General features: G+C 44.6%; 3 protein-coding genes across 11 annotated transcripts in view; 1 reads left to right on the forward strand and 2 right to left on the reverse strand.

The window, feature by feature from the left end:
• Window positions 1–2,286: 2,286 nt before the first annotated feature.
• CSTA (cystatin A) lies at window positions 2,287–59,492 on the reverse strand. Of its 3 annotated transcripts, XM_073310754.1 has the most exons (6): window positions 59,335–59,492; window positions 27,598–27,686; window positions 22,239–22,285; window positions 11,958–12,071; window positions 4,418–4,519; window positions 2,287–2,529 (listed from the first exon to the last, which is right to left on the reverse strand). In XM_073310754.1, the coding sequence occupies exons 4-6, from the start codon at window positions 12,021–12,023 to the stop codon at window positions 2,395–2,397; spliced, it is 303 nt and encodes a 100-aa protein (XP_073166855.1). In that variant the 5' UTR covers window positions 12,024–12,071; window positions 22,239–22,285; window positions 27,598–27,686; window positions 59,335–59,492; the 3' UTR covers window positions 2,287–2,394. The 3 variants fall into 3 exon arrangements, with proteins under 3 accessions (XP_073166855.1, XP_073166863.1, XP_073166846.1); XM_073310762.1 differs by lacking the exon at window positions 59,335–59,492 and having other exon boundaries at window positions 27,598–27,700; XM_073310745.1 differs by lacking the exons at window positions 22,239–22,285; window positions 59,335–59,492.
• Window positions 58,840–77,746, forward strand: LOC140897715 (glutathione S-transferase kappa 1-like). Of its 4 annotated transcripts, none has more exons than XR_012154794.1 (9): window positions 58,840–59,036; window positions 61,020–61,101; window positions 61,939–62,067; window positions 70,080–70,180; window positions 70,606–70,641; window positions 73,771–73,887; window positions 74,456–74,549; window positions 75,008–75,094; window positions 76,957–77,746. XR_012154794.1 is itself a non-coding variant. In XM_073310674.1 (8 exons), the coding sequence occupies exons 1-8, from the start codon at window positions 58,941–58,943 to the stop codon at window positions 77,004–77,006; spliced, it is 705 nt and encodes a 234-aa protein (XP_073166775.1). In that variant the 5' UTR covers window positions 58,842–58,940; the 3' UTR covers window positions 77,007–77,746. The 4 variants fall into 4 exon arrangements, 2 of the variants coding, with proteins under 2 accessions (XP_073166785.1, XP_073166775.1); XR_012154792.1 differs by having other exon boundaries at window positions 75,008–75,080; XM_073310674.1 differs by lacking the exon at window positions 75,008–75,094 and having other exon boundaries at window positions 58,842–59,036.
• Window positions 77,747–124,722: 46,976 nt separating this feature from the next.
• MIX23 (mitochondrial matrix import factor 23) overlaps window positions 124,723–144,179 on the reverse strand; it is a 62,834-nt gene continuing 43,377 nt past the window's right edge. For all 4 annotated transcript variants that reach the window (XM_073310797.1, XM_073310782.1, XM_073310773.1 and 1 more), the window contains 2 exons: window positions 127,724–127,825; window positions 124,723–124,948 (listed from right to left, as the gene is read on the reverse strand). In XM_073310797.1, coding sequence (XP_073166898.1) covers window positions 124,814–124,948; window positions 127,724–127,825 — 237 coding nt within the window. In that variant the 3' untranslated portion in view covers window positions 124,723–124,813. The remainder of the gene's footprint in view (window positions 124,949–127,723; window positions 127,826–144,179) is intronic.

Raw genomic sequence — 144,179 nt, forward strand, 5'->3', positions numbered from 1 at the left:
TTAGGATATAAGACAGCACATTTGAATGTGTAGGTGGCACTGGTATCCCTGGAAGCATCAAGGAGATCATAAATACCTCAGTGCAGTTTATATACTGGTGTATTGACGTCACTCGGAGCATCAAGTTGCACATTCACATAAGGTTCAAGTGTGTTTGCTTTGCATCACAGAAGAATGTATTTACTGCACTGATTGAGAGAATTCTTCCATCCCGCAAACGGGAAATTTACACTATAGCAACAATTCCCACACTTGTATTTGGGCATTTTGAGCTTGTATGTTAAAAGAGACATTGTCAACTTTTAATTTGTATTTGCAGCCTTGTTGTAGCCATGTTGCTCCCAGGATATGAGAGAGACAAAGTAGGTGAAGTCATATATTTTACTGGACCAACTTCTGTTGATAGATGGTACAAGCTTTCGAGCTAATGAGTCAAGGGAAAGAAAAAAAATCAGAGTGTCTAATCTAAATACAAGTTGGGACCGTTATTATTAAGCATAAAGGTAATGCATGTCTTAGGAGGCCACTTGAAATGAAGTGGGCAATAAAGGTTAGACGGTTATGTAAAAGGAGTTTGAAGTAGGCCAAAAAGAGTTAGCAGGCAGGTGCTGTTCCAAATTGTTGTGATAAGACATGAAATTAATGTCCCTATTAAATCCATGGTCTTTAGCTTCTAGTAGCATTATAAATGTAAGTTCCCAGGCTCATCCTTTGAAGGTGTTGTGCAGGTTTCCTTCGAGAATGAGTTTTGAAAGATCGGATATGGAGTGATTGCCTAGAGGTGATATGGTGGCTTTGTCTACTATGCTCCTGGGAGTATTCTGTGCCAGAAAATTTAAAATTCTGCACACAGTATTTTACAATTCTGCATATATTAATTATCAAAATATCACAATATAATCATGCCAGTTTCTGTCAGCAAGTATGTCCGTAACAATACAGACAAATAAAAAGATTCAGGAATTTTTTTTTGACAAATAGAATCCTTACTAAGCATATCAATACAGAACTTTAAGTATTTCATTTAAACTACAGGAACGTATTTCCCGCCCCCCTCAGAAGCAGTGCAAAGGCTTGGGGGAGTCAGGGGTAATGGATGAGCTGAGAGAAAGGGAAGGAGCCTGGGAGTGAACCTGGAGTGCTTTTAGGTGCGGGTGGGAGAAGTATGGAATAGTTTCTTTTCTGGAGGGTGGGGGGGGGGGGATTGTTACAGAGTTGGGGAGCCTTCTCCCATGCAGACCCTGACTGACCCCAAGCCTCTCCCATTCAGTCAGGCACATCTGCCCCTGTCCCTGTGTGTCTCTGCACCCCCACATTATTTGATTAAAAGAGTTATTTGGGAAAAGATTTGATAGTTTCTTTAAGTTCCTGTGTGAATTATGGTGTGGGGTCTTTTTTTAGTTCTTTCTTGTAGGTGGTGTCAGAGACTTGTCTGTTGATCTTGTTGACACAGTTATCATGATTAAGGACTACAATAGTGCCCCCTTCGTCTATGGGTTTGATCATTATCTGGTGGCTGGATTTCAGGGACTATCCCCTGGGTGGTACAGAGACTGCAGTGGACGTAATGCAGGGGTGGCAAAACTGGCTTGTGAGTCACATGTGGCTCTTTTACTGTTAAAGTGCAGCTCACAGATCCCCCCACCCCCCCATTCTCCACCTACCAGAGGGGGAGAGGGGAGAGACAGGGACCTTGGGACCGCTGCCTTGCAGCAGGGAGATGGAGGTGTCTCAGGGCTTCAAGAGGAGCGGGGCTGAAACACTGGGCCCTGGCAGGCACCTCCTGTGGGGCTGAAGATTGTTGTATGCAGCTTGGAGAGTCAGTAAGTTTGGCCAGCCCTGATGTAATGCATGTCTGAGGATTTCACAGTTGATTTTTTTCCCTGAAGCAATTGATGTAATGATCCACTGGGTGCTTTTCTTCACTGTAGGGTGTCCATTCAGATGACTTGTTTTCTTGTGACTGTCAGTGGGGATGTGGTAGGTGTGGGTGGCGTCTTTGCTGTGAAAGATTTACTTGAGGTGGAGTTGGCTGAAGAATTCTTCTAGTTCTCTACATTAGTACTCTCATTAGCAGAAAGCAGCAAACCTGGAGAAATGGGACAGTCAAGCTCATGGACTAAGCAGATGCTAATGGAAGCATTTTTGGGGAGATGCAGTGCTGAACCATTGGTATTTGGGTAGATCCAGCACATTTCCTTGGAGGCCTTTTCTAAGTTAGCCGCAGTTATTTACTGCTGGAATCAAGACAGACCTTCTGTTACATGCAACATGGAAACACAAACTTAGTTTTCAAAATCAGATTCATTTTATTTTCATCCATGTATTGGCACTGGCGGTACGAGCTGGGAGTCTGCAGAAAGAGCAACAGAAGAGCCCATCCCAAGCATCTCATTAAAAATCGCTCAGTGGATCATTTTTGGTTTTGCCAGTCTCATAGCTGGTAAGACTGGGCCCATTGTTCTGATAAGGCAGGCTTTGGAACACCTTCAAGTGTACACACTCATCGGTGCTGTTGCTGATGGAGACCTGAAAGACAAGGAGAATGGGACAGCCATGGACTAAGCAGATTCTCATGAAGGGATGTTTTGGGGAGATGAAGTGCTGAACCTTTGAATAGCTACAAAGTAAAAATTAAATCACACACGGTATCATTCAATACCCTAAACCTGGTCTGTAGAGACTATCCCATTTCATAGCACATGTGTGAGCAGAAACAGGCTTGTGTGTCCAAATTAGGGTGTTCCTGGTGATCAGCAGAAATCGAAATTTTATCCCTGATCTCACAAGGCCAAATTCAGCCCTGCCATAAGAAGGTGTCACTTCCACTGGTTTCTCCAGGAGTTGCACCTATTTATGCCTGGCCAGAATTTAGGTCATATTCTTCATACCTCAAAGTTATCCTTCCCACTCAACCCCTTCATCTTCTGCTTTTGCACATAACCTTGGGTATCTGAGTGAAGTAAATGAGAGTTTGCTCTACAAAAATCTGATTGAAAACGTTTGGGTTTAACTATCAGTTTTTCTTTCCTAAGGCAAAGTCTCATTGACTTCACTCAGATCCCATGCCTAGGCTGGCAGTGAAAGAGTTAATCCTATTCACCCGAGGAAGGCCAGAGCTGTAGGCAAAGACACTGGGGGAGGGGGCAAAGAAAGCTGAATGCTGGGGTGAAGCAAGCCAACACCCTCACGGGGCTGGGTGAAGATTTTTCAGACAAATATTTTATTCACCAAAAAAAATGCAGTTTCAAATCTACCAAAACTATTTGTGAGTTTTTGTGAATTTTGACTGTCTCTCAAATCAAAAAATATTTGTTTGGAAATCCTGACAAACTGTTGCAATATTTCCAAATTGATTATTTTTGATTTTTGGGGGGAGAGAGATTTGCAAAATGGCCAGAGGAGGAGATGGTGGTGTCCCACCTTATAACTTTTAGTCCAAGTGGTTGGGGGTACTCAGGTGAGATATGGAAGACCTGGGTTCAATATCATCCTCATTTGAGGTGCAGAAGGGAGTTGATTGGGGTCTCCTGCCTCTCAGTAGAGTGCTCTAACCAGTAGGCTATGAGGTATTCAAGAGGCGGTTTCTCTGTCTCGCTTATTGAAGCTGTTCCACTGTTCCACTCCCAAACAAACACACATACTGTTTTTAAAATTGCTCAGAGGAGTTTGAGGTGTATACCACAGAATCCTCTCAGTAACACTCCCCAAAATCCCCAGGCTGGCCGTGTGCCTACTGGGCTGATCATGGTGAAGAGGATTCTATGTCCTCTCAGGGCCTGGAGATGGCAGGATGAAAAAGCCATTGTTTTGCCCGCCTGCCCAAACAACACCTAAGGCCAGCTCTAAGGGTGAGAGCTGAGAAAGCAGTTGGAGAGTCTTGAACGGAGATCGCCCTCTTGGCAATCCTAAAATTTTACAATATACAGCTGAAAGAGTTCAGAGTAGCAACCGTGTTAGTCTGTATCCGCAAAAAGAAAAGGAGGACTTGTGGCACCTTAGAGACTAACCAATTTATTTGAGCATAAGCTTTCGTGAGCTACGTGAGCTACAGCTAAGGTGAGCTGTAGCTCACGAAAGCTTATGCTCAAATAAATTGGTTAGTCTCTAAGGTGCCACAAGTCCTCCTTTTCTTTTACCTGAAAGAGTGGGACTCATGCTTTATAAATACTAAGATCAGATTTAAATGAGATTCACAAAACAAGCTGTTTATCTTTTCTATTTTTGTTGCAAAATCGCATCCAACAGGAAGTAATCCCTACCTTGATTAAAAGGTCATATTGGAACCCTTTCCTGCAACGTTTGCTCACTATTTGAACATCTTGCTTTAAGGCACTCAGAATTATACCTATGTTCTTCTTCAATTAGAACACTTATGCAATGATGGAAGAAGTGGGGGATTTTGTTGAGTACTGACCTTAATGAAGTAGTTTGTTCCAGCAACCACCTGACTTTTATATTTTATGGCTACAAAGACTGGATACGTCTTGTTCTCTCTCTCTTCCAGCTGTGGCTTCACCTGTAGAAAAAAGAAAGAGGGTTAGGTGGTGTAATGGGGTCAGCAAACCCCCTTCTCATTGTATGTCTACGGCCTCAGTTTCTTCTTCTCAGCTTCCCAAAGAATGCACATAGACTGACATGCAGCACATAAGCAAGGCCCAAAGAAGGGAAATGTTATTAACAAACAATTCAACTCAACTCAGATCTTGCAGCCTTATTCCCTAGGCTCCACAGTTCCTTGCAGCCAGGCTTCACACCCCTGTGAAAACTAGGATTGCTGCCTGGCTTTACCTGAAATATCTCTCACCTGAAGCTCCTGTTTTCTGCAAACATCTCCCCCAAAACACCTGTCCATCCACTGACCTCAGAGTCTGTCTGACCCAGCTCCCTCTTAAAGGAGGCACCGCCTCCAGTATGCCATCGCATGATACTTGGTCACTGTGATACAGAGGCCCATTGCTGCCAACTGGCAAAAGGTTCGCTGTTCTCTACAAGCAACTCCTGTCTAGACCTGACAAACTCACTACACCTAACACACTGCTTTCATGGTATTCACCCATGAAGGTTAGCATGTGAGGTCTCTGTTGAAAACTTGTAACTTATCAAACCCACAATCAGTGTGAGATGTGTGTATGGGTGATATTTAAAGAACAATGTAACTGTATTGAAACTTATGCCTTTATGGCGGTCTTGGAGGGAAAGTGAGTGACAAGGGAATAATATGTCTCGGTGACGGACAATTCAAGCGGGAGGGAGTTGTCACCCATCCTGGGCTAGCCAATTATGTATTGCATTACTCATTGTCTGCCTTGGCACCAACCCAGAAAAATCAATTGAAAAAACCATCAAAGACAAACTAAGCACTGAAACCACTTGAATGTGAAAAGGAATAATAGGACATGGCATGTTTGCTGAATAAAGACAAAAGACTGATTTGGTGTATCACAGGGTGGAGAAAGATGCTCTATATGCATTGACTAAGGAGGCTCCTTCATGAAAGATTGGGTCCTGGCTCCTTGGGGCTAGTAAGTGCAGCAAAAGACTGAACTGTGGGCTAAGAATCTACATGATTAGACAGGAAAGGTAACTTAACTGTAGGCCCTAGTTTGCAGTTAATATGGAACCATCTGTTTCCATTACTCACACTTGTTTCCATTTCATCTTAAATACATTTTCTTTTGTTTTACTGGAAGTGAACTGAAGTGTTGGGTGTGCCACAAGAGCTGTGATCTAAGGTAAACCTGGAGTCCACTGTTCCTTTTGGAGTGGAGGAACTGGAATTTCTGTGGTGTCCAGGGATCAGGGGCTGGATACCACAAGGGGACACTTCAAAGGGACTCGGAGGCTGGGGTGCACCTATGTTCAATCTGCAGGGCAAAGGCAGGGCTCGTACAGCCCAGAGGAGAGTGGCTGAGTGGTTGACAGGCTGGTTGTGTTAGGGAGCTAACACCCAGCTGGCAAAGGCAAGACTCCCTTGTGCTGGAGGCAGGTTTGGGTAGATGAGTTTATGCAGGGGAACAACTTTAAACGCCGTGGATTTTTAAAATTTATTCAGTGCCAGTACTTCAAAAATATGATGTAGAACAAGGAGTGTTTCCCCATGATAACATACATCTGAAGGGAAGGGAAGTTTGGGGCTCATCAGTGAATTGACAGTGACATTATCAATGACCTTCTCAAAGGCTAAGTACCCACTATCACAGTTCAGGGCAACTGCACCTGCAGTCCCCCCTTGTGTCCACCAAGCGGAGGCCCCCAGCTTTTCAGGCATCACCTCTCTTGGGCAAAGGTGCATGTCTCTCTCCCTCCTGGCCAGGGAGTTCAGGCTGCACAGCTTCCTTATCTACACGGTGATATCTCCAGCAAGCCACACTGCCTAAACAGGCCAGCGTCTGTGTGGCTCTCTCTCCACAGGCTCTGAACACGGAGTACCAGCAGTGACAGGTTATCGCACAGATCTTTCTAAGCAAGCACATTTATTCTTAAGGTAAAAGCATTACACAGGAAACATTAACTCAATAAAAATGTACACATGCTAAAAAATTTACCAGAGGTCACCCAAGCTCCAACCTAGGGCTCTGGTAGGTTAAGTCTTTCCAAGCTTTCCACAAGGATTGGACAGAAGGTCCTGACCATTTGCTGGATCAGAAAAAAGGCCCCAAGTCAGTTTAAACTATTTATCTAAAAATCCTTTTAACCAGTAAATACAAGTATCTCTCCAGGTCGTGTTATAATTTGAATTAATTTGCCTCACCTCCCCACACTGTTCTTAGTTCCTAGAGGGCTATGGTTCCCCTCCCCCATTGAATTATGTACAATCCCTCAATCATACATAAATGTTTGCATTTTTAATTCAATGAACTCCTATAATACTAACTTAATTCAATATGCTTTGTCCAGGATATTGCAGGTGAGTGTCATATCTGTCACAATCAAGTGACTTCTTAAAATTTTCCCTGAGACTATTGTGATTACACTCACCTGATGGGGTCATTGGAGTGAGATCTACAACCTATCCTGAAGGATGACCCATCACTCTTACAGATCTTGGGCGACAGGCCAGTCCTTGCTTACAGACAGCCCCCCGCAACCTTAAGTGAATACTCACCAGCAACCACACACCACACAACAGAACCACTAACCCAGGAACCTATCCTTGCAACAAAGCCCGTTGCCAACTGTGTCCACATATCTATTCAGGGGACACCATCATAGGGCCTAATCACATCAGCCACACTATCAGAGGCTCGTTCACCTGCACATCTACCAATGTGATATATGCCATCATGTGCCAGCAATGCCCCTCTGCCATGTACATTGGTCAAACTGGACAGTCTCTACGTAAAAGAATAAATGGACACAAATCAGACGTCAAGAATTATAACATTCAAAAACCAGTTGGAGAACACTTCAACCTCTCTGGTCACTCGATTACAGACCTAAAAGTGGCAATTCTTCAACAAAAAACTTCAAAAACAGACTCCAACGAGAGACTGCTGAATTGGAATTAATTTGCAAACTGGATATAATTAATTTAGGCTTGAATAGAGACTGGGAGTGGATGGGTCATTACACAAAGTAAAACTATTTCCCCATGTTTCTTCCCCCCTCTACCCCTCACTGTTCCTCAGATGTTCTTGTCAACTGCTGGAAATGGCCCACCTCGATTATCACTTCCCCCGCCCCCCGCTCTCCTGCTGTTAATAGCTCACCTTACCTGATCACTCTCGTTACAGTGTGTATGGTAACACCCATTGTTTCATGTTCTCTATGTATATAAATCTCCCCACTGTATTTTCCACTGAATGCATCCGATGAAGTGAGCTGTAGCTCACGAAAGCTTATGCTCAAATAAATTTGTTAGTCTCTAAGGTGCCACAAGTCCTCCTTTTCTTTTTGGAGTGCTCTGGTACATCAGCCCTTCTCAGATTCAGATATTCTGTGTCTCAGAGGAAAGCATTCAAGAGACTTCAGCTGTGAGGCAGCATGGACTGCAACAGCTAATGGGTCCCAAAAACCTCTGACACCCAGCACAAAAGAAATACTAATTTACTAAGGCTGCCAGAAAAGGACAAATACCCTCGGCTCACTCAACAGCTCAGAGTCGTTCTCAGTTTATCTTTTGTGGGACAGTTAAAAAAAAAAAAAGTTGGGGTCCTCAGGCCTCACTGTCTGAATATCTTACTCCATCCACGCAGCAGAGGTTGTTGGTCAGAGTTCAGTTCTGTGGTATGACTCATAGGGGGCCCCCCTGCCTTGCTCTTTCACACTGATGCAGCATCTTCTGCTTGAGTGTCAACTCTGGAGCAGCTGTTCCAGTGCGTCACAGGCTGCCACTCTCAACCCAAATGCTGCAATCGCTACACTCCTCCCAAAATCCCAATACACCCACTCTTGATGAACTATTCTCCCAGTTCCCATGGAGCCTTTCCTTTCTGCTGATTCACCACACTACACCCAGGCGTCCCACTTCTTTGGAAGTGTTGAGTTAAGTGTCCCCTCAGCACCAGCTGTCCTTGTCTCAGACAAATAAACTGTCATCCTCCACCCCCACCATTCATGACCTTCCCAACCTCCAAGCACTATTTACCCATCAGTTATTTATTGAAAGGGCCCACCCCTTCAAGGGAGGTCAAGCAGCCAGCTGCCTAGTCCCCAGATGGACAGTTTGAAGCCCTTGGCTCATGCCTATTTAATAAGTAATACATTCCTGAACAAATGTATGGTTGGTTGTTGTTTCTGGACTCAGCTAGGATTAGGACAGAAATGAAGGTATCACTCAGGGGTCAACAATGCTACAAGAAAACCTCTCCAAAATTGATAGGGCTAGGGCTTCTGGGGCTAGGTTTCACCAGGGATCTTAGGCACCCTGCTGACTAGTGTAATTCTTAGCCCCGAGTTAGGCACCCAGGTTCCCCCTGGATTGTATGGGGAGACTTAATTGCTTAAGAAAGGGATTGCCAGAAGCCAGCAGGCAGAGTGGGGAGCCATCTAAGCTGGCCAAAAGTAAAATGGAGAGAAGAGGGGCAGGGCATAGGGCCCAGATCTACAAAGGTACTTAGGCACCTGACTGACAGGCTGGAGAGAGGTGCCCATCTCTGCTTGGGATTTGTGCTTTCAGATTGCCAGATGTAAAGTGCCTTGTACCTGCTGAGGAAATCAGGGCTAAAATCCTTTTCTCTCAGAAGAGCTTTTGGCAGAGCATCATTTCCCTTTGCTGTGATTTTAATTGTCTGCTTTGGAGCCTCTTTTAGGAGCATTTGGATACTACAATGAAATCCAATATAATGGCAGCATTGTAGGTGGGGAAACTGAGGCAGAGAGCACTGAAGTGACTTCCCCAAAGTCAGGCCACACAATGAGTCTGTGGCTGACACAGGAATCACATCTGTCTCATGACTACCAGTCCCAGGGCACCAACCACAATCCATTGTGCTTCATTCATTAGCTAACTGGGAACTTTGACCATTTCTTTAAAAGCATCTAGTCAAAGGCAATTCATGTATTTAAGCCAATCGGCAATGACATTTTTCTGCTGGCAGCCACTTTCCCTTTCCATAAAAGGATGCATGAAGGGTGGGGTGAGAGCCACCACGCGTCTTCTCATCAGCAGTCTGGTAGTCAGATGCTCTCTGTTGCTAAGAAATACCATGGAGTTCCCAGGTGACGCACAAATGCCAAGTACTATTCAAAATCTACCTCTCCAAGGCACACACAGATCTAAGCACAAGGTAAAAGTTTCACCTTTTAGAAAATAAAGAGCAATGAATAATTGTATTTACATGTTTAAAAGATCACTGAACAGACGAGTGCTTTAAATGAGGGGTTCTCAACCTTTTCCTTTCTGAGGCCCCCCCAGCATGCTATAAAAATTCCACAGCCCACGGTGTGCCACAACTGTTTGTCTGCATATCCAGTAGATTAAGAGCCAGGGCCAGCGGTAGGGGGTGGCAACCAGGCCAATTGCTTGGGACCCCAGGCCACAGGGGGCCCTGCAAAGCTAAGTTGCTCAGGCTTCGGCTTCAGCCCCGGGTGGCAGGGCTTGGGCTTTGGCTTTCTGCCCTGGGCCCCAGCAAGTCTAATGCCAGCCCTGTCTCTGGTTTATTTAGGCAGACCCCCTGAAGCCTGCTTTCAGCCCCCCAGGTTGAGAACTGCTGCTTTAAATCATTCCAAATACATGACACTTTCCTGAAAGTAGTTCAGAAATCGTACATATCTGCCCTCCAGAGGCGACACTCTGCTCTCACTTAACAGGGGAGTCAATTTTGGAACCTCAATTGACCCGTGTGAATGAAAGCAGAATCTGACTTGAAGATTCACCTTTTGCGCCATATTTGCGTCCATTGAAAACTAAGAATTGTGGCCTCATTTCTGGACACATGCTGGGAGCACATTTAAACTTGGATTCTAAGATTTTTTTGGACACAGACCATCTGTTACTTTTCTACAGTGAGCATACACACAACAGCAGTAATATTTTGTAGTTCTATAGTGCCTTTCGAGGAAGAATCTCAATGTGCCTTACAAATAGGAATTAACAGTCCCCATGTGCGGAAGGGAAGTGTTATCCTCCGCTGCCCCCCTCCATTTTACAGCTGAAGAAATTGAAGCACAAAGAGGCCATGTGATTTGACCAGGGTCTCACAGTGAGTCCACAGCAGAGCCAGGCAGGCCCAGGACATTTCCCCCTCACCCCCCAGCCCAAATAACCTTCAAGGGGCCCTAAATCATTGTCAGAAAGGCCAAAGTTATAAATCACAGGAAAATACTGACTTTCTTACACTCTTAAAATCCACGATTTTCCAGGGATCCAACTAGCTTCTGGACTTCTAGAAGGTTATTTGTTTACAGGGCCCCCGAAATACCCACTCTCCTCCTCTGCCCCCCCAGTAATGGGACCCTAGAGCTAGCCCTGGCAATAGGAACAAAAGCCTGACTCCCTGGCCTGCTCTGCATTAGCAAATGGGACCTCCGATTCACCGCCGGTGCAGCTCCATGAGCCCAAGTACACAAGTACCAGTGTAGGCAGAACAATGATATTTTTACTGCCCTGTCAGCCAGTTCTGTACAGATCAGGGTTTGATGACACAGTTGTAAAGACATTTAAAACCCTGTCTACACAGGTGCTTCTACCGCTGCTACTACCCGTGGAACTGTACTGGTGGTTAATTAGGCAGTGTAGACTCAGCTTCAGGTGCCCGTACTGACCACTAGAGCTTGCTGTCTTTCATATAGTTCTATCTGCAACACAGCCATAAATGTCTCTAGAGCTCCCAGAAGACTGAAAAGCAGAATAGCAGAAGACTGGAAGAAAGCTAATGTGCTACTATTTAAAAAGGATAAATGGGGTAACCCAGGTAATTATAGGCCTGCCAGTCTGACACTGATCTCGAGTAAGAAATTGGAGCAGCTGATTCAGGTCTTGATTAATAATGAATTAAAGGAAATCACTATACTTAATGCCAGCCAATCAATGGGGATGTATGGAAAATAGATCCTTTCAAACGGATTTGAAATCTTTTTTGATGAGATTATAAATGTGGTTGATAAAAGGCAACACCGTTGATGTAATAGATTACTCTATGGCATTATACTTGGTGCCGCATGACATTTTGATTAAAAAGCTAGAACAATACAAAATTAACATGGCCACCTTAAATGGATTAAAAGAATGAAAAGTTCTATGCCTATGCTATACAGGAGGTCAGACTACATGGTCACTTCTGGCATTGGCAGATACAAATCGAAGAATTTCCTGGACTGGAGTCCGTGCAGTCACTTCTTTAGCAATTTTTCCATGCCACATACTACATGCTTCTAATCAATCAAGAGGGCTTCCATTTACAATGCTTCTTGTTCGATTTTAAAGTAAATTTTAGCTTCATTCCATAATCTCTCTGGAATTTGCTTTTGTGCTACTAGTTTCTGTTTTGCATCTTTCATGGGATGCAACTCACCTGGTCAGCAATCTCTTGGATTTCTGGAGTCGCGGGTTTGGTCTCGGTTAAGCCTCCAGGCATCATAGTGGCAAATAACTTCTTAGGATGTTTGGAAACTCTGACAAGCAAAATCTAGAGCAAATGTGACCAAGAATAGTCAGACATCTGATATTATATAGTCACACAGTCATGTGGTTTGTATAGGAGGAGTTTACCATTGTCAGCCTTGTGAGGGGAGAGGAGGGAAGAAAGGAACAAAACAACATTTAAAAAAATGCAATATTGTCAATAGTGAGAGAGAGTTCTTTAAATATCATTATGTGAATAGTGCTCTGTGGAGACCAGAAAAGCAGAAAACAAATAACTCCCCTACCCCTATTAATTATGGTAGTTGGTTCAGGCTGGTCTGGCAATTTCTTGACTCATCACCAGTTTCAACACCTCTAATTGGGGTGTGACTCTTTGTGCTTAGGGAAGTGATTGTGAACACTGAGCTACACCCAAATATTTCCCAATATTTGCCTTAAAATTACCACACATTCTCCCCTGGTTTCATTGCAGCAATTCTGGTTTATCCCTAAGTGCAAACGTAGCACTCTTTAATTCTTTTATTTCTCTATTGTTTATTACAAAACTGAAAGGTTTTCTGACTGTTGAAAGGACAGAGGTAAGAATGCTGGCACATGCTGCCACCTTAACCCCTTCTTTTCCTTGTGTTTTACCTTTTATTTGAAGAAATATGACCCACCCTCCAAAATGAGCATGCATGTAGATTCTTTATCAAACTTTTTACAAAACCTACGTCCATTTAGCAATTAGTCTTGTTTCTAATTTTGTACCAGGAATAAAATTTCCTTTTTCTACATTATTCCTTTCGCATTTGTCTTTAAAAACTGGCAGATAGACCCCAATGAAAGATATGCCTAATCTTTAGAACAATTTCCCTTATTCCTACTTAAAGTAATGTAGTTCTTCACAGCCTTTTGTATTTATTGAAAATTAGCACCTATTGGCTTAAATTGTATTAGAGGCTCTTAATTTTAGTACAGTGTTTGAAGGACAAATAAAATAAAAAAGTTTTCAGCAAAACGTACAACACACAAAGCACCACTCATGCCTCCACACCCCACCCTGCTCTATTTCCCAAAGCAATTAAGCATACATTCAAGCCAACTTGTAGACTATTTTATAGATAAACCATTGTAAGGATACATTCAAAATAATTCTATATTATTATATAGATAAGTCACCGACACACACGCACATGTTCATACTTGTTTTTCAGCATTATTTTATGCTACAAACACGCACGTATACACAGCCTATAAATCTAAGAATGTAAAATTGGTTAATACACCCGACCGTAGACAAAATGAAGATTTCGTTTGAACTATTTATGTAAAACAGCTGATTACTTTTGAGATAAGGATGCTGCTCATCCCCTTCAACACACAACACCAACATCCACCCATCTGTCCTCCTTCCCAAAACAATTAAGCATACATTCAAGCCATCTTGTATAGATAAACTGCTATAAGCATACACTCAAGCTAGTTTTATAGAAAAGGCGCGCACACATTTATACTTGTTTTTCAGCATTCACAGACACACACACACCCCTCTAACTTACAGTGTATGAGTACCTACATGGGGAACAAAGAGTTGACAATTGGCTCTTCAGCCTACCAGAGAAAAGGATAAAATGAGCCAATGGCTGGAAATTGGCTACTGATGATGAGGGGGAAGGTGATGGTGATGAGGAAGATGATGGCTCACATTTCAGGTTGTCCTGCAAGGGATGGGGCGCGTAGATGGATGTTCAAATGGACGTTCTGTAGTCTATCTACCTTGATGGGATGGAGTGTTTGTGACTTCGCTAAATGTATTAATAAATTCGTCGTAAATATAGAAGAGTTCCTACAGTGTGAGTGTTGCAACTGTGCACACTGGGGTTCACAACTATATAGTAATTTTAATAATACTGGGCCTGATCTTGAGACAAGGATCTGTCTACCATCAAAGTGACAACTAGAATTCTTAAGTAATCAACATAAATAATACTAGGGCTGTCGACTAATCGCAGTTAACTCATGCGATTAACTAAAAAAACTAATCATGATTAAAAAAATTAATCACAGTTTTAATTGCACTGTTAAACAATAGAATACCAATTGAAAAGTATTAAATATTTTTGGATGTTTTTCTACGTTTTCAAATATATTGATTTCAATTACAACACAGAATACAAAGTTGACAGTGCTCACTTTATATTGTTGTTTGTTACAAATATTTGCAGTGTAAAAATGGTGAACAAAAGAAATAGTATTTTTCAATTCACCTCATACGAGTACTGTAGTGTAATCTCTTTATCATGTAAGTGCAACTTACAAATGTAGATTTTTTTTTTATTACATAACTGCACTCGAAAACAAAACAATGTAAAACTTTAGAGCCTACAAGTCCACTTGGTCCTATTTCTTGTTCAGCCAATCTCAAAGACAAACAAGATTGTTTACATTTATGGGAGATAACGCTGCCCACTTCTTATTTACAATGACACCTGAAAGTGAGAACAGGTATTTGCATGGCACTTTGTAGCCGGCATTGCAAGGTATTTACGTGCCAGTTATGCTAAACATTCATACGCCCCTTCATGCTTTGGTCACCATTCTAGAGGACATGCTTCCATCCTGACGACACTCGTTTAAAAAAAAATGTGTTAATTAAATTTGTGACTGAACTCCTTGGGGGAGAATTGTAGTCTTCTGCTCTGTTTTACCCGCATTCTGCCATATATTTCATCTTATAGCAGTCTTGAATGATGACCCAGCACATCTTCATTTTAAGAACACTTTCACTGCAAATTTGACAAAACGCAAAGAAGGTACCAATGTGGGTCGAGGTACCTTGGGTCGAGGTTTAAAAATCTGAAGTGCCTTCCACAATTTGAGAGGGTCTAGGTGTGGAGCATGCTTTCGAAAGTCTTAAAAGAGCAACAGTCCGGTGCAGAAACTACAGAACCCAAACCACCAAAAAAGAAAGGCAACCTTGCTGCCGGTGGCATCTGACTCAGATGATGAAAATGAATATGTGTTGGTCCGCACTGCTTTGGATGGTTATCTATCAGAACCTGTTATCAGCATGGATACATGTCCTCTGCAATGGTGGTGGAAGCATGAAGGGGCATATGAATCTCCAGTGCATCTGGCACATAAATATCTTGCATTGCCGGCCACAACAGTGCCATGCGAATGCCTGTTCTCACTTTCAGGCGATACTGTAAACAAGAAGCGGGCAGCATTGTCTCCTGCAAATGTAAACAAACTTGTTTGTCTGAGCAATTGGCTGAACAAGAACTAGGACCGAGTGGACTTGTAGGCTCTAAAGTTTTACATTGTTTTATTTTTGAACGCAGTTATTTTTTTGTACATAATTCAACACTTGTAAGTTGAAAAGGAGTACTTGTGGCACCTTAGAGACTAACCAATTTATTTGAGCATAAGCTTTCGTGAGCTACAGCTCACTTCATCGGATACATAAAGTGGAAAATGCAGTGAGGATGTTTTATACACACAGACCATGAAAAAATGGGTGTTTATCACTTCAAAAGGTTTTCTCTCCCCCCACCCCACTCTCCTGCTGGTAATAGCTTATCTAAAGTGATCACTCTCCTTACAATGTGTATGATAATCAAGGTGGGCCATTTCCAGCACAAATCCAGGGTTTAACAAGAATGTCTGAGGAACGGGGCGGGGGGAGAGGTAGGAAAAAACAAGGGGAAATAGGTTACCTTGCATAATGACTTAACCACTCCCAGTCTCTATTCAAGCCTAAGTTAATTGTATCCAATTTGCAAATGAATTCCAATTCAGCCGTGTCTCGCTGGAGTCTGGTTTTGAAGTTTTTCTATTGTAATATCGCAACTCTCATGTCTGTAATCACGTGACCAGAGAGATTGAAATGTTCTCCGACTGGTTTATGAATGTTATAATTCTTGACATCTGATTTGTGTCCATTTATTCTTTTATGTAGAGACTGTTCAGTTTGACCAATGTACATGGCAGAGGGGCATTGCTTGCACATGATGGCATATATCGCATTGGTAGATGTGCATGTGAACGAGCCTCTGATTGTGTGGTTGATGTTATTGGCCCCAAATAGATATGTGGACACAGTTGGCAACGGGCTTTGTTGCAAGGATAGGTTCCTGGGTTAGTGGTTCTGTTGTGTGGTATGTAGTTGCTGGTGAGTATTTGCTTCAGGTTGGGGGGCTGTCTGTAGGCAAGGACTGGCCTGTCTCCCAAGATTTGTGAGAGTGATGGGTCGTCCTTGAGGATAGGTTGTAGATCCTTGATAATGCGTTGGAGAGGTTTTAGTTGGGGGCTGAAGGTGACGGCTAGTGGCGTTCTGTTATTTTCTTTGCAAACAATATAAAGTGAGCACGGTCAACTTTGTATTCTGTGTTGTAATTGAAATCAATATATTTGAAAATGTAGAAAAACATCCAAAAATATTTAATACTTTTCAATTGGTATTCTATTGTTTAACAGTGCAATTGAAACTGTGATTAATTTTTTTAATCATGATTAGATTTTTTAGTTAATCACATGAGTTAACTGCGATTAGTCGACAGCCCTAGTATTATTTATGTTGATTACTTAAGAATTCCCAGTTGTCACTTTGATGGTAGACAGATCCTTGTCTCAAGATCAGGCCCAGTATTATTAAAATTACTATATAGTTGTGAACCCCAGTGTGCACAGTTGCAACACTCACACTGTAGGAACTCTTCTATATTTACGACGAATTAATACATTTAACAAAGTCAGAAACACTCCACCCCTTCAAGGTAGATAGACTACAGAACGTCCATCTACGCACCCCATCCCTTGCAGGACAACCTGAAATGTGAGCCATCATCCTCCTCATCACCATTACCTTCCCCCTCATCATCAGTAGCCATCATTCTGGCACCTCCCAAGGGTACAGCTCTCCTACTGCCCACAGGCTCAGATGTAACTTTTATAATATGTTATGCTGACACCACTGTGTCTAATGCATATTTAGTAGGAGTTTCTCCCCTTTTCCTTATTTGTATTTCCTCATCCTACTAATGTTGAAGTCTCCTTCTTCTATAGGTTACTATATTAATACGTGTAACTACCATTTCAGCTCATGATCATACCCATCACCCCTTGCTTAAGCGGATTTGCGGTTATTACTTCCATGTTCCTTGCAGTAGCACTTACTGGAACATTCTAACTCCTACCATCGAGCAGCTCTTCTTAGGTCTTGTCTACACTGCCATTTAACAGCACTGCAACTTTCTCGCTCAGGGGTGTGAAAAAATGCACTCCTGAGAGCTGCAAGTTTCAGCGCTGTAAAGTGGCAGTGTAGACAGTGCACCAGTGCTGGGAGCCACACTCCCAGTGATGGTAGCTACTCCCCTCGTGGAGGTGGGTTTTTTATAGCATACCCTTAGTTCCCAAAATCTAAAGGTAACTGTTAATCTATGCCAAGGGTTCCAACCTACTTAACCACACTTATGCTAATTTATGCTTTAGCTAATGTCTTACAGGATACAGGCCTGTAGGTTTCCTGCATTACAGCTGAATATAATGAAAGCAGCTAAATATAATGAAGGCAAGGCAGTGAATATAGCAAAGGCAAGCTAGCCCTATGGGCTACACCATGTACAAGACTAAATGCAGGCCTAGATTAAACTATTTGTGGAAAAAAAGAGCTAACACCACTGTCAAGTTTCCTTCCCCACTCTGAACGCTAGGGTACAGATGCGGGGACCTGCATGAAAACCTCCTAAGCTTACTTTTACCAGCTTAGGTTAAAACTTCCCCAAGGTACAAACTATTTTACCCTTTCCCTTGGACTTCCGCTGTCACCACCAAATGTCTAACACCAGTTACTGGGAAAGAGTTTGTTTGGAAACATCTTTCCCCGCAAAATCCTCCCAAATCTTACCCCCCTTTTTCTGGGGAAGGTTTGATAAAAATCCTTACCAATTTGCATAAGTGACCACAGTCCCAAACCCTTGGATCTTAAGAACAATGAAAAAAGCATTCAGCCTCTTAAAAGAAGAATTTTAATAGAAGAAAAATTAAAAGAATCACCTCTGTAAAATCAGGATAGTAAATACCTTACAATGTAATTAGATTCAAAACAGAGAATCCCTCTAGGCAAAACCGTAAGTTACAAAAAGACACAAAAACAGGAATATCCATTCCATTCAGCACAGCTTATTTTCTCAGCCATTTAAAAAAAGCATAATCTAACGCATATCTAGCTAGATTACTTACTAAATTTTAAGACTCCATTCCTGTTCTGTCCCCAGCAAAAAGCATTACCCAGACGGACCCAGGCCCTTTGTTTCTCCCCCCTCCAGCTTTGAAAGTATCTTGTCTCCTCATTGGTCATTGTGGTCAGGGGCCAGCGAGGTTATCCTAGCTTCTTAACCCTTTACAGGTGAAAGGATTTTTCCTCTGGCCAGGAGGGATTTTAAAGGTGTTTACCCTTCCCTTTATATTTATGACAAACACTTTTACTTTATTCTCCACAAACTATGCCCTTGTTGTTCAGATAAAATGCACCTCTTTCAAAAATTTAAAGTATGAAATGTAGATTAATTAAAATGAGTAACTTGGATTTAATTAACATAAAAACAGCAGTGGAGAGAAACCTCTGATTTAGTGTTTGAGAGGCAGTAGATATAAACAAAATGTTCTTAAAATTCAGTGTGCCTTAAATGCTTTAATTAATATTTTGCATGAATAACTTTTTTGGCACATTTAGCAAAATATAAAAAAAAAATTAAAAATCATGAAATACACATGTAACCCCCAAGGAGATTCCGTAGATGCCTGGGACTCTGTCTGCGGGCAGCTCTGGGAGAGGCACACTGTCCCTGGTAGGGAGGGGGAGCCAGAGCAGACTCGGAGTCCACCCAGCAACCAATAGGGAGTGAGAGGCCCTCCTAGGGAGAAGCCATTTGGTGGTCAGTCTGGAGCCGGCCAAGAAAAAGGCGGGACTGGCTGCGTGGGGAGATGGTGAGTCCCAGGCCTGCATGCAGGGTTCCCCCTGAGAACAGGCCTCTAGGGACCCGACAGTAGATCCCTCAGCTGGGTTTTTCCTTCCCCACTGATGATTCCCAATTTGTAGCATATACTGGGAAACTTCCCAGCCAGGCTAATTTCTCCCTCCAGCTCTCTAGGTGAGACCAGTCACCACATGGTCAGCTCTGCTCTGTCTGCTAGTTCAGGGAAGCTGCCTGCTGAGTGTGTGACTGGAGGCTGGGCTAGGAGGCTACAGTTTGGATGTTAATGTAGTTGTGTAATCTACACCTTGAGCCCTGCACCCCTTTGTGGTGAGGGGAAATCCTGGGACCCACACAGCCTGATTCCTGCCTGAGGAGGATCCCTGCCAGCAGAAATCAGCCCCTCTGCAGTGACTGAGGAGTCCAAAGTCATCTTCGAACCTGAGGATCATTCATGGAGTTTGAGAGTGCACCATCGTTTAGTTAGTTAGTCAGGGAATTTGTTCTGGGGACCCCCTGCTCCCTGAACTGTATCCTCAAACCAGGGTGTAAGGGTTTTGAGGATTTTATAACCTGCTGCATATTACACCTGTGGAGGGATTTACCACCTTCTCCCACTTGTGAGTCCTATGGGCTGTACTGAACCCAGTCAGCCACGCTGCTAAACCACCACAAAGAAGAATTTTGTGGTTATAGGTCATCAAGGGCCCCAGCAAAGTATGCGTACCAACGGGACACTAATTTTGCATTTGCTACATCAAGTCACGGGTATTTGCAGTGTGGGCATGGTGACCCTAAAAATAGGGTTTTACCCTGTTCTGTTGTATTTGTCTCCTGTTTAATGTAATTAATTGTGTTAAATATATTTTTATGTGTTTGTGTTATTTCTTGGAAGTCTCCAACTATCTGGCAAGTAAGTGGGGATTACTCTGTAGTTAGAATTTTCTGCCCAAGCTGCCCTGGTGACCACTCCCCTCACTCCTTCCTGGCAGGGAGTCACTGCCAAATAATTTCATAGGAAAAAAAGAAAAGAAGATTCACCCCGCTGAGTGGGTGGCAGGATCCAAAAGAACCCAGACCTGTCCATCAAAACCTGTAAGCAGATTGGCATTAAAGGAGGTAACCAGGTGGAGAGGGGGCGCTACACACAGTAGCCCAGAATTTTAAAGGTACGGGGCGGGAGGGGAAAAAAAAAGTACAAGGTTAAGAGAGTTGGTCTGGATTTTAGGGACATTTTGACAAACGTTTCAAATATTTAGTGATTCAGTTTTGTATTTATTCTGTTAGTTTTCATACTTTAGCATGGCTAAACACGTGTCATAAAGAAACTCTGCCTAACCTCATGAGGCATTATATTATCCCTTTTGTTATTCTAAGTTTAATAATTGCTTTCACTGAGGGTCAGAAATAGTAAATAAATTACATTTACAAAGGCATCAGAAGGAATGTGTACACATACCCCCTCCCCCCACACACACCAATTTCCCGCATGCTGGGGAGGAGTGTACCCTTAACAGATTCCCAAAATCCCAGAGGGAAGAGAGAGCAGCAGGGGGTAAGAGTTGTCTGGGAAAGGATGGGGAAGAAGGGAGAAAGGGGACTGAAAAGAGAGGACACCACAGATAGGAGAAGAGAGGGGCTATGGGCAAGGGGAAGAGCTAGAGAGAGAAGATGAGAGAAAGGGAAGGAAATTGAGAGAATTGAGAAAAAGAGACAGGGTCATGTTGAAAGCAGGGAGTGAAAGAAGAATGGATTTAGAGCGTGCAGAGCAGGGGTGGCCAACCTGAGCCTGAGAAGGAGCCAGCATTTACCAGTGTACATGGCCAAAGAGCCACAGGAATACGTCAGCAGCCCACGCATCAGCTCCAGCCCCCACTTCCAGCACCTCCCACCCACTGGCAGCCCCACCAATCAGCACCTCCCTCTCCCTACCTCCTGATCAGCTGTTTGGTGGTGTGCAGGAGGCTGGGGCGGGGGGGGGGGAGGGAACGAGGGCACAGCAGGCTCAGGGAAGGGGTGGAGTGGGGGGCAGGGCCTGTGGCAGAGCCAGGGGCTGAGCAGTGAGCACCCCCCAGCCCATTGGAAAGTTGGCGCCTGTAGCTCCAGCGTCGGTGTCTATACAAGGAGCCGCGTATTAACTTCTGAAGAGCCGCCTGTGGCTCCGGAGCCACAGGTTGGCCACCCCTGTTGCAGAGTCTAGTGCATGGGGCACCTACAATGCTTGACTCCGTGCTGGTGGTACACAGCTACCGTACCAGACATCCAGAAGGGACTAGTGTGCCACAGGGCTTAGAGGAAACACCCTGCAGTGGGGTTGGTTACCATAGTTTGGAGCCAGTCCTGCAGACACGTAAGCATCTGCGGAACTTTACTCACACAGATAGTTCTATTGGCTGCCTAGGGGCGTGTGGTGCTTTGGTGTAAAGTGTTTGCATTACACTGGTGATGAATCAGGCCAGTAAATGCAATCTTACCCACAGAATGGAAGGCTTTATGCTGATTTATTCTGATATAAATTGGCAAAGTTCCCTATGGATGGGAACTCTAATGGGCACCAGGTTATAGCTGTATAAAGCAGTCATAATTCCACTGTTGCGTGATGAAAGGGGGATGTACAGCCCAGAAGTGGATGGTTCTGGCAGAGAATGGGGCCTGGCTAGGGTCTCCATTGTACATAGAGCCGACTGGGCATTTTCTACTGAAGTGATTTTTGGACAATTTCTTAAAAAAAATAAATCTAAATTTTCAATGGGAAATTTTCAATGTTGCTGAATTTTTTTGGGGGGAATCAAAACAAAAGGTTTCATTTCAGGGCTGTTCAACATTAAACTGCTTCCGCCCAGAGTGCTTTGATGGTTCATGGGAGTCAGTTCAGGTGCTTTGTGCCCCCATTCTTTCCCATGACCTGGACCCTTACCCAGACTACATTCCCCATGATGCACTGTGGTCTCCTTTCTGACAGGGCCACATGGCACCTCAGGGAGATGTATTCTTGCAAAGGAGCTTGCCCCATAGGGAAGAATGAAAGCATGAGGTACCCAAAACTACCTGTCCCATGAGGCAATAAGCAAATGCAGTTTAATGTCAAACTGACTTGAAACAAAATGTTTCAACATTTACTAAACAAATTCTTTTGTGAAAATTTTTGGTATTTTTCCAATTTGGGACATAAACAAATGTCAAATTATTACAATGTCCTATGAGCCAAATTCCTGTTTTGTCTCAGCTGCATTTATGCAGTATATACTCACCTCCTGTTGTGTGTGCTCTTCCTCCTCCTAGCCCCAATTCAGGAAACCTGTGAAGATTAGACTATTACAAAGCTGCCTGAATATGGATTTAAGAGCCTAACTTCAGGCACTCAACTGAAAATTTTCATGTTAACCGCTGTGCCTTAGTTTCCCCATCTGTACAAGAAGAATATTAATACTTCCCTTGTTCTTTGTGATGATTAAGTATTTAAGGATTTTTAGCTTTGCTTTACAGTCACCTGAATTCACATAAAAACCTCCAGTGGCTAATCCCCCACTCTCTCCCACCCTACCCCCATTTTATTGGGACAGTTGGCTGCTGCAAATGTTATAATGTTGATGTGCACAAAGCCCAGCACAAGCAGGTTCCGCTTCTTCAAAAGAAGAACTAAAGATCACAAACATGCATTTCCCTTACTGTATTTCTTTCCTATAACACACTTATGCTCATGTTGGGTGTCTCCCACAAAGCGTGGCTTTGATCTACAGGCAGTCACACACCTCACTGAGGCTATGGCATCCACCTTTCATTCAGGCGAAATAACATAGCAGTTAAATACCCATTTGTTTAATGACCACTGAAAAAATGGAAGGCACCACCCAAGGACTAGACTGGGTGCAAACACAAGGGCTGGGGATTGCTTTGTGAGGAGCTGTGTGTGTCTAAGTCAGAAGCAGCCACAAAGCAGGAAAAGAGTGGTTCTTCATTCCTGTAACGCCTGCCACCCCTTCCTACAAAGTAAATATTCCCTCCCCTTCCTGTAGGAGCCACCTGCAGCAGCTAGGGGCTGCAGGGTACCCCTGCAGCGGCCAGGAACTTGGGGGTTCCTCCTCCACCAACAGCTGCAGGGCCCCTGTAATGGGGTCCCTGCAGGGCCCCTGTAATGGGGTCCCTGCAGGGCCCCTGTAATGGGGTCCCTGCAGGGCCCCTGTAATGGGGTCCCTGCAGGGCCCCTGTAATGGGGTCCCTGCAGGGCCCCTGTAATGGGGTCCCTGCAGGGCCCCTGTAATGGGGTCCCTGCAGGGCCCCTGTAATGGGGTCCCTGCAGGGCCCCTGTAATGGGGTCCCTGCAGGGCCCCTGTAATGGGGTCCCTGCAGGGCCCCTGTAATGGGGTCCCTGCAGGGCCCCTGTAATGGGGTCCCTGCAGGGCCCCTGTAATGGGGTCCCTGCAGGGCCCCTGTAATGGGGTCCCTGCAGGGCCCCTGTAATGGGGTCCCTGCAGGGCCCCCTGTAATGGGGTCCCTGCAGGGCCCCTGTAATGGGGTCCCTGCAGGGCCCCTGTAATGGGGTCCCTGCAGGGCCCTGCTGGGCTGAGCCAGTCATCCAGAAGCCTTGGTGCAGTGCTCACCTGGTGCTTTTATTTACAGGCTGTGCTCCTACCACCTTTCCACCATACACATAGTCCCCGTCTTATAATCCACGAGGGGAGGAATCCCTTTCTGCTTCCCCCTCACTGCCATTCCTCTACTACCGCTTCCCTCTTTCGAGCTCCTTCCCCTGGGGCTCTTATCCAGCCCCAGCCTGATGAGGCAGCAGCTGTTCCAGCTTCCCCAACCAGGGCCAGGTGATCTACCCAGCTCCAATTCACCTCCCTTAATTGGACTGGAGTGACAGAGGGTTGGCTAAGCAGTTTTCTGCTTAGCACCCTATCACAGACCCCCATGGCCTCTGGCGGCTGGGAGCTCGGGGGTAGCCCGCAGTTCCCTGCCCCCGCGGGCAGCGGGAAACCCTGCAGCTCTCGACCACCACAGGCTGAAGTCATGGAGGTTGCTGGAAGTCACTAAATCATAGTCTTACATAGAGCCTATCTGCCACTGCTGTTAGCAGCGGTCTCCTAAGCTCAGTAGATGGGGAGGGCTCTGAGTTATTACAGGCAATTCTTTCCCAGCTGTCTAGCTGGTGGGTCTCACCCACACACTCAGGGTCTAAAAAATCACCATACTGAGTTCAGGAAGGAATTCTCTCCCAGGTCAGATCGGCAGAGACACTGGGAGTTTTTCACCTTCCTCCACAGCATGGATCTGGATCAGGATCACATGCACAGAGTGGTGGAAATACATCACCATGAAGACCTGGGATGACCAGGAGCTACCCCAGAATTTTCATAGGAGGGCCGTGTTCCCTGAGCTGTGTGAAGAGTTCACTTGAGCCCATGCGCATCAGGACATCAGGATGAAAAATGCAAATGCCAGGCCAGAAGCGCGGTGCAGCAACTCTCTGGAAGCTGCTACCCCAGATTGTCTCCCATCTGTGGGTAACCACTCTGAGGTTGGCAAGTCAATTGTTGTTGCTGTGATGATGGATGTTTGCCAGGCTGCACCCACATGTGGTGAAGGTAGATCATGTCCCCGAAATCATTTCTGGCTTTGAACAAAGGGCATTCCCAAACTGTGCTGGGGCTATCGATGGCACACGCATGTCTGTTACCTGGGCCCCTCAAGGTGCACGAGTACATCAGCAGAAAAATAAATTACTCTTTGTTATTCAGACCTTAGAGGACTATCAAGGGAGATCATGGACGTCAAAGTGCAGGGTGTCCAGGTATTCCGGAGATCTGGCCTGTCTCAGGGCTGGTCTACATTACCACTTAATTCAATGTATCTTAACTCACTCAGGGGTATGAAAACGACGGCCCCTGAGCAACGTAAGTTACGTCAACCTAAAGCGATGTCCCCACAGTGATATGTCAGCGGGAGACGATCTCCCACTGACCATACTTCCACCTCTCGCGACGGAAGAGCACTCTGCCATTGGCATAGCATGTCCAGCGGCACAGCTGCATCGGTGCAGCGCAGTAGAGTAGATTTGCTGTCAGAATGGGAAAGCAGGTATTTTGTTCCTGCTAAACTATATGGATATCAGTGAGATGTCTGTTATTTTGGCCGACCCCACTTACACTCTGCTACCCTGACTCATGGAGGCTTACCATGATGTGTGGCAACCTGGTGGGCTGCTGCTATGTAAAGAGAAGAGAAGTGCATGAAGAGAAGTGGTCCATTTGGCTAGGCTCTCTATGGCTTTAATAACACCAACTTCTAACTATCACTCGTTAGCAGGGCAGATTAAGACAATCCAGGACCTTAGGCACAGCACAGCACAGGGCTCCATACTGCCCCAGCCCTACACCCTGGCCTCACCTCCAGCTGGAGTGCCAGTTATTCAGTGTTTAAGCATAAAAGAGAGACAGCCCAGACAGAGCAATATTTAGGCTTTATTCTTTCCTCCACCGACATCGTTCTCTCTCATCAAGCACTTCCTGAATTCCTGTAAATTCCTATACAGAATGATACTGTAGCTCTCTTTACTGGAAGCTATTTATCGAAACATCCCTTTTGTCATGTTTATTGGAGACAGCAAATTTAAACATCAGTACCATAACTTGCCTGAATACTTAACACTCTGTTATATACCAATACAGGCTAGACCATCATAGATAAACAGGTTCCAGAGTAGCAGACGTGTTAGTCTGTATTCGCAAAAAGAAAAGGAGTACTTGTGGCACCTTAGAGACTAACCAATTTATTTGAGCATAAGCTTTCATGAGCTACAGCTCACTTAACTCTTATTATTTTTAATTAACTAACTCTTAAATACCTTAGCTGCCAAGAAAGATTTCTCTGATTTTGGGAATGCTGGTCTTTCACTCCTTAGTTCTATAAAAACGCTCACGTATACCTGGCAACTGGGTTGATGTTGGAGCAAATGCAAACCTTTCTTGTGATAAGAGACTGTCTGCACTTAGTGCTCCTTGTGTGGGGCTGTTTTGAGAAGCAGTTCCAATATCTATTAGTCACTTTTTAGCTCGTGTTTCTTTGTGTCCTGCTGATCAGGTCTCAAGAGAGTGTGTATTTCACCATCCTCCACATCTGTGTTTTTGTCTTGTGTTCATAGTGGGTGTAGGTTTTAGGGTGTAATATGTTTTAGGGTGTAATATGTGCCCATCCACTACTATATTATATGAATGAGGATTTATCATAATATATCCGATTTCCAATTACGCTTGTTAAAAAGACAACTTTCATATATGATATTTTTGTGAGTGGAAAGTGCTTTTGTGGCAATTTCCTGCAATATCTTTTGGAGATGTTACTGCATTAAGTTTATGCATCAGGAATCGTATGTTATTCCATGGGGAAGGGTGACCACAACCCTCCAGGAACGGAGAACAGTGGAGAGTGAGTAGGAAAATTCACTCAACACCTCCAGAGAGGCACCACCGCAGTGACAGAGTGCTTCTGGGTATTTACATGGATCCTCTAGGTCTGCCGCTGACATAACCATATGCTCTTGGAGTATACAGGGTGGCTACTCTTATTTTGCTTTCCTTTTTATCGCGTCCCATTGCAATTTTCGCACTTTTGCCATTCTGTTCTAAAGAAAGCCCAGCTGCTAAACATGTCTGCTTTCATGTCCCTCTGCTCAGGGTCAGGGCTCTGGTATGCTGCGAGGATTCCTGTTTTCTCTTTGTTGTCATTATTGTATAGTTAGTTGTGGGGATTGGTTTTGCATTAATATTCTGTGTTTCTGGTTTCACGTTCCTGCAGGCACTGACCCACTTCAGATGCCATGTTCAGTGTTCAACCATCAGAAGAGAGAGAGTGCAACATACGGGGTTTATTCCTTCCTCCACACGCTCTGTTCTCTCTCACCAAACGCTTCCTGGAAGCAGAGTTCTCCAAATACATAGAAATTACACCCTGCATAATCACAATGTAGTGCCCATTTCTGGAAATGTATTTATCATAACACCAGTGGCAAGGGGGCCACCTCCCCTCTGGAGGGGCAACTGCATGGGACCCCTTCATCCATGGCAGAACTGGTAGCCGGGCCCCCATCCTTAGCAGCAGCAGAGATGGGGATCCCTTCTCCCCAAATGGAGAGTCAAGAGTGGCAGCACCCAGTATTTATCTTCGCAGGTGAGGCATATCTGGTAGGTGACCAGGCCTGCTGCACTCCTCTGCCCCACAGAGAGTTCTCAGATGGGGTGGTGTTGGCAGGAAACCGCAGAGTGATGTCTATTAGAATGAAAATCCCATGGGGATGACTGGGGCAGTTCACAACTCTCAGAGATGTGGTTTTCGGCTGTCTGCAGAGCCAGGCAGACACCACTGCATCGGTTACACTTGGGTCACAATTTCAAAGTATTAATTTGCTAGAAATTTTACATTTTAAAGTGAAAGCTGAGATTCTGACCTCATCATTTGACTCTAGGAGCTGGGGCTCTAGGCACAGCTCTACAGTGCTTATGCTTTATTCTGGCCAAGCTCTTTGGAATACCTTACATAGAAAACAGCTGTATACTCATTTATCATTGAGCTCTAAATCAAATCCACCCAAGTTAGGAAATATTAGCTCACCACACAGGGTCACATCCACCAATGTGATATATGCCATCATGTGCCAGCAATGCTCCTCTGCCATGTACATTGGTCAAACTGGACAGTCTCTACGTAAAAGAATAAATGGACACAAATCAGATGTCAAGAATTATAACATTCATAAACAGTCGGAGAACACTTCAATCTCTCTGGTCACGCAATTACAGACATGAAGGTCGCTATCTTAAAACAAAAAACTTCAAATCCAGACTCCAGCGAGAAACTGCTGAATTGGAATTCATTTGCAAATTGGATACTATTAATTTAGGCTTAAATAGAGACTGGGAGTGGCTAAGTCATTATGCAAGGTAGCCTATTTCCCCTTGTTTTTCCTACCCCCCCCCCCCCCCCGACGTTCTGGTTAAACTTGGATTTATGCTGGAAATGGCCCACCTTGATTATCATACACATTGTAAGGAGAGTGGTCAGTTTGGATGAGCTATTACCAGCAGGAGAGTGAGTTTGTGTGTGTGGTTTTTGGAAAAAAAGGGGGAGGGCGGTGAGAAAACCTGGATTTGTGCTGGAATGACCCACCTTGATTATCATGCATATTGTAGGGAGAGTGGTCACTTTGGATGAACTATTACCAGCAGGAGAGTGAGTTTGTGTGTGTATGGGAGTGGGGGGTGAGAAAACCTGGATTTGTGCTGGAAATGGCCCACCTTGATTATCATGCACATTGTAGGGAGAGTGGTCACTTTGGATAAGCTATTACAGCAGGAGAGTGAGTTTGTGTGTGTGTGTTTTGGGGGGTGGGGGGGGAAACCTGGATTGTGTTGGAAATGGCCCACCTTGATTTTCATACACATTGTAAGGAGAGTGGTCACTTTGGATAAGCTATTACCAGCAGGAGAGTGAGTTTGTGTGTGTGGTTTTTGAAAAAAAAGGGGGGGCGGTGAGAAAACCTGGATTTGTGTTGGAAATGGCCCACCTTGATTTTCATACACATTGTAAAGAGAGTGGTCACTTTGGATGGGCTATTACCAGCAGGAGAGTGAGTTTGTGTGTGGGGGGGGGGGGGGGGCGGAGGGTGAGAAAACCTGGATTTGTGCTGAAGATGGCCCAACTTGATTATCATACACATTGTAAGGAGAGTGATCACTTTAGATAAGCTATTACCAGCAGGAGAGTGGGGTGGGAGGAGGTATTGTTTCATGGTCTCTGTGTATATAATGTCTTCTGCAGTTTCCACAGTATGCATCCGATGAAGTGAGCTGTAGCTCACGAAAGCTTATGCTCAAATAAATTGGTTAGTCTCTAAGGTGCCACAAGTACTCCTTTTCTTTTTGTCATCCTAAAGGGATTGCCTGGGAGTCACCTTGGGATTGTGGTTGGTAACAGTTGATTTGCTGTTGGTAGGTATAGGCTCTCTGGTGAGTCGCTGTGGGTGTATATGTGATGAGATAAAATTCTGCATGTAGTTGCATGGCTTTATTTGATTTATTTGTAGTTTTGAGCTGGATGTTGGTCCTGACTTACCCTGTTTGTAACAAAGTTTTTTTGTGTTTGACTCAATACATGATGCCACATTGTTATTTTTACAGAGACCCTTTCTCAGCTATCCTGCAAAGCAACAGCTCTGAGAAGGACTCAGGGGTCATTGTAGATAACCAGCTGTGCATGAGCTTCCAGTGCAATGTGTTATGTTGGCCCCTTTGGCCGACAGAGCTCATGTACCAGTTGGTTCAAATGCAAAGGTGATCAGCCTGTAAGTGCCTCCATGGAGTAAGGAGGGAGGGTCCCAGACCCTGGGCTCCAGGCCAAACCGAAACATCTAAACATCAATTTTTAGCCCCACAGCCTGAGCCCCACAGGCCAAAGTCAGCTGACCTGAGCCAGCCGAGGCCATGCCACGGGTCGTTTATTCCCGTGTATCCATACCCTATGAATCTATTACAAGGGTTCCTGCTTGATAACGTCTGTTACCTATTCATTAACGTACACTTAGATTAACTTTCCATTTGCCACTCCACCAAGACTGTGCTGGCACATTCTGTTGCAATGTACCAGCGGGCAGCTGTGTTAGTCTGTATCCACAAAAACGACAAGGAGCGCGGTGGCACCTTAAAGACTAACAGATTTATTTGGGCATAAGCTTTCACGAAAGCTTATGCCCAAATAAATCTGTTAATCTTTAAGGTGTCACCGGACTCCTTGTTGTTTTTGATTCTATTGCAATGGGATGCCCCATCAGACATGGGGGATATGAGGCCGCCCCACTCCTGCTCTTCACCTGACCCATCTCTACCCATGGGTCTGACCCTTGTGAACCACCCACACAAAGGCTTTGGTGGGATTGAGTTGGGGGAGGGCATAATGCAGCAGAGTCACAGCTCCCCTCCAGCAGTGCCACCCCAGGGGAAGTATGCTGGTTCTAGATTCATTCTGCTCTGAAAAGCAAAGTCCAGTCTAGATGAAGGCAGTTACTATGCAGGAAGGAGCTCTCCTGGGGACTGAACCTTTACTGGCTATCGGAACAGGAGACCATTAATCCAAGTTTTCTTGTAAATCACTTTATTAGAGCAGGTTAACAATAAATCACTCAGTGAAGCTAGCAGACTGGAAACCCTTCAACCTGTACTTGGGAGCAGATATGAGCATGTTGGGATGGAAGGGGCAGGAAACACAGCAGGTTTGTGGACTCACCTGCAGGCTGAGCTTACTCCTGTTTTTGAACAATGCCCTGGGTGGGTTCTACACACCAGTGTGCTCTGGTGCACCACATGTGTGGTGGTTCTTCTTCTTCCATCCTAGGCGGTGATCAACTCCATCAATGCTCAGATGGCACATTCTCTCCTCAGGGCATGGATGACCATTGCTGTGTGAGGAGAGATCTTGGCCAGTGGAGCACCTTGACATTTTCCCTATTGGTGGGTGCTCATTTATCCCCTGTAGATACTGGGAGGTGCTGGAGGTTCCTATCTCCGCAAAGAACATGAACCCCTCCTCATCCCCTTTCCCACCTCCCTGAAGCTGTAGAAACTGGAGATCTCTTGCTGTCTTCAGATTGTGGTGATCAAGGTTTGCTGACGATCTGTTTGGTTGATTCCTTCTGTTTCATCTATGATGACATTCCTTTCAATCTGTCTGTGAGTGCCACAGTGTCTTGGCAGTGATAATGGGGCAGCTAGTTCCAGTGTCAATCCTAGCACCTCTGAGGCCCCCTCTGTGATCCTAGAAATCATAGAAACATAGAAATGTAGAGCTGGCAGGGACCTCCAGAGGTTGTCTAATCCAGGGAGAAGGGATCAAAAGGAAAATAAATGGCAGACAAGAGGCCAGCAGAGCCCTGAATAAGCCTCCTAGTTAGAGCTGTGTGAAGGGTCTGGGAAGGGAGGAAGCTGCCAATCAGGGAGAGCATGAAGGAGACTGGGAGGGTGAGGTCTGGGAGGAAGTTCTGGCATGGCCTTGGGGGACAAACAGCAGGACACAAGAATATGAAGCACTGCACAGGATGAGCTGCACTTTCCCAAATACACTGATTCTGTGGTGTGTGGAGCAATGAAGTGCATGCGTGGGCAGAGCTCTAACTCTGCGCCTCCCTGTGGGGGCTCCCTCTGATCCACAGCACCCCAGGATGACAAGGTCTGCAGCTCGTCAGATCTGGTACCGTACAGGTCTCAGGGGACACAGCAATGAAAGCTTGTCGTTGGGACTGATTGAGTTATAGTTTGGAAGACATTCAGCTTTCTAGGCAACATAACAGAAGCCACTTCTGTCACCATGCTCACACAATAGCCACGCACTGCTTTGCCATTGAAATCTCCATTGCTCAGCTTGGTTCCTTCTCTGCGAACAGGGGGCAGCGAACAGGGGAGTATGGGAAGGAGAGCCCTACTGAAGAAGGAGCCAGCACTAATGCTTGGGGTGAGCAGCCAGCTTATTTGTCTGTTTGGTTTTTCTTTTAGCTTGCGTAAAGTGCAGAGTGTGGTCTGTTGGGGATTGTGGTGGAAGGCAGCGTGGCTGAAGGTGACCATGAAATGACTGAGGGAATGGTAGGAGTGGAAACAGCAGAATAAAGACAATGGACTTCAAGAAGGCAAACTTCAGCAAACTCAGGGAACTGGTAGGTAAGATCCCATGGGAAGCAAATCCAAGGGAAAAAAGCGCTGGCAATTTTTTAAAGAGACATTATTAAGGGCAAAAGAGCAAACTATGCCAATGAGTAGGAAAGATGGGAAATCTGGTGAGAGACGTCGCTGGCTTCACCAGAAGATTTTCAATGACCTGAAACTCAAAAGAGAGTCACAAAAAGAGGAAGCTAAGTCAAATGACAAACGATGTGTGTGTGTGTATATATATATATATATATATATATATATATATAAAACCCCCACAAGCACAGAGTCACAAAAAGAGGAAGCTAAGTCAAATGACAAGGGATGTCTGTGTGTGTGTGTGTGTGTGTATGTATATGTGTATGTATATATATATAAAACCACAAGCACATAGGGACAAAATTAGAAAGGCCAAGGCACAAAATGAGATTAAACTAGCTAGTGATATAAAGGGTAACTAGAAAGCATTTTATAAATACATGAGAAATGGACAGGGTACAAGTACAGGGTAGCCCCATTACTCAATGAGGAGGGAAAGACAATAATAGAAAATGCAGCAATGGCTGAAGTGTTAAATGCCTTTTTTTGTTTCAGTTTTCCCCAAAAATTTAGCAATGATTGGACAACTAACATAGCAAACATCAGTGTAAATAGCTTAGGATCTGAGGCTAAAACAAGAAAAGAACAAGAATTACTTGGAAAAGTTCGATGTCTTCAAGTCAGCAGGACTGGATGAAATACATTCTAGAATACTTAAGGAACTGGCTGAAGAGATCTATGAGCCATTAGCAATTCTTGTTAAGAACTCATGGAGGATGGGAGAGATACCAGAGGGCTGGAAAAGAGCGTATATAGTATCTCTCTATAAAAAGGGGGAAGAAGGACAACCCAAGGAATTATAGACCAGTCAGCTTAACTTCAGTACCTAGAAGGCCAAAGGAGCAAATAGTCAAACAATCAATTTGCAAGCACGTAGAAACAAATAAGGGAATAAATATCAGTCAACATGAATTTGTCAAGAAAAAATCATGTCAAAGCAGTCTAACATCCTTCTCTGACAGGGTAACAAGCCTGGTGGAGAGGAGGAAGCACTTGATGTGATATAGCTTGACTTTAGTAAGGCCTTTGGTACTGTTGTTAGGTGAGAAAAGCTAAACGGGAAGCAGTTATGCCAACCGAACCAAAGTCAGGCTCAGAGAGGCTGCTGGGAAAGTCTCTGAAAGTAGAATGAAGGAATATTTGTTTAAGTTACAGAGAGTGAGAAAAAAGGGGAGGCCTGCATTCCTGTATTTTTGTACCAGATGTGTTGGGAACAGTCCTTGAGATACTGAGGCGCTGTTTTCCACTCCCTGCTCTTGTGTTATGTGTGTTTTAACTCCTCGTCTCCTGGTTGACACCCATACTGATAAGAAAGTTAGTGAAGCACTACGATTTTCAAAAAGTTATCTACAATAAGGGAGGTAGAAGTGCATGCATACAGAGAAAGAGGATTTTAACTAATATAGTGGGGGTGGGCTGCTTTATGAATAAATCTGTGACGCGACGGGACTGTCTATAAAAACGTATGAATTTTACTTAGAGGCTGGCTGGTTCTCTTTGGAGACAGGCTGCTCTCTATTGTTGTGTGCAGTATTCAATAAAGAGCTTTGTGTTTGGACCTTGCTGGTGTTGCCTGTCTCTCTCTGGTCAGACAACGAACTGTGCCGTCTGGGGTTCGAGTCCTCGACACTGTCTCTCACGGCCTTCTCGTAAACAAACTAGAGAAATATACCCTGGACAAACCTAATATAAGGTGGGTGCACAAGTGGCGGGAAAATCTTACTCAGAGGGTTGTTATCAGTGGTTCACAAGCAAGCTGGAAAGGTGTATTGAGTGAGGTCCCAGCCATAGGGATCTTTCCTCGGTCTGGTTCTAGTCAATATCTTCATAAACAGTTTGGATAGTGGCACAGAGAGTACACTTATAAAGTTTGAAGATGATACCAAGCTGGGAGAGGTTGCAACTGCTTTGGAGGATAGAATTACAAGTCAAAATTATCTGGACAAACTGGAGAAATGTTCTAAATTAAACAGGATGAAATTCAATAAGGACAAAAGCAAAGTACAACACTTAGGAATCATAGAATCATAGAATATCAGGGTTGGAAGGGACTCCAGAAGGTCATCTAGTCCAACCCCCTGCTTGAAGCAGGACCAATTCCCAGTTAAATCATCCCAGCCAGGGCTTTGTCAAGCCTGACCTTAAACCTCTAAGGAAGGAGATTCTACCACCTCCCTAGGTAACGCATTCCAGTGTTTCACCACCCTCTTAGTGAAAAAGTTTTTCCTAATATCCAATCTAAACCTCCCCCACTGCAACTTGAGACCATTACTCCTCGTTCTGTCATCTGCTACCATTGAGAACAGTCTAGAGCCATCCTCTTTGGAACCCCCTTTCAGGTAGTTGAAAGCAGCTATCAAATCCCCCCTCATTCTTCTCTTCTGTAGACTAAACAATCCCAGCTCCCTCAGCCTCTCCTCATAAGTCATGTGTTCTAGACCCCTAATAATTTTTGTTGCCCTTCGCTGGACTCTCTCCAATTTATCCACATCCTTCTTGTAGTGTGGGGCCCAAAACTGGACACAGTACTCCAGATGAGGCCTCACCAATGTCGAATAGAGGGGAACGATCACGTCCCTCGATCTGCTCGCTATGCCCCTACTTATACATCCCAAAATGCCATTGGCCTTCTTGGCAATAAGGGCACACTGCTGACTCATATCCAGCTTCTCGTCCACTGTCACCCCAAGGTCCTTTTCCACAGAACTGCTGCCTAGCCATTCGGCCCCTAGTCTGTAGCGGTGCATTGGATTCTTCCGTCCTAAGTGCAGGACCCTGCACTTATCCTTATTGAACCTCATCAGATTTCTTTTGGCCCAATCCTCCAATTTGTCTAGGTCCATCTGTATCCTATCCCTCCCCTCCAGCATATCTACCACTCCTCCCAGTATGAATGAATAATCAAACACACAAATATAAAATGGGAATAGCTGCCTAGGAAGGAATATTGCAGAAAAGGATCTGGAGGTTATAGTAGATCACAAAATAAATATGAGTCAACAATATAACACTGTTGCAAAAAAAGTGATCATCATTCTGGGTTGTATTAGTCAGAGTGTTGTAAGCAAGACACGAGAAGTAATTCTTCCACTCTACTCAGCACTTATAAGGCCTCAGCTGCAGTATTGTGTCCAATTCTGGGCATGTGTGTGGATTTGACAATATTTCTAGAGATTTCTACAACATTTTGCAGACTGGGCAGTGATTTTATGCCATTCCTGGTGCGAAACCATTTGCACTGCCTGCAGACACAGGAAGGGTCAGATGTGTTGTTGCTTGGGATCTTAAGTGATATACCTTTTGATGTGCTCCAGCCTTTTCTCCTGCAAAGGCAATCACAGCTGACTGCAAGAATACAGCTTGTTACAGTGTCCCTGCAAATGAAGTTGCTGAAAGGGAGAAGTGGAGGCGGGGTGTGGGCATGTTCTCCCTTCCTTGCATGAAGCACTTGCATGAGAGGAAAGTGATCAGGAACAGCCAGCATGGATTCACCAAGGGAAGGTCATGCCTGACTAATCTAATCGCCTTTTATGATGAGATTACTGGTTCTGTGGATGAAGGGAAAGCAGTGGATGTATTGTTTCTTGACTTTAGCAAAGCTTTTGACACGGTCTCCCATAGTATTCTTGTCAGCAAGTTAAGGAAGTATGGGCTGGATGAATGCACTATAAGGTGGGTAGAAAGCTGGCTAAATTGTCGGGCTCAACGGGTAGTGATCAATGGCTCCATGTCTAGTTGGCAGCCGGTATCAAGTGGAGTGCCCCAAGGGTCGGTCCTGGGGCCGGTTTTATTCAATATCTTCATAAATGATCTGGAGGATGGTGTGGATTGCACTCTCAGCAAATTTGCGGATGATACTAAACTGGGAGGAGTGGTAGATACGCTGGAGGGGAGGGATAGGATACAGAAGGACCTAGACCAATTGGAAGATTGGGCCAAAAGGAATCTGATGAGGTTCAATAAGGATAAGTGCAGGGTCCTGCACTTAGGACGGAAGAACCCAATGCACAGCTACAGACTAGGGACCGAATGGCTAGGCAGCAGTTCTGCAGAAAAGGACCTAGGGGTGACAGTGGACGAGAAGCTGGATATGAGTCAGCAGTGTGCCCTTGTTGCCAAGAAGGCCAATGGCATTTTGGGATGTATAAGTAGGGGCATAGCGAGCAGATCGAGGGACGTGATCGTTCCCCTCTATTCGACATTGGTGAGGCCTCATCTGGAGTATTGTGTCCAGTTTTGGGCCCCACACTTCAAGAAGGATGTGGATAAATTGGAGAGAGTCCAGCGAAGGGCAACAAAAATGATTAGGGGACTGGAACACATGAGTTATGAGGAGAGGCTGAGGGAGCTGGGATTGTTTAGCCTGCAGAAGAGAAGAATGAGGGGGGATTTGATAGCTGCTTTCAACTACCTGAAAGGGGGTTCCAAAGAGGATGGCTCTAGACTGTTCTCAATGGTAGCAGATGACAGAACGAGGAGTAATGGTCTCAAGTTGCAGTGGGGGAGGTTTAGGTTGGATATTAGGAAAAACTTTTTCACTAAGAGGGTGGTGAAACACTGGAATGCGTTACCTAGGGAGGTGGTAGAATCTCCTTCCTTAGAGGTTTTTAAGGTCAGGCTTGACAAAGCCCTGGCTGGGATGATTTAACTGGGAATTGGTCCTGCTTTGAGCAGGGGGTTGGACTAGATGACCTTCTGGGGTCCCTTCCAACCCTGATATTCTATGATTCTATGATTCTATGATTCCTGTAACAAAAGGAAAGCAGGGTTAAGCTCAATTTACCTTCCCAGCTTATGCAGATAGATACCAGAGACTGAGGGGAGGGGAGGATGACACCATCCCCTGCTCCCACACTGGATATTTTACTGATGTGAAAGTGCATTGCCTGGGTCCTGTAGCCATGGTCAGGGAGAACAGATCACTGCCTGCCCTTACCAGGGAAACTGAGGCAGAACAGAGCAAGGTTGTGGCTGAGACTCCAGCTGCAAGTTGGGAATCTGAGGTAGCTAAGGAGTTCTGCCTTTCCTGTGACACCAACGTCTAATCCAGGGAGAAGGGATCGAAAGGAAAATAAATGGCAGATAGAGGCCAGCAGAGCCCTGAATAAGCCTCCTAGTCAGAGCTGTGTGAATGGTCTGGGAGGAGAGGGAACACCCCAGAGGAAGCTGCCAATCAGGTAGAGCATGAAGGTCTGCAGCTCATCAAATCTAGTACTGGACAGGTCTCAGGGGATACAGCAATGAAAGCTTGTCATTGGGACTGATTGAATCACAGTTCAGAAGCCATTCAGCTTTCTGGGCAACATAACAAAAGCCACTTCCATCACCATGCTCACACAATAGCCACGCACTGCTCTGGACCTTGGGGGAAGGCACTTGTCATTGAAATCTCCATTGCTCAGCTTGGTTCCTTCTCTGCGAACAGGGCACAGCGAACAGGGGAGTATGGGAAGGAGAGCCCTACTGAAGAAGGAGCCAGCACTAATGCTTGGGGTGAGCAGCCAGCTTGTTTGTCTGTTTGGTTTTTCTTTTAGCTTGCGTAAAGTTCACAGTGTGGTCTGTTGGGGATTGTGGTGGAAGGCAGCGTGGCTGAAGGTGACCATGAAATGACTGAGGGAATGGTAGGAGTGGAAACAGCAGAATAAAGACAATGGACTTCAAGAAGGCAAACTTCAGCAAACTCAGGGAACTGGTAGGTAAGATCCCATGGGAAGCAAATCCAAGGGAAAAAAGCGCTGGCAATTTTTTAAAGAGACATTATTAAGGGCAAAAGAGCAAACTATGCCAATGAGTAGGAAAGATGGGAAGTTTGGTGAGACACCTCGCTGGCTTCACCAGGAGATTTTCAATGACCTGAAACTTGAAAGAGAGTCACAAAAAGAGGAAGCTAAGTCAAATGACAAGGGATGTGTGTATATATATATATATAAAACCCCACAAGCACATAGGGACAAAATTAGAAAAGCCAAGGCACAAAATGAGATTAAACTAACTAGGGATATAAAGAGTAACTAGAAAGCATTTTACAAATACATGGGAAGCAAGAGGAGGACCAAGGACAGGGTAGCCCCATTACTCAATGAGGAGGGAAAGACAATAATAGAAAATGCAGCAATGGCTGAAGTGCTAAATGCCTTTTTTTTTTTTTTTTCAGTTTTCACCAAAAATTTAGCAGCGATTGGACAACTAACATAGCCGACATCAGTGTAAATAGGGTAGGATCTGAGCTAAAATAGGAAAAGAACAAGTTAAGAATTACTTGGACAGGTTGGATGTCTTCTAGTCGGCAGGGCCTGATGAAATACATTCTAGAATACTTAAGGAACTGACTGAAGAGATCTCTGAGCCATTAGCAATTCTTGTTGAGAACTGGTTGAGTATGAGAGAGATACCAGAGGACTGGAAAAGGGCAAGTATAGCATCTATCTATAAAAAAGGGGGGAATAAGGAAAACCCAAGGAATTATAGACCACTCAGCTTAACTTTGGCACCTAGAAGGACAAAGAAGCAAATGGTCAAACAATTCATAAGCATCTAGAAAAAAAAAGTGAATAAATAACAATCAACATGGATTTGTCAAGAAGAAATTATGTCAAAGTAGCCTAACATCCTTCTCTGACAGGGTAACAAGCCGTGTCGATGGGGGGAAGCAGTAGATGTGATATAGCTTGACTTTAGTAAGGCCTTTCATACCGTCTCACATGACCTTCTCATAAACAAACTAGAGAAATGTAGCCTAGACAAACCTACTATATGGTGGGTGCAGACATGGCTGGAAAACAATACTCAGAGAGTGGTTATCAATGGTTCATAGTGGAACTGGAATGGCCTATCGACTGGGGTCCCGCAGGGATCTGTCCTCAGTCTCATTCTGTTCAATATCTTCATAAATAATTTGGATAATGGCACAGAGAGTACACTTATAAAGTTTGCAGACAATACCAAGCTGGGAGGGGTTGCAAACACCTTGGAGGACAGGATTACAATTCCAAATGATCTTGACGCACTGGAGAAATGGTCTGAATTAATAGGATGAAATGCAATAAGAACAAAGGTGTATTTACCTCGGGGTCTGTGACAACTGGATCGCAGGCTCCAAATACCTCCCTGGGGAAGAGATTTCTCAGAGTATACAGTGCTTCCACCAAGCAGGAAGATCCAATGCTTAGCAGCTGATGCTAGATCAGTTCAGACTAGAAATACAGCACACATTTTTGACAGTGAGGGTAAATTCTTAGAGCTATTTAGCAGGAGCTTTCAGGGTTTCAGAGTTTGTTTTCATTTTGCATTGGAAGAAAACCCAAAACTTTTGAACATTTACAGAACAATGGAATTGTGTCCAAAGGCTGGTTTTCCATTCAGGAGAACATGTCAATATCTGGGGAGGGGAAAGAGAGAGCCTGTGTGTGTGTGTGGCCTGGTATGTGGGAGACCTGAGTTCCAGCCACTGCTCTGCCCGGTTTAGAGTGCCCAGGGTGGGTGCTACACTCCAATGTGCTCTGGTGCATCTCATGTTCAGTCCTCCTTTTCCCACAACAGAGGGTGGCAACACCAGCAGGACTAAGATGGCACTTCAGGGCATGCATGATCACCTCTGTGTGAGGAGAGATCTTGGCCAGTAGAGGCACCTGGACAGTTTCCTGATTAGTGGGTGGATCATTTATCCCAATTTCACTCATTCCATAGTGTGTGGAAGAAAGAAGTGCAAGCATGGACAGAGCTCTTCCTCTCCGCCACCCCTAATCCTTGACACCCCAGGATGGCCGGTTCTGCAGCTTGTCAGCTCTGGCGGTGGCCAGGTCACAGGGGAGGCAGAAATAAAAGCTTCTTGTTGAGACAGATGGAACCATTGAATCATAGAATCATAGAATCATAGAACATCAGGGTTGGAAGGGACCCCAGAAGGTCATCTAGTCCAACCCCCTGCTCAAAGCAGGACCAATTCCCAGTTAAATCATCCCAGCCAGGGCTTTGTCAAGCCTGACCTTAAAAACCTCCAAGGAAGGAGATTCTACCACCTCCCTAGGTAACGCATTCCAGTGTTTCACCACCCTCTTAGTGAAAAAGTTTTTCCTAATATCCAATCTAAACCTCCCCCACTGCAACTTGAGACCATTACTCCTCGTTCTGTCATCTGCTACCATTGAGAACAGTCTAGAGCCATCCTCTTTGGAACCCCCTTTCAGGTAGTTGAAAGCAGCTATCAAATCCCCCCTCATTCTTCTCTTCTGCAGGCTAAACAATCCCAGCTCCCTCAGCCTCTCCTCATAACTCATGTGTTCCAGTCCCCTAATCATTTTTGTTGCCCTTCGCTGGACTCTCTCCAATTTATCCACATCCTTCTTGAAGTGTGGGGCCCAAAACTGGACACAGTACTCCAGATGAGGCCTCACCAATGTCGAATAGAGGGGAACGATCACATCCCTCGATCTGCTCGCTATGCCCCTACTTATACATCCCAAAATGCCATTGGCCTTCTTGGCAACAAGGGCACACTGCTGACTCATATCCAGCTTCTCGTCCACTGTCACCCCTAGGTCCTTTTCCGCAGAACTGCTGCCTAGCCATTCGGTCCCTAGTCTGTAGCTGTGCATTGGGTTCTTCCGTCCTAAGTGCAGGACCCTGCACTTATCCTTATTGAACCTCATCAGATTCCTTTTGGCCCAATCTTCCAATTGTTTGGAAGCCATTCATCTTCCCGGGCTACAGAACACCAGCCATTTCCATCACTGCGCTCACACAACAGCCAGGCGCTGCTCTGGACCTTGTGAGAAGGTGCTGTCATTGAAAAGTCCCCTGGCCAGGTTGGTTCCTTCTCTTACCCCCTTGCTCTCTGCTCAATAGTGTGGGTGTTTGTACAGGGTGATCTGAGGACTGTGCAGGTTTTCAGTAATCAGCTGGAGAGAGGTGATCTCATCATTCATATCATGACCGACAAAGGTGGTATTCATCTTCCCCGAACACCCTGATCTTGCCCGAACAAAGATGATGCTGGTAGGCCACCCAGGAATGACCTTCAGCGAGGAGATGCAGTCCTTCCAGTCTACAGACTCCAGGTGGGAGATGTCAGGGGTCAATTCTCTGAAGTAACTGTTGAAGTTTCCATGCTCATAAATGATGATCTTATTCATTGTGGTGGGTGTTGTGGAATCCCTGCAGTTGGATCTTGGAGCGAAAAGAGCCTGACCCACTGCGGAGAGAAGACAGAAAGAAAGAGAGTCATGGTTTGGGAGGCAGCCCCTGATCAGTGGAGACTTGCTGTACTGTGAGGAAAATGAGGAAATTAGTGTCATTTGAAACAACAGATAAATACACGAGTAGCTGAACAAACTGAGTGGGAGCATGCTCCTTCCTCAGGTGATTAGCCGGGGGGATAACAGGGCCTTTGTTCTGTCCAGCTGTCTCCAACAACTCTTGCATGACTCTCTACCTGCAACTCTCCCTCCCCATCGCTCTCATCCTCTCCCAGCTACTAACCTCCCTTTTCCCACTCAGATATTCTTACCCTCTCCCTCTTCTAGCTCCTTCCCCTCACAAGAATGCTCCTTTATCTTCACAACACCAACCCTGGACCCACTCCTGCCTCTCCATTACTACCCACCACCCAGGAGTCCTCCTTGGTGTGCCGGAGGTTGGTCCTGGCGGGAATAACCAGGATCGGAGACCTCCTGGTCTATGACCTGGGGGGTTGGGTGGTTCCCCAGGCGCTCAGTTGGCGCATGGGGCTCTCCACCCTTACGACCCCTTGGCACGTACTCCAGGAGGGAGAGGCAGCCCTGTCTCCTGCGGCTCAGTTTTATCTCAAGCGGGTCCTGCGAGAAGGTGCGCCCCGCCCGCCCCTCACTCCAGACCCTCCGGATCTTTCCTTTGGCCCCCTGCCCCCTGAGCCTTCCTGGCCTCCCCTTCCTTGTACCTCGAGCCGGCTGCGTGCTATGCAGCCAGTTCGTTTCCACACCGCGTCAAGGGACCATCTATACGCACTTGTGCTGCACATGCTACATTACCCCACCCTCGTGTCCCGCCCTGATACCAAGTGGCGGGACCTTTCACCAGCAGTGTAGGGTGGGGAACCCCAGTGGGCCAGTTTACATTCCATCTGAGTCCCGCAGCCTGCTGGGGATATCAGCTGGTGGCTCCTGCATGAAGCCTTGAGCATGGGCTTGTACTTGGCACGGTTCACCTCCGTCCCTGAAGCATGCACCTTTTGTGGCGTGAGGGAGACCCTGGTGCATGCGTACCTTCAGTGCACCAGGCTGCAGCTCCTCCAGCTCCTCCAGAACCTCTTATTGAGGTTCTGGCTGCATTTTTCCCCACACTTATTTATTTACGCACACCCTATCCAAGGCCCCACAAAGTCACGGGACCACCTCGTCAACCTCCTCCTAGCCATGGCCAAGGTGGCCATCTGTAACACCAGGGAGAAGAGGTTGGCAGAGGTGGGGCCCTGTGACTGTGGGGCTGTTTTTCATTCTTTTATCTGTTCATGTATCCGGGCAGAGTTGCTCTGGGTAGCATTCACCGTCTCTCTCGAGGCCTTTGAGGAGCAGTGGGTGCTGTCCAGGGTTCTCTGCTTGGTGTCCCCTTCTGGTTCCCTTGTTTTGGCCCTTTGACCTTCACGCCTGTTCCCGTTATTGCATTTGTTGTCCCCCAAACTCAGTTGGGTTCCAGGTTTAGTAGACCCTCCCTAGGCTGGGGGAGGGGCTTTTAGCAGTGGGTGAGCTAGCGCTCGCCCATGTCCCAGTGCTCAAAAGGACCACCCACCTTCCCTTCTTCGCTGGACCCAAATGAGCCATTTACAACTGTTCTATTGTGTTCTTCTCCAACCTTATCCTGCAGCCCCTTCATTCTGCCTTCCACCCTTTCCATTCCACCGAAACAGCTCTCACTAAGGGTATGTCTACAGTGCAATGTAGGAACTGGAACTAGGGGTGCTGGGGGTGCTGCAGCACCCCCTGACTTGAAGTGGTTTCCATTATATACAGGGTTTATATACAGGGTTTCAATGACTCTCAGCGCCCCCACTATAAAAATTGTTCCAACTCCCCTGAACTGCAATTGGGAGCTGTGATTGCAGTATGTGTAGATAGACCTCAGCTCGCTTTGAGCTAGCTCGATCAAAGCTAACGCAAGTAACAACAGCAGGGAGGTCTCAGCAGGACAGGCTAGCTCTGCCCATCCAGGGCTCTAGGTACAAATGATCAGGCTGGTCCCGTCCGACCTTAAAGTCTCCAAGTTAAGCTGGATACAGCCTGCTGACCTACGTGTGAAAACCCTGGTTCAAGAGACTGTCAGACAAAGAACTGAAAATAATCTAATGATCCATTGACTGAGGAAAGGGGGACAGGGGTCGCTCTCACCCCATCCAAAATCTGATATGAGATTGTGACCCAAACAGAACCAGGTCCTGTGAGAGAACCTGAATTACTTTGAAGCCTACTGGGGTCCTATGTGGCATACAGGTATTGCGTGATAAGCATGGGTGTGAACTGTTTATTGTTTTATGATATCCTTTCTCTGTAACAGTTTTGTTTTGAATAAATAATACTCTGCTGTATAAGGGCTGGCTGGTCACTGGTTAACTCTGCCACTGCCTTGCAGGCAGCAGGATGGCAGGTGCTGGACTAAACTCAGGCCTGGTCTACACCTAAAATTTAGGTCAATCTAGCTTCATCACTCAGGCCTGTGAAAAATTTTATGCCCTGTGTGACCTAATTAGGTCAACCTGACCCCCACGGTAGATACACCTAGTTTGACGAAAGGATTCTTCCATCCACCCAGCTACCGCCTCTTGGAGAGGTGGATTACCTACATGGGTGGAAAGCCCCTTCTGTCAGTGTAGAACATATTTACACAACAGTGCTACAGCTGCGTATCTAGGGCAGCATATCTGTGCCATTTGTGCCATTGTACTGCTGTAGTGTAAACAAGCTTCAGACCTGTTCAGGTGATCCCAACAAAGGACAGGAGGAGTTGCCTAAATCCCTGATCAGGACTGCGAAGAACGTGGGTTCTGCAATGAGAAAGGTGACAGCTAGAGGCCCGAGACCTAAGTGGGGTGCCCTCACGCCAGCCACAAAGGAGTCATTGGTGCAGTTACCTCAGGAACTGTGACCGGGTGGCCGTGTGTGTGTGGGATCTGTGACAGTGAAGAGGAATTGTCAATAAAAGCCAACAGCAGTAAAAGCAAGTGTTGTAGGAGGGAAAAGCACGAACAAAAAGTGTCTCCCAGCCTGTTCAGGAAAGGAAAAAGGAAGGATGAATATGGAGCAGCTGAATAAAATTCAGCTGGCTGAGATATGCAGAGTGAGAAAAGTAAGCTGTCAAGGGTTGACAAAGGCACAGCTAACTGAACTGCTGCAGTCTGAGAACCAGAAAAGAAAGGATGGTCCAGGATCGCAAGGTTCCTGGCAGAGGTTCCAGCAGCCAGGGGAAATTGTGGAGATGACTTCCGAAAGGGAAGCAGGGTAAGGACAAAAGAGGCAACAATCATGCTCCATCTAGACTGTGTCAGAGACTGGGACTTGCGCAACTGTGCCTAGTGGTTACAACAGGGGTTGTGCCTAGTGGTTACAACAGGGGTTGTGCCTAGTGGTTAGAGCACGGTGTTGCACTGTCTGGAGTGGCTCACAACCTTGCATGCCTACCTCAGGGCAGACTGTCAAAATCAGAACAGACACCCCACACTGCTGCTATGAAGAACAACATATGTGAAAAGTCACCGCAGTGAAAAGTCATGTGACTTCCTCACATGGAAGCACTTGGTTTCATGCAGTCTACTTTTTACTTAGGCAGCATCAGAGACTCGCATGAGTCTGAGCTCGACCAGGGCGGATCTTAACTGTGAGGTGAACTGAGGCGGCCGCCTCAGGTGCCAGACTGGGGGCAGGGGCTACACTTGTTCTTGTTGAACCACATCAGATTTCTTTTGGACCACTCCTCCAATTTGTGTAGGTTACTGTGGACCCTATCCATACCCTCCAGCGTTATCTGCCTCTCTCCCCATCTTAGTGTTATCTGCTTATGTACCTCTCTAGCACCCCGCAGGAGCCTGGCCTGATTAACACTAACTTCTCGGGAGCTTCCTGTTTCCTGCTGCTTCCCTGAACCCACTTGAGGAGAACAGGAAGTCAACTGAAATAGTAGGAGCCAGTTAGGCCCTTAAGACGCTGATATCTTCCCTCACTCAGGCCCTGCTACCAGCCTGCTTATTTGTCCCCTTCAGTAGAGTGCTGAGAGCCACTATAGCTGGCACAGAACAGCTGTCATGAGTGAAAGAAGAAAAAGCCCCTCTGGGACAGCATTCAGAAAAAGAAAGAAAGCAAAGGAAGCTTTTCTAGCTAAGCAGGAAGGAGCTCTCCTAAGATACATAGACACAAATGTTCAGGGTGAGCCTTCTGGCCCCACTGAAATGATGCCTGATCTGCCAGTTAGTCAGAGTACAGGTGACCTGGCAGCTACTGCAGCATCCATATCTCCATCTCAATTGAATGTAACCATGCAAATTCCTGAAGAAAAGTGTAGAACAGAGAAGAGTGTGGTGGAGGCGCAAGGAACAGGTGCTGCTGAGTTTACTTCCTTAAGTCTAGATGATCCAGGACTGTGGACCCACTTGAACAGTAGCCCGAGGGACTTCCTTGTACTGCATGGGCCACAGCAAGTAAAAAAAACCCTTCCTGTTCCCCAAAGACAATGAAAATAGATGTTTCCATCCTACACATTACTGGTGTGAAATCCCCAATGGTGACAAAGTGGCGAGGCCATGGGTACTCAAAAACCCAGAATGCTGCGTACTGTTTTTGTTGCAAATTCTTCCAGTCTTATGTTCCAGCCACATTGGGTTCTACAGGAACAAAGGACTGGAAAAATCTGGCTAGAAATCTGGCATGCCATGAGAAGGCAGCAAATCACCAGAGAGCAGTCCATAGATGGAAAGAGCTTTGGACGAGCCTAAGGTTAAAGGTAGATGATCAGCGTCAAGTTACTCTGAAACCTATCAAGGGAAGAGTGCATCAGAGTCTTTTTACTGGCCCAGCCCTTTCACTACGTTACTCATACTCGAAGAGGCAGTGGTACAGCAAACAGTGGGAGAGTTATCTGCTTTTCATGCTCTGTAGGGCTAGGCAGGGGGAGGAGGCATGTGGAGCAGTTTGTTTCTGTACGTAGACATGTCCCTTGGATCCTCCCAAGGGATCTCTAGGAAACTTCCATGGAGGTGTTCTGCAACCCTCTTGCAAAAGTTTCTAGAGATGGCTGCCTTATTTCTTCCTCCACGATGGGACGCTTTTCCACACCACTCCATGGTGAATTCAGCTGGCACCATTGCATACAGGCCCAGGTACGTTCCCCAGTAGCCGTTGTGCTCACTGTGCCTTTTGGTATTCTCAGGAGCATGATATCAGTGAAAACCACCACCACCTGTGGAAAATAGTGTCAATATTCCGTCCAATTTAAAAATCCTCCCTTGTTCTTTTAGCTCAGACTAGGAAAAGAACCCAGGGGTCCTGAGTCCCAGTCCTGTGCTCTTATTTGAGTTATATCTTAGCCAAACAGAACTTACAATGGGACATGATTTATTAGCTTCTTACCGATAATAGTCCCAGCCTCAGTCCCTATAAAGGACAGAGCCCTTTATAGGTATGATCCTGTTGCCAAAGAACTTTTCCTAGGGAAGAATAATTCCTTCCTCTAGGGACCTCCGGATGAATTCTTATGGCCTGTGTTTTCCAAGAAATCAAAGCAGAGGATTGTAATGATCTCTTCTGGCCTTAAAAATCTAGGAACATCTAAATGATGTGAGCCATCTGAAGGACACTAACTAACCACAAGAGGGAAAGGGACTGGTTTAGACAACAAGAGCTGTAACTAGTGTCTTGTCTATACCCAAAGTTTCCTTTGCCATTATTCTCAATAGGTGGTTCTCCACTGTGGGAAGCTGTAGTACAAACAGTGTTGTGACCTTACAAACTCCAGAATACCAACTGGTAGATGGTTCACTGTTCTGTAACAATAATTCCTATCAGACCTGACACACTCACTGCACCTAACATGCTGCTTTCATAGTATTTATCCAAACGAGGGTCGTATTGATCCTCATGATTATTGTGTGATATATTTGGGGGCACTGTTTAAGGAGTTATGTATGTGTGCTGAAAGAGATGTTCATAAAATATATTTAAGAGGCAGAGCTGACAAACGGACGTAGGCTGTTTGTTCTCTGCGTTCTTCACTGGCAACTGTTACAGGAAGTCTTTGAAGTATGCACAGAGCAACCAAAGCATTTGGAAAGAGAGTGGTCGTCTTATTTGCGCACATCTATTCCAGAGCAGCCTTTGGCATTGATCCTGCTGAAATGTAACCTGAAAGGGCTTTCAGTTCATCACCTAAATCACTCGCATCAACATCGCGCATGTGCTCATGTCTCAGCACTGTCTCTCGTGCCCAGCATTGCTGGTGTAGATCTTCTTCAGGTATAGTGAGGAACTCCTCACTATACCTGGAGAAGACCTACACCAGCAATGCAGGGCATACAACATCCCAAATATACTGCTGTGTTCATTCCTTGAGATGCATGAAACGTTCTTCAACTGACTGTATTGCACAAACTAGCACCTGGTTAAAGAATTCAACTTAGAATTGTTGTTGGTGTCTCTTATGGGATTATCTCATGCCTCGTAATCAAAATGTCTTCTTCTTTAGTGACTCTTGTGAATTGTTAGTCTGGATCTGTAAAAGGGGCAAAGAATCCTGTTGCACCTTGAATGGGTGGGAAAATAGCTTTAGTGTGACGTTCCTCTACCAACTTCTGTGCACTCTTCAGAACGTTTTGAAATCTTTCATCTGACCGGTAAGACTGTACGTATGACTTTGCTTTGTCCAATTGTTCCATTGCTCCAGATATATCAAGGGCAACACCTTGCAGTCTCTTGCTTACCACATTTATTTCAAACAGTATGTCATGCCACAACACTAAGCCACACAGAAATTTGCAGTTCCCTCTGCCACTGTTAGCCCAGGAACACTTCCTGTCATAGCATTATCCTCCATAATGTGTTTCTGAGTACAGAAGCCATGGCCACTCCACTTTGTCACCTTTGGGGATTTCACGCCAGTAATGTGTGCGGAAACTTCTATTTTCATTGTCTTTGGGGAACGAGAAGTTTTTTTTCACTTGCTGTGGCTCAGGCACTACAAGGAAGTCCCTCGGGGCACAGGGACGAGCGGCGTCTGTGGGTAGGATTATATTTTTCGAGCATAGCTCACAATAGAACTTATCTATCTGGTGAGTAGTGCTGGTGATAGGCCACTGACGCCCCTAAGCAGGAATATTCCCCCCTGCCCACACACATGTACACAATACTAAAACATGCAAGTTCTTATAATAAAAAGCAAAAGGGAGATGCTTGAGCTGCATGTGGTTCTAAGCAATTGCTTAGTCTTGCTTATGCCTAGTGCCAGCTCTTCTAGTGAGATAAGCTAGAAGTCAAACAATAAAAAATAGCAAGTGGGAGAGAGGGAGACGGCAGAGAAAGAAATTAAAGGACTGTAGACGGAAATGAAGATTTTCATAGAAAAGGCATAACACTGCAAAGAAATTTATATGGACAGTAGCTGAGGCCAAGATTCTTCGATGATTTGCATCCCTATAAATGCAGTTCCTACCCTTAGAAAACACTTAAACCAACAGTGTCAATACCAGCCAGAGCCCAGCAGACCAGCACAAGAGTCACAATTTCCCTTTTTGCAGTTTCTCCAAGAACCGAAGAATCAGCGCAGGCTTGGAAAACAACAATTAGAAACACTCTCGCTCCAGCTCTCAGCTCGCCGATCCTTTTGGGACCTGAGTCTCTTGTTCCAAGTCTGGGGAATGGAATTATTATAGTTGTGATTTTCACCGACTGGATCAGAAGCAGAAAGCTGGCTTCGTGTGAGCTTATTATTACCTCCCTGAGAGTCTCCAGGTTTCTCCCACCATGGAGTGTAATGCTAAGCAACGTCATTTATATCTTTTTTCCATGGACTTCTGCACTCGAATGCAAACACAAAGCATTCGGACTCTTGTGGGATTGTGTAAACTTGGTCAGTCTCTGGTGTGCCACCTGGCTTAGCGTCTTCATCTCTCTAAAGTTTGCCAACTTCACCCAATACTTTTTTCTCTTGTTGAAGCTGAGAATTGTTTTGCTGGTGCCAAGGCTTCTCCTGGACTCCCGGATTGCTTCCTTCTTCAGTGCCATCCCATTAGTCTGACTTGATGTTGGGGTTGATCTACGCAACTCAAGAAAAAGCCCAGAAGGAAACAAAACCTTGACTGAGTCTAAGGATATCCCAGATCTCTCCTTTATGCCTATGGAAGTAATTGTATCTGCCATCCCTTTCATTATATTCTTGGTTTCATCCATCCTATTGCTCATCTCTCAATGGAAATACACAAAGAAAATGAAAACCAATGTTACTGGTTTCAAAGATCTCCGTGTGAAAGCCCCACACCAATGTCATGAAATCTCTGCTTTCCTTCTTTACCCTCTTCATTATATATTTTGTGACTATAATATCATTCTGACGGAGACAATAAAATTTCAAAACCCTTATGAAGTTCTACTTTCTGCATATCCTTCTGGACACCTCATTATTTTGGTTCTGACCAATCCAAAACCGAAACCGTTGTCAGGAAGAGTCTGCATACAATCAAATGCCGACCATGAATCCTAAAGATCCAAAGAGGGGGCCTTTCACTCTCATCCAACGTAGGAAGGGACTCAAATCCATAGTCTCCATTTCACATGAGATGTTTTTTTCCTCCATGCTATTCCTCAGATAAATGATTTGCTGAATTGCTGTTTCACTCCCAGTCCTGCATGGAAAAGGCTCCCACCTTTTTACACTCTCCTTCTCTGTTCTCACAGATCCTTAATTAATAACCACTCTTTCCATGAACTATTCCTACGTTAGCCTACTGCAGCACCCTTTTCTGAATTCTTGGCCTGCATTTCAGTTCAGTAGTGTTCAGTTATAACCTCTGTGTCTTATTGTTTCTTTGGCACAAACCAAATATATTTAAGTTGCTATTTACGGCCATAACGAATACTTTTCTAGTAGGGTCTTACTTCTGCATGCCCTCATTCAACATTGTGAAATATTGGTGACTGAAATCAAGTGTAATTGCGTGTGTAATTATAAAATAGATCTGGGACACAGATCTGGGACACAGCGGCATAAAAGAGTAAAAAGCTGAAAGGCCACTGGCACAGCTACCTGGACAATCTGAAGACTTGCCACTTTGACAAATATGGTTAATTATGCTTGCAGTATTCCTTGTACAGCTTTGTGTGCTGCAAATACTGAGGTCTCCTGAGAGCAAATACTTATTGAATTGTCTAAGGCAATTAGCAAGCTTTGAGAGGATACAGCTGTCCCAGTGAGACACATTTTTATGAGAGGGGGAAAAATTCACATTGATACTTTGCCAAGTGTAAATCAACGCTAGTCCTGAACAGTAACAAATGCCACTATTTTGATGCAGAATTTCTGACTCCAACAAAACATGACCACCCCCACCCCCACCCCCATGCCTGGGAGATCTTGTAGTGCTAGCTAATAGTTGTTCTGTTTATTTAATTGCTTTTCTTGAGAATGACATAATTGTACCTGGTTATTTTAATGTTTCATTCTTAATCCCATACACCGTCATGCAAATTTCCTGTCATGTAAAGAATGCATGGATTGTGCCATTCCTAGAAAATACTGTGAAGCAAAGCGCATCCCAAGTTCTTCAGATTTGCACCTTCATGCAAAGTCCAAGCTCCAGCGATGTTAAGGCAGACGAAATGCATGGACTGTGTGTCAGTCAGCTGTTCTTGTCAGAGAACACAAAAGGCATTCCTTGGCTGAAGAATAGGTAATGCAAATTGTTGCTTCAAATAAAATCCCTCTTTCTTAGGCACATACCAGTAGCTAGCTACATTAATCAGCATATGGTAATTAACCATTCAAGCTGATCATAGACTATTTACTTCACACTTCCAAGAGAAATAAAGACAATGATATTATTACCCCACACATTTAATCAAATTGTGAATATTCCCATTTGCTCTCTCCATCAATAAAATACAGAAACAGACAAGAAATAAGTTTACCAGCTTCAAGCTAATGAGACCACATTTTGAGGGTTCTAACATATATAGGTAAACACAGACAAATAGAATTTGTACTGGCTTCTAATTCTGTAACAGTAGAAACACATTCTGAATACTCTGATCTATGTAATTTAGCTTTATGAACTATTTACAAGGGACGGCCCTGTTTAGCAATTCAGTACTTCTCTAATATGTTCTTAAAGGTTGATCTTGGGCCAATTTATCCTGCTGGTTGCTTAACCCATTCTGGCTTCATGTCACAACTTTATTGTCACTTTCAACAACACACAGAGAAAATATGTGTGTCCCTGCCCCCAGATACCCACGTGTTTCTTGTTTGGGAACTTACTGAGAATAGTCCTTTGTCAAGAAGCTAACCAAATGCTTCACTGAGGTTACTTAGAATCAAACACATTGTGATACAAGTACATAGCCCATAATCATAACTTTAACTACAAAATGCTACACACCTACAGCTAGCATAATCATAACCAGCAAACCATAATCTTTTCATAGACACCTCATATGATAACCATTATACAATATTTGCTGCACATATATACCAGTGGTTGCAACATACAGTCACAGTTTGTGTCAATAATGTCACACACATCCCAACGCAAAAATTGACGCAGGAAGGGATGGTAAAAACATCGCTGACTGCATCCCAATACCTCCCTTGGTTATTAAGTCTTACCACAGCTAGTATTGGGTTAGAAGCCATATCAGAAATGGTTTATCAAAGTCAAGTTTAGTAAAAAGATTGACTCGCTTTACACATTCAAGGTAAAACTTGGTTAGAACAATAATGGATTGGATCTGGTTTTGCAGCGTTGTTCCTGTATGTCTCATGTGATCTTGCCAAGAGCTAAAGAATATAGTTGTTTTATCCATACAAGTGCTGGAAAATGTTTGGAACCCATTTAGTAGTAGGACAATGTAGATATTAATGTTGTTCATAGTATAGGAATCGGCATTCAGCTGTGAAAGCAAAATAGCAGTGTGCCTTAGTTTTCCTTTTCATAGAGTACATTAGGTCTGGAATGTCTTTTCTCCTGTGAAAAGTTCCAAGACTGTTAACAGCAGTATTTGTACACTGGAACATGACCATAAGTTGTAAGGGACTGTAGGCGTGCATTGCAGGTATATTTGGGCCTGCAAAGAAGGGAGAAGAGGGAATTGGAAATGGGAAATGAGACTGGGGACACAGGCAAGGTTCTGTGGCATCAGAGCTGGGAAGGGGGTACGGGGTAAAGGCTCCGCGGCATCAGAGCTGGGAAGAAGGATATGGAGTAAATGCTCTGTGATGTCAGAGCAGGAAATGGAACACTAGGAAACAGACTCTGGTGGTGCGCAGAGCAATGTTTACTTGGCATTAACTCCAATAAACCTCGCATTGTCTGCACTTCAGACTTCTGGTCTTCTGCTTTCTGCCTGCGTGACAAGAACCAGGGGAGGGGTGAAGGGAAAACCCTCTAACACCTTCCATTACTATCTTATATATCTAGCACAGACTTATCGCTCATAAATGCTGAACAGCCTTAGACTCCTATACTACACTCTTCCATATGCCTATATTTATACCTATCAATTAAATCTATTCATCATTCATTGATTGCATATGGGTTAAGATTATTGGCTACAATTAACCCCTTTAATGGAATGAATATTCTGGAAAATAAGAACTCCATAACAACAATTATGTATTGATACATGGCCCACACTAAAATTCATTATAAGCATAACTCAAAGTTCTATATGTAGCCTTAATTAGCCTATGCTTATTAAGTGCTAGTTTTTTCTTCGTATGGAAGTTGATGTATGTGGTTGATATACCGCTTCTGCAGGCTATTAGTGATGCACGGAAGCATATGGGGGGTTTGATACTTGATGTGGGTTTATGCTATGCATCTCTTAATAAATATCCGCCTGGATTATGTCTGCAGTATCTATGGGTGCTGATAGAAAGTGGCCAGAAAGGGGATGGATGTAGGTTGGACTGAGTGGGTCTTGTTCCTCTGCATTTCTTGACTTGATCTTTCCCCATAAGGCAAAATTAATGCCCAAAGTCAGGCTACTTTGGACAGTAATCTATCCCTTCTATCCAATTCCCATCCCTCCAGGTTGGCTAATACTTCATGTAGTCTATCTATCTAATAATTTAGTCAGCATCCATTCTGCTTGATCCATGTTGTTACTAGTTTCTCTTGTGTGAATTTTTCCTTTCTAACAACTGTTTTAGATGTAACTTTCACCCTGCTGATTCTAAAACTATAGCAGAAGTAAAACTGATTCTAAAGTGGTGGAGGACTGGTCCATTGATTAATATATGAACTCCAATTAATTAAAGTCTACAATTCATTTCATATGAAACCTGATTTTTGTTTTTATCAAAAGCCTTGGGGCAAAAGTAGCAATTGATGCCCAGTTCAATAAGAAGGGTAAAGCCTCTAAGTCACTCCTGGTTTTATTAGGCAGTGGATAGTAACATTTACTATCCAGAGCATGTCATCAAATGTCTTTGGGTAGTTGCCAGGGTCTTCAAAAGCTTAATTACAGTGAATCTCTTTCAAAGCTTTGCTCAGATTACATGTGCTAGCTCATGGCCTCCTTACAGCTTGTTAACGCTGCCTTCCTCTCTGCGTCCCTGACACTCTTGTGTGCAATTACAGCCATTTGGCTCTGACTTTCAGGAGGAGCTAATTAATACATATCTGGGAAGAGAATGGAAAAAACTCTCCTTCTGAGTTCTGAGAAGAGGCAAAACTTTGAATGAAGAGGAGAAAAGGGGATAGAATATTAGGATGGGAGGAAAGGAAATATCAAAAACTGTGGGAAGAGCTTTGTCTTTCCATTTCCCAATCTCTCCTCTTAGTAGCAGGGAGTTATGAAGTCTCTTCTTTCAGATGGCATTTTGTGAGATTCAGAATCCCTATTGATCCCTGTTTCAGTTTTGGATTAAGCAAGATAAGATGCCATTACTGATATATTGAACTAGGATTATTCATAGACAGAGAAAATAGTAAATGACTGACGAGATCAGTGCAACCCAATATGAAAAGTAGAAGACCGTGAAGATCAGAGCCTTAATGGAACCAACACGAGCCTTGTTCTGGGGGGGTCCTGGAAATTGGTAATTTCTCTTTGCATCCGTCTGGTGTGTCTCCACAGAGCAGTGATTAACAAGGTGGCTGAAACCATAAATATGAGGAAGGGAATGAATGGTTCCAGTAAATGCAAAATAATTACATAGAGGTGTGGTATGCTCAATTCTCTGGTTTGCTGGAGATTAGTGAGAAAGTCATATTTGAGTCCCAAAGTGAACAATTCATACACACACTAATGGGACAGAAGTGCCTGAGGACACAAATAGGGAGCTCATGAGCTTTTTATTCTCTGCTTCAGCCAGAGGAAGAGGAGCTGGGAGAAAGCGGTGATCTTCACTCAACAGAAGACACCAGCCAGGTGGCAAACCAGAGACAGAGAGTTTAAAATGCAAGATTACAGTTCTCTGGAGAGTATAGGTAGGTGACGCTTTCCACCATAATTAAGAACTGGAAAAAAATTCTGGAGATGCCCAGACTTGCCAGAATCATATCACAGAAGATCAGTTTTTCTGCTTTTCAACCAGTCACTGCAAATCACAGATGTGATCAATCCATTCCCCATAATCCCCATGATTAACTCAATCACTAAAATGATCAGAGCAAGGATAGGAAACACAGCAGACATGTTTCAATTCACAGTCACCAAACTCCTGAATTCTCTTCCACAATTTCTAGGAGAAATTGCACAAGAGAACAGCGCTAACTACAGTGCAAATCTGCTGGTATTTGGTTGGCACATGCACTCACCTTCCGTCTTTGTATATTAGTCCAGCAGTACAGCTGATGACAAAATTAGGGATATTTTCAGATGATTATAAAAGAGCCAGCTGTATTTAGGATGATGCAAATTTTAGGCAGATTCTATTACTGGTATTTCTTTCTGCTCACATATATTTCAATAGCTTCCTCTACAATGTACTAGTTTATGAAACCATGATGACTTTATCTTTGCTACTGCATGTTTGGATTCTGGAAATCAGACAGCTGAGTAGCAGATCAGAAAACTTGATCGATGAGGAGACAGTTGTCACTGACACTTTAGAAGTATTGAATGCAGCTTGCAACAAGGATCTCACAATGTGCTCACAAAGGTCTTTGTTGCTGTTACTATTTTTTGGGTGTTTATGATTTCTTTTGTCTGTTCAATGTCATTTAGTTTAACTGAGTTGTATAAAAAAATTTGTTGAACATGGGGAGAAGACAGAAAGAGAATTTTTGGTAGTTGAAATGGGACAAGTTAGAGAAGAAGCAGGGAAACAAGATGTGTCTGACTTAAAGAAAAAGAGAAGGGTAAGACTCTTACGGACAAATGTACTTTTCCTATCCTCATTAAAGAAGAGGAATTGTTTGAAGTTTATTTACAAGGACTACAGCAGTACTTGATGCATTCCGGGTTCAGAAAGAGGTCTCACCTGCCACCTACTGATGAATTGAGGGAAAAGACCTCAGAAGCAAACGATGTTGGTATAGACAGACATGCGTTTCCAATCTGATCAGTTTTGGCTTAGTATTGAAATCAGTGCTAAACAACTATTGTATGACTAAATGGCAGCAAAACTGTACTTAGCATGCACCAACTGAGCCTTGAACCTCACTTACTACACGGGGTAGTGCTGCCAAATCAAGGAAGAAGTTAAAAGGGGTGCAACAGGGAAGCCTTTGTTTAAAATAGTTTTATATGATTTGACTCTCCCACTCCACTGTTTAAGGATAGAACTGATCTCCAGTAAGACTCCAGTTCTTACTTCTGCTCAATGATCACTAGAGCAGCATGATGAGCAGATATAGTGCAAGTACACTGTTACAGTGAAAACTTCCATGATAAAGAGATTGTACTACAGTACTTGTATATGGTGAATTGAAAAATATTATTTCTTTTGTTTCTTTTTTACAGTGTAAATATTTGTAATAAAAATAAATACAAAGTGAGCACTGTCCACTTTGTTTTGTGTTGTAACTGAAATAAATATACTTGAAAATGTACAAAACATCAAAATATATTTAAATTAATGGTATTTTATTATGGTTTAACAGTGCGATTAATATTTTTAATTGCATGATTAATTGTGATTAATTTTTTAATCATTGCCAGCCATATTATTTATTATTTATACTGCAGTATCACCTACTGATCCCAGTCATAGTCCATTGCGGCAGGCACTATATAGAACACAGCAAAAAGACAGTCCCTGCTCCGAGAAGTTTATAGTCTCAGTATAAAATAAGAGTAAACAGATGCAGACAAGGGAAGCACAAGGAAACAGTAAGAACTGTGTAAGATTTGGATTCAGCAGCTTCCATGGAGCTGCTTGACATCTGCTTCATGCCTTGTTTTGTCTGCTCAGTGTCCAGCTCAGCTACATGGTACAGGGCCTAATCCCCTTTTCTTTTCCTTTTATTGGGTAACCAGGTGAGACTGGGACGATCTTTATTTTTGTGCATTGTATAGCACCGAGGCTGCTGTCCGTGCTATGTAAATAGGAAATAGCAAAAAACGGGATTGTTTAAAGAGAATATGAAAGGCCATCTTCTGTTACAAATGCATCCAATGTGTTAGCTTCCTTATACACACATTTTCTCCTCTTTCTGTTTGAAAGCTAAGCATTACACTCAGATCTAATTGGACTGATATTATACCAAATAGCTCTTACTTTTGTGAAATAATAATTAATTCAATAGACTAGCTATGAAAACAATGAATTAGTGAGTGAGTCATTTGAGACAAGTCTATCTGATATCTGAAATTAGTGAAACAATTGTATTTGCTGTGACTTCATTGTCTTTTTTTTAAAGCCTTTCATTCTGTCTTTTCGAATTTGTACAGGAGAGGCAGAAGTCAGGCTCAGTTCCTGAGAGGACTTCCCTCTTATCCCATGATGGCTTACTTTTCAAAAGTCAATTTAAATTACATACATTTTTTTAAAAAAAATTATATATTTTTTAGAAATCTAGACCTGTTATGTGTTTTGGTGTAACTTGCATTATCCTTATGTTAAATTTGCATTATCCTAACAAAACATTTACTTTATTCATATCTCTTTTGTATGTTGCAGGTCACAGTGAAAATGAAAAGACAAAAAACGATACAACAATTTTTCCACTCAAAGGCCTCAAAAACTAACCAAGGTGAAGAACACATCAAGAACCAAGAATATATCAACATGTCAACTGAAGGTTCAAGTGGTGTATCTACAGCCGACCAGCCCAAAGCACAAATACAGCTACCTATTGAAGAAACAGTGTCTCCAAAACCTAAAGGCATTTCCTGATGTTTGTCGGTCAAAGTGTTCCCATTTATTGAAGTTACAAAAGATGGCTACTGGTGCACCTCTTGCAAGAAAGCTTGCGAAGAAGGAAAGCTTCCCAATGCTATAACTGGTAAAAGTGGAGGAGCTTGGTTTGTCAAAACGATCAGCAAAGCCAATGCTGACAAACTACGTGAAAAGGCTGCAAAACACCAGGCCTCTGGAGTGCATCAACGTGCAGAAAGCTTACTATCTTTCCGCAGAAACTCAACTGACTGGCTAGAAGCATGTGGTGCAAAAGACTTAACAGTTGAAAAAGTGAAGAAACTCTCTCACCACATTCAAAAAATTTGCATACATGGCTAATGAATGCACCGATACAAATGGGCATCAAGTATTAAGTCATTGTGTCTTTTATCTTGATGTCAGTAGTAGAAGCTACTTTTGGATCAGTCAGAGAGTTATCCATTGAAAAAGTACTGGAAGAAGCAAAGACTTCAGTCCAGAAGTTGACTAATGAAGGCATTTATATTCAATCCTTAAGTGAATAAGACAAGAAGTGTTTGTTAAGACAACTGAAAAAGTACACAGACTTGATTCTTAAAAATCTACAACAGCGATTTCTAGATTCTACTCAACCTCTATGTAGCTTTTACAGATGCCTGTCCTATAAAACTTGACAGTTGAGTGGAGTGAGGCACTACCAGCAATGGGACTGCCATGTGATCAGGACAGGATAGAGAATTTGAACATAGAGTGGAATATCATGCGACGAATGAATGAAGATTTGACTTCAACTAGTGGCTCGACCTGATCTTTGTGTTCCGTGTCCTGGGCTGAAAGAAGTAGGAGTTCATCCCTTGCTACTCCCAGTCACAACAGCTACAGCTGAGCTTTCTTTTTCCTCATTGAATAGAATTTTGTGTTCTGAAAGAAGTCGCCTTCTGCCTGACCATGTGAATGAACTAATGAGCATATCAATTGAAGGAATGGAAGTACCGGACACAAGAGAAGCCACCAAAGATGAATGCAATGCATTCAAGAAGTTCATTAACAGAGTTGTACAAAATTGTAACACGAAACCAAGAAGGATGTAGATAGAGGTAGTGCTTCTTAGAAGGCTTGAGTAGCCAACTTTAATTTTGTGTTAAATCTCATAAAATGGTCATGAAACATTTTTCAGTTTTTCCTGTGGTGCCGTACCGCCCGCCCACCTTCACCCTCACAGCCTCACCCCTCATCGGCCCTGACACCCCCCACCTGTAAATTCGAACACCCCCCTCCCATTTCAATTCCTGGGGAAACCACTGCCGGCACCCCAGCCTCTGCCCTCCCGCACTCCGAACCCCTCAGCCCCACCGCGTGTGGCTCTCACATTGAAGGGGTTTTGCCAAAGTGGCCCCCACTTCAAAACCAGTGGCGAGCCCTGCCCAGTGGCGAGTAGAAGGCCCCCGCAGCCCTGGGACCAAGTCTCTGCGCTGAGGCGCGCAGGGCCGGCGGCAAAGGGAACCGCTTCAGGGCCCGGGGAGAGCGGCCAGCAGGGGTCAGCAGCGTCCTGCCGCAGCGCGGCGGGGTGAGTGTCACGCCCTGTGCTCGCGGCCCGATAAGCGCCCCCCGGCCAGAGGCCGCCACGGGGCTGGAGGGATCGCGGCCGGCTGAGCGGCGCCCCCGGGGAGCGGGGTAATGGCGGCGGCAGCAGGGGGGGGCTTTGGCGGCAGCAAGAAAATGGTGGAAATCTTCTACGACGTGGTGTCTCCGTATTCCTGGCTCGGGTTCGAGGTGAGGCGGGACAGACAGACCGAGAACCGCAGGGGGAGAGGGGCGGGGGCGGGGAAGAATAGACTTTAGGCCTGTGGAAGTCCTAGGAAATCCCCGGTGTTTCCTGAGTCTCCGAGCCCCAAGGTGCTTCCCCTCCGTGTCATTGCGGAATTTTCCCTGGCTGGCAGCAGGCCTGGTCCGGACCTTGCTGGAGAAATGGGAGATCATTTCTCCCCCACCGCTGCGCTTCTCTCCAGGAGAAGTGTGTGTGTAGTAAGAATAGTTTGCAAGGTCACAGCTCCCCTCTGTGTGTACTTACAGCTGGTTTGTTGGCCAGCTCTGGCTTACTTGGTTTCCTACAGGATTCCAGCTCTTGTTTTCTTTACAGAGGTGTGTTTGTGAAGTGAGCTGTAGCTCACGAAAGCTCATGCTCAAATAAATTGGTTAGTCTCTAAGGTGCCACAAGTCCTCCTTTTCTTCACGCTGACTGCGTTGCCTTGCCTGGAACAACCGAAGTTAGTACAACTGGATAAAAGCCAGCGAGGAGTGCTGACTGTTCACGGGAGAAAGTTACTCATTATACTTCAGAGAAGATTAATGTTCTACAGTTATTACTGGAGCACAGGTTATGAGCCTGATCTTGATCTTAATTACACAGGGCCTTTGGACTAAATTGAGCCCCATGGAAACTCAGTGAAATCAAAACCGTTTCAGGAACATCAGGAACCTACTGCACCTTACGCCTAAAGCTAGCTGGAAAATGCTGCTATTTTTTTTAATTTGCAATAATTCATTCCACACATTTGGAAGAGGAACCAGGTTTTGGGAGGGGTTGTCTTTGTTGTTTTTGTTTTATTTGTAGTTGGTTGAAAATGTTGTAAACAAACTTTTTAGTTTGCAGTTTCCCCCATTTCTCTCAACTATTTCCTGTTTCCATTTTGGCTAATGAAAGTGGGAGGAAAAGAAAGGAGAAAGGGGCAAGGAAACAAATTTTAACAACAAAGCCAAAAAATTCTCACTTTTGTCAAAAATTGAAAATTGTAACAAAACAAATTGCAGTAACTTTCTTTTTTTTTTTAAATGACCTTTGTTTGTCAATGTTTAGAATGAGAAATTTCAACCCACTCTATTTGTACAAGACTTACAAGGGTGACTTTAGGGATACACACATTGACATCATACCTGCCTAACCTCTGGTTTTTCAGGGATTTCTCTAGCCTAGTGGTGGTGTTTCCAAAATCTCAGGATGTTTGTTTTGGTTTTTTTTTTTTTAATGATGCTTTGGGTGGCATGTATGTTGCTACCGTGAAAATGACATTAAAATCAAGGCAAAATTAAGGCAATCTGAGGCTACTAGTTATGTCTCAAGCAATAGATAGTGGGTTCAGTCTCCACTGCCAGTGACACACTTGGGGCATCACATTACACGCTCTTTAAAATGAAAATTGAGATTCTCATTTTATCACATGACTCCATAGCTGGGTCCTATAGCATCTATATCATCATCTGGTCCTGGATTAAATAGATTAGAGCAGCAATAAACAGAGTTGTTCTGTGAGACAGGCCCAGAGGAAATAGATCTAATTTATACTCATGAAGTGCTTAAAGAAAGGGGAGATGCTGTTATTTTCCTGATTTAAAAGAGAGAAATGAATCTGCTGTGTTATTTCTTCTTCCTGCTCCAGAGAGAAACCTGGGTGCAGTGGTCCATTTATCTCCATAGCTATCATTGGAGTGCATTTCACAGGGGTTTAGGGCTGCTTGATATTTTAATTCCTGGTCCCTCTGTAGGAATTTACAAACCTTCCCCACAGTATCACTGGCATGAAGATCTGAAGTGCCTTGCTGATCCCAGAGTTGATTTCTAATGGTCTCAGACAGATCAGGCTTTATCTGCTAGATGTATTTCAGTGCCCAGATCCTGGCTTCTGTCAGAGACTGGGCCCCTGGGCCTCATTGCAGGTCTTAGATGTTGTTTATCCATTATTATTTGTCCCATTGCAGGTGCTTTGCCGGTACCGGCACAACTGGAGCATTGAGTTGCGTTTTCGTCCTGCTTTCCTTGGAGGCATAATGAAGGAGACTGGTAGGTGTTCGACTGCTCCTGACCCTCAACAGAGAACATCTGGAACCTCCTGCAGAGTGTGGCTATGAGAGAGTGGAGATTCCATCTTGCACTCGAGCTCTGGCATGGCACTGCTGTGAGGGAGCTCACCACAGACCCCAAAATGGATTCTATGGGGAATATCACAGACCACTGAGACTCCCTGCTGTCATTAGCCAGGCATTGCTGAAGCCCTTCCATTCTACTCGGAGGTCTAAGGCTTTGTCTACACTAGCACTTTTGTTGGTCAGGAAACATCCCTCTTCCCCCTCCCCCCCAACTGACAAAAGTTTCACCAGCAAAAGCTATGTGGACATAGCTACTGCTGCTCGTTAGATTTAATTATGTCAGCGAGAGGGCTCTGTCATGAGTTCTGTTTCTGGCTCTGTTGGAGATTTGATTTGCCTGAAATCGCAAAGCACTTCATCTTGCTGTGCCTCAGTTTCTCACTTTTAAAATAGGGATAATGATCCTGACCCTCCTTAGTAAAGTGCTTTATGATGAACAGCACTTTACTGTACCCAAAAGTTTATTTATCTTTTAAAAACTGATTTAGCTGGTGCAAACTCCTTTGTGGACATTCTTATTGGTTTAAAACTGGTTATGTCAGTTTAGCACCTGCAAATTTACTGATGCAAGTGAAACTGAAGTAAGCCAGGTTTAAACTCATATAAGAGTGTACTCACACAAAGTTGCAACTGTTTTACTAAATCAATATAAAATTACACTTTTCGTTAGACTAGTTTAAACTTGTGTGTAGACCTGGCTTACCTCATTATAACTGGAATCTTCATTTTGTAATTTCACCTTTTCTGTAAGGTAACCAGCCCCCAGCGATGGTGCCCAAACGTGGGGAATACATGAAGAAGGATATAGAGAGGATGGCAAAATATTACCAGGTCCCACTGCAGCTCCCCAAGGATTTCTTTGGAAGTGTTATCAGAAAAGGTAAGTAGAGGAGGCTGCTTGGTCAGTGAGTTGACCTTTCACCTTAAGGAGCTCTGGGTCCAAATCTTACATAACATTTAATCTCATTTTCCCCCCTTCAATGTCCTCTTCTTCTTCCCCCATTTGTGATTTGTATGAAGTCAGTGCATAGCTTCGCATGAGTGGAAATTCCTACTTGGGAAAGGGCTGAGAGTGGGATAGCATAAGAGTTTCTGCAGATTGTGACTAAGGTGCTTTGGCAGAGCTGGGAGGGGGAACAGCTCAGGGTAGGAGGCAAGGAGGTAGGAGGCAAGCCCACAAGCTCTGACACTGTAATATTTTTTTTCATCACTGAATTACATGAGGCACAGATCTGTGTTTAAAAATAGCAAGTAGTTTTGCAAATAAAAGCAGTAAGTTCAGATCAGTCCTATTCACAGGGTCATGTTACTTGTGACTGTTCAGATGACAGCCAGAAATTCATGACAATATTCACAAATGCTGAAAATCTAAAATATTAGCACAAAAATTATTTGGTCAAAAATTCATACAGGAAAGCGTGTTCTTTGTTATTTACAGGGTGGATTTGATTTAAATCACTAGTCAGGAAGGCTCGATTATATAGAAATCATGATTAAAAAGTGCATTCTTGTTGGTTGTTATAACCTAAATACATATTCTTCGCAACTCAGATAGATGTAGGTTTCATTTTTAGAAGGTACACACTATACATTTTTTAAGTGATTTATTTTGAAAACTTTTCAGATTAGTTTTACAGCTATATCAGAAAATGAATGATTGTTTGGTTATTTCATTTACCAAAGATAATTGAAGCACTTCACCTCCCAATGACTTCGTAAATATCTCCAATTCAACGGTTAATCATTAATATTTGGAGGATTTTCTTGCCATACTGTATTAGGAGAAGAACATCACCAGACAGGCATTTAAATTGTTTTGTTTAACTAAAACAACAATGTTATGTGTTCTGGGTTTTTTCTTCAACAGCACACATATAATATTATAACAAAACAAACATATGAATTTTTGAATTTAGTTAAACATTCAAGATTTTTAAAATCAGGTTTGTTTTTGTTAAAATGGTTTCTAACTAAAATAGTTAAATGAAATATTTAAAAAAACCAAAAATTAAATCGACTGTCAGCCAGGTCAACATGAGAAACTTAAAATATTGGCTTCTGCAGCTAACTTAGTCGTCTTCACCTTCATTTTCCTGTTTGTTCATAATCTGTAAAAGAAAAACAAGCTTTCCTGCTTTTTCAGGTCCCAAATGATTTCTCAGTTTGGAATGAATTAGTCCAAAGTAAGAAAATATTCTTTCTACACTGGCAGAAGAAGCTACTGCTGTTAAAAATGAGATTATCACTTCAACAGTCTCTGAATCCAAGTGCTTAAGTGACTTCTACCAGCTCACTGGTGTGACTTTCTTTAAAACATCATCAGCAAACATATATTTCTTGAATGGTTTCACCCTTAGCTCTGAAGTTTATTATAGTTGGCATTCTGGAGGGATGATTGCTGGATGGCCATGTCATAGCCAACTCCTCTTCTTCAGCAGTTAAGGTTTGACCCGGTACCGAGTATTGAGAATATTTGCAAGAAAATGAGCTGGGGATAGTGCTTGTCCCATTTGTTTTTTAATGCTTGTAATCATAGAATCCTAGAATATCAGGGTTGGAAGGGACCTCAGGAGGTCATCTAGTCCAACCCCCTACTCAAAGCAGGACCAATCCCCAACTAAATCATCCCAGCCAGGGCTTTGTCAAGCCTGACCTTAAAAATATCTAAGGAAGGAGATTCCACCACCTCTCTAGTAACGCATTCCAGTGTTCCACCACCCTCCTAGTGAAAAAGTTTTTCCTAATATCCAATCTAAACCTCCCCCACTGCAACTTGAGACCATTACTCCTTGTTCTGTCATCAGCTACCACTGAGAACAGTCTAGATCCATCCTCTTTGGAACCCCCTTTCAGGTAGTTGAAAGCAGCTATCCAGTCCCCCCTCATTCTTCTCTTCCGCAGACTAAACAATCCCAGTTCCCTCAGCCTCTTCTCATAAGTCATGTGTTCCAGTCCCCTAATCATTTTTGTTGCCCTCCGCTGGACGTTTTCCAATTTTTCCACATCCTTCTTGTAGTGTGGGGCCCAAAATTGGACACAGTACTCCAGATGAGGCCTCGCCAATGTCGAATAGAGGGGAACGATCACGTCCCTCGATCTGCTGGCATTGCCCCTACATATACATCCCAAAATGCCATTGGCCTTCTTGGCAACAACGGCACATTGTTGACTCATATCCAGCTTCTTGTCCACTGTAACCCGTAGGTCCTTTTCTGCAGAACTGCTGCCGACCCATTCGGTCCCTAGTCTGTAGCGGTGCATGGAGTTCTTCCGTCCTAAGCGCAGGGCTCTGCACTTGTCCTTGCTGAACCTCATCAGATTTCTTTTGGCCCAATCCTCCAATTTGTCTAGGGCCCTCTGTAATCTATCCCTCCCCTCCAGCGTATCTACCTCTCCTCCCAGTTTAGTGTCATCTGCAAACTTGCTGAGGGTGCAATCCACACCATCCTCCAGATCATTTATGAAGATATTGAACAAAACCGGCCCCAGGACTGACCCTTGGGGCACTCCACTTGATACCGGCTACCAACTAGACATGGAGCCTTTGATCACTGCCTGTTGAGCCCGACAATCTAGCCAGCTTTCTGTCCACCTTATCGTCCATTCATCTAGCCCATACTTCTTTAACTTGCTGGCAAGAATACTGTGGGAGACCGTGTCAAAAGCTTTGCTAAAGTCAAGGAACACCATGTCCACTGCTTTTCCCTCATCCACAGAGCCAGTTATCTTGTCATTAGAAGGCAATTAGATTAGTCAGGCATGACTTGCCTTTGGTGAATCCATGCTGACTGTTCCTGATCACTTTCCTCTCCTCTAAGTGCTTTAGAATTGGTTCCTTGAGGACCTGCTCCGTGATTTTTCCAGGGACTGAGGTGAGACTGACTGGCCTGTAGTTCCCAGGATCATCCTCCTTCCCTTTTTTAAAGATGGGCACTACATTAGCCTTTTTCCAGTCATCCGGGACTTCGCCCGATCGCCATGAGTTTTCAAAGATAATAGCCAATGGCTCTGCAATCACATCTGCCAACTCCTTTAGCACTTTCGGATGCAACACATCTGGCCCCATGGACTTGTGCTCGTCCAGCTTTTCTAAATTGTCCCGAACCACTTCTTTCTTCACAGAGGGCTGGTCACCTCCTCCCCATGCTGTGCTGCCCAGTGCAGTAGTCTGGGAGCTGACCTTGTCCGTGAAGACAGAGGCAAAAAAAGCATTGAGTACATTAGCTTTTTCCACATCCTCTGTCACTAGGTTGCCTCCCTCATTCAGTAAGGGCCCCACGCTTTCCTTGACTTCCTTCTTGTTGCTAACATACCTGAAGAAACCCTTCTTGTTACTCTTAACATCTCTTGCTAGCTGCAACTCCAAGTGTGATTTGGCCTTCCTGATTTCACTCCTGCATGCCCGAGCAATATTTTTATACTCTTCCCTGGTCATTTGTCCAATATTCCACTTCTTGTAAGCTTCTTTTTTGTGTTCAAGACCAGCAAGGATATTTCACTGTTAAGCCAAGCTGGCTGCCTGCCATATTTACTATTCTTTCTACACATTGGGATGGTTTGTCCCTGTAACCTCAATAAAGATTCTTTAAAATACAGCCAGCTCTCCTGGACTGTATTGTAACTCTGTCCTCGCATATTTCTCTTTTTAAGATCTCACTCTGTTCCTTCCCAATTTCTACAGCATCAGCAATAAAACAGCAATTTCCCTGCATTTTGTTCATGGCTGCAGAAATAGGCTTCAGGATATTCAGCATGTGGTCAACATTTCTCTTAAGCCCCATGTTGAGAACTTTGGCTGTGACAGTGCCATCTGTTTTTTCACAATTTTGTTCACAAACTGTCATCAGATTAGGCCAGTTCTTGATATAGTGCTCAAAACAGTCCACTACTGAGTTCCATCACACGTCTTGTGGGAGAGTTAGCTTTTTGTTCCTTCCACTTTTTTTTCAGAGCAGCTGCTGCAAAGTGGCTGTTATGGAAGTATTTTGCAATTTCAACTACATTAGCCTTTATTTCTGGAACACTGAAGTCTTTGGCTAGGAGGTGCATCAGATGAGCACTGCAACCGTATGTTATTAGCTTGTGACTCTCTTCTAAATAATTTCTTCTCATCTTGGATACATTTGCAGCATTCAATGTTTATTGGGGTGAACTTCCAGCAAGCTTAAATACAAGTTCCTTTTTCCTTATTTTTCGAATCCCAACTTACTTCCTGTTTGCCCCTAATTTATATAGTAATATTCTTAGCTATACCTTAACCAATCATTCTACTGAAATTTAACTAACCAATCCTAACATATTGTAACATGATTAGCTAACCAATTATATCCCACCACAATAATTAGATTACACCCAGCAAAATTAATTATACAGCAGACAGACAGAAACAATCACAGAACCAGACAGAGATTATACAGACAAACAATAGCAAAGTGGGAACTATAATGACAAAACGATATAGAAGTGAGGATTTCACATCCCAGCTATTGATAAGTGAGTTCTTGCCAGACAGGATGCTATCAAACTAAGTTTCCTTTTACATTTTCTAAGCACTTCCCTTTCTCTGGAGGTGATAGGAATACAATCCTGTCCTGATAGTGCCTGACAGCCCAATAGCACCTTATTTCAATGTGACTGGTTTGGAATGTGAGGATGTGACTGTTTGCTTCCTAGCTTATGGCTGCCTCTGCTGCTTAGCCTAAGAACAGGGCCTCAGACTGTCACAGTAAGAGAAGGACCTTACACTGGCAGACAGTGATTTTGATTCTTTCTTTTATACCTCTAACTAGCCAAGTGATAAGAATACACCTAAATTCTTAAAGTACAGGCCTTTACAGACAGGCCTGAATATCTATATCCTAACATAAGTATTCTGCTGTGTGTGCATTTCCTGATGTATCATATTGTTTCTGTAAGGAAGACATTCCCTTCTTCTGTTGTCACAAGCACATATAACAGGATCATTGCGGACATTGCTCCACCCATCAAGACTCAGGTTAACAATTTTACCCTCTAGACCTTTTGCACACTGCTCAATTTCTCTTTCATACACTTTATCCAGCAATTTGCCTGCAACATCTGCTCTGTTGGGTGTACTCTATCCTGTTCTTAATGACTGAACCATGTTATTGAAGTGTGGGCTCTCAATCACACAGAAAGGAGAGGTTTCAGAGTAACAGCTGTGTTAGTCTGTATTCGCAAAAAGAAAAGGAATAATTGTGGCACCTTAGAGATTAACCAATTTATTTGATCTTAAGCTTTCGTGAGCTACAGCTCATTTCATCGGATGCATAATGTGGATACTTTCCACATACTGCATACTTTCCACAGTATACATCCGATGAAGTGAGCTGTAGCTCACGAAAGCTTAAGATCAAATAAATTGGTTAGTCTCTAAGGTGCCACAAGTACTCCTTTTTCTTTTTATGGAAAGGAGAGTTTGTTGCATAAACAAACAGGGCAATTTTTTCATCAATTACCCCTTTTTGTAGACTGCTGGTTCTTATCACAAACTTATCTATGGTTGTTTCTGGATGATTTTTTTTTTCTTTTCTTTTTGCTACAGGTGATATACTGTGGCTATGTGACATACATGATGTGACTGAAACACTATCATTGGCAGATAACTCTGAAACTATAGAAAATGATGGTGATCTTGAAGGTGGATAGTCTTCAGAATCCTGCATGTTGAGGATGGATTTTCCTAAACAAAATGAGTCAATGCAGTTATTTAATTATTATTACCATACTGCTCATTTAGTATTACTCCATTGCATTCACTGACACTCAGTACTACTTTAAAGGTGAAATTGTAAAAGGAAGATCTGCCTATTTCAGCTATTTATTTTTTATCACAACTGCATCTAAAATGATAGTACCATAGAGTAACAACTGTATTTTTTGTTCAAACATGATAATTTAAGAATAGTCCAGAAGGAAGACAGGCAGTCCTTAAGAAAGAAGTATGAAATAAAAAAGTTTACCAACCTGAAGATCCTGCATGTTCAGACATGTTCCTTTCATCATCTTCAACGCAGCTTCCTCCTGAAAAGGAACACTTCTCATGATGTTGTTTCATTTGGCAACCAGGCCCTGTATTTCTTTGTTGCACTGTTTGCATTTTGCACGCATACCGGTCTTACCCACAGGTAGAGGAACTTCATTAAAATATTCCCAAACTGGGTCTCTTTTACGGCCTGCTGCCATTATAGGTTTTCCCTTCTAGTGAGAGAATGGTATGGTAGATCTCAAATAATGAATACTACACTCAGAAGGACCTCAAGACTTCTGGAATATGCCGCTCAAGCAGTTTCACTTTTTTTGTTTCTACTGCCTGTCCCTCCCTTCTGACATTTATCTCCAAGCTTCTTCTCCTTGTCCAGATCTATTCCGCCCCCAACAATCTTCTGTTCATTGAACTTTTTTAAACTTTGCACTTTTAGAGAGAGGTAAGGGATTGACTCTGTGTCCACAAATTTGCAGAGAGACAGTAGGGTTGAGATCTGTTATTTCTCCCCTCTATATTTTACTTATTTAAAAACATTTTTGCTGTTAACATCTCTGGAGACACAAATCCACAGTTTGAGAACTGCAAAACTCAGCATCTCTGATGGTATCGTCTAGACTGAGCACTGAGTCACAGGGGGTAGATAGAAAGATTAACCTAAATAATCTATACAGAAGCCCCTGGAACCCCATGAGATTGGGTCCCTAATCCATGAACTATGGAACTCATTTACAAACCTTTTCTTAAACATTACATGAATATATTGTCTCATACTATAGAATTAGAATTTATAATTCCCTATTCCATGATGAGATATCTTTGAGTTATATTGTTTCTTAATTAAAACAGTCTTTAGATGGGTTTTTTCCTCAAAAAGCATTTTATCAAAATCTGATTTTAATAACTTCTTTTTAAAAAAAAAACATTGATTTTTTTTATTCACCCTGGTTATTTATTATACTACTGCTTCAAAAAAGTTTCCATCATCAAAGCAGAGTGCAGAACCAATTCCATGTGACTTAGGTGACCAGCCACACGCAACCAGAAACAAATTGCAACTGACTGAAGTGAATGGTTTACAACAACCCTGCATAGGCTGAAAATTCTTCATCAAGTTTATTGATTATTTAGAAATAATGAATAGATCAGTGGGAATCAGGATAGACTTTTGAATGAGTCACTCAACAGAAATGGGGCTGAATTCAAAACAAGTATTACTCGCAATGAATAGTTTGACCTGTTCTAATAGAGAGGGTTAAGACCCCAAGGACTGGTGCCACTGTACATTGGACATCCATGAATATAACTAGTGCTCAAGATATTAATACTGCTACTTCTTAGCACTTAACTTGAAATCTGCCATGTGCAGTTCATACATTAGTGAGCTAGTGCCTAACGTGCAGAGAAGCTGAGTACCCACAGTTCTGGTTAAAATCAGTGGAATTGAGGATGTTGAGCACCTCTGAATATCAGGTCCTATTTGTCTCTAGTTGGACTTCCAATTTGGAGGTCCCAGACCTAGAAGCAACTCTGGAAAGTTTGGCCCATGATGTTTTTGGCCATAACAAACTTTGAGTCCACTCTCCATCTGAAACCAGTGAAGACTGTGTTCAGCAAGCTATTCCCATAGATGAATCCCAACTACGTCCCTTTCCTAGAGCACCCTCTCCCTGTTCGGACCCTGCTGCAGACTTGAGTAGCTAACTCCTTGGGACAGTCCCAAGGAAATCCCATACAGAAGTAGGCTTCTTATGAACATTGGCAAGAGTTTCATTAATGGCCTTTTTGCTCCTTCGGGACATTCCCAGGGCAGTGGCAGACTTCATTGGTTGATGCTGTTCCTATGCCTCCTCAATATGTCTTTCTGTCTTTCACATCAAACTTAGGGAGCCTTTCTGCCATGCGCTTTATCACAGCCGTGGATATGACACAGCCACAGTTCCTGGAGCCCGTGTCCAGAGAGCTCTGGATGCGCATCTGGTCCCGGGTGAGTACTTCTGCATATCCCCAATCCAGCTCCTTTCCCCATCTTCCTGACCCTCCTCTATCCACAACCATGTAGTGTCAGCAGGAGGGTTGAAATCTGTGGTTCAGGGTCCAATCCAAGGAAAGCACTACATTTCAAGTCAATTTCAGTTTCTGTTTCTTTCAGTGTGTGGATGCTGCACCAATAGTTAATTCCAGAGTCCACATAATCCAGTTCCAGTTTGGGTGAATGGGATCTTTTCCTCTTTCCTGTGGGAAATATTTCCTGTGGGAAATTCTCCAATAGGATCCCTGTCCTCAGCTGAGTTTTTCTGACTCCATCCCTGCAGGAAAACAGGGTCACTGTGAGAAATTCCCTTTGTAGATTCAACATCTTGTTCATAAACATTTAACCATTTGATTTACTCCTCCTCCTGCTCTCACCAGGATGAAGATATCACCCAACCAGAGAGTATATTGGCAGTAAGTTTCTCCCTGTCGCTACTGCTTCTACATTCATTTGTTGTGATTTATTGGATGTGGGTCTTAGGGTTACCGTCTGTGGAGACAAATAATTTTCACTGCCTGTGGATTTTTTAAGGGATCATTTGGAGTTATCAGGAAATTCCCTTAGGGAAAATGTGACTCCCATGTCAGTGACTCCAATCCCCTAAGTCTGTGGAAATGTGGGGGTAATTTCCCAAGTAACTTTGGTGCATTTTATTGCCAGGCCTAGGGTGGATATTTAGGTACCAGTGCATTCCCTAGCAGGATGCCCCGGAATAGGCAGTGGATACACAATTAAAATATAATTAATAAACAGTAATAAAGCCAGGAGCAATGTTCAAGAGGGAGCTCAGGGAAGGGAATGGGTTTGCTTCTATAAAAGGCTTTTAACTTGAATTAAAATTTTATTCAGAAGGCAGATTGTAGAGGGGGCAGTGGTGGTGGTGTTGCTGGGCTCCATTCTCAAACCCCAATTTCTTGGTATGCCTTTCTTTGAAGTTGCTTTGAAATAGTGTCAGTTCTTCTTTTCCTCAGTTCCACTCTCTGCATCCTGCCTCTTCTGTTTGTTAGATCTCTGGCTATAATGCAGAGATAGGCAGAAGACAGTTTTCAGATCTGAACCAGGATTAGTTTTGGGGTTTGTGTTTGGGGACAAATCAAGGCCACAGTTCCAATTTGATCCCAAACTAGGATCTCATATTCTAGCCCTAGATGGTAGCCAAGTATTAGCTCCCACCTTAATTTTACAAACGCTATTTTTACGACTACTCTTATATAGCACTTTTCATCAGTATATCTCAAAGCAGAGAGGTTGCAGAAGATTATTTTAGGCAGTGTTAGCGTGAGAATCCAGGTCTCTAAAAGTCTTAAGCTATGTCTACACTGCTAAGTTGTTGGTTTTTTTTTTTACCAAAAGTTATGCCACTTTTATTAAAGCTCTTTAATTAAACTGCTGTTGCATGTCCACACTCTGCTGCTTGTGTCGCTGGAGTGCATCCAAACTAGCAGCTCTTGCTATTACTATTACAAGAGAGCAGTGCACTGTGGGTAGCTATCCCACTGTGCAACTGGCTGGGTGCTTTGGGAGGGGTTTGCAGTGCCTCACCTGATGCAGGTTTCTCAATCCCATTTTTCCACGGGCATCCTAATAGATTGCCAGTCACTTTTCAACTGAAGTGTGGAGGGTAGCAGGGGAGAGTGTGTGTGTGTCTCCTCATGCTGTCTCGTAAATTCAGACAGCCACCAGAAACAATCAGTCCTGGGGAAAACCCAATATCAGCCCCTGCCTCCCTCCCTCCCTCCCTGGCTCTGGGACAGACAGACACGCACCCAACCCTGCCTGCCTCTGTGTTTAGTGTGGGAGACAGCAGGAACATTCCATGTTAATGATTTGCTCTTTGTTTCCCTGGAGCGGAGCAGCACAGCGTGCTGACTGTCAGAATGGAGCTTTGAAAGGGGAGGGGTGCATGCCCGCAGGGCTACTGAGTTCAAAACAATGAGCAGAGCGGTTACTTCAGGCATTGTGGGACACCTCCAGAGGCCAATGACAGCGATAAAAGCAAGCAAGATGTTTACGCTGGCACTTTGGCGATAAAAAACCTTACCACTCTTGTCTAGGTGGTTTTATTAAAATGCTGCAACTGAGGAGATTTGTCTCAAAAAGTGGCTTTGTAGTATGTGCATCTCTGCTGTTTCATCACCAAAAGCTGCCTTTTGGTGAAAAAACTTGGCAGTGTAGACTAGCCCTTAGCCACACAGTCACACTACCTTTCAGAATAAATGTTCTAGGTATATGTGCTGTGGCTTGTCCTGTCTCTTTTCCCTCTTAGACCAGAGCTAGAACTCAGAACATCAGCTCTCCAATAGTCTACTTCTTCCTAGCAAATGTAAATCCAATGGGAAAGGATGTGTCAAGGCCACTCTTAGTGGCTGGTCCACATAGTAATTAGCAGTTACTCCTGTAGCTCAAGCAATAAAGCTGTGTGCTGTTGAACTGAGGCTTTAACTATGTGAGAAAGTTGCACCAGTTTAATATAAGGTGTGAATTCAAAATAAAGTAGCTAAATTGGAGCAAACCCCTGTCTAGATACTTATTTTGGTTTGGGAGCAGTTTTTTTCAGGTTAGCATTAATTGATGGGAACAGGTTTAAGCTAAACAGAAATAAGCAACCCTCAGAATGAAATAAGAGCAGGGAGTTGCAAACCACTTTACATTCAACTGGTGCAGCTTATTTGTATAGCCAAGGCCTGAATATCCAGGTTCAACCCTGCTGATGGTCCATTTTGTGGACTTTATGGTTACATGTGAGAGAATTTGTTCAAGTTGTGTTTTTTTTTTTTCTTTTTCTTTAAATGGGGTTCTTTCATTGACACAGGGAGATTTTATAGTAAAGATCTTTATAATCTGTACATTATGTTGTGACGCAGTAAGATATGGGTGTCCCACTTTTGGGCCCTATGTCTCACGTTTTGATTGTTGGCATCACACCATGGCAGATTTGAAGTTTGAGAAGTTCACTGCTAGAACAAGGGATGAGGATCCTCTTTTTGTCTCCAATGAAGTAGAACATGCGTTGCCCTTCTGTACCAACATTCCAGTTCTGAAGATCACCCACCAACTTCCAGTTAGGCTTACTGAGTTTGGTCTCTGTCATGCAGTGTCACTCCTCGTTCCTCTCTTGCTGTGTTTAGCAGGTTCCTTCCAATACTGTTTTGACACTTTTAATACATTAATACTCATCTTCATCTTCTTTTCCACTACAGCACTTCATCCGTCTTAGTTCGTATGTTGAAAGTACTTAACTTGAACTAAGCGTAATCTCGCTTTCTCCCTTTTGCTAGCTAATTGAAAGCCCACCTAACAAGAGCTGCATATTTTGAGCCTGGGAGGTGATATCCCTTCATCTTCATATTCAAAAGTCACTCGGAATAGGTGATGTAACCAGGCAGTGGGAGAAAGTAGGCCAGACGTCCTGCCAGAGAGATGTTGTAGGAGGAATAATTGTGTGACAACAGATCTTCAAGCAATGAAGCTGCATGTAATTTATTATGTAACTATCATGAAAACAGCGGCTGTTCTTATTTTCCGTCTGTCTGCCTCCTCAGGCTGCAGGGGAGGCTGGGTTACCCTCAGCGCTGGCCCAGAAGCTACTGGCAATGACCTCAACCCCTGAGGTGAAGAATCGCCTGAAGGCGACAACAGAGGAGGCACTGAAATATGGGGTGAGAAGCTCCCATTGCCACATGGGATTAGATGTGTGTGTTCCTTTCCCAGCAGTGATATTGTGGGTCAAGGCAGGATGAAAGGGTAGATCAGAATACACAAGGATCCCATTGCTCTCAGACTTTTTTGTATTTTAAACACACATCTTGCAAGCCAGCTCAATACCCTCAGTATTAGTGCAGGAAACTATCTTTTGGGAAACCCAGGTCTGATTCCTGGCCCATTCCAAGGGAGGTGTCAAGGGACTGGCATGCCAGAGACCAGAGGTAGTGCCTGGGATCACTGCTCTCCACTACCATGCATGAAGGCGTGGTTTGATTCTGATTCCTTTTCTCTCAGTCCCATGGGATGACAGGGCCATAAGAGTTTTGCAGAATTCAGGCTTGGTGCATGGGACCCAGATTTGAGATAGAGAAAGAAGAAAGGAAGGGAAAGGGAAAAAGAAAGTGAGAGCGTGAGGGAGGAGGAAAGGCGATACAGTTCTTTGTAGAAGTTTTTCTTAGAACTGGTCTTGTGCTTATTCGTCTCTTTGTGATTCTCCCTGTTTTGTCTCCATGGGGGCATTAGGCGTTTGGAATGCCAGCAGTTGTGGCCCATGTTAATGGTGAATCTCACCTCTTCTTTGGCTCTGATCGTTTAGAGCTCCTGGGCAGTGTTATAGGTGAGTGTTTCTAGTAACATTTCCCTCTGTTTTCTCTCCCTGGTAATTATCCATCTGCTCTAATGGGATGTGTAATGTGACAAACAAATTAACACTCTGGGGGTATGTCTACACTGCAATTAAAAACCCATGGCTGGCATGTGCCAGCTGGCTCAGGCTAAGGGGCTGTTTAATTACAGTGTAGACAGTCGGGCTCAGACTGGAGCCCAAGCTCTAGGAACCTGCAAAGGGGGAGGTTCCAGACCTCGGGCTGTAGCCTAAGCCCGAATGTCTGCACCACAATTAAAGAGCCCTGCAGCCTGAGCCCTAGTCAGGTAGCACAGGTCAGCCTTGGGTGTCTAATTGCAGTGTAGACATACTCAGAGAATCAGAATCTCCTTCCCTCTTGGGCCAGGGGAAGGGAGAGCTATATCTTTGTATCATCTGCATGTTATCAATTATTTTACATTTTCTTCCAGATCATTGATGATAATAGTGAATATCATTATACCAAGAACTGATCCCTGAAGGATCCCAGTGAAGGCACCCCAAGTACTTAAGTCTCAGTTAGTAGCTACATGTTGAAACCTGTCAGTTACCCAGCTTTTAACCCATTGAGCCATATTGATTTTGAGTAGCACTCACGTTTGAATCAGAATATCAGGTGGTATTAATTCAAATGTCTTACCTAAATCCACATCTCCACAGAGTTACCTTTATCTACCAGACTTGAAATCTTTTCAAGAATTATATAAAATTTGTTTGACCGGACTCTCCATTATTTTTGCCTGGGCTTTGTTAGACTGACTAGCCCTTAATTATCCAAATCATCCTATTTACCCTTTTTAAGGATTGGCCTGACAGTGGCTTTCTTCCACTTCTGTCCTTTTCTAGTTTTCCTAGGGTTCTTAAAAATTAACATCAGTGGACCAAAGAGCGCCTTGATAAGGTCTTCTAAAACTCTTGGTTACAAATCAATCAGATCAGCTAATTTTACAATGTTTAACATTAGAATCATAGAATATCAGGGTTGGAAGGGACCTCAGGAGGTCATCTAGTCCAACCCCCTGCTCAAAGCAGGACCAATCCCCAATTAAATCATCCCAGCCAGGGCTTTGTCAAGCCTGACCTTAAAAACTTCTAAGGAAGGAGATTCTACCACCTCCCTAGGTAAGTTGTGTAACATCCTCCTTAGTTAGTAGAAGTTGTGTAACATGCTCCTTAGTTACCACTGTAAAAGAAGGTAATGCTTGTCTGATTAACTCCACTTTGGTGGCAATATTCCTTTTCCCCATGCCAGCCCCCTCCCCAGTGATGAGGTTACATGTTGAGCTCTGCCTCTGCTGGCAGAATGTCTGGAGACTGATGACCAGATGCTCAGCTGGGGAATGGTGCAGCTACACACTATGGACTAAATCCCCAGCTAAAGATCCAGACTTTTAAAAAAAAAATAAAAAAAATTGAAGCCTTCCCAGTCACCTGATGTCCTGTTTTAAGACTGTCGGCATCTCCGAGGTGCCATTCTCACGCTACTGTAGCTGATTAAGGTGGAATTTTGAAAATTAATTGTAGGTGCTGGACAGGAAATTGCAACTAGCTAAGTCAAGTAAAAGTTTATTTTTGGTATAAAGTGGCAAAAAAAATTGAGCTCAGGTGAGACCCTGTATTTGTTGGGTGTAATAGCTGAGGAACCACCTGTCCAAATCATTTCAAATCTGACAGAAGAATATACCTCAATCCTAGACTTACCCTAGTAAAGGGAAATCAGCCTAAAACTTGTTTATGGATTTTAGCAAGGAGAAAGGGAACAAATTCAGGATTACAATGGAGACCTATTACTACCAGGACTTCATTAATCCTAAAATGAGAGGGGTTCTAGTTCCATTTCCATAGCAGACAGTCCAGTTGGATGTGTATTCTGCTTAGCTTATAGTTTTGTGATTTCTTTTTTGTTCTAAAATAACTTTGATTTTAATTAAGAGAACTGGCATAGGTTGTGGTGACCGTAAAAAAACAAAACAAAACAAAACACAGCATTACCCACTGTTGGATGAGCCAGAAAAAGGGAAACTGAATTTCAACCTCAGATTTGGCAGTGTTTGGGGAGTGGCGTGTCAGTCATGGGAAATGAGTTCATGATCCCTTTTTGACCTAGCACTGGGAGGAAACTGGCTAAGGGATGCCAGGCTTGATGACAGACTCCATAGCCCATCCTTAACCCCCAGATCTTAACATTCAAGCTTATCTTTGGTGCTGGGCAGTACATGTCAGGTAGCAAAGTCCAGTAGCCTAGATGTGAAAAGCTCTGCATCCCATTAATTACGTTCCCATTCCAGCACAATTACCCATTCCATGAGGAGGAAGGGCAGCCTTACCCTGCAACCCACCCCCAGTATCAGGATTTAATTTATGTTGGCTTTTCTTACAGGAGAGAAATGGCTGGGACCAGTTCCTGCAGCTTCAAAACCCAGGATGTGAGAAATCCAGGTGCAATATGAAACAACCAGAAAATAAGTGACTAAAATTCAAATGAAGCAGTAACATCCATGCCTGAGACGTGGCATCTAGGGTCCCAGAGGGTCTGGGAGAAGAGCAGTGATGTTCCCCTGGAATCCTCTGTCAGAAGAATAATGGGGACTCTAGTTCTACTGAGGTAGAGTTCTGTGATAGACTGAGACTGATTTTTCACCATACAGAGAGATTTTTCCAGGCAGGTTGGGGATGTGGTGACATTTTGGTGAGTGAAATGTTAATACAGGGTCATGGGCAGTGGCAGAGCTCTGGCTGGCTGATAAGGGTGATTGAAATCTTGTCTCACTAGTAGTCTGCAGTCTGAAAGTGCGCTGCTGAGAACAACTCAGTTTGTTTCACCCTGTGAAGTGTAAATGCTTGTCAGGATTTTGTCTCAATCTACCCAAGGTGGGCAGTATTTGGTGATCAGTGGGAACTGCTAGGGGCACTACAGCTGTAAGTTTTATATATTCCAACTCTCCTGACCTGGCTGCAGGAAATTGTTTTCAGGCTGAGAGCTCAGAGCAGGGTTTGAGTCCTGTCTGTATCAGTGCCTTGCAGCTCAGCCCGTATTGCCAGTCCATTGCCTCATTATCTCTGCATTGCTGTGCACTTGAACGCCTCTCATGTGGTTGTTGTATAATGTAATTCTCTCTCTCTCTCATTATCTGAATCCCTCACTTGGAATAAATTTCATCTGATTGTTAGCCTGGACACTGGCTGATTATTCCCCCACAAAGTGCAATTTATTCTACTAGTGGAATCCTCAGCCCCGATTTAGGTGCCTCACAAAATAAGAAACAAATACAGCAATATCTAGGTCTCTATATCAGAACAGACCAATATCTCAAGTGGCCTAGTGACCTGTCTGCCATATCACCTCTAGGAGTCACCACTTCCTTGGCTGAGCATGTTTGGGCTAGGAGACCGCTCTCCCTGGCGTGAGTGTGACTTGGCTGGGAGCCACAACAGCCTGGGTGACTGATTTTTTTCTCTCTCCTGGGCAGTGTCGGGGATGGGACACATACCAGGGTTGGCGAAGGACTGTTGCTTTGGAATTGGGGACTAGCACTGTGAGAGGTCCCCTCCCGTGGGTGAAGCAAGCTCTTTTTCTCTCCTCCTCCTTTCACCCCTCACTTCCCCCTCCCCCATGCAACCCCGCCCAAAAATGACAACAAACTATACAATGCCCTGAATTGTCTTAGCATCATGAGCATTTTTAGAGGACTGTAGCGTGAAGATGTGAGCGTGCCAATAACAGCCTCACAGAGCCCAGGGTCGGTTGGCCACAATCTCCTTTTATTGCGAGCCCAAGATGCCACACACACACACACCACAAGCATGGAGCGAGGGTCAGAGATTCACATTTACACATCTTGCTACTGCAGGGTGCAGAGAGTGGAGGGCAGAGAGAGAAAAGGGAGAAGACACAGAGGGAAAATGAACTCCTCAAGGACGAGGCTGGGGAACTCATCAGGTACTGTAAGAAGAATGACTCCCAACTGGACAACGTTTCCTACACTAAGTTTGCCGTGTGATGAAAGATGGGGGAAGGAGAGACCTTCATGTACACACATTCTGAGGGGACAGGCATAGCTCTCAATGGCTTCAGGGCCTGGGCCTCTCTTTAAATGACAGGGTTACAGTAATGACCTTGGAGGTCAATGGCAAATTCCATGTCAATTCATATGGCAGCAATCATGAACTGGATTTCTCTGCTGCCTCCAAGAATGGACTCTTTAAGTGCTGTCTTCCCAAGAAGAGAAGACCATGAACAGGCTATCTGAACCCTTCTGCAATGGACTCAATGGGGAAAGTTTTATACCAGGAATAAAAACAAACTGAAAGTGCTCCCTTTTCACTCTCTCCCCTCCACTGGTGGATGGAAATCCCCTAGTGGAATAGCTTGTTTCTGGCCCCCGAGGTGGTTGAACTGTAATGATATACTTGGATGAATTAATGCCACATTTGGTTTCATGGTTGGTTTTCTGGCTGCTTTTGACACAACCATCACTGGAGGAAGCAGAAGGGCCAGCAGTCTTGGGAATCCAGCTTTGTCTCCTCTGAATCTCTAAGGTGAGGAGTAGCCAGTCCCTTCACTTCAGCAGCAAATCCTGAGAGAGAGAGAACCAGACACGCAGTCAGTAAAAGCAAGTTCCCCTCACACAAATCTTACAGCTGCCACTGCTTCTGAAGGGACCATCTGGCCTCACTTGTTCTGTCTACTCCTCAACCTGACCACCTCCCTCCACCTCAGATAAGATAGTGTCATTCATGAGAAACTCCTGTGGTGCAGCCAGCAGTCTCCTCTGTGATGGTTAAATCCAGGTTAGGATTTAAGGAGACCCTGGGGATGACACTAGGCAGCACAGGCTGCTAGTCTAGGAGTAAAGAGAGCCTCAGAGAATTTGTGGTGCACATTTGGTTGTTTCAGTGCAGGCCTGACTAAAACATCTCCAGGGTGAGAGACAGAATTTGCCATTGAGCCAAAGACCCTGGACCAATCTTGCAAGGTGTTAAGCACCTCTGGAGAGATGAAAAATGCCCTCAACTCATGTGGTTTGAAGATGAGGATTTTCAGCACCTAGTGTTACTAGGCCCAGGGGTAGCTATAGGGCAGAAGCAGAATTACCGACTGGCCATTTAGGGTTATGCACATAGAATGGGCAAAAATTTTCAGCTGAACCTTTTTTTACTGAAAAATGCAAATTTGGGTCACCTGACACATCTCATCAATTTGCCAAAGTCACCAAGTGCTTTTGGTAAAAAAGTAAATACATAAGTAAAAGCTTGATTTATTTGTTTTATTGCAGTGCCTAGGGGCCCTAGTCATGGTCCATCATCCTGTTGTGCTAGGCGCTGTACAGACGCAGAACAAAGAGATGGTCCCTGCCCTAAAGATCTTAGTCTAAATAATGTTTCATTTAGACATTTTCAAAATGAAATATTTAGATGTTTCAATTCTAAATGACTTTGTGTTGAACTTTAACTTTATTTTTAAAAATTGACAAACATTTAAAAAACTCAAAAGCCAGATGAAATGGTTTGTTGAACCTGAAACAGTTTTTTTTTCTGACTTTTCAGAAGGACCAGCAAACAGAAAATCAGCTATTCCTTCTAAATGCAGTGTACTTCCCTGTGGGTGTTTCCTCTGCTGCCTTGTCTCCCCCACGGTTATATTGCTAAATCTGCAGTCCCCGTGGGGAGCGTGTCACAGTCTGACATCCGCATCACCCATGGGGCAGTGGGATACTTTGCTGTCAAGTCAGAGAGAGGAAGTTTGTCACCTGGATAACTGACTCACCAAGACATTAACAAAACCAGAGAAATTGCTCCCACTGCATCTCAGAAACCCTAGGGACCCTGCTGCTCAGAGAGCTCCCTCCAGCCCTGCTACCACTCACCCCATTATTACTTTGTCTAGTAGCTGATAGTCACATTATGACTATCTGAAAAAGCTGTAACACTGCAACAGAGAAGCACATCCCACCGATGGACAGACTGAAAGCAGCAGACAGACAGACATGGAAACAGATGCAAAACTAGCCGGTGAGCAAGAGATGGTTCAGCAAAATAAGAAAAGCCTGGGAACCATGGGGGATGTCTGAGCAAAGTGGGAAACTTAAAGAGCATTTGGGGGAAAGGGGACAGCACTAAGAAGGGGCCAGAGTACGATGAGGCAGGGAGAGGTGGCTGGGGAAGGTTATGTTGTCGAGTGGGGTGCAAAGAAGTTGCCAGAGAAGGGGGCTCAGCTAGATGTGTAGGGGCACAAAGAGTTGGCCATGGAAGGAACCACTAGGATGTTGCTTCATTGTGAATCTGCCTCGTGGAGGGGTGGGGATGGGGCAAAGGCCCCTTCTCATCCTTCACAGTTCAGCTACTTGCCTCCAAACCTCCAAGCAGGGGCATGAAGGCTCCTAGTATGTCAGTTATCTGTACATTACCCAGCATGCACTGTGACACCCCTCCAGCGATGACATCACCGCACAAAATGGAGGCCTGTAGAACAAGGAAATGGCAGTTCTTTAACCTTCCCTAAAGCATCTTCCCATAGCCAATCCTGTAATAAATTAACTTAAAGGATTATTAAGAGGAAAAAGGAATGAGAGAGTTATTTACAGGGTAAAGCAAACAAACATATATACAGATGAGTTGCACTCTAAATCCTAAGAGTGACAGAGTTGTAGTGATATGTTGTTTCAAAGTGTCTTTCCAGGCAGACCCAGGGGAAACCCTTTGGGCTCTCTGGCTTCACTTTGGTGTCTCTGACTCTGTGGGAGTTCAAAGAGCAAAGTGATGGAAAAATTTCCCTGTGTCTTTTTTTTATTTCCTTCATGCAGCTGCCAAGTCCATAGGATGAGCCATTCACCTGTGCCTTGTATTGCAATGTTCCTTTATGGCCCAGCTGATTTTGGTAGTTCTGCTGGATGGATATGGTGGAGACACTCTTCCCATCTGAGTTTACAAGTGTAAGCCAGGGAATGGTCCCGCTATTGTGTGGAACTTTCCTGGCTTATACACTACCCCGGTGAAGTAGGCTAGCGAAAGGATCTGAGTCCTTGCTCCCACTTCCTTTACCCAGAGGCCTGCCTGACCTCAAGGGCTCCCCTTCCACTCTCCTGTGTGGCAGAGTCCACGTAACCCCAACAAGGCTGGGCCCAGGATTCTGGGGGGCTCGACCCCCCCCAACCTTGTTGTGGTCACTTAGGGCAGGGGGTAGGGTGTCTCCACTCCGGGGTGCTCTCTCTGCACTGGACGCTTCCCTGACCCACCGATCATTACATATAGTTCAAAGCAAATACAATTTATTAAACAGCAATCAATTAAAAAAGATAAGGAAAAAATGGGAAAGGTTAAAGGAAAACACGTCACCCCTCTCTGTGGTACGGGGTTGTTAGGATATAGATATTCAGGCCTGTCGGTAAAGGCCTGTACTCGAAGAATTTAGGTGTATTCTTATCACTTGGCTAGTTAGAGGTATAAAAGAGAGAATCAAAATCACTGTCTGCCAGTGTAAGTTCCTTCTCTTACTGTGACAGTCTGAGGCCCTGTTCTTAGGCTAAGGCCTTTGGCTAAGCAACAGACGCAGCCATAAGCTGGGAAGTGAACGGTCGCCTCCTCACATTCCAAACTAGTCACATTGAAAGAAGGTGCTATTGGGCTGTTAGGAATACAATCCTGTCCTGATAATGCCTATCACCTCCAGAAAAAGGGAAGTGCCTAGAAAATGTAAAAGGAAACTTAGTTTGATAGCATCCTGTCTGGCAAGAACTAACTTATCAATAGCTGGGATGTGAAATCCTCATTTCTTTGTTGTTCTATCACTGTAGTCCCCATTTCCCTATTGTTTGTCTGTATAATCTCTGTCTGGTTCTGTGATTGTTCCTGTCTGCTGTATAATTAATTTTGCTGGGTGTAAACTAATTAAGGTGGTGGGATATAATTGGTTACATAATCATGTTACAATATGTTAGGATTGGTTAGTTAAATTTCAGGAAAATGATTGGTTAAGGTATAGCTAAGCCGAACTCAAGTTTTACTATATAGTCTGCAGTCAATCAGGAAGTGAGGGGGGGGAATGGGAACAGGGAATGGGGGTAAGGAAATTGGAATCATGTTTGGCTAAGGGCAGGAATGGGAACAGGGACACAGGTGTAAGGCTTTGTGATGTCAGATCTGGGAAGGAGGATACTAAGGAAGGAAACTGGAATCATGCTTGCTGTAAGTTCACCCCAATAAACATTGAATTGTTTGCACCTTTGGACTTTGGGTATTGTTGCTCTCTGTTCATGCGAGAAGGACCAGGGAAGTAAGTGGATGAAGGAATAAGCCCCCTAACAGGGGTCATCACAACCAGCATCTCCGGAATGTAAGGGAAGTTCAGTCTGTTCCTCACAAGTCCCAGGCCTCCTTCTCAGACTCTGGCTGTGCTGCAGGGGTGCTGCGGGTCGGACACTTGCTCTGGTGGTGGCCACACGCTCTCAGGCTGTAGGTGGCAGGACCTTTCTTCCCAGCATCGCCTCTGCCCCATCGGGGTTACGATCCCCCTCCAAGTCTGGCCTTCAGGGCCTCTTGGCTGGTGGGGTCTCCCTGCGCTGGGCCCGTTGCCCAGGGTCCCCCTCGCTCTCCCCAGCTGCTCACCGCACTTGGCTCCGGACTGCTCCAGTTACAGCTCAGCTCCGCCTCAGCACTGCTGCTGCTGCTCTGCCTCCAGCTCCCTGGGCTGCTTCTCTGGCCCCTCTGGCGCTGGTTGCTGCAGCTCTCCTCCCAGGACAAGTCTGCACTGTGGGCTGCTTCTGTGACTCTGCTTCCTGAGCTGCTTTTCTGATCACTCTGGATCTGGCACAGCTCTGCTCCCCAGCTCATCTTGGGCCCCTGCTTTCTCCCTAGCTGGGCCTCACTATGTCTGACCCAAGCAATTCCAGCTCACATGGAAGATGGGACCCCCCCCGTTCTCCTGACTCCCTGATTAGCCTGCCCGCCCTGTCAATCTGGCAGAACTGAAGCATTGGCACTATCATAAAGAACAAAATTATCAGACACAGAGATTAACATAATTTGTTGGGAAATAGTCAACGTGGTTTTTGTGAAGGGAAATCATGCCTCACCAATCTACTAGAATTCTTTGGGAGGGTCAACATGCATGCAGACAAAGGAGATCCAGTGGATATAGTGTATTTAGGTTTTCAGAAATCCTTTGCCAAGGTCCCTCACCAAAGGTTCTTAAGCAAAATAAGCAGTCATGGGATAAGAGGGAAGGTTCCCTCATGGATTGATAACTGGTTAAAAGATAGGAAACAAAGGGTAGGAATAAATGGTCAGTTTTCAGACTGGAGAGAGGTAAATAATGGTGTTCCCCAGGGATCAGTACTGGGCCCAGTCCTATTTAACATATTCATAAACGATCTGAAAAAAGGGGTAAACAGTGAGGTGGCAAAATTTGCAGATGATACAAAACTACTCAAGAGAGTTAAGTCCCAGGCAGACTGCGAAGAGCTACGAAATGATCTCACAAAACAGGGTGACTAGGCAACAAAATGGCAGATGAAATTTAATGTTGATAAGTGCAAAGTAATGCACATTGGAAAACATAATCCTAACTATACATATACATAAACAATGATGGGGTCTAAATTAGCTGTTACCATTCAAGAAAGAGATCTTGGAGTCATTGTGGGTAGTTCTCTGAAATCATCCACTCAATGTGCAGCGGCAGTCAAAAAAGGGAACAGAATGTTGGGAATCATCAAGAAAGGGATAAATAATAAGACAGAAAATATCATATTGCCTCTATATAAATCCATGGTACGCCCACATCTTGAATACTGAGTGCAGATGTGGTCTCCCCATCTCAAAAAAGATATATTGGAATTGGAAAGGGTTCAGAAAAGGGCAACAAAAATTATTAGGGGTATAGAACGGCTTCCGTATGAGGAGAGATTAATAAAACTGGGACTTTTCAGCTTGGAAAAGAGGTGACTAAGGGGGGGATATGATAGAGGTCTATAAAATCATGAGTGGTATAGAGAAAGTAAATAAGGAAATGTTATTTACTCATTCTCATAATACAAGAACAAAGGGCTACCAAATGAAATTAATAGGTAGCGGGTTTAAAACAAACACAAGAAAGTATTTTTTCACGCAACGCACCGTCAACCTCTGGAACTCCTTACCAGAGGGTGTTGTGAATGCCAGTACTATAAGGGGGTTCAAAAGGGAGCTAGAGAGATTCATGGAAGATAGGTCCATCAACGGCTATTAGCCAGGATGGGCAGGAATGGTATCCCTAGCCTCTGTTTGCCAGAAGCTGGGATTGGGTGACAGGGCATGGATCACTTGATGATAACCTGTCTGTTCATTCCCTTTGGGCCACTGTCAGAGGACTGGGTTTGATGGACCTTTGGTCTGACCCAGTATGGCTGTTCTTACGTTTCCTGTGGTTCCTGGGGACTGTCAGTCTCAGGGTCCTGATTTCCCATTGACCCTTCCCCTTTCTTTTGGTACTGGGACCTAACCAACCAAAACACGCCCACTGAGTTTTAGTAAGGGGACAGCAGTCCCCTTACACAAGTTTAGAGCAAACATTTTGAAAGTTATAAAGCAGCCCTTACCTAATTCCTTACAGCATGGAATACAGACATTAGAGGTCAGATTGACGCATGCAGCACCCTGCAAACATCCTACAGAGTTTAAACACTAAACACATTCTTATCAGACTAACACCTATTCTGAGCAACATTAACACATCAGTGAGCTGGTCTGGTGTCCAGCTGTGAGTTTGTCAGATCTTAGCTAATGCCTGCAGCTTTGGCAAGAGTTGGCACCTGGCCTGCTAGAGTCACAAAGGGCTTGTGCCCAGTGCTTCAAGCAGGGATCAGCAGCAGAGACCAGACGCCAGAGCCAAAGTCAGGAATTGGAGCTAAGGATCAAAAACAACTTGCCTGCAGAGAGGCAAGGCAGTGCAAGGCTGGGGCCAAGGCAGGAGCAGAGCTGGAACTAGGCTGGGAACAAGCAGGCACAGCACAATCATAGAAAAATGCTCTAAGCAGCTACTGAACTGCTGCTGCTGGGTGTAAGAGCTGCTCTGCTCACACTTCCCACCTGTCAGGTGAGGTAACCAGTCAGGCAGCCTAGTACAGGCCAGCTGCGCTCCTTAGATTGCCTGGAGACTGGCTCTGCTGCAGGCCCTGCTTCCTCACAGACTGAATGCACTTTCAGCAGCTGTTGTGGAAACGTCACCACGTTGCGGAGGAGCAGTTACAATCAGTGAATGACAAACTGCACTTGGAAACCCAGCAACTTGCAGACCTGGGTTGGAGAAGCAACAACAGCAGGAGAGCGAGGAGAGAGAAAAGGGCCCTCAGCATGAACTGGAAATGGAGAAACTGCCCCTATAGTTTCATCCAGTACATGTTGTTAGAGCCCATATACCTGTTTCCCTGGGTGTTGTGAACTCCAAATTATTTCCTCACTTAGGGAATGGGTGAGTTTTTAAAAGTTTTTAAAATGTGGTGTGAGTTGAACCAGGGAAGGCAGGCAGACGTACTGTGCCTGGCTCTGTTACTGTCGGGGAAGGCCTTAGATGCTTTCACCCATGTGGCCTGAGCAGTGGAGCATGTAAGGTGCCTCCAGACCCCCCACCCTTCCACCCAGGCTGGGAGGTAAACTCTGTAGATGAACTTCTGACCTCTGGGGCTGCACTGACTAAGGACAGCAACTGTGAGTGGGGTGACTTTTGGGTTGCTGGACTCAAGAACCAAAGGGAAAGGACATGGTCCAATCTACTTCGGGGTGGGTCTTCTGGTTCATGGTTTGTGTTTATGAACCCTAGTTGTGGTGTTTTCCCAATTTAATGCTGAGTTGTTTTTGCTACACTGAGACTCTCAGCTTGCGAGAGGGGAAGCATTGCCTCTTTGAGGTGCCCAGGGGTGTGTGTGTAATTTTCCCAGGTCACTGGGTGGGGGCTTGAGCCAGTTTTGCATTATACTGTTGAAAAGGAACCCCTATGTACTGAACCCGGCCCTTGTTGCTGTCAACTCTGCCTGGCAGAAGGGTTACAAATGCAAAGAAGGGTCTGGTTGGAAGCTGTGAGAGAATCCTGTGTGAAGAGCTATTTTATAAACAGTTTAACAGGGGAACGTCATACCTGGTGGTGAAGGAAGATAACATATTGGATCAACCTCTGGAGCAGATTACATGCAGCATTCAAAATGTGGAAGCAGAAATTGGGGGTTCCTTAAAGATATCAGCTGTTAATTCCCAGCCTTGCAGTGACTCCTTTGTACCTGATACATCACTTCAAGAAATGATTGCTACTGTCACAGTTTAAGAGTTAACTGCACTTTTGTCCCCCAACTTGCTCCCTTCCTTATAAGTTCATGTCAAGTGTCAGATCAAGAAGAACAACCTGGCACAGTTCATCTGTTTCTGTGTGTAGCAGGGGTGGCCCAAACGCGGCTCATGAGCTGCAGGCGGTTCTTTTACAGTTAAATTGCAGCTCACAGGCTCCCCACCCCCCAGGCCATTTCTCTGCTTAACAGACTGAGAGAGGGAAGCTCAGGGCTTCTGCCCTCAGGTGGACTGGTGGGGTTAGAGTCTTCTATCCAACAGGGAGGGGGGTTTCAGGGCTTCAGCCCTGTAGGGCACACCTACCAGGGCTCAGGGCTTCAGCAGGAGTAGGGTTGAAGCCCCAAGCCCCAGCAGGCGCACCTGGCTCTCAAGCTTCTCAAAATTATTGTATGTGGCCTAGAGGGTTGGTACGTTTGGCCACCCCTGGTATATAGCTTACGCCTTTGATCTCTGGCCTCCTGAAAAGCTAAGACCGATCAATTGCCTCCTTTCTGGGGACGAAGCTTCAAACTCTGAGTTTTACATAGGAGTTGTTGGGGAATTTCCATTAACCACTCCTCAGGGAATCCTCAGGGAACCCACTCAGCAAGCCTGGACCCCTAAAACACATTTCCCACTTATTGTCACAAAAGTCCATGCCAGTCTGGCTCATTTCACTATTTCAGGTCCTCATGCTATAATTACTACAAGGTGGGTTCACAACTGCTTGAAAGCCCATTCTCAAAGAGTAATTATGAATGATTTGCTGTCAAACTGGGAGGGGTCCTGCAGGGGTCAGTCGTGGGTCTGGTACTATTCAATATATTGAGTGTATGCTTGTAAAATTTGCAGATAACACCAAGCTGGGAGGGGTTGCAAACACTTTGGAGGACAGGATTAGAATTCAAAACAACTCTGATAAATCTGAGAATTGGTTTGAATTCAATAAGATGAAATTCAATAAAGTTAAGTGCAAAGTGCTTCACTTAGGAAGGAAAAATCAAACGCACAACTACAAAATGGGGAAATAACTGACTAGGAGGTTGTACTGCTGAAAAGGATCTGAGGTTATAGTGAATCACAAATTGAAGATGAGTCGACAATGGAATGCAATTGCAAAAAAAGCACATACAAATGTGGGGTGTATTTACAGGACAGGCTTATGTAAGACATGGGAGATAATTTCCCCACTCTACTCAGCACAGGTGAGGCCTCAGGTGGAGTACAATGTCCAGTTCTGGGCACCACACTTTAGGAAAGAGGTGGACAAATTAGAGAGAGTCCAGTTGAGAGCAATAAAAGGTTTAGAAAACCTGACCTATGAGGAAAGGTTTAAACAACTGGTTATGTTTAGTCTTGAGAAAAGAAAAGTGAGAGGGGACCTGCTACACATAAACTTCCTGCTACCTACTTCTAATATGGTAAGGGCTGTTTAAGGAGGTCACTGACCCATTGTTCTCCATGTGCAGTAGCGGTCAGATAAGAAATAGTGGGTTTAATCTGCTGCAGGGGAAATTTAGGTTCGATATTAGGAAAAACTTTCTAACCAGAAGGGGAATTTAAGCTCTGGAACAGGCTTCCGAGGAAGGTGGTGGAATCCCCATCACTGGAGGTTTTTAAAAACAGGTTGGACAAACACCTGTCAGGAATCCTCTAGGTTTATTTGGTCCTGCTGCAGAGCTAGGGGCTGGACTCAGTGACTTCTCCCTTTCAGCCCTACATTTCTACGATTCTGTGCTTCCCAGGTCTCACATCTGTCACAGTAAAGTGGTGAAAAAAGTGGAGCAGGCCCAGGAGCAAACTCTTTGCAGGTGTCCCTGGGGTCAGACGAGAGAGGCTATCTCCTGTGTGGGTCCCAGGCCAGATGTCATCTACAGGCAAGGCAAAGGCCACTGGAGAGAATTGCCCAATCAGAGGGAAGCCACACAAGGGAAACTGGAAGTTGTTGATGCAGTAGGAACACCATCAGCAACTATGAGAACGGCCCATGGATAGAGCTGCCCACATACCTGTTACTATGTGTCTGGAAACATTGATGGTTGGAAAACCACGGTATTGTGTTCAGACCTGAAATGAGTCTGATCAATAGAGAACACTCACTGCTTTAGAATCCTTTCCATTTCTGCCAGATGTTCCCCCCATATTTTGTGATGGAGTACTTTACACTTAACTTTATTGAATTTCACCTTGTTGAACTCAGACCAATTCTCCAGTTTGTGACAGTCATTTTGAATTCTAATCCTGTCCTCCAAAGTGCTTATAACTGCTCTCAGCTTGGTGTTATCTGCAAATTGTACAACTCCATTATCTAAGTCAGTTATGAAAATATTTATAATGGACCCAAAACTGACCTCCCCACTAGATGTGCAATCCCAATTTGACAGTGAACCACTGATAAATTACTCTTTAAATAAAGTCTTTTAACCATTTGTGCACCCACATTATAGACAGATGGGCCATATGCCATCGTACGCAACTTCCTCATACCATCCCCTCCATAAGTTTATCAAGCTCAGTCTTGAAACAAGTGAGTTTATTTGCCCTCACTAATCCCCTTCAAAGGCTGTTCCTGAACCATATTCCTCTGAACTCAAACCATAATATGCAAATTCCCCTGCTCTGTGAAACTTCCCTGATTTATCAGCCTACGGATTTGTTTATTTACACACAAGTCACTTTAGTTGCTGCAGGAAACTCATGCACTCACCCACTGAGTCAGGATGTAATCGCTAGCCACCCTGATTATCACTTCAAAAGGTTTTCTCTCCCCCCACCCCACTCTCCTGCTGGTAATAGCTCATCTTAAGTGATCACTCTCCTTACAATGTGTATGATAAACACCCATTTTTTCATGGTCTGTGTGTATATAAATCTCCTCACTGTATTTTCCACTTTATGCATCCGATGAAGTGAGTTGTAGCTCACAAAAGCTTATGCTCAAATAAATTGGTTAGTCTCTAAGGTGCCACAAGTACTCCTTTTCTTTTAGCCAATAAAGAAAACTTTATGATGTTGATTCCACAGAATTTGGTATTTTATGATTCTGAAGCTCAGTTCACATGTTGTCACTCCTTGATAGCTCAGTGTGCTTATATTTCTTCTGCCCAGTTGCTGCATTGCTTGTCCAGTCTCAACAAAGAGATTAACGCCTCCACACTCGGTGGGTAATCATACGATGTCAGTGGGGAAACCGAGTCACACATTTGTTGCATAAAAATCAATCAGAAGTTTCCCAATTCTCCAAGACTAAGCTTGAAAGCGGGCTCAGCCAGAATGCCAGTGCAGTGCCCCAGGGGAGTCCACACATACCCTCACATGGCCCCCAGTACTGGGAAACCCCTGGGACTGAAATGGGGATCTGAATCGGCAACTCCCTCCTCCCTTTCATCAGCTAGGAAGAGGGGGGGGTGGCCTCTCAGTCTGAGGTGTGCCAGTCACCCAGGCTGTCTGCTGGGGTTCCCTCTCACTGATGTGGGGTGGGGAGCACCCACTCAATCACTGGGAGAGTCAGGACAGCCCTGTCCCCCTGCCACGCTGCTCTTAATCATGTAGGTCTGTTAACAGCTGAGGGATCTCAAGCCTCTGCAATGGAGAATCTGCACATCTTCCCCAGAACCAAATTCCTTCTTCTGCCCATCTCCTCGCAGGCCAGGGCCTGGGGACACCTGTGGTATCCTGCAGTTCCACCAGGAAGGGGAGGTAGCGGATGCCCCCTTGATCCCGCTCCACTGGATTTGTCCTTTGTCCCACACGCTGAGATGAGATGAGCTGTGTTTCTTCCCCCACCCTGCTCAGGGGCATGCGCCCTTTCACAGGCTGGGGGGAGAAGTTCCCCCTCCCTCATGGCTGCTGCCACCTCTGCAATCTCCCAGGCAGCTGTCTTACACTTGGCTTGGGCTTTTCCCTCCCTCCCATGGGTGTCACAGGACTGGCAGAACTCCCTAGCTGCCTCAGATCCTCACTTGCCACTGGAGTCTGAGCCACGACCTTGCTCTCTTCTGCCTCCGTTTCTCTGGTAAGGGCAGGCAGTGATCTGTTCTCCCTGGCCATGGCTACAGGACCCTCTAATATTTGACATTGGAAATATTTGATATTCTGTCCAATGGCCTTTGCCTCGCCTTCAAATGTCATCTGGCCTGGAAGCCACAGAGCTAACAGCCTCTCTCATCTGACCCAAGGGACACCTGTAAATAGCTTGCCCCTGGGCCTGCTCCACTTTTTTTTGCCACTTCACTGTGACAGATGTGAGACCTAAGAAGCACAAAATCATAGAATCCTAGAAATGCAGGGCAGAAAGGGACCTTGAGAAGGCATGAAGTCCAGTCACTTGCTCTGGGACAGGACCAATTAACCCTAGAGCATCCCTGGGTACATACAAGCATTGCTAGTCTGAGTCACTGCATCTTCACTGCTGTTGTTAGCGAGGTAGAGTACAGCTAGCAGATTACAGAAAACATGCTGCCATTCACCCCTCTGGCTTCAGTGTAGATGTACCCTGAGGCCCCTGGAGTTGCCTCCAGAGTCCGCACTTCTTCATACCCATCTTCGGCAGAGGTATCTGAATACTGCCCAGGAACAAGTGTGTTCTATGAACATCCCAGGAGTTCTCGTGAATCCCTTTGATGAAATCCACTTGTAGCACTAGGAAAACTGATCACTTCAACAAAAGTCCATTTACTATGCAGAAACCCCAGGTCCAGTGGGAGCTGGATTTCTTCTGTAACATGCAGAGGCTGACAGTAATCACCATTTTGACTCCTGTAATACAGATATATCTGTCTTTCAGCAGTGAGTATTCGCTATGGATCAGACTTATTTCAGATTCTGAACACAACAGCACTGTAGTTTTCCAGTCATCAATGTCTCCAGGCAGTTAGGCGACTCATGGGAGGGACACAAAGACGGGCACCAGCTAAACGTGTGTGTGGGGGGGAACGTGACCTCTCCACTTGACTCCTCCCTGCCCCCTGGCGGCCCCACGCTGACAGCTCCTCCGGCACAGCTGTACCACCCCCAGCCCTTCCACGCAGCTGTGTCGCCTGGCTGGCGTCTGTACAGCTCCGCTGGAGGACGGGGTTGGGGGTGGGACCGGTACAGACTTGCTAGAGGAGCTGCCGGCATGGGGCGCTGGCTCCTGAGGGTGGCCGCCCCATGGCAGCAGCTCTTCTAGCGCAGCTGTACCGATAACACCCCCCACCAGCCCTGTCGTCTAGGGGAGGCTGAACAGACCCCAGCCAGGAGACGCAGCTGCGTGGAAAGGCTGGAGGCGGGGCTGGGGGCAGTATAGCCATGCTGGAGGAGCTGCCGGTGTGGGGCTGCTGGGCAGCCCCACATTCTGCTTCTTTCACCACTGAAGTTCCCTGCTGAATGTGCACCGCCAGATGTCTGGAGAGGGGCATGTGACCCTTCTTGCCCCTCCCAGGCATCACCTTATGGGCCATTCTCATAGCTGCTGATGGTGGCCCTACTGCACCAGCAACTTCTAGTTTCCCTGCTGTGGCTTACTTCTGACTGGACAATTCTCTCCAAAGGCCTTTGCCTCACCTGCAAATGTCATCTGGCCAGGGACTCACACAGCAAACAGCCTCTTGCATCTGACCCAAGAGGCAAATAGCTTGCCTCTGGGCCTGTTCCACCTTTTTTGCCACTTCACTGTGACAGATGTAAGACTTGGAAAGCAGAGAATCATAGAAATAAAGGGCAAAAAGGGATCTCAAGAAGTCATCTAGTCCAGCCTCTGGTTCTGGGACAGGACCAAGTGAAGCTAGACCATCCCTGACAGGTGTTTGTCCAACTTGTTCTTAAAAACCTCCAGTGACGGGAATTCCACAACCTCCCTTGGAAGCCTATTCCAGAGCTTAACTATCCATATAGTTAGAAATTTTTTCCTAACATCTAACCTAAATCTCCCCTGCTGCAGATTAAACCCATTACTTCTTATCCTACCTTCAGGGGCTAGGGAGAAGAATGGGTCACTGACCTCTTTATAACAGCCTTTTGGTATTTGAAGCCTGTTATGTGGTCCCCACTCAGTCTTCTTTTCTCAGGACTAAACATGTCCAGCTTTTTAAACCTTTCCTTATAGGTCAGGTTTTCTCGATGTTTTATCATTTGTGTTGCTCTCCTCTGGACGCTCTCTAATTTGTCCACATCTCGCCGAAACTGAGGCTTCACCAGTGCTGAGCTGAGTGGAGAAATTATCTCTTGTGTCTGACAAACACAGTCCTGTAAATAGATCTGTGACCATGCCTGGTGTAGGTTGCAGCCAAGGGTACCAAATTCAGGACAAACAGATGCAAAAAACAAGGCAGACACACCCCAAAAACTGGTGACTTATTCTATAAATAGAAACAACGAAGAGTCTTGTGGCACCTTAAAGACTAACAGATTTATTAGAGCATAAGCTTTCGTGGGCTATGACTCACTTCTTCAGATGTACGGAGTGAAAATTACAGTAGGCAGGCAGAAATATACAGCACAAGAAAAGATGGGAGTTGCCTTACCAAGTGGGGGGGTCAATGATTCAATCAGGGTGGATGTGTCCCATTCCCAACAGTTGACAAGAAGGTGTGAATGTCAACAGAGTAAAAATTACTTTTTGTAGTGCTAACAATGCCAGTTCCATCAGGGTGGATGGCACATACTCAACAGTTGATGGGAGAATACTTCTTGTAGTGACCCAGACATTCCCAGTCTTTATGCAGGCCTAATTTGTTGGTGTCAAGTTTGCAAATGAATTCCAGTTCTGCAGTTTCTCCCTGAAGTCTGTTTTTGAAGTTTTTTTGTTGAAGAATGGCCACTTTTAAGTCTGAAATTGAGTGCCCAGGTAGGTTAAAATGCTCTCCCACTGGTTTTTGAATGTTATAGTTCTTGACGTCTGTTTTGTGTCCATTTATTCTTTTGCGTAGAGACTGTCCCATTTGGCCAATGTACATGGCATAGAAATGTAGTGCAAGTACATTGGGCTTCGCTGGCAAATGATGGCATATATCACACTAGTGGATGTGCAAGTGAACGAGCCCCTTATGGTGTGGCTGATGTGGTTAGGTGCTGTGATGGTGTCACTTGAGTAGATATGTGGACACAGTTGGCAACGGGGTTTGTTGCACGGGATGGTTCCTGGGTTGGTGTTTCTGTTGTGTGGTGTGTGGTTGCTGGTGAGTATCTGCCTCAGGTTGGGGGGCTGTCTGTAAGCGAGGACTGGTCTGCCTCCCAAGGTTTGTGAGAGCAAGGGATCATCTTCCAGGATAAGTTGTAGATCCTTGATGATGTGCTGAAGAGGCTTTAGGTGGGGGCTGTAGGTGATGGCCAGTGATGATGTTATGGCTCACCTGGTGACAGAACTTTGTGACTTTGTCCTCAGCCACAACCATTTCAGATTTGGGGACGATTTATACCTTCAAGTCAGTGGCAATGCTATGGGTACCCACATGGTCCCACAGTATGCCAACATTTTTATGGCAGACTTAGAACAACGCTTCCTCAGCTCTCGTCCCCTAACATCCCTACTCTTCCTGCACTACATTGACAACATCTTCATCATTTGGACCCACGAGAAGGAGGCCCTTGAAGAATTCCACCGGGACTTCAACAATTTCCACCCCACCATCAGCCTCAGCCTGGACCAGTCCACACAAGTGATCCACTTCCTGGACAGTACCATGCAAAGAAGGGATGGACACAAACACCACCCTATACCAGAAATCTACTAACCGCTATACTTACCTACATGCCTCCAGCTTTCATCCACACCACACCACACAGTCCATCGTCTACAGCCAAGCCCTAAGATACAACCGTATTTGCTACAATCTCTCAGACAGGGACAGACACCTTCAGGATCTCTTTCAAGCATTCTTAAAACTACAATACCCACCCGGGGAAATGAAGAAACAGATTGACAGAGCCAGACGGGTACCCAGAAGTTACCTACTACAGGACAGGTCCAACAAAGAAAGTAACAGAATGCCACTGGCCATCACCTACAGCCCCCCACCTAAAGCCTCTCCAACACATCATCAAGGATTTTACCAAGCCAATCCTGTGTTACCACACTGGTTAACAAGAAGCCAAACCACAGTCCCCTTTGGGATTCCAGCCCCTGGCTTATCAGCCAGACAGCTGGTCTTTATGATGAGAGGTTACTGAAAACCGTCACAGGCACCGACTTTCCAATGTGCTGGGAGGGGGAAGAGGCTCGAAACCTGGCTCTGCCTCTGGCCCCACCCCCACTCCACCCCTTCCCCACCCAACCTCTTCCCTCCCCCACTGCACTCCTGCCCCACCTCTTTCTACCCCATTCTGCCCCCTTTCCCGAGCACACTGCATCCTCGCTTCTCCCCCGCAGAGCCTCCTGCTCGCCGCGAAACAGCTGATCGCAGTGGGCGGGAGGCACAGGAGGAAGGGGGAGACATTGATCGGTTGGGCCACCAGTGGATGAGAGGCGCTGGGGGATGGAAGGAGGCTGATAGGGCTGCCGGTGGGTGCTTAGCACACACCATTTTTTTCCCCATGGGTGCTCTAGCCCCGAAACACCCACAGAATCAGCGCCTATGACCAGATTAATCACATACAGGGTTCTTCTAACCCCAAAAGATCAGCCATTTCCCCGGGTCAGTATAAAGTTCAGATCTTACCCAAAAATCACACTTGTAGCCAACCCTTTAGTAACTACAAACTAAAGGTTTAATAACATAAAAAGAAAAGAAAACCTATTAAATGGTTAAAGGAATCATATACATTTCCATTTGATTTTTGATTCTGTAGATCAGGCTCATAGCAGTGATGGTAAATCTGCTAGCATGCAAAAAAGTCTCTCTGGATCAACCAAACAAATTGGGGGTCATTCAGTTCTTTGTTCAAAGCTTTGTTATTAAAACTCACAGTCCAGAGAAGTGAAGCAGGAATGAGGACAAAGCAGTGATGTCACAGTCTCCTCCTTTGAGCCCATGTGCATGAAAAGTTACTGGCAAAAGATGGAGTCTTAGCTCAGCTGTCCATATCTCATCTCCTTACATGCCTTGCTGGGTCACTGGGCCTCCATTCTTCATATTCTTTCTGAGGCGTCTCCAAGAGGAGCTCACTGGGTGAGTCGAGTCTCTTCAATGGTCCATTGTGAGAGCTGATTGTCCTTAATGGTCCCTCGACACATGTCTGGCTAGTCCTGACCTAAATCTGTCTTGGGGATATCACCCCAGAGCAAAACATATCTGAGATTCAAACACATAGCCACTATTCATAACTTCAGATAGAGTGATGATACATGGATTTAAACAGGATAATCATAGTTAGATTATAACATTTCCATTAATAGATTACATAACATACTTTGTACAAGATTTATCACAGTGGTGACAACATTGATATAAATGGTCAACTTTCTTTTATATAGCACCACAACACCCCAGAATTATATTAGCCTTTTTTGCAACTGCATCTCATTGTTGACTCACTATAACCCACAGATCCTTTTCAGCATTACTACCATCTAGCCAGTTATTCCCCATTTTGTAGTTGTGCATTTGATTTTTCCTTCCTAGGTGAAGTACTTTCCACTTAACTTTATTGAATTTCAGCTTGTTGAACTCAGACCAAAAAATTCTCCAATTTGTCAAGGTCATTTTGAGTTCTAATCCTGTCCTCCGAAGTTCTAGCAACCCCTCCCAGCTTGGTGTTATCTGCAAATTCTGCATCCAAGTCATTAATGAAAATATTAGTACTTACCTGCTCACTAGATGTGCCATCCCAGTTTGACAGTGAACCTTGATAATTAGTCTTTGAGAATGGTCTTTCAATTAGTTGTGCACCCACCTTATAATAATTATAGCATGAGGACCTGAGATATTGAAATGTGCCAGACAGCCATGGACTGGTGTGACAAAATGTAGGAAATGTATTTTGGGGGTCCTGGCTTGCTGAGTGGGTTTCTTGAGGATCCCCTGGGGGGTGGTTCATGGAAATTCCCCAACAACTCCTACGTAAAAATGCAGCCTTTCAAGCTTCATCCCTGGAGAAGAGGGACATTGATGGGTCTAAACTGTTTCAGGCCAGAGATCAAAGACCTAAGCTATATAAAGAAACAACTGAACTGTCCCACGTTATTCTTCTTGATCTGAAACCTGACATGAACTTGTAACCAAGAGAGCGAGGTGGGGGTCAAAGGTGCAGGTAACCCTGAAACTGTGACAGTAGCAATCATTTCCTGGACTGCTGCATCAGGTATAACGGAGTCCCCCTGAGGCTCGGAATTAACAGCTGATATCTGTTAAACCATTTATAAACTGGCTTTTCATACAGGATTCTCTCAGAGCATCCAACCAAGCATTGGCCCCCTCCTTGCATTCCCAGTTCCAGATTCTGTGCAGCACTTCCTGCTTCACTCAAGCCACTGCTCAGCCAGAGTGGGGCAGGGAAAGCCCTATCTAATAGTCTCCTCAATGAACACAAAGAACTATGCCAGGGCTCCACTCTCTGCCACCTCTTGGCTGACCATTCCGTCCATTTTTCAAAAAGGCCAATTCCTCCTCATAGCGCTTGTGTATGTGTTTGCGTAACTGTCCGTAAGAGCCACACTCCGCACTGGCTCCTGAGAAAATGCTTTTGCTAGTTACTGAGCTGTTCTTTCCAGTCCACTCAGTCACAGAGAGCAACATCTGAAAGTCTGCCATGTGCTCATGAACTCCAGTCTCATCCACATGACCAGTACATTTCTTCTCAGTCAAAAGGGCCTTTGTCATCTGGAACCTGCTGCCACCAGGTATGACAGCTGCTTATAGAATCTCGACAGATTTATTGGAACATTGCAAGTACCAATTTCAGCACACCAGGTGTGTGGTTCTTTACAAGCAGTTGTTATGCTTAAACAAAGCACACAAGATCTTTTATAGGGGAGAAGGCATCATGCCGCATTTATTGAGAATACAGCAGTTAGCATACGTTTTGCAGTCACACACACACACATTCCTGCCAGTCGATGTTTACAGTTACCAGTCCAGAGTCTGGATCAATTTAGTGGCCAGCCAGATTGGTCGCAGAGGGGAGCTGGGATCTGTCAGTCGCGATCCGATGCTCATGGAGTAGTGGCAAGACGAACCCATGGCAAAGCACCCTGTTCTTATAATCTTTTTTCCTCTGTTGAAGTCTATGGATTTTGCTGTGTCAGTCTATGACCGGTTACTCCGGTTAATTGGTGTTATCTTTTGATGTAAACATTCCAAAACACCTCCGAGAGGGTCATCCTGTCCTGGATTTGATTTAATCAATTGTCTTTAAGGCTGCCAGCCTCCACCTCAGGGTCATCAGTCTGCCCTTCCTCAACCATGGATGCGCGTTGATGGTTCTCTGGAGTCAATAAGTCTGGATAAGTGTCTTCGCTCCTCCTTTCTTGACCATCTGGTTAACAATGGCCTTCACACCTTATTTTTTCCTGATGCATGCATTCCTCATTCACACAAACAGTCTTTTACAGAGACCTTTGAGAACACAAACAGCAGTATTTTATATCGAGCAAAAAGACATTGTAAATTAAACCTTGCTAAGTTTTATAACCAAAACAATTCACATTGAGGCCCAGGCCTTCGATGTTCCTCTAATCTACTTAACATAAACACAATACAGGATCCTGTCTTTTACTAACTAAACCTTAAAACAAAGAACTAAAAAGGGCCGAATTTGTAATGCATATGGGAAACAGAATCCCATCGTCCCAGAGGGTCATTCCTTTCTGCTATTCAAAAAGGGTGGCTGGCAGGATGAAGTCAAATCATACATTAATTTTCATAGTACAATTATAAAATCCTGCTCCTACACAGTCTCATCAAATAAAAGGTTCTTCTGATCCCAAAGGACCAGCCACATACCCAGGTCAATATATAACTCAGATCTTACCCAATAATCTCGCTGTTGCCAATTCTTTAGTACCTAATATCTAAAGGTTTATTTATAAGAAAGAAAGAAAGAAAGAAAGAAAGAAAGAAAGAAAGAAAGAAAGAAAGAAAGAAAGAAAGAAAGAAAGAAAGAAAGAAAGAGCTGAGAGTTAACAGTCGTTAAAGGAATCAAATACATAAAAAAACTGCTAAGTTCTTGGATCAGGTTTGAAGCAGTGATGGAATAAACTGCTGGCTTGTTAACTCTCTGGTTGCTTCCAAATGATTGGAAGGTCCTAAGTCTCTTGATTAGAATGCTCCCATTAGTATAAGTCCATAGTCCAGAGACCAGTGCTGGAAAGAGACAAAATGGAGATGCTTCCAGGGCCTTCTATAGCTTCTGCCATGTGGCAGGAACTTCATTGTTTCAAGCAAAGTTCCCAGCACAGTTTGTGGGAAAGTACAGGCACAAGCTGGAGTCCAGTGTCACATAAGCTGGTCACATGCCCTTGCATGCTTCAATGAGTCATAGCAGGGGGCATTCATAGAATCATAGAATATTAGGGTTGGAAGAGACCTCAGGAGGTCATCTAGTCCAATCCCCTGCTCAAAGCAGGACCAACACCAACTAAATCATCCCAGTTAAGGCTTTGTCAAGCTGGGCCTTAAAAACCTGTAAGCATGGAGATTTCACCACCTCCCTAGGTAACCCATTCCAGTGCTTCACCACCCTCCTGTGAAATAGTGTTTCCTAATATCCAACCGAGACCTCCCCCACTGCAACTTGAGACCATTGCTTCTTGTTCTGTCATCTGCCACCCCTGAGAACAGCTGAGCTCCATCCTCTTTGGAACCCCCCTTCAGGTAGTTGAAGGCTGCTATCAATTACCCATTCTTACCGCATGGAGATCTTCTTGACAAAATGAGAGGGTGAGATGGGCCTCCTGCTGGCGAGGACCTGGGTGATGTTTCCCAAGGCAGCAGGTACCTTCTCGATCACAGAATCCCTTTCCTCTGGCCTGGCGACGGGGGCAGGCTTTGTGACAGCAGCTTGTGAGGTCGGCTTTCTTTGCTGAGGCTCAGGAGCAGCAGGCCAGCACGCAGCAGGAGGGCTGGGAGCCGAGGCAGTAGACTGTGCTGTTCTCTTGAGGCATTTCTTGCAGGAGACTTGATGCATCTTGTATTACTTTTGCGTCTCAAAGGGCACAGCTGAAGGTGACCCGCTTGCTGTGGCATCTCTTCAGGTGCCTGGTGATGCCACCAAGGAGATGGAAGCATTGGAGCAGGGAGCAGATGGGACAGATGAGCACGTTCGCAGCGAGGGGATACTGCAAAATACTTTGCAGCGGGGGGATTTCAGCAGCATCGGCAGTATCGCTGGCTGGTTCTCCCTGGTGTGGACGGGTGGGGTCGAGAGGTCCAGCTGAGCGGGCATCCAGGAAGGTCCTGGGGTCCCTCTGGGTGGTTTCTGAGGCTGGGCAGGCATCCGGTGAGGTGCTGGTGACCCTCTGGGTGGTCTCTGGAGAGATGCTTGTCCCGTCTGTGGAGATTCCTCTCTGGATGGTGTGTAGAGCAGCGAGAGCACCACCAGCGTCAGGGTCCTGGGCAGCTGGGTGGTGGAAGGTGGTTGCCTCAGAGCATCTTGCACCTGGAGAGCAGGGGGGCTGTCTGTCTGCAGCTGGTGCTGTTGGCGAGCGGGGGGGGCTGTCCCCCGGCAGCTGCTGGAGAGAGCGGGGGCTGTTCCTCAGCGGCTGGTGCTGCTGGGGAGAGCGGGGGGAATGTTCCTTCTGGTTGTGATGTCCTGACAGGCCAGCCTCAGGATGCAGGATCTTTCTGGAGCACCATCTCTGGGGAGTCCTTCAAGGAGGTACCGTTCTTCCCCTTCATGCTGCTGGTCTGTGATGTCCTGGAGGCACCGAGGATCTTCTTCATAGTCATTGTCCAAGGGACCTTCTGTGGAGCAGCAGCAGCAGCAGAGGCGTTACCCAGTGCAGCTGGGAGTGTCTTAGGAGCAGAGAGAGGATTTTCTTCCAGAGTAGCAGTAGTGGAATACATCTTCAAAACAACATCGATTTTTTCAGAAATGGCAGCAGCAGAATCCATCATATTACCCACATTCTGGCTGGAACATCCACAGGAAAGTCCCTTAGGTGGGGATAAGCTTCTTCCGTGTCCCATTGAGTTTGTTGCTGGGCCATCAACTAGAAGGGTTCGTTCACAATGTGCTGGATAGACTGGGTGTAAACTACCTTGTGGGTGTTACCACAAGAGCAAATATATTTTAAATACAGATACATAATCAATATTCATAACTTCAGATGCAATAATGATACATGCATACAAGTAGGATAATCAGATTCAGCAAACCATAACTTTTCCATTGATACCTTACATGACATACTTTGTACAAGATTTGTTGCAATTATATAACAGTGGTAGCAACAATAATCTACATGTCATATTTCAATCATACAACGCCATAACCACCACACCAAAAAATCAATTATTCACCCAAATCTACTCGTAAGACTCATCAGTTGTGGTAACTTCCCAAACAGCCCTCATCTTCTGACGTAAGCCCTCATTAGGGTTGCAATCTCAGCATAATTCATATCCTCTTTTTTTCCAAACTCCCTGAAAATAACTTCTGTATGCTTTGGGGCTATCAAGGCTAATTCCCCACTCTGGCACATCAAGTGCAGAAGGTGGGGGCCTGCAAGGATTCTAAAAATTAATACTGGCCACTCCAGGCGTGTATTAAACTCCCAAGATTGCAGCTTTTCTCTGACCTTGGATTGGTAGAAGCTGCCACCACCAAGTGCAGAACCCCTTCTGAGAGCCGTGCACTTGGGAATTCCTTCCTGTGGGGTATCCTCAAGTCCTTTTGCCCCCTCCCCCACTTCCAGGGAAGAGCTGAGAAAGAAATAAAAAGAGAAATCAGCTGTTGCCACCAGATAATTAAACAACATGTGCACAGAGCTCTTAAGACACAAAAATCCAATCCTGTTCTTAAAAAAGGTAAATTTTATATAAAAAAAAAGAAAAAAAGAAAATACATCTGGGAACTCAGGCTATTGCTAGATTTTAAAATAGCACTACAAGGATTAAGCGCCAAGAACTGCTTTTTTGAGGTCCAGCTTAAAGGTTACAAGGAAAACAAAAGCACCTTGGGTTAGCACAGAGGAATCCACAAGCCATAAAGAAATAAAAGGGATAAACCTAATCGCGTCTTCCTAGACATTTCCTGATCAACTTACATATCTGGTTTTTAAATGAGTAGTTTCTTGGTACGATAGTGATGATTTTTTCATACCTGGCCCAAAATTCTAATGGCATATCTCTGCCCTGTCTGCCTCTCCCCCGGAGAACAATGACAGACAGACAAAAGGGGAGTCGTTTTTCAATTTTAAAAGTTCTAACCTCATTGGCTCTTTTGGCCAGGTGCCCACTCACTTCCTTTTACCTATGCATAGCAGGGTGACTTTTTAACCCTTTATAGGTAGAGCAATTAGAGAACAGCTACTAAGAGGCATTTTATAGCTACTGGCTGGCTGGGTGTCCATAAAAGGGAGCTCCCCCACCCCCATTAATTTATCACACACACCCCAAATCACAGACGGTGTTGGCCAGCCTGGTTCAGGTCAGGTCTACACCGGCTGGGATTTCTTCCTGGAGGTTTAGGAAAACAGAGTTAATAAGATACATGCACCTCTAAATTTGTTAATAATTACATGAAGAACTAAACAGTAGTTTCCACATTTTAAGGACTATAATGACTTAGAATACAGGGACATTTTTACCTGACTGATTCTGGGACACCTTCCTGGGGGAGTGCATCAGCCACTTTGTTTGAGGCTCCTGAAATGTGTTGTATCTCAGAATCAAAGTCTTAAAGAGCTAAACTCCACTGAAGAAGTTTTTTTTTAGTCTCTCTGACTGTGTGAAGCCACTTCAGTGCACCATGGTCAGTCTGCAGGTGGAAATGCCGTCCCCAAATGTGTGGGCGTAGCTTCTCCACAGCACACACAATGGCGTAACAGTCTTTTTCTGAGACTGACCAGTGGCTTTCCCTCTCAGAAGGCTTTTTTGCTGAGAAACATGACAGGCTGGAATTGTTGATCTGGTCCTTCCTGCATTAAAACTGCCCCCACACCACGCTCGGACGCATCTGTGGTTACAATGAAAGGTTGGTTGAAGTCCGGGGCTCTTAGTACGGGGTCAGACGTAAGGGCCACCTTAAGCTGGTTAAAGGCTTTCTGACACTTTTTAGTCCACTGAACTTCATTTGGCTGTTTTTTTCTGGTTAGGTCGGTCAGTGGGGTAGCAATTTGGCTGTAGTGTGCTACAAATCATCTGTAATACCCAGCCAAGCCCAAGAAGGATTGGACCTGCTTCTTTGACTTACAGACAGGCCAATTTTGGATAGCATTTACTTTAGCCTGTAGGGGGTTGATAGTTCCTTGACGCACCTGGTGTCCAAGGTACATTACTCTGTTTAGGCCTATGTGACATTTTTTGGCCTTCATAGTTAATCCTGCCTCCCTTATGCGCAGGAAGACAGCTTGGAGGTGTTCCAGGTGTTCTGTCCATGAATCTGAGAATATAGCCACATTGTTAAGGTAGGTGGCTGCAAATTCCACAAAACCAGCCAGAAGGTTATCTACCAGTCTCTGGAAGGTGGCAGCTGCATTTTGCAGTCTGAAAGGGAGCACATTAAATTCATACAGCCCTACATGGGTGATGAAGCCTGACCTTTTCTTGGCTGGGTCATCTAGTGGCACTTGCCAGTACCTCTTAGTTAAGTTTAAGGTGGAGATGAATTGGGCACGTCCCAGTTTCTCCAATAGCTCCTCTGTGCATGGCATTGGATAGTTCTCTGGGTGAGTTACAGCATTTAGGCGATAGTAGACCATGCAAAAGTGGATTTTCCCATCTGGTTTGGGAACCAGAACCACTGGAGAGGTCCATGCACTCTCAGAGGAGCGGATGACACCCATCAGTAACATGTCCTGGATCTCCCTTTTTATCATGGTTTTGGCTTGAGGAGCCATCCAGTGGGGTTGGGCTCTAATTGGGCGAGCATCACCTGTGTCAATGGAGTGATACGCCCATTCTGTTCATCCTGGGGTGGCTGAAAACATTGATGGAAAGCTGGTGCACAGCTCCTGGATTTGCTGTCACTGCTTATGCCCAAGGGTTATGGAAAGGCTCATCTCTTCTACACCACTGTTGCTTTTCCCTTCATAGTAGAATCCTTCAGGCCACTCAGCGTTGTCTCTCTCTCCTAGGCTGTGAACTGGAGAACCTTGATTTCTCGGGAATAAAAGGACTTTAGAGAATTAACATGGAATACTTTAGGTTTTAGGGTAGGACCTGGGAACGCTATGAGGTAATTAACAGCTCCCAGGCGCTCTCGGACCATAAATGGCCCCTCCCATGACGCTTCCATCTTATTGGCCTGGAGTGCTTTCAGAACCATGACTTGGTCACCTACTCTGAAGGAACGCTCTCTGGCATGTTCATCATACCAGGCCTTTTGCTCTTGTTGAGCATCCTGTAGGTTTTCTCGAGCAAGGGCTAGAGAGTCTTTGAGGGTGTTTTGCAGGTTGGTTACAAAATCCAAAATGTTAGTTCTTGGAGAAGATGTGACCCCCTCCCATTGCTGCTTCACCAACAGTAATGGCCCCTTAACTTCGTGGCCATAAACAAGTTCAAAGGGTGAACACCCCAAACTGGGATGTGTGTACAGCCCTGTAGGCAAAGAGCAACTGCTGCAACACCAGGTCCCAATCACTGGAGTGCTTATTCACAAATTTACGTATCATGACCCCCAGAGTTCCATTAAACTTCTCCTCTAGGCCATTTGTTTGATGGTGGTAAGGGGTGGCAACCAAGTGGTTTACCCTGTGAGCTTCCCAAAGACGTCTCATGGTCCCTGTCAGGAAGTTAGTTCCCGAATCCGTAAGGATGTCTGAGGGCCAACCTACCCTGGCAAAAATGTCTGTCAATGCCTGGCTCACGCTTTTAGCCCTGGTGTTGCTTAGAGCTACTGCTTCCGGCCATCGGGTGGCAAAATCCATGAAAGTCAGTATGTACAGCTTTCCTCTGGGTGTCGTCTTAGGGAAAGGACCCAGAATATCCACAGCTACTCGCTGAAAGGGAAGCTCAGTGATGCGGACTGGCTGGAGAGGGGCCTTGGCCTGGTCTTGGGGCTTTCCCACGCTCTGGCACACCTCGCAAGTCCAGACACAGGTAGAAATGTCCTTGCCCATTCCCTCCCAGTGGAATGACTTCCCAAACGGTCTTTGTTCCTATTCACCCCAGCATGGCCACTAGGGTGATCGTGGACTGAGCTCAAGAGCTTTTCCCTATACTTAGTTGGAATGACCAACTATCTCTGAGGATGTCAGTCCTCCTTGTGCCCACCAGAAGGAGTCTCCTTGTATAAGAGTCCTCCTTCTACAACAAACCTGGACCTATTAGAAGAGCTCAGAGGCAGTGAGTCACTCCATGCTGCCGTCCAAGCTCCCTTGAGGCTTTCATCTGCTTTCTGCTCTGCCTGGAACTGCTCCCTTGATGCTGGAGACATCAGTTCCTCGCTGGGTTGTGGACTGGGGCTTGGTCCCACTGGAAGCAATGCAGGTGATGGGCATGTTTCCGTTGACTGTGGACCACTCTTCTCTGGTACACTAGGTTGTATTTCAGGCTCCTTCTTGTTGAGCTTCTTGTGCCAGTTTAGCTGCTGCTGCAGGTACAGGCTCTGGGGCGCCCTTTGGTGCTGGCTTCCCTGACTCTGGTGCTGACTGCTTGGCCAGTTCTGATCCTTGGGCTGGTTCTAGCTGGGTCCCAGGAACTGGATCTCCCACCTCTGCCACCATGTCAAGGCTAATTCCCCACTCTGGCACTTAGAGTGCAGAAGGTGGGGGCCTGCAAGGATTCTAAAAATTAATACTGGCCACTCCCGGCTTGTATTAAACTCCCAAGGTTACAGCTTTTCTCGGTTTGGTGCCCAACTGCAACCTCATGCACGGGGCTGCCCTACTGTAGCCCAGCTAGTTCGTTGCCACAAAGCTAGAAAAAAAAATACATCTGGGAACTCAGGTTATTGCTAAATTTTAAAATAGCACTACAAGGATTAAGCACCAAGAATTGCTTTCTTGAGGTCCAGCTTAAAGGTTACAAGCAAAACAAAAGCATTTGGGGTTAGCACAGAGGAATCCACAAGCCATAAAGAAATAAAAGGGATAAACCTAATTGCATCTTCCTAAACATTTCCTGATCTACTTACGTATCTGGTTTTTAAATGAGTAGTTTCTAGGTATGATATTGAGGATTTTTTCATATCTGGCCCAAGATTCTTACAGCATAGCTCTGCCCTGTCTGCCTCTTCCCCCGGGGAACAACAACAAACAGACAAAAGGGGAGTTGTTTTTCAATTTTAAAATATTCTAGCCTTCCCATTGGCTCTTTTGACCAGGTGCCCACTCAATTCCTTTTACCTATGCATAGCAGTGTGACTTTTTAACCCTCTATAGGTAGAGCAATTAGAGAACAGCTACTAAGAGGGATTTTATAGCTATTGGCTGCCTGGGTGTCCATAAAAGGGAGCTCCCCCACCCCCATTCATTTATCACAGGGGCACAGATGTCGGCTTCCTCCTCTCCCCACTATGCCCCAGGCCCCGCCCCCACTCCAGCCCTTCCCCCGAGACCCCATTCCCCTGCCTCTTCCCACCCCCACCCTGCCTCTTCCTGCCCCACTTCACCCCATTCTGCCCCCTCACCCAAGTATGCCCCATCCCCGCTCCTCTCCCTCCCCCCGCGCCTCCTGCATGCCACTGAACAGCTGATTGCGGCGGGCGGGAGGCACTGGGAGGGAGGGGAAGTAGTTGATTGGCAGAGGCGCTGGCCGGAAGCCCTGGGGGTGAGAGGGAGGAGCTGGTGGGTGCTGAGCATCACTAATTTTTTTCCATGGGTGCTCCACTGACCTCAGTGCTGCAGTACTTGCATCTTCTTCATTCCTGTCTTTACTTTTCTTGAAAACTTCTATGCACTGATTTTCTCATTGTTTACGAGGCATAGATTACCCCATGTTTACCTGTTTACCTTATCTATCTGTAACCCTCAAGGAGTTTACCTAGGTTCCTGGTACTCTGTGCTGGCAGCTCAGGGAGAGCTGTCCCTGGTAGGAAGGGGAAGGCAAGGGCAGACTCAAAGTCTGCTCAGCAAACAAGAGGGAAAGAAGCGAGGCACTATGTAAAACAACAGGGGCCCCTCTTAGTCTGGGGAAGGACTGCAGTTGTGCCTGCTCAGAGGAGGGACAGAGTGAAATGATTGACAAGGGAAAGCCTGGGAAGAAGAGCAAGCCTGACCAACAGGGAATGAGATGCCCTTCCCTGGGAGCCCTAGAGGGAGGAGAAGCCATTCTGGGAGTAGCCTGTCCATCCAAATTGTAAAGATATTGGCACAAAGGAGGTAACCGGGTGGATAGGGGGCATTACATAGCTTTATCTGTGGAGGAGTGATTGTTTCAAATCAGCGCCACATTAAACGGAAACAAATAAATAGGTGGATATCATCTCCTCGAGACCCAATCACTGCGCAATATTAACTTTGTTTGATTTTCCGACCTCCACCGTGTGTGTGTGTGTGTGTGTGTGTGTGTGTGTGTGTGTGCTGTGTTTGACACTGTGGAACTGCTTCAATCCCAGAGCTGTAGGATGCAAAAATCACGTAAAGCGTTAGTGTTTAACAAAAATAAGTACTTGAAAAAATACTGAGTGGATTGATAAAGGGGTGTAAATCAGAAAAAACTGAACTTCTTCAATGAGAAAAAATGGTAATTTATCAGCAAAAAATCGGTAAAAACTGAAAACATGGAAAACTACCTGTCATATACAGAGTTTCTTTTAAAAGTACAGTAAAAACAACCTGCGAGTTGGCAATTGTCAGCTTGTTCAGGAATTAAACTGTACCTTCCTTTTTATACATGACTTGTGCAGGAAATTGTAATACTTCACAGTGGTCAAACAAATCACAGGATTTTTTTTTTCCATTGCTATGGCCAGACCATAATTTTTGTATAATCAAATAAAAACTTTGATCCATTTGTTTCTCTCAAACTGTATGTTTAACCTTGGAAGGATTAGATTTTTATTGGTGAATGTCGGTGAACATTGATTTCACCGAACACTCACAACTGCTATAAAAATATTTCCATTGATAATAGAAATATACAGCTAAACAAAATAAGAAAAACGCTGCTTGAGAACTGAGAGTCAAAATCGAGTGGTTTTGAATTTTGAATTAGGCTCATTACAAATGGACGAATGAATGAACAGTGACAAGTACAATTTGTTGATTTGATTTTTACTGTGTAGCCTTTGACAGGTGAAGTTGATCATTTGCATTAATCGTTTATAAAACTTTAACTTTTTGAATCTCAACGTCTCTTGTCATTAAATAATTGCCTGACTCGCTCACAATGTCACACATCTGTGAAAACTGAATTGATAAAAATCTAAAAAAATAGTTAAAATACACATCAATATTATCCGTCAGAATTATAAACAAATTAAAATCAAATTCTGCCAAGACTCAGTAAGTTGTGTGGTTATCCGTACACAGTCTGTGTAACCATTTGACTTAAAGATTCTCTTGTAATGGTTAGTGAGAAATTGTCTGCAGTCAAAGACAAAATTATAATTATTTTTAAAAATCAAAAGGCAGACACCAGAGAAGAAATCTGCCATTCACTGAAAACTATTGCTGGAGGAAGAAAAGCAACTTACTGAATAAACTCAACATTGAAACAGCGGGCAAAAATCCCTAGATTAAATCAAATAGGGTTTATTAAAATTAAATTATTTTTTAAAATTTCAATAAAATGTATATCAAAAACTAATTTTGTGTTACAAAAATATTAACTACAATAATTAAACCAATATTGTCAAATCAATTTAGTTGAAAAGGTTAGGTTTGAAACAAGTTGGAGCCCCAATATAATAACTTACACCCCACTACCACCGATACTGCCTGAGAACGGGAGGAGTACATCCATGCTCCTTCACACCACCTACGATCCAGAAAAAATAAATCCCACTGCTGCAGATATTCGGAGGGGCACAGAACAAGATGTAATCATGAACGGAGGTGGGGGTGTCAAATTTAAGATTTTTTTTTTCAGAATTTTAAAGATGACTGAATCTCACTGCACCTCCATCCCCAGACACCCTGTCAGGGCTGATTCCCCACTCTGGCACTTCGAAGGCAGAAGGTGGGGGCCCACAAGGATTTTAAAAATTAATACTGGCCACTCCAGGCTTGTATTAAACTCATAGAATCATAGAATCATAGAATATCAGGGTTGGAAGGGACCTCAGGAGGTTATCTAGTCCAACCCCCTGCTCAAAAGCAGGACCAATCCCCAATTAAATCATCCCAGCCAGGGCTTTGTCAAGCCTGACCTTAAAAACTTCTAAGGAAGGAGATTCCACCACCTCCCTAGGCAATGCATTCCAGTGTTTCACCACCCTCCTAGTGAAAAAGTTTTTCCTAATATCCAACCTAAACCTCCCCCACTGCAACTTGAGGCCATTACTTGTCCTGTCCTCTTCTACCACTGAGAATAGTCTAGAACCATCCTCTCTGGAACCACCTCTCAGGTAGTTGAAAGCAGCTATCAAATCCCTCCTCATTCTTCTCTTCTGCAGACTAAACAATCCCAGTTCCCTCAGCCTCTCCTCATAAGTCATGTGTTCCAGACCCCTAATCATTTTTGTTGCCCTTCGCTGGACTCTTTCCAATTTATCCACATCCTTCTTGTAGTGTGGGGCCCAAAACTGGACACAGTACTCCAGATGAGGCCTCACCAATGTCGAATAGAGGGGGACGATCACGTCCCTCGATCTGCTCGCTATGCCCCTACTTATACATCCCAAAATGCCATTGGCCTTCTTGGCAACAAGGGCACACTGCTGACTCATATCCAGCTTCTCGTCCACTGTCACCCCTAGGTCCTTTTCCGCAGAACTGCTGCCTAGCCATTCGGCCCCTAGTCTGTAGCTGTGCATTGGGTTCTTCCGTCCTAAGTGCAGGACCCTGCACTTATCCTTATTGAACCTCATCAGATTTCTTTTGGCCCAATCCTCCAATTTGTCTAGGTCCCTCTGTATCCTATCCCTGCCCTCCAGCGTATCTACCACTCCTCCCAGTTTAGTATCATCCGCAAATTTGCTGAGAGTGCAATCCACACCATCCTCCAGATCATTTATGAAGATATTGAACAAAACCGGCCCCAGGACCAACCCCTGGGGCACTCCACTTGACACCAGCTGCCAACTAGACATGGAGCCATTGATCACTACCCGTTGAGCCCGACAATCTAGCCAACTTTTTATCCACTTTATAGTGCATTCATCCAGCCCATACTTCTTTAACTTGCTGACAAGAATACTATGGGAGACCGTGTCAAAAGCTTTGCTAAAGTCAAGAAACAATACATCCACTGCTTTCCCTTCATCCACAGAACCAGCAATCTCATCATAGAAGGCGATTAGATTAGTCAGGCATGACCTTCCCTTGGTGAATCCATGCTGACTGTTCCTGATCACTTTCCTCTCATGTAAGTGCTTCAGGATTGATTCTTTGAGGACCTGCTCCATGATTTTTCCGGGGACTGAGGTGAGACTGACTGGCCTGTAGTTCCCAGGATCCTCCTTCTTCCCTTTTTTAAAGATTGGCACTACATTAGCCTTTTTCCAGTCATCCGGGACTTCCCCCGTTCGCCACGAGTTTTCAAAGATAATGGCCAATGGCTCTGCAATCACAGCCGCCAATTCCTTCAGCACTCTCGGATGCAACTCGTCCGGCCCCATGGACTTGTGCACGTCCAGCTTTTCTAAATAGTCCCTAACCACCTCTATCTCCACAGAGGGCTGGCCATCTATTCCCCATGTTCTGATGCCCAGCGCAGCAGTCTGGGAGCTGACCTTGTTCGTGAAGACAGAGGCAAAAAAAGCATTGAGTACATTAGCTTTTTCCACATCCTCTGTCACTAGGTTGCCTCCCTCATTCAGTAAGGGGCCCACACTTTCCTTGGCTTTCTTCTTGTTGCCAACATACCTGAAGAAACCCTTCTTGTTACTCTTAACATCTCTCGCTAGCTGCAGCTCCAGGTGCGATTTGGCCCTCCTGATTTCATTCCTACATGCCCGAGCAATATTTTTAGACTCTTCCCTGGTCATATGTCCAACCTTCCACTTCTTGTAAGCTTCTTTTTTATGTTTAAGATCCGCTAGGATTTCACCATTAAGCCAAGCTGGTCGCCTGCCATATTTACTATTCTTTCTACACATCAGGATGGTTTGTCCCTGTAACCTCAACAGGGATTCCTTGAAATACAGCCAGCTCTCCTGGACTCCTTTCCCCTTCATGTTAGTCCCCCAGGGGATCCTACCCATCCGTTCCCTAAGGGAGTCGAAGTCTGCTTTCCTGAAGTCCAGGGTCCGTATCCTGCTGCTTACCTTTCTTCCCTGTGTCAGGATCCTGAACTTAACCAACTCATGGTCACTGCCTCCCAGATTCCCATCCACTTTTGCTTCCCCTACTAATTCTTCCCGGTTTGTGAGCAGCAGGTCAAGAAAAGCTCCCCCCCTAGTTGGCTCCTCTAGCACTTGCACCAGGAAATTGTCCCCAATGCTTTCCAAAAACTTCCTGGATTGTCTATGCACCGCTGTGTTGCTTTCCCAGCAGATATCAGGAAAATTAAAGTCACTCCCAAGGTCACAGCTTCTCTCTGACCTTGGATGGGTAGATGTTGCCACCACCCAAGTGCAACCCCTCCCCCCCCACACCTTCTGAGAACCCAGGAAGGAACACTTGAGAATTCCTTCCTGTGGGGTACCCTCAAGCCCTTTCACCCCCTTCTTCCAGGAAAGAGCTGAGAAAAAAACCAAAGGAAATCAGCTGTTGCCACCAGCTAATTAAACAACATATGCACAAACCTCTTCAGCACACAAAAATCCAATCCTGTTCTTTAAAAAGGTAAATTTTATTAAACCCAAAAAGAAAGGGACTACATTTGGAACTTCGGCTTTTTGCTGGATTTAAAAGAAACAATTACAAAAATTAAGCATCAAGATCGCGCTCTTGAGTTTCAGCTTAAAGGTTACAAGCAAAACAAAAGCATCTGGCGTTAGCACAGAGGACTCCGCAAGCCTTACAAAATAAAAGAAATAACCCTAAACCCTAACCCTTTCTAGACATTTCTGATTTACTTACATATCTGGGTTTCAGATCAGTAGGTTCGAGGTTGATGCTGTTTCATACCTGGTTTTAAAGCTGCTTACAGCATTGCTACTCTGTGCCTCAGCTCTCCCTCTCTGGAGAACCACAACACACAGACAAAGGGAAGGTTTTTTCCCATTTTAAAAAGTTCTAGCCCTCCCGTTGGCTCTTTTGGTCAGGTGCCCACTCCTTTCCTTTTACCTGTGGGCTTGTTAACCCTTTACAGGTAAAGCAAGTAGAGAACAGCTACTAACAGGGGTTTTATAGCTAACTGGCTGGCTGGGTGTCCATAAAAGGGAGCGACCCGCTCCCTTCATTTATCACATGCCCCCCAAATCACAGATGGTGCTGGCCAGCCTGGTTCAGGTCGGGTCCACACCGGCTGGGATTTCTTCCTGGAGGTTTAGGAAACAGAGTTAATAAGATACTTGCACCTCTAATTTTATTAATAATTACATGAAGAACTAAACAGTATTTTTCACATTTCAAGGATGACAAAGACTTAGAATACAGGGACATTTTTACCTGACTGATTCTGGGAAACCTTCCTGGGAGAGTGCATCAACCACTTTGTTAGAGGCTCCTGAAATGAGTTGTATTTCAAAATCAAAGTCTTGAAGAGCTAAACTCCACCAAAGACATTTTTTGTTAGTCTCTTTGACTGTGTGAAGCCACTTCAGTGCATCATGGTCAGTCTGCGGGTGGAAACGCCGTCCCCAAATGTGTGGGCGTAGCTTTTCCACAGCACACACAATGGCGTAACAGTCTTTTTCTGAGACTGACCAGTGGCTTTCCCTCTCAGAAGGTTTTTTGCTGAGAAACACAACAGGCTGGAATTGTTGATTTCGTCCTTCCTGCATTAAAACTGTTACCTGCACACATTAGGGCATCCCACTTTTTCCCAGTCCATTGGGCTCCAGGCGTAACCCGGTTAATTTAAGCACCCCCACCTTTTCCCAATTCATAGGGCTCCAGGCGAAAAGCACCTACCCTTACCCAATCCGTAGGGCTCAGGGCCACCCGGACCCAATTCGTAGGGCTCAGGGTGTAACTAACTTGGTCAATTTAAGTACCCACATCCTTTCCCAGTACGTAGGGCTCCGGGTATATACTACTTCTGCGGGTTTGCAGGACCTTTTACCAGTGAAAGAGCCTTACGCAGTCATATACTACATAACCTCTATTTATTAACAATCACCAAAAACAGACTGCCCTCGCTACACATGCAGTGCTCACCACTCCCAGTAAGACAGATGGACTTTTCCTGATGGCCAGTCAGGATCAGGTCCATCTGGGGGACTCCAGTTTCTGCACAGTATCATTGGCAGAGTGTTGAGGTCTGGCAGCTCTGATCTTTGGGGCTGCATCCTAGAGTTGGTTCCCAAAGAACTTCCTTTGGACCCCAGTTTATATTGTGAAATTTGAGTTCTTTTTAGCTATACCTTAACCAATCATTATACTAACATTTTACGAACCAATCCTAACATAGTGTAACAAAATTATTTAACCAATCCTACCCCACCACCTTAATTTACACCTAGCAAAATTAATTATGTAACAGACAGGAACAATTAAAGAACCAGACAGAGACCACACAGATAAACAATAGGGAAATGGGGACCATAATGACAAAACAATAAAGAAATCAGGATTTCACAACCACAACTCTTGATAAGTGATTTCTTGACAGACAGAATGCCATCAAACTAAGTTTTCTTTAACCATCTTAAGATGTGTTTCTTTATCTGGTGATAGTGGGTGCCAATAGGATGGGGGTCTCCTTTTTAACAGCCTGATACTACATTGGTTTAATGTAATGTAGATGGAATGTGAGGATGTGACTTCCTGCTTCTCAGCTAATGGCTGCTGCTTGGCTGCTCTTTTAATCTGGCTGCAGATGAAGGCCTTTGGCCTTACAATATGACTACAGGAGAAGGCCTTATCCTTACAGTCCCCTTCTTAATGACACTTTTACCAAAGCCATCATTACATTTGATGATTTAACTGGGAATTGGTCCTGCTTTGAGCAGGGGGTTGGACTAGATGACCTTCTGGGGTCCCTTCCAACCCTGATATTCTATGATTCTATGATTCTACTATTCCAGGAGTCCAATACTCAGACCTGCTGAGCTTGGGCTTGCCTCCTGGGTATAATTAACAAGGGCCTTATTTGACTTTGCATGCCAGCTTCCTGTAGTCTTCGAACAGTTCTCTTCATCCAGCAAGCCAAAGCTACTATGCTTACTAATAAAGCCAATTGGATTCCAATGATCACCACAATGGGCTGAACCATTATATTTAGCATACCAGTTGCAGAAGGTGACCACCCTAATAGTGTTTTCCACCAAGAGTGATGTCCTGCATCTGCAATAGTTTTCAGCACTTCGCTGATTTTTGCATTATCGCACTGAGGATACCTCTTCAGGGGAAGGAACTCCAGTTCTTAGGAAGAGGCCTTTAGGACCTCTCTCCTACATGTACCATCACCATGGGCTCCTCCCAGCACTACACATAAGTCTATCTAGATGTCTTGAGAGATCCGCAACCTTCACACCAGGCAGGCAAGTCACAACATCATCTGGAAGGAGGGTCCCAACTATGGGATCATTTCCCTCTGCTCCAGTTGGATGTTCTCCTTCCCTGAGACTTTCATCCCCCTCAACAGCACAGAGGCTGTCAGACCAGGGGTGGGGCCGTTCTACCGTGTCCTGGGAAGTCTCATCTATGTACCTCTCTGTCTCCCTCAGCTCCTCCAGTTCAGCCACTCTGGTCTCCAAAGCCCGTACACGGTCTCTGAGAGCCAGGAGCTCCTTGCACCGAATGTACACATACGCCACCTGCCCATAGGGCAGGTAATCATACATGCTGCATTGGGTGCTATAAACTGGATAGCTCCCACTCTGTTGCTGGACTTCTGCCTGCATTATCTTTTTACTCCTGAAGCTCGTTCCTTTGCTGTTGTTTTATATATGACAGTGGTGTTTGGCTTTAAGCTTAAAGAACGTTACGTGTATCTAGTGCCCGCCCCCCGCCCCACATTCCCCTCACAACTCTCTCGCAAAACTCCTCTGTTAGTTGCTCCTGGTCGCTAGCTCCTCTGGTCGATCAGGAGTGGGCTTTTTAATGCCCTGGTCTTCCTGATTAGCCACGCCTGCTGGTTAAGGATTGATGGGTGCTAAAGGGCTTAGGGATCAAAGCCTCGTTAAGAAGCTCTCAGCCATGCCTAGCAGGCCGCTAGGCTCAGCACACACATGGTCAGCACACAGTCCCCCAAACAAACAGACCACACGGTATATTTCAGTCAAGCAACAAGCACATCACAAACACAAACACACACACTACAGACAACAAACTTACCCCCAGGGTCACATAATTGCTCCTCCTTCACCTGGAGAACTCCCTCCCAAACCTCCCCTGTTAGCCGCTCCTGTTCTCTAGCTTCCTGACCTTATCATGTGACTCCAGGAGCCGGGGCTCAAGGCACAAGCCAACAGGGTTTATGCTTTAATCTGGCCCAGCTCCTTGGAATACTTAACATAGAGAACAGCTGTATACTCATTTAGCATTCAGCTCTAAATCAAATCACACAGGGCCACTGTCATCCCAAAGGGCTTGCCTGGCGGTCACCTTGGTGACTATGGCGGGTAACAGTTGAATTGCTTCTGGTAGGCATAGGCTCTCTGGTGAGTGACTGGGGGGGTGTATGTGATGAGAACAAATTCTGCATGTAGTTGCATGGCTTTATTTGCTTTTTTTGTAGTTTTGAGCTGGATGTTGGTTCTGAGTAACTCTGTTTGCAACCAAGTTTTTATGTGTTTGAATCAATACATGATTCCACATTGTTATTTTCTCCACAAAAGGGTCTATATCCTGGAAAGCAAGAACTCTGAGAAGGACTCAGGCATCATTGTCGATAATCAGCTGTGCACCAGCTCCCAGTGCAAGGCATTGTGTTAGCCCCTTTTGCCATACGCCTCATGTACGGCTGGGTCAGACACAAAGCAGAATGAGATCCAAAAGCGTGGGGGGGAACGACAGTCAAATTCAAATTGAAAATACGGTGCAACTTTTTAACAGTGAGAATAATTAGCCACTGAGCCATTACGTCTTTCCAAAAGACCTGTGTTAGTTCAGTGTTTCTCCAGGGGACCACAAAAGGCAATGGCTGCAGGGCATAGCAAATGTTGTTATTAAAACCTTTAACAAAGACAGTCTTGCTCCCCACTCATCCTGACATTTCAAGGTGAAATATTCTCTGCCAACCTCTCAAAACACACACACACAAATAAACTCTATGAGCGTATCAGTATTAGCCCTGACACATTGTTTATTCTTCCTTTTCCCAAATATGAGGGGTTGCCAAGAATTCTGGCTTTGAAGAAAGGGGTCTTCTCCCTGAATAGCTTGAGAAACACTGAGTTAGTTCCACCCCAAGTTACTGTCCCTCCACTGAAGCAATTGCTGGGAGAAATTCTGTGGCCTCTGTCACATAGCAGGTCAGACCAGAGGATCATAACGGACCCCTCTAGCCTTAAACTCTGTGGGTACAGCTACACAGCAGTGAAAAACCTGCAGCTGACCTGGGGAGGCTGACTTCAGGAAGACTTTTGATACCGTCTCACAAGACCTTCTCATAAACAAACTAGAGAAATGTAGCCGAGATGAACCTACTATAAGCTGTCTGCGCAAGTGGCTGAAAACCCACCCTCAGAGAGTAGCTCTCAGTGGTTCACAGTGAAGCTAGAAGGGCGTATCGAATGTGGTCCCACAGACCCCTGTTCTGGGTTTGGTTCTATTCAATATCCTCAAAAATAATTTGGATAATCACAGAGAGAGTACACTTATAAAGTTTGCAGACAATATCAGGTTGTGAGGGGTTACAAATGCCTTGGAGGATAGGATTGGAATTCAAAATGATCTGGACATACTGGAGAAATGGTCTGAATTAAATCGGATGAAATTCAATAAGGACAAAGGCAAAGGATTATACTTACGAAGGAACAATCAGTTGCATAAATACAAAATGGGAAATAACTGCCTAGGAAGGAGTACTGCAGAAAAAGATCTGGGGGTTCTAGTAGATCACAAACTAAATATGCATCAACAATGTAATACTGTTGGGGGGGGAAGGGATCATTTGGGGATGTATTAGCAAGAGTGTTGTACACAAGACATGAAAAGTAATTCTTCAACTCTACTCGGCACTTATAAGACCGCAACTGGAGTACTGTGTCCAGTTCTGGGCACCACACTTCGGGAAAGATGTGGACAAATTGGAGAAATCCAGAGGAGAGCAACAAAAATGATTAGAAGTCTAGAAAACATGACCTCTGAGGGAAGATTGGAAAAACTGGGTTTCTTTAGTCTGGAGAAGAGAAGACTGAGGGGGAACATGATAACAGACTTCAAATATGTAAAAGGAGGAAGGTGATACATTGTTTTCCTTAACCACTGAGGACAGGACAAGAAGCAATTAGCTGAAAGTGCAGCACAGGAGATTTAGGTTAGACATTAGAAAACTTCCTAACTGTCAGGGTTGTTAAGCACTGGAACAAATTACCTGGAACCAATTAGGGAGGTGGTGGAATCTCCGACATTGGAGGCTTTTAAGAACAGGTTAGACAAACACCTGCCAGGGATGTTCTACATCAGCAGTTCTCAACTGGGGCTCAGCAGCTCCCTAGGGGGCTGTGAGCCAGTTTCAGGGGGTCCCCAAGCCCCACCACCCCGTGGGGCAGAAGCTCAGAGCCCATGGGTGGAGTTGGGGAGGCAAGGCGGACATTGCCCCACCAAGCTGCAGTGCCTTACCCAGAGCAGGGCAGTCCTGGAGGCAGCCACACGCACTCACACCCACCTCCTCCTCCTCTTCGTCCCCCCCACTCTCCCCTGAGGCCCTATCTCCTGGCCAGGTCAGAGGCTGGAACCCTAAGCCAGATAGTGCGTAACGGCTGCTGCTCTGGTTGGTGCCATGGAGCCAGAGAAGAATTAAGGTTTTGCGGGGCCCTGGGCCAGAGCAGGTGGGGTCCCCTCCCCACCCCTTCCGCTTGCAGTGGGCGGGTGTCTCAGTACCAAAAGGCTGCTGCTCTGCTCGAATGGGCCCTGTAACCCTGTGAGCAGAGAGACAAGGAAAGGGAGCGGCCCTGCTCTAGCCTGGCCTCTTGGGAGGGGGTGGCTGGGTCCTGCCAGGGCTTTGCCCAGCAACACCAATCTAGTCCCCTGGTGCTGGCTTCCCGCTGGGGTGGGGGTCACCGTCCTCCCCAAGTCCCTACTAAGGGCAAAGCTGCTGGGGCTGGCAATAGGAGGAGGGCTGGACCTGGGCTCCAACAGGGGACGCTACCTGCTGAAACTGCAGCAACATGGGCAGCTGGCGATGGGACGTACCCTCAGTGGAGAGGAGAGGGGACAGGATAGGAGCAGACGCCCAGCAAGGACAGGCGGCCTCCACGCTTGCTACGGCGGGGGACCAGCTGCAAACAATAGAGATGCAACGGGCTGACGCTGGATGCTGCAGCTCCACCAGGGTGCAGTTTTAATGTATGCCACTCAGTGTTGGGCAACAAAGAAGAAACATGAGCAAATGATGCACAGAAATTCAAATGTTGAGATGGACAAGTGGCATAAGCAAAAACGTGTGTGTTAGAGACATGCTCAAAATAACATCCATAAATGAAAAATATGAGGGAGCGGAGGCTCAGATGGTTTGGTCATGTACAACACAGTCCTGACAACTATATGGGTAAGAGAGTCCAACAGATCAAAATTGATGGGGGGAAAAGACAGAGGCTGACCCGACAAGAAGTGATGAGATGTCATAAAGGAAGGCATGTTCGCATGTAGTGTGATAGAGGATGTGGCATTGAACACAGCCCTTTGGAGGGAGAGGATTCGTAGAGTGGACCCCATTTGATGCAATTAACACAAGGAAGAAAAAAAAGAGCCCTTCTTCGTTTGTTGGTGTAATGAGATTTCAGAATAAGGCGGAACTAATTTGTGGCTCAAATTCTGAAGTGAGGAATGTTCTGTATTCTAAGAGGAACCCAAGGAGGCTGGGTCACCTGCTCTGCAGACCTTTTTCAGAAAACAATAGTAAAAGAATGCAGGCCATCTATCACTGTGTGCATGTGTGTGAGAAAAGGAGAAATTATGTTAATATAATCCTGGCATCCATGCACTGTAAAACATGGTATTCAATGCTAAGGAAATATTTTTACATACACAAGACAAATTCTAGTACCTGACTGGCTCATTTATCACATGACTGTTTTTAACTAATGTTTGATATTGGTGAGTAATGCTCACCAATCATAGCTCACATGTAAATGTCACCCATCTGGCTGCAAGTGAGATCGGAGAAAATCATCACTTCCGAGCCATTCAGGAAGAAGAGATTATTTGGCAAGTGGTGTCCGTTTGGCTGTTCTTTGTGAGTAGCCCATCATATTTCTTTTTCGGGACACTTAACTTGATCTCCGTTATAGATTAGTTTAAGACGTATTGAAAAATTGGCATGAAAGTGCTCCCTTGTGCTGATACAATATAAATAATGGGACACAGTGAATCAGAGAAATTCTGGAAACAGATATAGAAAGCAATGTATGCCGGCATCCATGTGTACCAACCACCGTGTTAGTTAATATTAGCTCCTGCAAAAGCAGAATTTAACCTCATACCAAGATTATGGAAAATAAGGGACTATAACGCAAATGAAGTGGGAAGAATTGTGACACACAATGTAGCTTGAGACATATCCACTGTGACTTCCTCAGGACTCCTCTATTCTGGGAAATACTCCCCAGGTACTCTCAGGTAGAATTGGATAATATCCATGTCAAAAGTTTTATGGGGCATTCACAATACTCCAGATGCAGAGAAGGAAATGATTCCAGGATCAATGATTCTACAAGGTAGCATACTCCTTATCTGCCCTTGCTCATGCAAGTCTTTGTTAAAATCTGGGGTGTTGAGCTCAAGAAAAATTACTACAAAAATGATACATGAAATATGGTGTGACAATCAGTTAGCTACTGTTGTAAGATGTCCGGCTGTGGGTGTGTGTTCTCCTTGTATGCTGCCCCAGCTCTGCACAGACAGTCTGCACAGCAGACCTCGAGCAAACTGCCCAATAACCACAAGATCTGTTAAGGTATGAAGGCGCCAGGCCAGGTCTATTGTCAACAAAGCATGGTAATAGCACCTGGCAGACTCTACGAGGATACTAAGACAAGTATGTCTGTGAAAAAGGACGCAGCTCAGTGAATAGCAGGACTTTCCATTCCCCCCCTCAGCTGGACAAAGATACTCCCTCTGAGATACATCTTTATCTCCTGATACAAACAAATTACATACTGCCTTTGACATAGTTACTGCCCCCTGACGTGGCTAGTTATCACCCATCACCTTGTATATGTTGGTTCAATCAGAACATCTCTATTACATACGGTCATCCTGACCTTATCTTTTAGGAGGGGTCGGTGTGTTCCTGTTATCCTTGGTGAATGTTTTTGTACCACCCTCGATATCTGGTACCACTCTTCTGAAATGTTTTGGTACCACTTCATATCGGGATGTGTTTGCGTGAGTACTTTGTGGCTAGCACTTCTTAGGAATGTGTATTTCTGCAGTATCAGCCCTGTTCTTGCCAAACTCTGTGAGTAGATCCTGCTTCATACCAGGCCTCTCATACAAGGGCTTATGTCTCAGGCTCTCTTCCTAATACAGCTGCTATAGATTTAACCAAGGGATTCTGGTAAATTTCCTTGGATAGAGAGTCACAGAAGAAGTCTGCATCCATTACTGATTTCGTACTTTTTTAATTTAAAGTAATACCCTTCTAATTAATTAATGCAAGAGCCACATTCCAGAGGCTGGTTAATCAGGTATTACATGGGGTTGAGGACTTTGCTATCAGCTACGTTGATGATATCACTAGATTTAGCCACACCAGGGAGGAGCACAAAGCACAGGTGGGGAAGGTATTGAGAAACCTCAGGGAGGCAGGCCTCACACTCAAGGTGTCAAAGTGGAGAATGGGGGGGGGGGCAGCAAAGATCTCTTACCTGGGCCATTGGGTGCGTAGAGACACACATAAACAGTGGATGTGCTACCTAGCAAAAGTGACAGGCAAACTGAGTAAGTCGTAAGTTACAAGGCTCAAACTCCACTTGCTAGAACAGTCCGTGAAGGTGTCATCAGACCCTGAGGAGGTCCTGCATCTGCTATTCCGTTCCAACCTTACAGCCATGGCTGAGATGGTCTGGTCCACCCTACTTTTAAAGTAATTGCTCAGGTGGGCCTTGCTATTCGATCCATGAGCCCCAGCACACTTGTGAGGCCTCTTGCATGCTCCCATTTCAACCCAGTATTTCCCACACCATGGCCTTGTTCTGGTCGACAGGGAGCACAAAGCCATGCTGGGGTTCTGGTCAAGGGCTGCCTCATCAGCAGAATTGGGCCTGGGATGGGATCCCTTGGCATCCTGGCTCCATCAGTGGAGTGGGGAGGGACAGGCATAGACGGTGCTGGGGGAGGGAGACTGTCAACAGAATACTATGCTGGTTATGGTTGTTACCAGCCATGAGAAGGGCATAGAGCAGGGGGCTGGCCTGTGGGAGATAGCTGAAGGCAAACTTGCAGGGTCATGGTGGATGATGATGAAGTGGAGATAGATATCGACTGTGAAAATGACGGTGGCACAGATCCGATTCTGTTGTGCTGGAGGCGAGGGGAGGTGTTGGTCGATGTCTGAGGAGAGAGTGTGACTGGGTGACATGCTGCTTTTCAGTGATGCTGACCCTGACCAGAAACCCCGTGTGCACAACCTGAGGACTCGCACCTGACTGATACGTGAATTCCAGACAGCAGGAACAATCCTCACCCTGCTCTTCTGGGACAGGGATGGAGAGTGGTGGTGGCTGTGAACTGGCCTGCTCCATGTTAGCCTTTCTTGGTTATAGCTGTGGCAGCTGCTCACTGGACCGTGCTTCTTTTGCTGGCAAGGGGATTCAGGTCTTCCCCATCCCACAATTCCGAGAAGGGTTTAATATCAATGGTATCCAAAGGAAAGAGTCAAGACCACATTATCTAAAAATCCAACCAACTCAGTGTTGAGTGCCCAGATCCTCAACGGTATCCAGGCCCTAACCTCCACTGGCTTCCTAAATACCTTTGAGGATCTGGGCCTCTGACCCTAACACTACAGTGCCTCCCTGAGCGATGGCAACAGGGGCCACCGCTCAAATCAACACTATATTTCCCTCTCTTCCACCAGTGTCTCTCTCAAACCCCACCAAACTGCAGCTCACCTAACGGGGGAGAAGGAGCCCAGCACAGTAAGTTATGTGTCATTCTTTAGCTACACACCAAGATGTGGATTCCAGATCAAGGGCTCAGGGTCTTGAAATAGACAGCTGCTTAGGATATAAGACAGCACATTTGAATGTGTAGGTGGCGCTGGTATCCCTGGAAGCATCAAGGAGATCGTAAATACCTCAGTGCAGTTTATATACTGGTGTATTGACGTCACTCTGAGCATCAAGTTGCACATTCACATAAGCTGCAAGTGTGTTTGCTTTGCATCACAGAAGAATGTATTTACTGCACTGATTGAGAGAATTTTTCCATCCCGCAAACGGGAAATTTACACTATAGCAACAATTCCCACACTTGTATTTTGAGCTTGTATGTTAAAAGAGACATTGTCAACTTTTAATTTGTGTTTGCAGCCTTGTTGTAGCCATGTTGCTCCCAGGATATGAGAGAGACAAAGTAGGTGAAGTCATATATTTTACTGGACCAACTTCTGTTGATAGATGGTACAAGCTTTCGAGCTAATGAGTCAAGGGAAAGAAAAAAAATCAGAGTGTCTAATCTAAATACAAGTTGGGACCGTTATTATTAAGCGTAAAGGTAATGCATGTCTTAGGAGGCCACTTGAAATGAAGTGGGCAATAAAGGTTAGACGGTTATGTAAAAGGAGTTTGAAGTAGGCCAAAAAGAGTTAGCAGGCAGGTGCTGTTCCAAATTGTTGTGATAAGACATGAAATTAATGTCCCTATTAAATCCATGGTCTTTAGCTTCTAGCAGCATTATAAATGTAAGTTCCCAGGCTCATCCTTTGAAGGTGTTGTGCAGGTTTCCTTTGAGAATGAGTTTTGAAAGATCGGATATGGAGTGATTGCCTAGAGGTGATATGGTGGCTTTGTCTACTATGCTCCTGGGAGTATTCTGTGCCAGAAAATTTAAAATTCTGCACACAGTATTTTACAATTCTGCATATATTAATTATCAAAATATCACAATATAATCATGCCAGTTTCTGTCAGCAAGTATGTCCGTAACAATACAGACAAATAAAAAGATTCAGGAATTTTTTTTTTGACAAATAGAATCCTTACTAAGCATATCAATACAGAACTTTAAGTATTTCATTTAAACTACAGGAACGTATTTCCCGCCCCCCTCAGAAGCAGTGCAAAGGCTTGGGGGAGTCAGGGGTAATGGATGAGCTGAGAGAAAGGGAAGGAGCCTGGGAGTGAACCTGGAGTGCTTTTAGGTGCGGGTGGGAGAAGTATGGAATAGTTTCTTTTCTGGAGGGTGGGGGGGGGGATTGTTACAGAGTTGGGGAGCCTTCTCCCATGCAGACCCTGACTGACCCCAAGCCTCTCCCATTCAGTCAGGCACATCTGCCCCTGTCCCTGTGTGTCTCTGCACCCCCACATTATTTGATTAAAAGAGTTATTTGGGAAAAGATTTGATAGTTTCTTTAAGTTCCTGTGTGAATTATGGTGTGGGGTCTTTTTTTAGTTCTTTCTTGTAGGTGGTGTCAGAGACTTGTCTGTTGATCTTGTTGACACAGTTATCATGATTAAGGACTACAATAGTGCCCCCTTCGTCTATGGGTTTGATCATTATCTGGTGGCTGGATTTCAGGGACTATCCCCTGGGTGGTACAGAGACTGCAGTGGACGTAATGCAGGGGTGGCAAAACTGGCTTGTGAGTCACATGTGGCTCTTTTACTGTTAAAGTGCAGCTCACAGATCCCCCCACCCCCCCATTCTCCACCTACCAGAGGGGGAGAGGGGAGAGACAGGGACCTTGGGACCGCTGCCTTGCAGCAGGGAGATGGAGGTGTCTCAGGGCTTCAAGAGGAGCGGGGCTGAAACACTGGGCCCTGGCAGGCACCTCCTGTGGGGCTGAAGATTGTTGTATGCAGCTTGGAGAGTCAGTAAGTTTGGCCAGCCCTGATGTAATGCATGTCTGAGGATTTCACAGTTGATTTTTTTCCCTGAAGCAATTGATGTAATGATCCACTGGGTGCTTTTCTTCACTGTAGGGTGTCCATTCAGATGACTTGTTTTCTTGTGACTGTCAGTGGGGATGTGGTAGGTGTGGGTGGCGTCTTTGCTGTGAAAGATTTACTTGAGGTGGAGTTGGCTGAAGAATTCTTCTAGTTCTCTACATTAGTACTCTCATTAGCAGAAAGCAGCAAACCTGGAGAAATGGGACAGTCAAGCTCATGGACTAAGCAGATGCTAATGGAAGCATTTTTTGGGGAGATGCAGTGCTGAACCATTGGTATTTGGGTAGATCCAGCACATTTCCTTGGAGGCCTTTTCTAAGTTAGCTGCAGTTATTTACTGCTGGAATCAAGACAGACCTTCTGTTACATGCAACATGGAAACACAAACTTAGTTTTCAAAATCAGATTCATTTTATTTTCATCCATGTATTGGCACTGGCGGTACGAGCTGGGAGTCTGCAGAAAGAGCAACAGAAGAGCCCATCCCAAGCATCTCATTAAAAATCGCTCAGTGGATCATTTTTGGTTTTGCCAGTCTCATAGCTGGTAAGACTGGGCCCATTGTTCTGATAAGGCAGGCTTTGGAACACCTTCAAGTGTACACACTCATCGGTGCTGTTGCTGATGGAGACCTGAAAGACAAGGAGAATGGGACAGCCATGGACTAAGCAGATTCTCATGAAGGGATGTTTTGGGGAGATGAAGTGCTGAACCTTTGAATAGCTACAAAGTAAAAATTAAATCACACACGGTATCATTCAATACCCTAAACCTGGTCTGTAGAGACTATCCCATTTCATAGCACATGTGTGAGCAGAAACAGGCTTGTGTATCCAAATTAGGGTGTTCCTGGTGATCAGCAGAAATCGAAATTTTATCCCTGATCTCACAAGGCCAAATTCAGCCCTGCCATAAGAAGGTGTCACTTCCACTGGTTTCTCCAGGAGTTGCACCTATTTATGCCTGGCCAGAATTTAGGTCATATTCTTCATACCTCAAAGTTATCCTTCCCACTCAACCCCTTCATCTTCTGCTTTTGCACATAACCTTGGGTATCTGAGTGAAGTAAATGAGAGTTTGCTCTACAAAAATCTGATTGAAAACGTTTGGGTTTAACTATCAGTTTTTCTTTCCTAAGGCAAAGTCTCATTGACTTCACTCAGATCCCATGCCTAGGCTGGCAGTGAAAGAGTTAATCCTATTCACCCGAGGAAGGCCAGAGCTGTAGGCAAAGACACTGGGGGAGGGGGCAAAGAAAGCTGAATGCTGGGGTGAAGCAAGCCAACACCCTCACAGGGGCTGGGTGAAGATTTTTCAGACAAATATTTTATTCACCAAAAAAATGCAGTTTCAAATCTAGCAAAACTATTTGTGAGTTTTTGTGAATTTTGACTGCCTCTCAAATCAAAAAATATTTGTTTGGAAATGCTGACAAACTGTTGCAATATTTCCAAATTGATTATTTTTGATTTTTGGGGGGAGAGAGATTTGCAAAATGGCCAGAGGAGGAGATGGTGGTGTCCCACCTTATAACTTTTAGTCCAAGTGGTTGGGGGTACTCAGGTGGGATATGGAAGACCTGGGTTCAATATAATCCTCATTTGAGGTGCAGAAGGGAGTTGATTGGGGTCTCCTGCCTCTCAGTAGAGTGCTCTAACCAGTAGGCTATGAGGTATTCAAGAGGCGGTTTCTCTGTCTCGCTTATTGAAGCTGTTCCACTGTTCCACTCTCAAACAAACACACATACTGTTTTTAAAATTGCTCAGAGGAGTTTGAGGTGTATACCACAGAATCCTCTCAGTAACACTCCCCAAAATCCCCAGGCTGGCCATGTGCCTACTGGGCTGATCATGGTGAAGAGGATTCTATGTCCTCTCAGGGCCTGGAGATGGCAGGATGAAAAAGCCATTGTTTTGCCCGCCTGCCCAAACAACAGCTAAAGGCAGCTCTAAGGGTGAGAGCTGAGAAAGCAGTTGGAGAGTCTTGAACGGAGATCGCCCTCTTGGCAATCCTAAAATTTTACAATATACAGCTGAAAGAGTTCAGAGTAACAGCCGTGTTAGTCTGTATCCGCAAAAAGAAAAGGAGTACTTGTGGCACCTTAGAGACTAACAAATTTATTTGAGCATAAGCTTTCGTGAGCTACGTGAGCTACAGCTAAGGTGAGCTGTAGCTCACGAAAGCTTATGCTCAAATAAATTGGTTAGTCTCTAAGGTGCCACAAGTCCTCCTTTTCTTTTAGCTGAAAGAGTGGGACTCATGCTTTATAAATACTAAGATCAGATTTAAATGAGATTCACAAAACAAGCTGTTTATCTTTTCTATTTTTGTTGTGAAATCGCATCCAACAGGAAGTAATCCCTACCTTGATTAAAAGTCATATTGGAACCCTTTCCTGCAACGTTTGCTCACTATTTGAACATCAACAACTAGGAGGAGTGGTAGATACGCTGGAGGGCAGGGATAGGATACAGAAAGACCTAGACAAATTGGAGGATTGGGCCAAAAGAAATCTGATGAGGTTCAATAAGGATAAGTGCAGGGTCCTGCACTTAGGACGGAAGAACCTAATGCACAGCTACAGACTAGGGACCGAATGGCTAGGCAGCAGTTCTGCGGAAAAGGACCTAGGGGTGACAGTGGACGAGAAGCTGGATATGAGTCAGCAGTGTGCCCTTGTTGCCAGGAAGGCCAATGGCATTTTGGGATGTATAAGTAGGGGCATAGCGAGCAGATCGAGGGACGTGATCGTTCCCCTCTATTCGACATTGGTGAGGCCTCATCTGGAGTACTGTGTCCAGTTTTGGGCCCCACACTTCAAGAAGGATGTGGATAAATTGGAGAGAGTCCAGCGAAGGGCAACAAAAATGATTAGGGGACTGGAACACATGAGTTATGAGGAGAGGCTGAGGGAGCTGGGATTGTTTAGTCTGCAGAAGAGAAGAATGAGGGGGGATTTGATAGCTGCTTTCAACTACCTGAAAGGGGGTTCCAAAGAGGATGGCTCTAGACTGTTCTCAATGGTAGCAGATGACAGAACGAGGAGTAATGGTCTCAAGTTGCAGTGGGGGAGGTTTAGATTGGATATTAGGAAAGACTTTTTCACTAAGAGGGTGGTGAAACACTGGAATGCGTTACCTAGGGAGGTGGTAGAATCTCCTTCCTTAGAGGTTTTTAAGGTCAGGCTTGACAAAGCCCTGGCTGGGATGATTTAACTGGGAATTGGTCCTGCTTTGAGCAGGGGGTTGGACTAGATGACCTTCTGGGGTCCCTTCCAACCCTGATATTCTATGATTCTATGATTCTATGATCTTGCTTTAAGGCACTCAGAATTATACCTATGTTCTTCTTCAATTAGAACACTTATGCAATGATGGAAGAAGTGGGGGATTTTGTTGAGTACTGACCTTAATGAAGTAGTTTGTTCCAGCAACCACCTGAGTTTTATATTTTATGGCTACAAAGACTGGATACGTCTTGTTCTCTCTCTCTTCCAGCTGTGGCTTCACCTGTAGAAAAAAGAAAGAGGGTTAGGTGGAATAATGGGGTCAGCAAATCCTCTTCTCATTGTATGTCTACGGCCTCAGTTTCTTCTTCTCAGCTTGCACATAGACTGACATGCAGCACATAACATTTCCCTTCTTTGGGCCTTGCTTATTAACAAACAATTCAACTCAACTCAGATCTTGCAGCCTTATTCCCTAGGCTCCACAGTTCCTTGCAACCAGGCTTCACACCCCTGTGAAAACTAGGATTGCTGCCTGGCTTTACCTGAAATACCTCTCACCTGAAGCTCCTGTTTTCTGCAAACATCTCCCCCAAAACACCTGTCCACCCACTGACCTCAGAGTCTGTCTGACCCAGCTCCCTCTTAAAGGAGGCACCACCTCCAGTATGCCATCACATGATACTTGGTCACTGTGATACAGAGGCCCATTGCTGCCAACTGACAAAAGGTTCGCTGTTCTCTACAAGCAACTCCTGTCTAGACCTGACAAACTCACTACACCTAACACACTGCTTTCATGGTATTCACCCATGAAGGTTAGCATGTGAGGTCTCTGTTGAAAACTTGTAACTTATCAAACCCATAATCAGTGTGAAATGTGTGTATGGGTGATATTTAAAGAACAATGTAACTGTATTGAAACTTATGCCTTTATGGCGGTCTTGGAGAGAAAATGAGTGACAAGGGAATAATATGTCTCGGTGACGTTCAATTCAAGCGGGAGGGAGTTGTCACCCATCCTGGGCTAGCCAATTATGTATTGCATTACTCATTGTCTGCCTTGGCACCAACCCAGAAAAATCAATTGAAAAAAACATCAAAGACAAACTAAGCATTGAAACCACTTGAATGTGAAAAGGAATAATAGGACATGGCTTGTTTGCTGAATAAAGACAAAAGACTGATTTGGTGTATAACAGGGTGGAGAAAGATGCTCTGTATACATTGACTAAGGAGGCTCCTTCATGAGCAGGGGTGCTTCATGAAAGATTGGGTCCTGGCTCCTTGGGGCTAGTAAGTGCAGCAAAAGACTGAACTGTGGGCTAAGAATCTACATGATTAGATAGGTTTCAGAGTAACAGCCATGTTAGTCTGTATTCGCAAAAAGAAAAGGAGTACTTGTGGCACCTTAGAGACTAACCAATTTATTTGAGCATGAGCTTTCGTGAGCTACAGCTCACTTCATCGGATGCATACCGTGGAAACTGCAGCAGACTTTATATACACACAGAGGATATGAAACAATACCTCCTCCCACCCCACTGTCCTGCTGGTAATAGCTTATCTAAAGTGATCATCAGGTTGGGCCATTTCCAGCACAAATCCAGGTTTTCTCACCCTCCACCCCACCACACAAATTCACTCTCCTGCTGGTGATAGCCCATCCAAAGTGACAACTCTTTACACAATGTGCATGATAATCAAGTTGGGCCATTTCCTGCACAAATCCAGGTTCTCTCACCCCCTCACCTCCCTCCCAAAAAACACACACACAAACTCACTATCCTGCTGGTAATAGCTCATCCAAAGTGACCACTCTCCCTACAATGTGCATGATAATCAAGGTGGGCCATTTCCAGCACAAATCCAGGTTTTCTCACACACACCCCCCCACCCCCATACACACACAAACTCACTCTCCTGCTGGTAATAGCTCATCCAAACTGACCACTCTCCAAGTTTAAATCCAAGTTAAACCAGAACATCTGGGGGGGGGGTAGGAAAAAACAAGGGGAAATAGGCTACCTTGCATAATGACTTAGCCACTCCCAGTCTCTATTTAAGCCTAAATTAATAGTATCCAATTTGCAAATGAATTCCAATTCAGCAGTTTCTCGCTGGAGTCTGGATTTGAAGTTTTTTTGTTTTAAGATAGCGACCTTCATGTCTGTGATTGCGTGACCAGAGAGATTGAAGTGTTCTCCGACTGGTTTATGAATGTTATAATTCTTGACATCTGATTTGTGTCCATTTATTCTTTTACGTAGAGACTGTCCAGTTTGACCAATGTACATGGCAGAGGGGCATTGCTGGCACATGATGGCATATATCACATTGGTGGATGTGCAGGTGAAGGAGCCTCTGATAGTGTGGCTGATGTTATTAGGCCCTGTGATGGTGTCCCCTGAATAGATATGTGGGCACAATTGGCAACGGGCTTTGTTGCAAGGATAAGTTCCTGGGTTAGTGGTTCTGTTGTGTGGTATGTGGTGCTTGGTGAGTATTTGCTTCAGGTTGGGGGGCTGTCTGTAGGCAAGGACTGGCCTGTCTCCCAAGATTTGTGAGAGCGTTGGGTCATCCTTTAGGATAGGTTGTAGATCCTTAATAATGCGTTGGAGGGGTTTTAGTTGGGGGCTGAATGTGACGGCTAGTGGCGTTCTGTTATTTTCTTTGTTAGGCCTGTCCTGTAGTAGGTAACTTCTGGGAACTCTTCTGGCTCTGTCAATCTGTTTCTTCACTTCCGCAGGTAGGTATTGTAGTTGTAAGAAAGCTTGACGGAGATCTAAACACCTACAAGATCAGCTGTGAGGCAGCATGGACTGCAACAGCTAGTGGGTCCCAAAAACCTCTGACACCCAGCACAAAAGAAATACTAATTTACTAAGGCTGCCAGAAAAGGACAAATACCCTCGGCTCACTCAACAGCTCAGAGTCGTTCTCAGTTTATCCTTTGTGGGAAAGTTAAAAAAAAAAAAAGTTGGGGTCCTCAGGCCTCACTGTCTGAATATCTTACTCCATCCACGCAGCAGAGGTCGTTGGTCAGAGTTCAGTTCTGTGGTATGACTCATAGGGGGCCCCCCTGCCTTGCTCTTTCACATTGATGCAGCATCTTCTGCTTGAGTGTCAACTCTGGAGCAGCTGTTCCAGTGCGTCACAGGCTGCCACTCTCAACCCAAATGCTGCAATCACTATACTCCTCCCAAAATCCCAATACACCCACTCTTGATGAACTATTCTCCCAGTTCCCATGGAGCCTTTCCTTTCTGCTGATTCACCACACTACACCCAGGCGTCCCACTTCTTTGGAAGTGTTGAGTTAACCTTTTCCTTTCTGAGGCCCCCCCAGCATGCTATAAAAATTCCACAGCCCACGGTGTGCCACAACTGTTTGTCTGCATATCCAGTAGATTAAGAGCCAGGGCCAGCGGGAGAGGGTGGCAACCAGGCCAATTGCTTGGGACCCCAGGCCGCAGGGGGCCCTGCAAAGCTAAGTTGCTCAGGCTTCGGCTTCAGCCCCGGGTGGCAGGGCTTGGGCTTTGGCTTTCTGCCCTGGGCCCCAGCAAGTCTAATGCCAGCCCTGTCTCTGGTTTATTTAGGCAGACCCCCTGAAGCCTGCTTGCAGCCCCCCAGGTTGAGAACTGCTGCTTTAAATCATTCCAAATACATGACACTTTCCTGAAAGTAGTTCAGAAATCATACATATCTGCCCTCCAGAGGCGACACTCTGCTCTCACTTAACAGGGGAGTCAATTTTGGAACCTCAGTTGACCCGTGTGAATGAAAGCAGAATCTGACTTGAAGATTCACCTTTTGCGCCATATTTGCATCCACTGAAAACTAAGAATTGTGGCCTCATTTCTGACACATGCTGGGAGCACATTTAAACTTGGATTCTAAGATTTTTTTGGACACAGACCATCTGTTACGTTTCTACAGTGAGCATACACACAACAGCAGTAATATTTTGTAGTTCTATAGTGCCTTTCGAGGAAGAATCTCAATGTGCCTTACAAATAGGAATTAACAGTCCCCATGTGTGGAAGGGAAGTGTTATCCTCCGCTGCCCCCCTCCATTTTACAGCTGAGGAAATTGAAGCACAAAGAGGCCATGTGATTTGACCAGGGTCTCACAGTGAGTCCACAGCAGAGCCAGGCAGGCCCAGGACATTTCCCCCTCACCCCCCAGCCCAAATAACCTTCAAGGGGCCCTAAATCATTGTCAGAAAGGCCAAAGTTATAAATCACAGGAAAATACTGACTTTCTTACACTCTTAAAATCCACAATTTTCCAGGGATCCAACTAGCTTCTGGACTTCTAGAAGGTTATTTGTTTACAGGGCCCCCGAAATACCCACTCTCCTCCTCTGCCCCCCCAGTGAATAGTGCTCTGTGGACACCAGAAAAGCAGAAAACAAATAACTCCCCTACCCCTATTAATTATGGTAGTTGGTTCAGGCTGGTCTGGCAATTTCTTGACTCATCACCAGTTTCAACACCTCTAATTGGGGTGTGACTCTTTGTGTTTAGGGAAGTGATTGTGAACACTGAGCTACACCCAAATATTTCCCAATATTTGCCTTAAAATTACCACACATTCTCCCCTGGTTTCATTGCAGCAATTCCGGTTTATCCCTAAGAGTGCAAAGGCAGCACTCTTTAATTCTTTTATTTCTCTATTGTTTATTAGAAAACTGAAAGGTTTTCTAACTGTTGAAAGGACAGAGGTAAGAATGCTGGCACATGCTGCCGCCTTAACCCCTTCTTTTCCTTGTGTTTTACCTTTTATTTGAAGAAATATGACCCACCCTCCAAAATGAGCATGCATGTAGATTCTTTATCAAACTTTTTACAAAACCTACGTCCATTTAGCAATTAGTCTTGTTTCTAATTTTGCACCAGGAATAAAATTTCCTTTTTCTACATTATTCCTTTCGCATTTGTCTTTAAAAACTGGCAGATAGACCCCAATGAAAGATATGCCTAATCTTTAGAACAATTTCCCTTATTCCTACTTAAAGTAATGTAGTTCTTCACAGCCTTTTGTATTTATTGAAAATTAGCACCTATTGGCTTAAATTGTATTAGAGGCTCTTAATTTTAGTACAGTGTTTGAAGGACAAATAAATTAAAAAGTTTTCAGCAAAACGTACAACACACAAAGCACCACTCATGCCTCCACACCCCACCCTGCTCTATTTCCCAAAGCAATTAAGCATACATTCAAGCCAACTTGTAGACTATTTTATAGATAAACCATTGTAAGGATACATTCAAAATAATTCTATATTATTATATAGATAAGTCACCGACACACACGCACATGTTCATACTTGTTTTTCAGCATTATTTTATGCTACAAACACGCACGTATACACAGCCTATAAATCTAAGAATGTAAAATTGGTTAATACACCCGACCGTAGACAAAATGAAGATTTCGTTTGAACTATTTATGTAAAACAGCTGATTACTTTTGAGATAAGGATGCTGCTCATCCCCTTCAACACACAACACCAACATCCACCCATCTGTCCTCCTTCCCAAAACAATTAAGCATACATTCAAGCCATCTTGTATAGATAAACTGCTATAAGCATACACTCAAGCTAGTTTTATAGAAAAGGCGCGCACACATTTATACTTGTTTTTCAGCATTCACAGACACACACACACCCCTCTAACTTACAGTGTATGAGTACCTACATGGGGAACAAAGAGTTGACAATTGGCTCTTCAGCCTACCAGAGAAAAGGATAAAATGAGCCAATGGCTGGAAATTGAAACTAGATAAATTCAGACTGGAAATAAGGCATACATTTTTAACAATGAGTAATTTACCGTTACAACAGTTTACCAAGGATCTTGGTGGATTCTCCATCACTGGCAATTTTTAAAATCAAGATTGGATATTTTCCTAAGAGATCTGTGTTAGGATATAGATATTCAGGCCTGTCTGTAAAGGCCTGTACTTTAAGAATTTAGGTGTATTCTTACCACTTGGCTAGTTAGAGGTATAAAAGAAAGAATCAAAATCACTGTCTGCCAGTGTTAAGGTCCTTCTCTTACTGTGACAGTCTGAGGCCCTGTTCTTAGGCTAAGGCCTTTGGCTAAGCGACAGAGGCAGCCATAAGCTGGGAAGCGACGGGTCACATCCTCACATTCCAAAGTAGTCACATTGAAAGAAGGTGCTATTGGGCTGTTAGGAATACAATCCTGTCCTGATAGTGCCTATCACCTCCAGAGAAAGGGAAGTGCCTAGAAGATGTAAAAGGAAATTGAGGTTGATAGTTTTCTGTCTGGTAAGAACTCACTTAAGAACTCAATAGACACAGCTGGGAAACTCTTATGTCTTTATAGATGTAGTTGTGAAATCCTCACTTCTGTATTGTTTTGTCATTATAGTTCCCACTTTGCTATTGTTTATTGGCATGGTCTCTGTCTGGTTCTGTGATTGTTTCTGTCTGCTGTATAATTAATTTTGCTGGGTGTAAACTAATTAAGGTGGTGGGATATAACTGGTTAGCTAATCATGTTACAATATGTTAGGATTAGTTAGTTAAATTTCAGTAGAATGATTGGTTAAGGTATAGCTAAGAATATTACTATATAAATTAGGGGCAAACAGGAAGTAAGTTGGGATTTGAAAATAAGGAAAAAGGAACTTGTATTTAAGCTTGCTGGAAGTTCACCCCAATAAACATCAAATTGTTTGCACCTTCGGACTTCGGGTATTGTTGCTCTCTGTTCATGCGAGAAGGACCAGGGAAGTGGGAGAGTGAAGGAATAAGCTCTCTAACAATCTGCTCTAGGAATTATTTTGAGGAAGTTTATGGCCTTTGTTACATAGGAGGCCAGACTAGATTATCACAGTGGTCCCTTCTAGCCTTGGAATTTATGAATTTAAAGGAAATCTAACAGTGTAAACTTGGTTAAATCACCCATTGTAGCTGATCTATAGATTATGTATTAATTAGGCCAAGTCAAGTGATTAAAAAAAATCACAATTAATCGCACTGTTAAACAATAGAATACCATTTATTTAAATAGTTTTGGATATTTTCTACATTTTCAGATATACTGATTTCAATTACCACACAGCATACAAAGTGTACAGTGCTCACTTTATAGTTAATTTTATTACAAATATTTGCACAGTAAAAAACAAAAGAAATAGTATTTTTCAATTCATCTAAGTACTGTAGTGCAATCTCTTTATCATAAAAGTTGAACTTACAAGTGTTGAATTATGTACAAAAAAATAACTGCATTCAAAAATAAAACAATGTAAAACTTTAGAGCCTACAAGTCCACTCGGTCCTAGTTCTTGTTCAGCCAATTGCTCAGACAAACAAGTTTGTTTACATTTGCAGGAGATAATGCTGCCCGCTTCTTGTTTACAGTATCGCCTGAAAGTGAGAACAGGCATTCGCATGGCACTGTTGTGGCCGGCAACGCAAGATATTTATGTGCCAGATGCACTAGAGATTCATATGCCCCTTCATGCTTCCACCACCATTCCAGAGGACATGTATCCATGCTGATAACAGGTTCTGGTGGATAACCATCCAAAGCAGTGTGGACCAACACATATTCATTTTCATGCATGCATGTCAAAAGGCTGTAGCTGCAAAAGCCCAGTCACTGATCTCCTCACCTGGCTCCCTAGGACTTTCAGAGGGCATCTCTAATTCAACCCACGCAGTTGGTCACATGCTGGACCTAATCTTCAGTCGTAAGAACATAAGAACTGCCATACTGGGTCAGACGGTCCATTTAGCCCAGTATCCTGTCTTCCAACAGTGGCCAATGCCAGGTGCCCCAGAGGGAATGAACAGAACAGTTAATCATCAAGTGATCCATCCCCTGTTGTCCATTCCCAGCTTCTGGCAAACAGAGGCTAGGGACACCATCCCTGCCCATCCTGGCTAATAGCCATTGATGGACCTATCCTCCATGAATTTATCTAGTTCTTTTTTGAACACTGTTATAGTTTTCACCTTCACAACATCTTCTGGCAAAGAGTTCCACAGGTTGACTGTGTGCTGTGTGAAGAAATACTTCCTTTTGTTTGTTTTAAATCTGCTGCCTATTAATTTCATTTGGTGACACCTAGTTCTTGTGTTATGAGAAGGAGTAAATAACATGTCCTTATTTACTTTCTCCATACCACTCATGATTTTATAGACCTCAATTATATCCCCCCCTTAGTCGGCTCTTTTCTAAGCTGAAAAGTCCTAATCTTTTTAATCTGTCCTCATAGGGAAGCTGTTCCATCTCCCTAATCATTTCTGTTGCCTTTTTCTGAACCTTTCCCAATTCTAATATAAATTTTTTGAGATGGGGCCACATCTGCATGCAGTATTCAAGATGTGGGTATACTATGGTTTATATAGAGGCAATATGATATTTTCTGTCTTATTATCTATCCTTTTCTTGATGATTCCCAACATTCTGTTCACTTTTTTGCCTGCCGCTGCACATTGAGTGGATGTTTTCAGAGAACTACCCACAATGACTCCAGGATCTCTTTCTTGAGTGGTAACAGCTAATTTAGACCCCATCATTTTATATGTATAGTTGGGTTTATGTTTTTCAATTACTTTGCATTTATCAACATTGAATTTCATCTGCCATTTTGTTGTGCAGTTACCCAGTTTTGTGAGATCCCTTTGTAGCTCTTCACAGTCTGCTTTGGACTTAACTCTCTTGAGTAGTTTTGTATCATCTGCAAATTTGCCACCTCACTGTTTACCCCTTTTTCCTGATCATTTATGAATATGCTGAATAGGACTGGGCCCAGAACAGACCCCTGGTGGACACCACTATTTAGCTGTCTCCAGTCTGAAAACTGACCATTTATTCCTACCCTTTGTTTCCTACCTTTTAATCAGTTACTGATCTATGAGAGCACTTTCCCTCTTATTCCATGACAGCTTACTTTGCTTAAGAGCCTTTGATGAGGGACCTTGTCAAAGGCTTTCTAAAAGTCCAAGGACACTATATCCAGTGGATTCCCCCTTGTCCACCTGCTTGTTGACCCCCCTCAAAGAATTCTGATAGATTCGTGAGGCATGATTTCCCTTTACAAAAATCATGTTGACTCTTCCCCAACAAATTATGTTCATCTCTGTGTCTTACCATTCTGTTCTTTACTATATTTTCAACCAGTTTGCCCGATACTGAAGTCAGACTTACTTAGGGTGACCAGATAGCAACTGTGAAAAAATGGGACAGGGGGTGGTGGGTAATAGGCACCTATATAAGAAAATGTCCCAAAAAATGGGACTGTCCCTATAAAAACGGGACATCTGGTCACCCTTACTGGCCTGTAATTGCCGGGATCACCTCTGGTGCCCTTTTTAAAAATTGGAATCACATTAGCTATCCTCCAGTCATTTGGTACATCCTGTCCTGAGGTGACATGTACCCAGTCAATATGGGTGTGACATTATGCCCCATATTCTTCAGAGACCTATTGTTATGATATGAATATGGCATAACTAAGATATGTTTTATGCAAGTTGGGTCATGTGAGGTATCATTGGAAAGGTTATGATTCACTGGATGTGATTGTTCTATTTGAATGTATGTATCATTTCTTGCATCTGAAGAAGTGTTCTTTTACCCATGAAATCTTATGCCCAAATAAATCTGTTAGTCTTTAAGGTGCCACCGGACTCCTTGTTGTTTTTGTATCATTTCTGTATCTGAAGTTAGGAATATGGACTATGTATCAATTACAAAAGTGCTTGCATCTGGGGAACGTCCACCAGACAATAGGCAATCAGCCTGGATGGACCATTAGGAAAGACAATAGGACTTTGAAGATAGTAATCTCCCACCTTCCTGAGAATCTTCCTGGGATGCTGCTTTAACACTGCAAGGTCATGTGATCATGTCACCTGGTACAGGATACCATCCTGAGCTGCTGGTATTTTTCCACTGGAAGGGGGTGGGCATCAGACTAGGAAACAAAAGGTTCCCAACATATGTAAATCCTATTTAAGGCTGCGGAGTTACTCTTGGTTCTTCTCCAGTGCCTCCCCACCCAAGAAGGAAGACTGCTGAAAACACCTGAAGAAACAAAGCAACTAAGGTGGGGGAGCATTAGGGGGGGTAGGGACTGAACTCAGGTGAGAAAGATCTTGCCTGTGAAAGGAATACCTGGAGGTTTCGTGATTTAATGATCATTAATGATCTGGAGGATGGCGTGGATTACACCGTCAGCAAGTTTGCAGATGACACTAAACTGGGAGGAGTGGTAGATAGGCTGGAGGGTAGGGATAGGATACAGAGGGACCTAGACAAATTAGAGGATTAGGCCAAAAGAAATCTGATGAAGTTCAACAAGGATAAGTGCAGAGTCCTGCACTTAGGACGGAAGAATCCCATGCACTGCTACAGACTAGGGACCAAGTAGTAAGGCAGCAGTTCTGCAGAAAAGGACCTAGAGGTTACAGTGGATGAGAAGCTGGATATGAGTCAACAGTGTGCCCTTGTTGCCAAGAAGGCTAACAGCATTTTGGGCTGTATAGGTAGGAGCATTGCCAGCAGATAGAGGGACGTGATTGTTCCCGCTATTCGACATTGGTGAGGCCTCATCTGGAGTACTGTGTCCAGTTTTGGGCCCCACACTGCAACAAGGATGTGGAAAAATTGGAAAACGTCCAGCGGAGGGCAACAAAAATGATTAGGGGTCTGGAACACATGACTTGTGAGGAGAGGCTGAGGGAACTGGGATTGTTTAGTCTGCAGAAGAGAAGAATGAGGGGGGATTGGATAGCTGCTTTCAACTACCTGAAAGGGGGTTCCAAAGAGGATGGATCTAAACTGCTCTCAGTGGTAGCAGATGACAGAACAAGGAGTAATGGTCTCAAATTTCAGTGGGGGAGGTTTAGGTTGGATATTAGGAAAAACTTTTTCACTAGGAGGGTGGTGAAGCACTGGAATGCGTTACGTAGGGAGATGGTGGAATCTCCTTCCTTAGAAGTTTTTAAGGTCAGGCTTGACAAAGCCCTGGCTGGGATGATTTAGTTGGGGATTGGTCCTGCTTTGATTAGGGTGTTGGACTAGATGACCTCCTGAGGTCCCTTCCAAACCTGATATTCTATGATTCTATGATTTAAGCTGCAAGCCATGCAGTTCACCTTCAAGAAACTCTGCAACATGCTTAAAACAACATTTAGGGTGAAAGTTATTATTTGCACTCAGTATTCTTTAGTATATTAAGCTTTGTTTGCGTGCTTTGTTTTATTTGCTCAGTAATCTGCTTTGTTCTGTTTGTTGTCCCTTATAATCACTTAAAATCTACCTTTTGTAGTTAATAAACTTTTTTTTGCTTATTCTAAAACCCAGTTTGGGCTATACATAACTGGGGGTTGGGGAAGCTGTGCATATCTTCCTCCACATTGAGGGTGGGGGGAACGAATGTCATGAGCTTACACTGTATAGATCTCTGTACACCACAAGACAATATAATTTTGGGTTTACACTCCAGAGGGTGTGTGCACCTGAGTGCTGGGAAATCTCCAAGGTGATTCTTCCCACACAGAGCTGATTGCAGACTCTGTGTGATTCTACAGCTCGATATGTCCCTACCTCTGTGTGCAGCAGGACAGGGTGAGGGAGCCCAGGCTAGTGGAATGGGTGGGCTTAGTGGGACCCCAGTACATCAGGTGGCACCCCAAAAGGGGGGGTCCAACCCATCACAATGGGGATAGTTAAAATCCCCCATTATTACTGAGTTTTTTATTTTTATACCCTCTCTAATGTCCCTGAGCATTTCACAGTCACCATCCTGGTCAGAAAGAAAAGGAGTACTTGTGGCACCTTAGAGACTAACCAATTTATTAGAGCATAAGCTTTCGTGAGCTACAGCTCACTTCCTCAGATGCATATCGTGGAAACTGCAGCAGGCTTTATATATACACAGAGAATATGAAACAATACCTCCTCCCACCCCACTGTCCTGCTGGTAATAGCTTATCTAAAGTGATCATCAGGTGGGCCATTTCCAGCACAAATCCAGGTTTTCTCACCCTCCACCCCCCCACACAAATTCACTCTCCTGCTGGTGATAGCCCATCCAAAGTGACAACTCTTTACACAATGTGCATGACAATCAAGTTGGGCTATTTCCTGCACAAATCCAGGTTTTCTCCCACCCCCCCCCCCCATACACACACAAACTCACTCTCCTGCTGGTAATAGCTCATCCAAACTGACCACTCTTCAAGTTTAAATCCAAGTTAAACCAGAACATCTGGGGGGGGGGGGGGTAGGGAAAAACAAGAGGAAACAGGCTACCTTGCATAATGACTTAGCCACTCCCAGTCTCTATTTAAGCCTAAATTAATATATCCAATTTGCAAATGAATTCCAATTCAGCAGTTTCTCGCTGGAGTCTGGATTTGAAGTTTTTTTGTTTTAAGATAGCGACCTTCATGTCTGTGATTGCATGACCAGAGAGATTGAAGTGTTCTCCGACTGGTTTCCACGATATGCATCTGAGGAAGTGAGCTGTAGCTCACGAAAGCTTATGCTCTAATAAATTGGTTAGTCTCTAAGGTGCCACAAGTACTCCTTTTCTTTTTGCGAATACAGACTAACACGGCTGTTACTCTGCATCCTGGTCAGGTGATCGGTAGGATATCCCTACTACTATATTCGTATTATTCAAGCATGAAATTACTATCCCTACAGATTCAAACAGAACAGTTTGGTTCATTTAAGATTTTTACTTCATTTGACTCTACACTTCCTTTCACATATAGTGCTACTCCCCCACCAGCATGACCTGTTCTGTCCTTCCAATATCATAGAATCATAGAAGATCAGGGTTGGAAGGGACCTCAGGAGGTCATCTAGTCCAACCCCTTGCTCAAAGCAGGACCAATCCCCAATTTTTGCCCCAGATCCCTAAATAGCCCCCTCAAGGATTGAACTCACAACCCTGGGTTTAGCAGGCCAATGCTCAAACCACTGAGCTATCCCTCCCCCGTTTTGTATCCTGGTGTTACTGTGTCCCATTGGTTATCCTAATTCCACCAAGTTTCTGTGATGCCTATTATATCAATGTCCTCATTTAATATGAGTCACTCTAGGGTGGGTTGGTTTTTTTTGTTTTGTTTTGTTTTTACGCTTTAAAATTTGTTTTAAATTTTAGGTATTTTTCCACAGATAATGTTACAATTTCAAGGTCTCATATCATTCAGGCTACCAGAGGTAAAAACCAGTGCTTTATATCTTTGTAAAAGATGGTAAAAGGTGGTGGTTGTGATGTTGGCAGGCTTAGGCACAAGCTCATGCCAAGGCTCCAGGCGCCACTGAACACTTACAAGTGTATAGCTGGAAACCAGTCATACTTACCTGTGATTTTACAGACCTTTATCATATCCCCCCTCAGTCATCTCTTTCCTAAGATGAACAGTTCTAATCTTTTTAGTCTCTCCTCATATGTAAGTCACTCCATATCCTTGAGATCTTTGTTGTCCTCCTCTGAATCTTTGCCCGTTCCACCATATCCTTTTTGAGATGGGGCAATCAGAACTGGACACAGTATGCAAGGTATGGGTACAGCATGGATTTTATATAGTGACATTGTGATATTTTCTATCTATCCCTTTCCTAATAATTCCTAACATTCTGTTAGTCATTTTGTCCACAGCTGGCACACTGAGGTGAAGTTTTCAGAGAACTATCCATGGTGACGCCAAGACCTCTCTTGAGTTGTAATAGCTAATTTAGACCCCATCATTACATATGTGTAGTTCAGATTATGTTTTCCAATGGGCACTACTTTGCACTTATCAATGCTGAATTTCATCTGCCATATTGTTGCCCAATCACCCAGTTTTGTGAGATCCCTTTGTAGCTCTTCGCAGTCAGTTTTGGGCTTAGCTATCTTGAACATTTTTGTATTATCTGCAAACTTTGCCACTTCTCTGTTTACTCCCTTTTCCAGATCATTAATAAATATGTTGAACAGCACAGACAAGGATGTCTTCTTGCCGGGGGGATTTTCAGCAGTCTGGTGGCCTGCATGACAGTGGTCTCCAGGGCTTAGGGATGGTAAGGGAAGGCACCATCACAGAAGGAATCTTCAGCGCAAGGGTGAAGGAGTAGTAATATTTAGCGAGTCTGGGCTGTTTGTGTGGCGTATACTCAGTGTTTTGAGTGTAGGCAGCTCCTGTTTGTTATTCCCGACCTAAACCCAGTTTTTGCCCTAGCAAAGAGAAGGAGTTAACATTTGCAAACAGCACATGAGCACTGTGGGCAGAAAGAGTTCTGCAGCATGACATCCCTGACCGGGGCGGTGAACCAGAATCCGGCGCAACAGATGTTGTAGCCAACCTGCTAATGCAAAACATCTGTCTGAGACTGACTAGCTGCCCTGTATCCCAACAATGTCAATAAAAGCTGCATTTCCCCCATCTTTTACTATCCAATCTTTTTTCCCTCTTTATGGGTCTGTTTTGTCAAAAGCAGGAAAGTGACTATGATTCCCAGCTCAAGCTGAAACACAGAACTAATCCTTTCTTCCCCACCAAGGAAAGCTGTTTGGCACAATAAGATACTAATAGTCAACCTTTCTAAAAAGACTTTGATGGGTTTTGACTAAGTTTGTGTTGCATAACTCAATTTCATTGGGTTTTGCCTTGCTTTGATTTCTTTCCTTTCTTATGTTTCAATTAATAAATTGTCATGAGTTTCCTAAATGTGTTTGCCATGGTACTAAGAAGGCTGAAATCTCTCTATATAACAAACCCTGAGCCTTGTTTAAAACTGTTTAATGCTGGACAGGTTTAGGGTCATGTTAACACCTTTGACTCTTTGGGCTTCTTTATTCCACCTAAATGAATACAAGTCTCTACCTTCCCTGGGGCTGGGGTCACTGCTGTTACATTCCATCCTCCTGCCCCCCAAGTGAGTGGTGCCCCCTCCAGCTCCCAGCAAGACTGATAACAGTCTTCAAATATGTTAAGGGCTGTTATAAAGAAGACGGTGATCAATTGTTCTCCATGTCCACTGAAGGCAGAACAGGAAGTAATGAATTTAATCTGCAGCAGGGGAGATTGAGGTTAGATATATGAAAAAAACTTTCTAAATAGAAAGATAGTTAAACTCTGGAATAGGCTTCCAAGGGAAGCTGTGGAATCCCCATTCACTGGAGGTTTTCAAAAACAGAGCGGACAAGCATTTGTCAGGGATGGTCTAGATTTACTTGGTCTTGCCTCAATGCAGGGACTGGACTTGATGACTTCTCGAGATCTCTTCCACCCCAACAAGTCTGTGATTCCACGTAGATTAATCCTACCCCTATATTTGTTTGTAGTACACCATCTGTGTTCATGACTTATACATGTGTTGCTCAAGCACTCGTCACACTTACTCCACAAGAGCTTCCAATCAGCCCTTTTAGAATTCCCAGTAGGAGTTCCTCTAGTCGTGTCTTCAATATCATCCTTTCCTTGGTTCATACTAAGTACAGGGAAACAACCACTTCCCATTCCCTCTTCCTTGTAAATTTCCCAGCTACATTTACTAGCTATACTTGTTGCAATTCCCAGCTCCAAACAGGAAAAGGAAACAGTAACTGAGTTAAACCTAACTGGTGTTCCATTACTTAGTATTATCAGATGGTGCTCATCAATAAACTTTTCCAAACATTTGCCATTGTGATCAGATTTCCCACTTCCCCATAATTCATTATGGCTATTCAAATCTCCACATATAATACATGGACCCTTTACATCTCTAATTAGCAGGATGGGGTGTGGAAGAATGCTTTCAGAAGTCTTAAAAAATCAACACTCCAATGCAGAAACTACAGAATCCGAACCACCAAACAAACAAAAAACAACCTTCTGCTGGTGGCATATGACTCAGATGATGAAAATGAACATGCGTCGGTCGGGATTGCTCTGGATTGTTATCGAGCAGAACCCTTCATCAGCATGGGTGCACACCCTCTGGAATGGTGGTCGAAGCATGAAGGGGCATATGAACCTTTAGCGCATCTGGCAGGTAAATATCTTGCGACACCAGCTACAACAGTGCCATGCGAATGCCTGTTCTTACTTTCAGGTAACACTGTAAACAAGAAGCAGGCACCATTATCTCCCGTAAATGTAAACAAACTTGTTTGTCTTAGTTCTGAGTGGAATTGTAGGCTCCACAGTTTTACATTGTTTTGTTTTTGAATGCAGGGGGTTTTTGTACATAGTATTTTTCTGTAGAATTCTCTTGTTTTTTAAAGTGCAAATATTTGTAATAAAAAATAAAAATAAAGTGAGCACTGAACACTTTGGATTCTGTTTGTAATTGAAATCAATATATTTGAAAATGTAGAAAAACATCCAAAATATTTAATAAATTTCAATTGGTATTCTATTGTTTAACTGAGATTAATTCCGTGATTAATCTCAGTTAATCGCTTGACAGCCCTATTTGAAATACTAACCTAGGCAAGGCCACAGAGTTTCTGAGGGACTATTCAGGCTGTGCATTGTATTTTTCAGAAGGAAATGAGTGACAAATTTGCACTTTCATTCCCTTTGATACCATTGGGCTCAAACATAAGGCTGTGAGTACAAATGTACAGCCACAAATGACAATGCTAGCTCGAAAATTGA

This window comes from Lepidochelys kempii, chromosome 1 (assembly GCF_965140265.1).
Source record: "Lepidochelys kempii isolate rLepKem1 chromosome 1, rLepKem1.hap2, whole genome shotgun sequence".
NCBI lineage: Eukaryota > Metazoa > Chordata > Testudines > Cheloniidae > Lepidochelys > Lepidochelys kempii.

What these genes read in the sequence shown, in the direction of transcription:
- LOC140897715 (XM_073310674.1), top strand. Translation starts at nt 58,941, where the DNA reads ATGGCGGCGGCAGCAGGGGGGGGCTTTGGCGGCAGCAAGAAAATGGTG. An exon ending in AGGCATAATGAAGGAGACTG is followed by an intron (nt 61,102 to 61,938) that starts GTAGGTGTTCGA and finishes CTTTTCTGTAAG; the next exon opens with GTAACCAGCCCCCAGCGATG. An exon ending in GGATGCGCATCTGGTCCCGG is followed by an intron (nt 70,181 to 70,605) that starts GTGAGTACTTCT and finishes TGCTCTCACCAG; the next exon opens with GATGAAGATATCACCCAACC.
- CSTA (XM_073310754.1), bottom strand. Translation starts at nt 12,023, where the DNA reads ATGATGCCTGGAGGCTTAACCGAGACCAAACCCGCGACTCCAGAAATC. An exon ending in TCCAAGAGATTGCTGACCAG is followed by an intron (nt 4,520 to 11,957) that starts GTGAGTTGCATC and finishes TTTTTTCTACAG; the next exon opens with GTGAAGCCACAGCTGGAAGA. An exon ending in GAACAAACTACTTCATTAAG is followed by an intron (nt 2,530 to 4,417) that starts GTCAGTACTCAA and finishes CTTGTCTTTCAG; the next exon opens with GTCTCCATCAGCAACAGCAC.